The 144179-nt window shown below is 37.7% G+C and overlaps 2 protein-coding genes across 2 annotated transcripts in view; both read right to left on the bottom strand.

Annotated features, from left to right (window-relative positions):
• Positions 1–17331, bottom strand: part of MYOZ2 (myozenin 2) — a gene marked incomplete at both ends in the record, with an annotated part of 17697 nt that extends 366 nt beyond the window's left edge. The window contains 4 exons of the mRNA XM_080343727.1: positions 6386–6569; positions 8310–8439; positions 11683–11852; positions 17256–17331. Coding sequence (XP_080199853.1) covers positions 6386–6569; positions 8310–8439; positions 11683–11852; positions 17256–17331 — 560 coding nt within the window. The remainder of the gene's footprint in view (positions 1–6385; positions 6570–8309; positions 8440–11682; positions 11853–17255) is intronic.
• A 25422-nt stretch (positions 17332–42753) lies between these two features.
• SYNPO2 (synaptopodin 2) lies at positions 42754–130630 on the bottom strand (the record flags this gene model as incomplete). The annotated part of the gene is made up of 5 exons (XM_080344070.1): positions 42754–43320; positions 60794–62976; positions 66306–67099; positions 71378–71529; positions 130502–130630. The coding sequence occupies 5 exons, from the start codon at positions 130628–130630 to the stop codon at positions 42754–42756; spliced, it is 3825 nt and encodes a 1274-aa protein (XP_080200196.1).
• Between the last annotated feature and the right edge of the window lie 13549 nt (positions 130631–144179).

The following is a 144179-nucleotide window of genomic DNA, read 5'->3' as shown; positions in this document are numbered from 1 at the left end:
GGGGAAAGTACACTGATTGTTTTTCTGGCAAATTCTCTTTAAAATCTGATTTATTTTCCCTTAGATCAGCCTTCTTCAAATTCAAATGCCCGGAAAAGCTGAGGGAAGATGTTGCAAGAAAACCTTGTCATTGGTGAGTCACAGTTACTGAACTTCTTTTGTTGGTGATGAGTTGATAAGTCTGAAAACATAGTTCAACACATTCTCTCTAGTAGCTAATTAGTTTAGGAAGTTCTCACCCCATTTTCTCCTATCCCCAGTTGCTTGTTCCTCCCGCTACACTACATTTCAGCACCATATTGTTGTACCAGTTAGAATATGTGTGGGTGGTGCTGTATAAGCTTGAGTCACTTATGTGATCTGGGTTAAACAAAGACCCTTGAAAACAAAGGAGCATTTTAAAATCCAAATTATTTAAGAAATCTGGTTTATATCATTACACTCATACAATCGTGGCAAAACAAGTGAGGAGGCAGTAAAGTGTAATGTGAAGCAAGAGAGGAACAGCCAAAGACAACAGGCTCTGGAAAGGAGGGGAATGGGTGAGGACTTCTTACACCAGTTTTGTTTCTGAAGAAAATGTTTGTGTAACTAAACCTTGAAACACTGGCTGAAAGTGACCCCTAGTCTGCAGACAGTATTTTTCATGCTATTTAAATGTAAATGTTCCATCAGGCGATAAGTTATAGAAAGTAAAAGATAAGAAATAGTAAGCAGGAACTGACTGTTACGTGTATTTGCAAACATTTTAGAACAACAGTGTTTCCAAATACCTCCCATGATTATTCTATATTTGAGCTTCTGTCTACTTTTTTCCCGACTTCTTTGTATAAGCAAATGTGACTAAACAGACTATTACATGTGCATTTTGATCAGCTGTAGAACTTTGTTTGAATATTTTCTGACCAGGTGAGAGTGTCAGATTTCTAAACTACATATGAACACCTGATTTCTACAAAGTGATGTACAGGTGGCATGTGAAAAGGAATTTTTGTTGAAATAGAATTTCATCAACAGGTTTTGTGTGTTTGATACAAAACACCAGATCTCCTGGTATATATTTCCAGTGTTTCCAGGTGTTACAGCAGAAGCCCAGGCAAATCAATACCAACAGAAACTAAAATTATTTGAAGATCTGAGTCGGATTTTTAGCAAGACAACTATAGATAAAACCTAGGGACAGCAAAGTACACAAAAATAAAGAGATTAATTCAGCTAAATGAATCCATGACCTAAAAGAAATGGTACTGCTCTGTCATTACACAGATAATTCACTGATTTTCAGTATGAGCAGCATTTGTCAAAGAGGATGGTGTTAACTCCAATCAATCCTGTAAGATCGTGAAAGTTCTGGGCATGCACACATACTAACAGATGAGTGCGGCTTTGGGTTAAGCTCTAAAACTGTTTCTCAAATGAAGACAAGGCAAGATTTTGCAGCAGCAGCCAGTCTAGCCATTAAGCTCTCTTGAGGTCAAAGGAAATTCTTTATATGAAGTGCCTCTGGTATCAAGCTTTTCTTATGAGACTGTCTTCTAGGTCACAGTGTCAAATTGGATACTGTATGATACTGATTAAAAATAATTGCTTGGTAATTGGCACAGAGTGAATGTAGTGATCTACATCTTACAGGATAATAACAATTGTTTTAATTGCTGCTCTAATTAAGATATACATTCTCACATTGTTATCATACTTAATTCTTATCAATATGTAAATTAAAGGTATAATCAATGTGAACAGAACAATAATAGCTGTATAAAATCCAAAACAATTTTAAAGTGTAAAACTTCCTCTTTGTAGTATATTTTGGTTTTAAATACAGCATTCTTCTGTAGCTAACAGAAACGGAGGGGCATTCTGTGGAAATTTAAATATCTTTTGTGGGGAAAAAAACCCATGTATTCCTATACAAAGTCTGGCCTCAGAGAATTAGGCACTCCTGCATGCTAGGCAGAAGCACATGATAACTGGCATAAAGGAGAGTACAGTAGTGGGCTAATTGATGCTAATTTTCCTTTGCAGCAGCAGTATATTTTTGTGAGCAGTAACTCGTCTGACAACATGGTGTTGTAATGTCCTGTGTTGTGTGCACATCAACTGTATCACTTGAGCTCTGAGTCATTGTATAGAAGCCTAAAACTCATGTGTAAAAAATTCCAGTAGACATTGCTCATCATAAGGGCAGAAATGCGGGTTCAGAGCCATAGGAAGTGGCACCAGGAAGTGTTTAATACAAGAGAGTGTTTAATATTCACTTTGTATATTCCTAAAAAGTCGGTGAATGATTTAACAACAGCGGGCACAAACACATTTATTTTTAGCTGTTGTTTTAGCAGGGCTTCTGGTTATGGAGTTTATTGTTGTTTTTCTTGTTTGTTTTGTTTTGTTTTCCACAATCTTTCTTATTGAACATTGTATTATCTCAACACAAGAGACTACTTGTAGTTGATTATTTGGGAAAACCTGAAGAAATGTTTTAATTGTGTTGGATTAACAGCTTCAATTACATAATTTCCAAAAATGTGAGTGTCATGTTTTAAAATGGGACTACCATTCTTAGAACGTTCTGCTTATTGTTAATTCTGTGCAAAGAGGAGACAGAAGAGCAGAGAACCTGACCCTATAAAATGCTCAGAGCTTCATGATGCAAGAGCTAATGCCCATTTCACAAGGGTTTTTAGGTGCTAAGGAACCAGCTAAACACCCAGCTTCCACGAATCTCACATCACTTCAAGTTAGGCAACCAGAATTCATTTGAGACTCTGAATCTCAGCATTTTTACAATAGAGTTTGTAATCCATTAATCAATAAAAGCAGAGCACATTCCAGATGCACAGGATTCCTGTAGTGCTTTTAAACAATAGTCTTTAGGAATTGAGAGAGCTGAGCAATAATTTATCTGGTAGAAGAGGCAGAACTAGTTGGACCTGCTTGTCTTATGTGAGCAAGATGTAGTGCTTTGTATGTCACTCATAATCCAACTTTGACATTTTATCCAGCTCCAAGAAAACAGGTGGAATAAAAGTACTAATTTCATTAATATTACAAACTCCTCAACAAATGTAGATTCATGCTGTCTTGCCCACAGATGATTACTAGGTGCTTCCACACTGGTAAAAGAGGCAAGAAAATTTTTCACCAGTAAATAGTGCTTAAATCCTAATAGGAATTAATCTCCAAAAGAAATCAGGTGGCATGACTCTGCAGCATTTCTCTGCTAACACGGATTCATTTTCATCTATGAGGAAGATGGGTAGTCGTGTCTGAACAACCTGTTCAGAGATCCTCAAACCCAGTTTCTCTGATCCTGCGTTCTGTCTAGTGCTATGTGCTGTTAAACCAGTACTAGATGTCTCGCAGAAAGCCCTGCCTCAGAAGACAAATGTGCTTGACATTTGTTGCCACCACTTCTTCCTTCATGGGCCTGCCAGCATTGAAAGATCCCTGCAGACCTTCAGGGATCTTATTAGACCCCAACTAATACCCTAATGAATTCAAAAGCTTCTGATTCTGCTGCTGTCCTAGATTCTGCACTGCTACATGATCTAGAGACCATGAGTCCAGAGACTTAATTGCTCGTGATGGAAAAAAGCCTATCTGAATGATGTTCGGTATTGAATATGCTTTTAAGCCACGCATGCACCTATTCCAACACATCAGACATCCTAGCTGCTAAAGTTTTGTTGCTTTTGCAGTTGATTGTGTAACAAGGAAAGCTGAAGGGAACCTTAATATGGCCTGTAAAGACTTGAATGCCATTTTAACAGATACCACTGAATGAACAGGGAAGAATGCAAGTCCCATTTCCTTTGGGAGTCCTATGCATCACACTTACTGTTAACCACACCCCCACCTGACTAATGGTGACTGTACCAGTGTTTTGCAGTAGAATAAACATAAAGGCACTTTGCCGAATGATGAAGCATGATAGAAAGCCTTGACTGATACCCTCACCGATAACAAAATGGTGTCATTATATCACACTTTAATTTGTTTGATACACTATCATTTGCTTTCTCTCCAAGACTGCAATTAAAGAATTCAAGGATGCTGTGACCTAGATGCACAGAATGACTTAGTAGCATCTAGACACAGAAGTCCAAAGAGATATCTCACCCTATGCGTAAGCCCATAGGCTGTGAAATTCCTGAGATGCCTCGTATTTTCCTTGTACAAGTGCTTGTACAGATCTGCCTTTATCTTAGATCTACTGGCAGCTGCACCTATCTCATACCAAGGCTCGTCTGTGATTCTCTAATTAATTATGTCTTGCCTAAACTTCCATGCTTGAAAACACACATGATATGCTACTGCAGCAAGCTTTGAGCAAAATAGCATATCATGGCACTTCGACTCAAAATCCATGGCTGTTGGTGTTGAACTTCTGTGTCAGATAATGGTATGTCTGTGACCAGAGCTGTTCTGCAAGAGATTTTGAGATTTGGATTCTCTTCAGCCTGAGGGCATCTCTTTGTAAGCGTGGACCTGAGTGCCCCAGAAAATGCCATAACCAGCAAAAATGCTACCCAAAAATAAAAAGTTACTTATATTAGACAGAGTGGGACTCTTAGCCTAGACATCAGGCTGTACAACTAATAGCAAAAGACTATAGATCCTGCTTTCTGCTCCTAAATTTCTTTGTTTCCTTTACTGGGTAATAATTAAAGTGTATTTAAAGGTCTGGCAACTCAGATGTGGGCCCTGGTTTCTCTTTCCCCAAGTGAGTTTCTTAAGTGTTCAGCTAGAGAAGGAGTATATATTTTCTGTACTATGGCACAGGTCTTAATAAGCAAAGGGAAGAATGTTCTTACCTCTTCTGTGGAAGAGCCAGAAACTGGGTTATTACACCCCTCCTCAGGGCTTGACATTCCTGTCACACATTCTGACTGGCCACATTCCAGGAAAATGCTCTTTCCAAAGAAATGAACCTTATTGTTTATACATATTTTAAAAGAACTTATGTGACCCCTGTTCCGGTGTTGGAAAGGGGAACCTTAATCTAATCCTGACTTGAAGGCATGCAGCCAGAATTAGGTGCAGATGGCCTTAGCAAAGAGAAATTTAAGTCACATTTAGTCTTCACTGTAATATTGTCTGTTGTTTAGCTTGGTATGCAGTGCGCTGGTTTGAATCCCGTAATCAGATATCTCACTCTCCTGTGCATTTTTAGGAGTGTAGGTATCTAAGTCATGGCTGTAAAGTCCTCTCCAAGAGGCTAGTATCTTGAATTTCAATTTTGTGAATTCTCTATTTCTTTTTGGATCTACTCCTTCTTGCTCGAAAACATAAATCTGAGCATACTGTATCTAATAAACAGCTTTTCTAGGTCCGCCAGACATCCTTTAATCTTCTTCTGGGTGTGGATTTCTTCCATGAGGAGAGTTGTGTTGGATTATATCTGTATGCCTTGTGTTTTGAGTTTACCAGTTTCACAGTCTAGATCTGGATTTATGTGCTGAGTTTTAAGTTTTTATGGCAGTTACAAGAGAGAATACTGACCTTTCCCTTACATGAAATTTGGACTGTGGTGTGCCACAGTTCTGCCGTGTCATACATGGAGAAAAACCCTCATAGAAATAAATTGAACAGCTAACAGAATATGAGCCCATAGAGCAGCTAAAAATCTACAAAGAAGCTATCAGATGCCATCTCAATACACACACCCGTGTTAATGGGGCCTCTGTTCCCTGTCTGATCCTGTCTTTCACAGTAATGACTTGCATGCTGGACTCAGAATCTGTCTTGTGAGAGGGAGAACTGATTCTGCCTCTATTCCATGTGTATGTATCTTTGGCAGGTTTTTTTGTTCAGTGGTGTGGTTTTTTTTGTTGGTTTATTTTTCAGTTACAATAACCATAGTACCTAGACTGTGCTGTTACTGTTCCAATGTCAGCAGCTGTGGCACATCTCTCTGAGTTGTATGTGTCACTTTGTCTGCTGAGAAGAGTGTGCCACAGATTAATTATTAACATGGTGGTGTATTATCTTGCTTTCTTTCTCTTTTCCCCTCTTTCTCTCTCTTTATCTCCCTCAGTCTCTTTCTTTCTCCTTTCCTTCTCCCTTTCTCCCTTCCTCTCCTTCTCCCTCTCTTTCCTCCACTCTTTTTCTCTCTCCTTCCTTCCTTCCTTCCTTCCTTCCTTCCTTCCTTCCTTAATTCATCTTACATACTTGGTTCTAGAATTTAATTTCAGGTCCATAAAGATCTTGTTTGCCACTTCTAATCTGTGTGTGTGTGTGTGTGTGTGTGTGTGTGTGTATGTGTTCATTTTTATGCATATACTTGCAAACACAGGTGGTGGAGTTTTTTTACAGCTGGTAGAAACATTTCATTTCATAGTAATTTTTCTCTGCACTTTAAAATTCAGTGTCCATTCAGAATTACCTGTTAAAGCTCCTGTAGTCAGGCAGTTCTGGCTTTGCTTCAGGTTTAAAAAGTTTAGGATATAAAGCTTCCAGCAGCTCTGGATCATCCCTAATGGCTTCTATCCAGGGAGACTGATAATACTTTGGCACAGCAGTAGTGTTGAACTTTTCAGGAGGAATTTCTTTCAGTGGTCCAGAATATCCTACAAGGCGATCAAGGTAAAACCATTATAACAATACTTTGCATTTTCTGCTTTCTTACCATCATCCTATGTAACTAGGAAGTACCATCATTTCACAGGTAAAATGAACAATTGGATCAAGTCACTTGGCCAAAGATATGTAGAAGCAGAATGCTGGGAAGAGGGAATTTGTAGCCTTTTAGATAACTGCTCCCAAGTATTCTACCCTCTTTTGAGGCTAAATTTATTTTAGTTTTCTATAAATTTGGTTTTATCACCATAAGCGTTTGTTTGAAGCCGGACTATATCTACACAGCTTTTGGGCTGAATTAATAAAAAGATTTTTAAAACAGCCTTTTGGTTAAAACTAAGACAATTATATAGTCTTTGGGTGAATTTTTCCAAAAGTATTAAAAAGAGTTAGGAGCATAGCCATTATAGTGGAGTTTTTGTTTTTACCTCCACTTTAGATGCTTTAAGATGTCCTGCCTACTTGGTTCTCTGGTCCTTTTCATTATCTGAAAAAGTGAAGAATCAGTTGTTTTCTCTGCATAATAATCTGAGGATCAGGCTGGGATCAGAATTTTACTAAGTAAATTCCATATTCAGTGTGTTTTCTTCTAAAGCCAAGTACAATATGGCAGGAATAAACTGGGAGTGGAGTGAGGGGTGCACAGAGCCAGACCATAATGTACAAGTTAAAGAATTAAAACCAGCAAGGTATTACCCAATTATATGAGTTATACTATTTGTTTGAAAAACAAGGGAAATTATTCTACCCGCTACATCTAGCTCTTTAAATCAATGTTATTTTCTTCTATAAGCTTAAAAGACTTCTGTGGTTTAGTATCTACTTATTTTGCCAGAAGTAAACAAAATCTTTTTTTGCCTAAAGAAAGTCTTGAAGATTTCTGTCATGTCTTAGCAATGGAAGTCACCTCTGTTTTCATTGTATTTGACTCATGGATGCACAGTGTCAGTAGTCACTTACAGAGCACCGTTGACCTACTTTACATAGTCTGGAAAAGGTCTGCACAAAACATGCATTGAGTAATTCTGAACAAAGAATGAATTTGTAAAAACCCCAGTCTGCTCATGGATAATTCATAAACAGGAAGAAGGGCTATATCGCTGAATAAATTAATTAAAACAAATTACCCTTCTTTGGTCTTTAAAGAATACAAAATAAGGCCTTCTTGTGGTTCACTGTTTTAAATAAAGAAAACAGTATCCTCACAGTTAAGGACTTAAAAAAGAACAGTTTATACAGCCAGAGGCAAATTCCTTTTTGAGTTGATCTGTAAAGTTTTCTAGCAAAACCTGCAGTGACTTCAGATTCACATTTATGGGTAATTAAACTACAATGGACAACTTTCAGACTGTTGAGTACTGTGTTGCATACTGGAAAGAAAGGTTTGGAAACAAAAAATCACTGTATTAATCTGATTTAAAATCTGAGGATCTGTTTCTTAGTGTTTATAAGATCAGTAAATATAGGAGCAGTCTCTCCTGATATTAATGCATGTTTTCAGTTTAGGGAAAAGCAGTACAGAAGGCATGTCAAATCTTAAAAAATGAACAGAAACAATCAAAGAGCACTGCTTTACATTTCTGTGAATAATTATCTGATTCGAATTTATTGATTTCTAATAGTAAGTCCACTAACAAATTCTTGTTAAAGATACTGTTTTATAAAGAGGTCCTTCCTCTGCTGTGAAATGGGAACTGAGTATATTTAATGTCTGTAAACTCATATATTACCTGGGGCAATGTTGTCAGGATGTGGTGGGCTCCGGGGATCAGGTGTATTAGGAGGTGTCATTGGGGCATGCTGGGGAATTCCTTCAACGCTGAGGCCGTCCATTTTAATACTTGGCATGGGCTCTCCATGCTGCATTCAAATAGAAATAAATATCATTGACAGCACAGGGAAAACAACAACCAAACCAAACCAAGATAACAACAAAAAACACACAAACCAACCAACCAACCAGAGGGGAAAAAACCCAAAACCAAACAGCAAAACAGAACACAAGCCTCTTATTCTCTGTTGAGGGTTGGAGTGTGACTCCAATTTATAGCCCAGATATGAGATCCAGGGTATACTATCCAAAGGCCAACCATCCTGGTGTTTGGTAGGCTGTTTGCTAGATTGCATTTCCCAGGCTATGTAGGCAAAAATGAATCATTTTTCAGTGTTAAGAACAGTATCCCAGCACAATTCTAAATGTCTGTATCACAAGTCTGTGAATACTATATTGAAAGTATTGGAGGTGGTGCGAGCTATGATAGATCAGCAAGTCTCCTGAAGCCTCCTAACAATCCAACTGATTTGTCTGACCATTTCCTACATTTGGGATATTGAAATATCGATGTGCAGTCTACAAAGAGAGTTCATCCCATCTGCTACTCACACCAGCCACCACAACCTCTACCTGTGCTTGTGGACTCTGTGATTCACAGCAAAGGCCAGATCTGGTCACTTTGGCAGAGTGGCCCCTAACGTGTTCCTTAGGTCACTAGGCACCAGGAGCTGTTATGTGCCAGACAGAGCAGCCTTGCTAACCAAAGATTCAAGAAATCTGGCAAATTTGAGCCATTTGAGTTTCAAAGCACTGATTCTTCAAAGCTTTTCTTCCCATATTAGTTGAAAACTCACTGCATTTGTTTAATTGCTTTTGTTTGGGATTTTCTTTTCCTTTATTTATAATAGAAGTAACAAATTCAGTACCGATCACTTTCTGGAGATTAACGATATGCTGTTATTTTCCACCCTCCTATCAGGTCATCAGTTCTGAGGAAACATCCAAAGGCTTAATCATTGTTGCATAAATATAGAGTCTCATAAGAAGTCAGTATCTTATTTTAGCTATGACACATAGGCTAAAAGCAATTTAAATATAGACTGGTTTATAGTAAGAGTTTCTTAAAGTAGGAAAGCAAACAAATAATACTTGCTTAACCTTGAAACAAAAAAAGATCAAGGCAGTATGTTTTGTAGCCATCCTGAAGTATGTTAGAGAGATTAATTTTGGCAGCCAGAATCATAAAGATGATGAAGACACCACCAGTGGTGGCTAAATAGGCATTTAAGAGACAGGAACAGAAACCAAAAAGGCTTCATTACTTCCCATGGCAGAACATCATACTGACTCTACTGCACTTGTACTCTGTTTTTGTAGGAAGAAGTAGACTAGAGGGAACTGATCTGTCAGACTGAACTGGATACAGAAATTCTGATGAGATTGATGGTGTGCTCAGAATTTATCTGGGTACCTTCTAACACTCAATAGAAGGAGACATTAGAGAGACAGTATTCATAGATGGGCTTCTGAATCATAGTGTTTTAATAATAGTTTTAGGTGTTCGATAGAGTTATGCAGATTTTTTATATGGGATTTATTTTGTGCAGATTTATTTTTAAAAGGCAGATTTATCAAAACTCAAACATGATGTAATTTAATCCCTGTGTAATTTGATTTCTATTGAATGAGTGATGAAGAGAAGTTTGAAATATCTGCACCATAACAAATTAAAAGTAATTTTTTTCTTCTGTGGCATGGGGCATTAAGACACACTTTTCTTCCCAAGTAAAGTTCATTTTTTTTATTTGGGAAATGTAAATGTCACAGAATTACAAACCTTTACAGCCAACGGAGCATAGAAAATTCCTTCTTCAATAAGAGAAAAAAATGTTTTAGAGATTTCAGCTGTGATATTGGAAATATTGAATTCAGCTTCCATAACAGCCTCTCTGAATGTTGTGAAATCCATCAACATTTTGGTTAGCATGGACAACAGTAGATTGCAAATGCTTCTTCTATTATCTACTCCCAAAGCCTCTATATGAGATGCAACTAGACAAAAAGTTTCCTTAGAGTCAATAAATTGTATTCATTTTTTTTTCTGATTAATTTATAAGTGTGTGTGTGTTTTCTTTAGTAAAATGCAACATAACATGAGTAAGCCCTTTGGTGTTTTGCTGTTCTGATTAATACATTTTCCTGTTTATACTGAAACAAACTTTCGATTACATCACTACAACACATTACATGTAGTTACAATTTTTCTTATCCCAAGAAAAGATTCAGGAAGAATTGAGTCAAAATCTTTGCATCAATTCTATAGGGGTTGGATGCTAACACAATCATAGCACCAGCTATGCAATGATTAGTTGTAAAAGCTTCAGGGAAAGGGAATTGCTGTTCCAAAGAAATATTTCCTAGGTTAAATAATAATAACAAAGTTCTGTAGCGAAAGTTCTTCAAAGTGACTTAAAAGTACTGGGACAAATTCTGCCTCTTTAGTTATGTACCTTCATATCTGAAATCAGTGGGGATGCATACATGTAACTGGGAAGCAGAATTTAATACAATACTGAAATTAGAGGGACTGTCTACATGCTGTATTAGACTGAGCATAGAGTATTCATGTTCAGATAGTTCAACCTCACAGCTGGCTGGAGAGTTAGGTAAAATTTATGAATGTTGTTGTCTCTGTTTTCAGATATTAAGCAAAAGGTTTAAATATTTTCCAAAGGCCACAGATGAGACGAATGCCAGTTGCATTTAGTTCCTGCCATGAGGATTGGCAGGGTATCACTAATGCTTCAACCCAGTTCCTGAAGGACTAGTTCAAAGAATAATTGTCTTTTGGTGATGAGCTTCATCCTTTCTCTCCTTGTTGAGACAGGCAGGCCAGAGGTGTATTAATGCCCTTTTGCTACCTGGAAATCACATTGAGACCACAAACCTATTTTAATAATTATACTTACTAGTTGCGTGAAGCAGACTTATTTCTTGCAGCCTTTGAATAACATTAACTAGTTAATTTTCAATAGCCAATGAGCCAATTATTACAGGATAAGCACTCTGATCACTAGTAACCTGAATCAGTTTGAATTAGAACAGTTTGAATCTGAAATCCTTAAGTGTTAAAGTCTTCAGATACTTTGTCTGTAGGAGCTCAATAAAATACAAATGGCTCACTTCATATAAGCCTCATTCTACTACAAGATTTTGTTTTTATTCTTCCTGAAACTACAAATAAATCATGCACAATGTGTGTCATGAGCACCAAGAGAACCCCAGGCTAGTCTCACTTTTCCATTAATAAGTTTTTACAGGATACTTACATTTCTTGTCTTGTTTGCTACATAATGATAATTTTCGTACGTGTATTTGTCAGATCTCCGCTGACGTCTCTTGAAGAGTCTTGCACCTCTGTTGCTGAGTGTTGATAGTTCCTCTACCATTATATCTCTGGGGGTGCTGACCTTTTTTCCAAGGTTTAAGCTGGGTGAAACTGCAATACAACGGATAAATACATACCTCTGTTTTTCTTAAATACGTGATATTGCATACCCTACACCTGAAATCCAACATGTTAATGCATACTTATCTAACACAACATAGTTTTGGATGGTGTTAGTGAAATTAATCATTCTTCCAAAATTTTGGAGGAGAGTATTGAACATCATGAACCTGCTTTTTTTTTTTTTTGAAGATACTAAGCACCCCAAGCTCCAAATTTACTTGTTGAATGGCATTCAGCTACTATGAAAATCAGATCTGTAATTTCCTACACACTGTCTTAATAGCAAACTGGTAAAAACTGGCTTCTGCTGAAACCAGGAACAGAATTCCATCAGACCCCAGTTTTCCCAAATCAAACCTTCAGCTTTGTGTGTACTGCATTGGATAGATAAGCAGGTAACCATTTTTAAACACACCTACCAGTTTATTTTTGCTTATAAACATTTTATTTACACTTATTATTTAATATTTTGCTTGCTTTTGAAATCCAGGGCATGTTTTGTACTTTGAGAAAAGTTTACATTAGAAAGTCTGTATTAAATAGTATTTTTAGGCTGTTTTTAAAGCAGCTTTCAAAATACGGCTCAAGGTGTTGAAAATTAGAGCCTTAACAAAGAATTACAATATGCATCTAGGAACTGGTACATTTAGAACATTTTCTTTTTTGTTCTCTCTAAGAGGAAACTGAATTACTAGGTGCAATATTCTTCTATTCACTGCTTGGGAAAAAATTCTATCTTTGTCTTTAATTTAGTGACCTCCTGGGGCATTTGAAAATGAAGATGCACAAGCAGGGGAAGGGGAGATCAATTTGGTCTGTAAATGGAGGACTCTGAATATCACAGATTCTACTGGTCACCTTTGTGGTAATATTCTGGAAACTGGGATGCTGGTAGCAATCGGCAAACTGTTGATTAGTGACTGAACTCTCTCACTAGATGCCCTCATCCTATAGATAAAGCTTAAACCTCAGGTTATAGTAACGTCAACACTGAACAAACTGTATTCTACTAATTTATTTCTGCTTAGAAGGTGGTAGAATGTAACAAATATAACAATAAGCAGATCACAGAGTAAGAACAGAATTTTAAGAAAACAATTCCTATTGCCACTTACATTAATATTTATCATTTTATTAATTGAAATTGTTCTCCTCAGTTGTGCATAAGCTTCAGCATGAAAAATAGGAAGATGCAGTGTGCTTTGAGGATTATGTCAATGGTCTGGTGTTTTTCTTTGATCAACTTATTCAAAGTCACATTCTGTTCTTTCTTTAAGAAGACATTCTATTCTTCACATATTCTTATGGTCTACAGGATTTAAATTCTGAACTTTGACATACATTTTAATGCATTAAAATGAAATGGAAGCAAATTATATGTAAGACACTGTATCTTGCTTCCAGAATAAGCACACAAGAAGCACATAAATTAACTGCAGAAAGTACCTAATGTCAAAGTTAATATTGCATGTGCTGGGGGGGAAGTTATTTTTATGTTCAGAGTTTCACTTTGAGTACATGGCATGTTCAACATGGCGTATGTCTCCTAGTAACTTTATGTTGGAAAAACAATGTGGTTTACTGACAGGTAGGAAAACTTAGTTGAGACAAGTACATTAAATATTTAGCCTAAACTGTTTAGACAAACCTTTTCCTTGTAGTAAATCAAATGAGTTTGTGGGCCCTGGAGTGCATCACTGTTCATCCCCTTCTGTTCATGCTGATTTCAGTTGAAGTTTTGCAATTGATTTAGCTGGAGCAGGAGCAAGCTAACTGTATTAGGAGCTAGAGCATGCACTTCTACTTTAAAAATAGTATACACAAAGAATCCTAACACCCTCCTGTTATTTAAGAGGTAACTACAAAACAGGGAGTTCTTAACGTGGAAGAAAATGACTCAGCTTGCCCAATGCAGCTGTATCAGTGACAGATAGTAGCAGGGGTTTGGCTCTGTGGTTGAGATAATTACCCTAGTTATTGGCCCATGGCCTGAAATCTTGACCCACAAGTCATATTTTGATTTTGTCATTTCTTGAGATCACTCCAGGGGTATGGACTATTGGATGGTTTTATATGAGTAAGGAGTAAGAAATCTACCCATCAAATTAGCAACATTTTCATGCAGAAAAAGCTTTATTGTACACAGAGTGGGTAGTATGTACATCTTCAGAGACTAGGGTGCCAAGGTGATCTCTGTCCAAACCACTCAGTATTCTTCTGGGACACGCCGGATGTCAACTATTTTTGGCCTTGCTGTTCCCTTACATGTGTACCGTTCTTGTTAATGTTAACTGAAGGCTTCAAGGTACTCTGTAACCCACAGTTGTGTATTATTCTGTATCCAGGCAGCATCCCAAAAACTTAGGTGTGAAGTTCATTTGAATCCCTTGCCAACTAAAATCTAATCATCTGTCTAGTTTTATGATGTGTCTATGGATTGTTTCAGTGTCAGTGCAGGAGAGGTGATGAAGAATGAGAAAAGGAGGACATTTAGAGGATGACAGAAAGCAAACATCAATGTCATAAATGGACATTGTAAACTAACACTGGAAGTTTAATTCATAGTTTAATCCAAATCTTAACCTTTTATCTTAATTTCTCTATTTGTTCCTGCTAAGTCCTGTGCATAAAATCACAGCCGACTCTATTTAAATATTATTTATATAGTTCCTCCTGCATTCATTGCAGATTCTCCCTTTAATCCTCCAGTTTTCAAACTTCTAAATACCTTCATCTAGATTATAAATTTTAATAATGAATATCAGACAGCCTGTTTGTTGTATTATCAGAGATAAAATTTTTGTAACTGTATCATGAAAGATAGTTAATTGTGTAGCTACTGAAGAATGCATTTAAGAAATCATATAGAACTATAGATATTTAAGTGTAATGGAAGGCTAGCCTGAGGAACTCCAAGGGCCTCCTTAAACATATGTATATACATACATGTTTACCTTAACCAAGTAGCCTTAGAAATGTTATGATTAATCCAGTCTGCTAGTGGAAAATCAAGGGGTTGGGGAAATCACTACAACCACATACCGGTTTACTACTACAGTCTCTCCTTCTAGACCATAAGAGGGTTTACTCTTGTCTATTCTTGCAGCATTTTATGACACATAGAACATCTCCAAAACACAGTCATGTCCCACACGCCAACAGGAGATGAGAACTTTCAGTCATTACCAACCTTGCCTAAATCTAGGACACTGAGAAAAACTTGGCTGATTTTGTATCTTATCAACTGTTTCTGCTATGAATATCTTTTAAAAAGGAATTTGAGATTCACTGTTTTCCTGCAGGTGTTACAATAAAAAAGGGCTGAAATAAAAACACAGTAGGTATGCTCTCTGGCTGTCATTCCAAACTACTGGGGCTTGCATTACAGACTCTTCTGTTACTGTTTACCTCCATTAACTATGAAGAGTTTCATAGATCCGTGAGACTGGCTGAAACAGTACATTTAATTTTTATGTAATTACCAGGTACAGGACCTTCATTAATAATATTAATGCAAACTCCAGAAAGACAGCAGTTAGCCTGCCAGATACAGATCTCAGATTAAGCTTGTTGAATTAACAATTAGGGGAAAAAAAAATAATAGAGCTGAATTCAGTAATATAAAATACAGATTTCTTTTTGATTTTTCCAAGAGTTGTTCAGATTTGGTTCAAATCACTTTGTGCGATTACAACTTTGGTTATCCTTCTGTTTCTTAACTGGTTTCACTGAGCTTGCACAGTTACATATTTCAGACTCTCTTCACACCCAGTTCATTAAATGTCATATTTTTTATAACATTTAAATATTCCAGGCATCCAAAGAAGATGCAAAAGTAGAATGTACACTTAAGGAGCTGGTATGGCTTTAGTGGCCACCTATCACAGCATATCTTGTAGGATAAACTGTTGTATCTATGTGTATGGATATAAACTTGACAGCAAATCTGATAATAAATAATAAAGGACAGATGATGTGAGGCAAATGCCAAGCATCAGCACAGATTATCCATTAACTCCAATGACTTCAAGGGCTGTATGCTAGATTTATTGACATTGCTGTGAATATTATCAACATTTACTATGTCAAATGCCTGGTTCCAAACATGTGAAAAGCCATTTTTTTTAACCTTTGGGTTTACAGTAACAAACAAAACAAAACAAACAAAACCCAAACAACAAGAAACAAACAAAACAAAACAAACAACAACAACAAAAAAGCAAACAAAGAAAGAAACAAACAAAAAAGTTGTAATGAAATCTGTAAGGGCAGACTGGCTTTCAGACTTAAGTGTGTGTTCGGTGGAGAACAGAAAAAGGAAGGAGGTATTTGCTTAGGAATAGAAATTACAGGAAAAAATAAAGAGGAAATATCAGGAGTAGGACCAGGCACTGAAACTTGTAGCTTCTTTTTCTGAAAACCTTATGTCTCTTGTTCTGCTCTTCCTGCCATCAAAATGGCCAGTGATTGAGTACAGAAACCATCCACAGATTCTTTGGAACAAAAGCCCACGAGAAAGATTTTCAATACTGGAATTTAACATGCAGTGTTTTATCCTATGTGAGTGGTATAATTTTCATAAATTCTAAATATTGATGGATCTCCCTGTTTTTTCAGTGAGGCTTGTGAGGTGCTTATCACTTTAAAAACCTGATCTTTGCTGTAGATGGTAAACAAGTTTCACAGGACTGGAAGAGTCTCCAAAAGCATCCAGCATATACCTAATGGAAGCCAAGCAGATTTGTATTCTTAACTGAGTAAATTGCTGCTTAAGGTGTCACACTAGAACTGTAATTATAAGAATCTGTTTTAGAAAATCAAACTACCTTCTTGTAAGTGTCTGCGTTTTCATCAGTGCAACAACAGAAGAGTAAGATTTCTGTATATCAGATTAATTGGTGGCTGTGCGTTAGAGAAATTTACCAAATGCTAGTAAAATTTGTTAGTTACAAAGGAAGCTTGAGAGGAAGGTACAGAGATGTAAACAATTGTTTCAAAATTTTTTATCATTCATACAAAATGCAGCGTGAAACAGAGCTAAAAAAGAGGATACAGAGCAGCATGTTTCTTACATGATAGCCTTTTAAATGGAATGAAGTCATGTTATTAACCCCAAATAATATTCAGAAAGGCTATCCTAGCAGAATGTACATCAGCTGTTAGATTACTTCATTCCTCCACAGCAGTTGTTCATCTGAAAATAGCTTTCAAATGAAAAGAGGCAACTACAAAAGGATTAGTTACCATAGGCAGCATGATACTCCCACAAGATTATTTATGGCAAAACACCCATAGACAAAGCTGTAAGAGAGTTAAACTCTATGATTAAAAAATATATTAGGGAGGGCTAGAGGACATTGCATATACAGTAAGCTGTGTTCAGCGCTATACCATTTCTTTGTATTTCATCCATAATGGCTGATGCTTGTTGTTTCCTCTCTTTGACCATGGCAGAATGTGATAACATTGTGATTTTCTGATACGATTTTTCCTTGCTGAAAAAAAACAACACATTTTTACATTGTTGAGCTAGCTTGCACAATTCAGCCAACTTTAATTTCTAATAGCCTGTTTAGAATGGCTGAATAGTGAATTTAGTTATTTCTGATTTAGAAACATTGTGCTGTTAGTCGTGCAAAAAGCACCGACAGTTTTTGCTTGCAGACAGATGCTAGGAAATGTTCGGATGGATAGATGATTCGAAGGAATGAACTTTGAGTTGGCTACATAAATTCTGTAGCAAAATCAGTGTCAATAGTCTAGGCCTTTCACACCTACACATTATATTAAAAAGATGTAAAGTCATAACTAGTATTTTAATTGCATCTTGATTTATTATTTCAGACATGCTATATTTGACATTTCTTAATCTAGTAAAGAATTTGAGGAATTAAATGAGATGCTCTGGCATCTTTAAAGAAAGCGCATTTCTGACTAGGTAAAAAATGAAACACAGTTTTAGTTGCAGAGTCAAGAGGTTACATAAATGTCTTTAATATGACAGCTTGTAGGACAGACAATGTCAAAATATTTCAGGAAACAATACACTTACCCTACGGTTTTGTTGTGCAGAAAAAAGCACTCTCAACCCCTTAGTTGAAGCTTCAGGAGTTAGTTACGTTTAGGGATGACCTGCCTGGTCCAGGATGGTTTCTACCCTTCTGCTTGGGTCTGCATGGTACCTAGTACCGAGACAAACTGGGGGCTGATCCTCTTCAAAGAGGCTGGCATCCAGCTGACATCAACTAGTTAAATATAGAATCAAACACTCCAGCCACTCATATCTTCCTGGCGAAAGAAGAGAACAGAAAAGATTCAACTGCACCCACAACAAAAAGAGTTTATATCCCTCTCAGAACTTATTAGAAGATTTAATTGAATGCTCCCTTTGTACTCATACAGATCATCTCCTCATCACCTCTGAAAATAATAATCTCTGTGTTACAACCAGGAAAGAGACATTTAAAAATAAGGTGTTAAATATATAAATGTGCAAGACTATACCAGATGAGAATGGCATGGGCTAATCCCTTAGTGAAAGATGACACCGTGTTTCAATAGTAGCTGATGGCTAAAGTCAGGGGCAGATGACTGATACACAAAGTCTGTTCTGAAAAATAACTGAGAAAAGTTTCAGTATTATATGTGGTAGGGAGTAATATCTCAACAAACACAGACCTTGCAAACTGTTATTCAAAATCTCTTCATGTTCTTTGTGCATTAGGAACAGAAACCTGCAGTAATTTGAACCTTAGTAATATTCAACATTCCAGGATACTGTTGTATCAGTTTATCAAAGAAATGCATGAGGTGTTCAGCACAAATATTTTGTGACAGCAACTAACTTCAGACAGAAAGAAACAGTGGCAGAAGGAAGTGTTTCCCCTTACTATCCTGTCTGAATGAAGCTGTCTGAATGGTGGAGCAGTAAAGGAAGATGAAGCTTCTGAATATCTGATTCAGATTTGGGAGGTTTCTTTTTCTTATGGAAAAATATGGTCCTGTTTGGCTTGGAGGATTGATCAGAAAATTGCTTGGAAGGTACAGAGATGCTTGATACAGTGCACTAAAAGTCTACCTGTCCAACTGAAAAATGGCATTATTTTTTCATCAAGCTTTCTGTTCCTAGGCTTAGCTCTACAAGACGTCTTTCTGAGGTCCTAGACATCTCTGTCCCAAAGAGGTGTTCATTTTCACCCTCACAATCAGAATTTACTTGCTATTGTTACTCATTGGTAATTCTTTTCTAGTTTTTGTACTTGGGTCAGCCACTTTGAAAAGTACCAGCGAGCATGGTCCAAGTCTTGGTTAAATCTTATCTATTCAACTAAAGGCCAAGATTGTTCTGTGATTCAGCCCCAAGCTGCCAAGCGAGACTGCAGGAGAGTCTGGCAAGGGTTCCTGCTACTCAGTATTTTCAGTGATGAATTAGAGAATGTCACTTAAATGCCAACCTAGGAAAATGATAAGTGATCTGGAGGGAAGAACTTGAATGTTAAATCAACTTGATGAACTGGGAAAAAAAAAAAAAAAAAAGAAGAAGAAAATCAAATCAAATTCAGTAAAACCACATCCAAGTGAAGTTGGGCACTCATGATAACAATCTCTTAACATGTAAAATAACTCTGTAACCCAGACTCCAATCTTGTTCACAAAGTTTGGAATAAGAAGTATTCAGCTAATTTTATATTATAAGTATAGACGAAATATTAGGAAGAACTTTCTGTCTTGGAGAATAGCTGGTGTTGGATCACATCACTCACCGATGTTGTGGAAAGAATCTTCTTGGCAATTTTTAAAAGCAGGTAGTTCAGACATCCTGGTCCTGGATGGTCCATCCCATCCTGGACATGGGTATGAACTTGATGTCTTTAGATTTCACTTTTAGCCTTAAGTTTTGTATAATTCACATGGAAACAGATACTCCCTAGATAGGAGTAACAATTATTTAGCAATCCCCTGGGTGACCAATTGGAATTGATAACTGCAATTAGCTTCTATTTTTGCAGTTTTATTTCCAGCACTTAGTAAATCCAGAAGCTCCTGTTTGGCCTTCAGAAAGGGACAGTACTCACAGATTTCAGTTACACACATATGTTTTGTTTGTGTTTTAAGATTTTCGCAAGCTTTCACTTATGCATCCAGGACTTGCTTCTGATTGTGTTTGCAATATTTTATTATCTGAACAATGGAAATAGAATAATATCAGATGTTACATTTGGTGGCTCTGAGAAAAAAAGTGAAGACAAACACTGAGATGTTTGGAAGTTTTGTGAATTCAACCTACTTTTTTGTGATATTTGTGTACAAGTCCAAGTGTTTGTGGCAATATATGCAGTTCAGCAAAGTGCTTCTCATTAGAGTTTTAGGAATGTTTTTAGTACTTTTGTTTATTTTGAGACAATTTTCTATTTTATGTATTATCATTTACTGCATTGTTGGACTTCAAAAGTATATTTTATTCCAGACGAAAAGTGGTGACAGCAATTTACAGATGACACAACTTGGAACTTTACAGGCAGATATTTCTCTCTGTAAATTTCATCATTTAGAAGCTGAACTTTAAAACACTTTATAGGATGACTATCCTAGAATTTAATTTACTACTTACTAGTGTATCAAGATTTTGTGATTGACTTAAATAGAAATAAGCATATGTCACTGCAGTAAAGAATGTTTAACTGTCATAGTTGCAAAACCAGAACTGATCCTGTTGAATGTTACTTCCTTTATAATGGTCAGAGTAATTCAGGGCCCCATAAAATATACAAAGTTGCTAAAACATCACATATATGTACACATGACTAATAGATTGTCCATAATAAAGAATAAATGTTGAGGAAGGTGAAAGAATTACAGTATCATGTTACCTCATAACGAAATCAAACCTCACATTTCAATGAGAAGTATTGGTTAGCAAGTAGCAATCTAGGATGATTAAGCCTGCAGACAAGGACACCATTTACCTGCCATTTCTCTTTGACCAAGGAAGACTTTCCTTTTGGTATTGCCTGTTCCAGCTCTTTGTGGGATCCTTCCCACCACGCTGCTTCCTCTGAATTGCATAATTGACCAGAAAGGAGGCCCAGGCTGGCAAGTGGGAAAAGTCTGAACTGCATACAGTCATCCAGTTTTGTAACTCATTTCTCCCTCATTTTCTCTCCTTTTCAGTCCTTTTCTTTGCTTCTTGTCTCTTCTCTTCAACATGGAAAGGAATGAGTTACTGTAGTTTTATCTCAAAACCAACCTAATCTAGAGGCAATTTAAGTGTTGAATAATGCCTGAATTCTTAGCAGGTGCTTAAATTCATCCTGAGACTGTGACTGCCATATGTGCTTAATTTTATGGCATGAATTTAAATCAATGGACTATTCAGGGTATTAAAGTTAATATATGTATAATGTCTTATTCATAGTGTGAGTGAAATCAAGAGGTTCAGGGATTAGATATGTCTGTTTGTAAAAAAGGGGGTTGTGGTTACTACACAAGAACAAAGTCACTGCTCAGTTAATGGCAAATGACTTTTCTGTATTCTTTATACCCTTTAGCTTAAGACAGCTATTTACAGGTATAATGGTCACTGTGAAATACCTGACTGGAGCCAAAAAATAAATCAGGCAGGGGGTAAGCTGCCAACAGTTGTGTTTTATTTTGTTTTGGTTTTGAATTAAACTGCTCCTTAGGTCAATAAAGCATCACAAAAACAAGGGATGCAGGAGTTTCCCTCCTGAAGAAAAGTTCCACTCTCTTCTCTTGCAATATTGAATTTCAGTAGTAGTCACAATAGAAGTATTGAATTTTTTAATACAGACAAGTGGACAATGTTGCAGCCAAATTCACCTCACAATGGATTTTCCTGTGTCTATAGGACTTGTTTGGTTTGTGCTAAAGTCAGATGATGCGTATGTAACAAAGAAATGAATGTGAGTAGAGAAAAAAATATTGTTTCATTTGCCAAGCTATGAGTTGCTAAAGAAAGCCTGTATTTTAATGTATTTCCTAATATATTTGTTAATATTTTAATATATTTGTATTTAATATATTTGTTAAAACACAGTCCTAAAGAGGACTGTCACATTTTCTGTCACAGGTTGTTCCAACTTGTATTTTTGCCTCTAATGCATTGAAAAATTTTCTTTGTTGGTTCTCTCACCTTCAGGGAAATCTGAAGACACGTTTCTCACAAATTTAGCATGATTTAACTGAATGAATGTTGTTCCTGACAGTAGTAGATAGGCTTGTTATGTCTTTGTAAAAGTTAAATCCTGAAGAAGACAGACCTACAGTCCTGCTTTTACTTAAATCTGAAGTTGAGCTAACCTAAACCTCCCACAGGTGTTGCAAATGAACTAAATCCTGTTATTGTTATAAATTTTCACAAAATGCTTCTTATATTCCAACAATGGCAGTATAGGGTTCCCTATTTTCACTTCTAAATTCAAATTCATCTGAATGAAAAAAATTGTAGAGTTATCTAGAACATACTTCCCTGTCACGGTTGAGATGGACAAATGACATAGACCAAGTTCCTTTTATGTACAAACAGCAATCTCCATTTAATGCCACAAATGCCTTTTTATATTGTCTTTACCAGCTCAAGTGTCTTATTGCTATTGGTTACAAGTTGCAGTAGTAACATCTCATTGGCTAATTTTGCTGTCATCAAGGTTACTCTTTTACTCCCTTCTCTCTCACAGGTGCACCTTAATACCTCTGGATACTCCTTTACTCCCATCTTTCTCACGGGTAGACCTTAATATCTTCAAGGCTAATCTCTGTTCCTATGTCCTCCATCAGGGAATCAATGGACCCACCGTAGTGCCCACACTTCCCTATCTATGAAAAGTGTGCAAAAACATTTTAATGAATATGTCCAGTTTTAAGTTTGCTTAGGGAAAAAAAAAAAATCATTGTTTTTTAAGCTGAAAAATCAAGTATTTTCACTTCAATTATGTGCTGGATTGATAGTTTCTCCGTAGCTACATTGGACAAACTGGCAAGAGATCAATATATTTGAGGTATTGATATAATGTATTCAAGAATGTATTTGATACATTATGTATTTTCAAAATACAGGGTGTTTTAAAAAGGTGGTCTCAAATTGAAATCATTATATCTTTGAAACTGGGTCCATCTTTTTGAAACACCCTGTATTGTTAGTGTTGTCTTTCTGTTCAAGATGCAATTATTATCACTCTTTTACTGGAATCCATAGGAAGGCATTCTGAGATTAAGTATTCTCATTATCTTCCAAGTTTTTTTAAAGAAAATGATATGGTTCATTTTGTACGATTTACGTTTGCCGCATCACATCTAGTAACAATTTACATAGCAAGCTTGCAACCTCCTACCCCCTCCATTCACACACCCCCTCCTGCCCCATCCCCCCCACCCCAAAAAAATGACCTGAAGGAAGACAACAGATAAATGTTGTCCTTGTTCACAGGCTCACAGGCTGGCTTAATCATCCTAGTTTGCCACGTGTCATTGAAAAGCATGGCTTGATAGTTATTATAAGTCTCTGGAGACTGTGGTCCGCATTTGACTGAAGTTAAATGATCTGTAATGATAGGTACAAGAGGCAAAGAACATTTGTTCAACAGCATTTTTTTAATGCTGTGGCACCCTTCTGCATTTAAGACAGATACATTAGAAATACATTTTCTGTGTAGACGTCATGATGGAACAGGGCTTCATTTTTTCCTGGAGGCACAACATCACCTCTGGCACTTAATGAGAATGCTGCAATTGCCTCAGCAGCCCCAGGGATGCTTTGGTACTGCTGGGGTGGCTGTAGTTCAGTCTACAAGAACAACTGATTAGGGGTGACTTCTTAAGGTTTGTCACTTATAGTTGGCTCACATTTTCATGCTTTATTTCCAGTCTTTGAGAGTTGAAAGACTGTCATTACAAAAAAAAAAAAAAACCAAAAAAAAAGGAAGCTGAGATTGTGATTTAATCCCAAGAACTAAGGCCACAAGCACAGGCCTGTACTGTCAAAGACTTATACAGAGCCAGCAGCTGGCCAGAAAGCTTTAATTTAGTATTTGTGTTTTCTGATCATCACTAGTTGAAAACTCATTCATTTCTGTGGGTGGTCCACTGCACTGTGAGGCTGACATATTGCCTTTTTTTTTTCATCCAAAGGATAGAAGCTTCTCACTAATTATAACAGCATTACAGTTAGACATAGTGTCACAAGCATGTATTATACTTACAAAATAAGAAGCTCTTAGAGAAGCCTCACTTCTTAAATTTCTCTTTGGCAGGTCAATGTTTGTCTGGAAATAAGTCTTTTTCATATTGCATTTAATTCTAACTTCTTTATACACATCCAGTGAATCTAAGGATTTGGATACCTGAAATGTTTTTTATTCACTTTTGGTGCTGGTACTATGTTTTTTAAAGGAATCATTCTGAAAGAAAAATTAGTTCAAAGAAAAGATTCTGAACTTACCATTCTGACAATGTGTTGAACTACTTCTGTTTGCTGAAACATCAAATTGGCAGAGTGTCTTGAGGCTTTTGTTTTTGAAGGTAAAGGGGGAAGTTTTAGTCCAAAATATGTTTCATAATGTTACAGTATGTAGCGTATTTTTAAAGCATTTGATGATGCAGATCCAACTCAAACCTCAATGTATATCTGGGGTTTTTTTGAGCTCTATTGATACTATTAGATCAGCTGATTAATTCATACTTATTCTCCTAGCTTTGTATTGACAAATCTGACCATTCAGAGTTAAGATCCACAATCTGGACAATGGTTTATAAATAATGTGTGCTTTCAACTGCACTGGGGAAGGTACATGCTAATTTTTGTCTGACATGCACTTCAGGCATCTTTTGAGTTTTCTGAAAATAAGCTAACAAAAAGCTGTGATGATTATGAATGCAAAACCTGGAAATTGAAAACAAAACCAAACGTAAACACCAACTATAACAAAACAGAGAAACAACAAAAAACCCCACACAAACAACAACAACAAAAACCAAAACCACCACTATGAAAATTGAGATTAAATCCTGAAATCTTGACAGCATTGCTGTCCTGGCTCTGCTTTGCTGCTCTTTGTCAGTCATGACTCACAGGAAAAATACTTGCTTTCTTCATATCCATTTAATTCTTTTCTGTCTGTTAAGGCGGCCACAAGCTTGCCAAATACGCCCAGTGATGTTGGTGGTACTCATTATGCAAGTATCTTCTCAGTAGGAGTTAGGAGACGGTCACTGAAATGCCAGCAGATGATAAATCTTTGCATGTGGGTTTTTTCTCACTTACACTGCTGTGAATCAGAGGAGTCTCCAGAAAAGTGAGCTGAGTCCAACTCCTGTTTGTGAAAGCAGAAATAGGACCACGCACATTAGAGCGGTGTCATCAGCAGCAACAGCAGTGCATGCTCAGCCGTAGGGATGTTCAGGCCAGACGTTGTTCCTGGTTTCACAGCCTGACTTCGAAGTGGCTCCACCAATTAAAGCTGTTCTGCAACTCCTAAGGGTTCCTCAGCCTATGTCTAATATAATTTGTCTGAACAGTGTTTTAAAAGCTTCTCTCAACAACCAACTCCAAACTTAGTCACCAGGCTTAAAATGTTGCTCTAACTTCTATAACTTTGGTGGTTTGAAACTAACTCAGAGAAGACAAGACTTCTTTTATGAGCAGGGCAAGTGTCTTTATATGTGGTTTACAGATCATATGTTTGTTTTAAAGTCAGAACAGTGTGAACTTTTAAAAATCAACAAGGAAGAGAGCAAAATTCTACCGCGTAAAAATTAGCCTTTAAATGGTAAATGCTGGTAAACAAAGCTGAAAAAAATCAGTAGGGAAAACTTGTGGTTTAAAGAAAAATAAACTCCTGCTCCTACCAGTAAACACCTGTTCAATTTTATGTATGCTTGGTCTACTGATTGCTAGGGGGCTACAGATCCAGAGCAAGACTGGACTAATTGAAACACAAGTTCAAGAACACTTCAGCAGAAAGGTGGTCTGCAGGAGAAAATAGAAGCTTTCAGAGCTTGAAACAAATTTGAACAGAAAGAAGAGTACTTCACAGTACTTAAACTGTTTTTCTTACATGCAAGCATAAGCAATATCAAGCCTGTGTTTATTAAATATGACTTATATAGCTTTTCATGCTGAAATAATTTTAAACTAAACATAAAAACTGCTAACCTGAGAATTACACCTGAGTGTAAAGGCAAAGAAGATGGAGTTGTGACTAAGTAAGAGCACTGTGGCATGCACTCAAAGGAACTGTGTTGGCAGGAAGGAGTTGACCTCAAAAAAAAAAAGAGGGGGGGAAGGGAAGGGAATCAGGTGGCCAAGTGTTTTGTAAGGAAAAAGTTGGCAGGAAAACCTTGTATACATATATAGTTTAAAAAAAAAAAAAAAAAGTACAAATAAGGTGGAAAAGCTTACTTTATTGCTTCCTTTTCTTTTTTTTCCACCCTTGAGAAAGAGACTAGTTATCAACATTTTGACTTCCTTCAAAAACAGGCAGCCTGGCTGGCGGCCATAGCTAGCCCTGCTGTGAAAACATTTCTGTGGCTGATACTAATACTTTATGGTAACCGTTACCATCCAGCAAGAAGCACTCTACAGAAGTTTAACACAGTAGCTGTTTTATTACTGACGTGTTTCAATTATTTTTAGCACTTTTTCCTGAAACAAATATATAAAGCAAGCACATTTTCTGTAAGGTATAGAATAAACAGATTATTAGAGATGACACCAGTAACAGAAGCAAGCCATATTGCAAAGCCATCCCTTACAGCCTATCAATAAAGTAAAGGTGTTACAGGGAAAGTAGTTTATTATAAGAAAAGTGCTGACAGTAGTCTTATATCTAGATGTCTCCACTTTTATTTACTACTTTGCTAAAACCAGGTGCTCAGCGTTGCTTCAGTTTGTTCCTTCATCATTTGGTACTCTGTATGGTTTTACCATCTTGGATGAGAGCTTTGCATAGTACTTCAGTGGACTTCTGGTTGATGACCAATGTCAGTGTTCTTTTAGTAACTCGGGTTTCATTTTTTACTTTAGTTCTCTCCCCTAGCTGATAAACTTACTGGGTACAAACTTATGTGGGTATATTTTTTATTTGTATAGTTTTTTCTAGGCCAATTGAATTCTCCCAAAAAGGAGAACGTGCCTTCTTCTATAATTATGAACTGCGTCCAGAGGTTGTCATCTTCTGAAGCAGAATTTTCTTCTGTTGGTTTATTTGTGTTCCAGACATATTCTTTTGTCAACATGATGTATATAATCTAACATAACTTCTAATTACTACTTTCACAAGGCCCTAGAGTGTATCATCATCCAGTACGTTCCAGCCATTAACTGAAAAACATTAAGCTATTTTCCCTTTAGGAAAGTAACAATTTCTCTTTTTTTGTTAATAAACAAAATGTCATCCATCTGTTTTATGGTTAATCCTTGATCATATTCTCCCCAGCACTAGAAATACAGAAACCAGATCACGGTACAGTCCTGCAGCTTCACAACCACCTGGTATGTCATATCACAAGTACACAGCTTATATATAAATGTGATTTATGTTGGCAAACATTCTGCCAGAAGAATTGATGGCAATTAATCTAGCAGCTACTGGAAGTTCTTGTGACTTTTTAATCAGATATGCCTTATTTTCACTTAAAACATGTCCAAGCATAGTAGGACAAAGTAGGTAAAATTAATTTAAGAAATTTAGTAAATAAAGTAATTTTATAGCTGACACATTTTCCAAATATATTTTTAAGAGTATGTTCTAAATGTTTTCTACTGTCGTACTGCTTAAGGATCAGCTAGGTATCTTACCAAGGGGATGTACATGTTGTAAGCAGAGTAGATCTGTAGGGTTTATAGGCTTTGTAAGTTGTGTGAGTTCCTTTTGATGTTTTCTGTAATGGAAGTATCTGACATAAAAAGACTAGCAGATTTACTTGCTGAATTTCAAGCTGAGTCATGTAACTTAAATTTCCTTTTTGGTTAGTAAAACAGAGGGGTTTTTTTACTGTTGCTGCTTATTGCCAGTGATATAGGGGTTAAATTTGTGAGATGCAGAAGGTTAAGTTGGAGGTTCAAGTTCTGCCTCCTCTGGCCCAGGAGGTAACTTGTGCATCATGGGGCATCCAATATATCTACCACAGTTCAGTTTCATTGGAGAGACACAGCTTCTCTCCAAGCACATCATAGCACTGTCTGCATCTCCTAAACAGGAGACTGTAACTTTGCTACAGGCTTCAAGGACAAATGAGCTGTTACCCCCAAGCACAGTGTCTCCAACTCCCTCCTTCTTGCACCAGTGAAACAATCTGCAACTGCTGCATCACTGAGAGAGACAAGCTTCCCTGTATCAGCCTGCCTGTGCCCCCACAGCCCCTTACTGGAGTCATGGCATTGAAGCCTCTCTTTCCCCACTGCCATGACAGAGGAATGATGAAGAACATCACCCCTCTAGAGGCTGTTCTCCTTGCCGTGTTGCATCCTGCAACAGGAAGGACCCAGATAATTTGACTTCCCTTTCTAAGTCACTGTGTTGGCTCTGCTGCAGATTGGAAAGCTGACCCCAGCGACTAGTAGACCTGAGCTAAAAATCCTGTTTCTCGATGCAGACTTGTGTATGAGTGCCTGTGACCAAGTGCCTAATCCTATTTTGCAAGAAAAATGGGGAATTAATCAGATACTCAGGCTGCCCTGAGGAAAAAATGTTGTGAACACGTGTTATAATCCCTTAAATTGAGGTGAGTCTATCCTGGAAACTGTAGCACTGTTCCAAGACAAGTGTCACCCTAGGTAACAGGGTTTCTTTCCAAGACATTCCTTCATCTGGGTACAGTTGCTATTTGTAAGTGACTCAGACTAGTGTCTCAAAGTTTGGAGGAACCTTCAGTCCTGACACAGGGCAACTCTGTTAATTTTGCTGTATCCCAGATCATCTGGGGTAAGGGAGCTCTTGTGCTAATGGTACTGCTGAGTTTTAGGCCTCAGTGTCACAGGGATGATACTATTCTTTATGAGCCAGGAATATGTTGTGCTGTAGATATTCTGGTATTAGGTGTAACGGGTTTTAATTCTTCTACCTTAACATATCCCTGATGCTATACTCCAAAGAATACTTTATTGTAATTTAGAATAAATAATGGGAAATCTATTAGTGATTTAGAGCAGCTGAGGTCTCCCTCAGTGGCAAAGCTCTTGTTCACTTCAGAGAGTGCAGGATCAAATCCCCTTTCAGAGACATGCAGCATATTTCAGTAAGTACACATTACATAACTTGTCCCACATTTCTTTCTCTTTTTAGTATCCCACTGTTATGAAAATTATGTTCCCATTAATCATTATAGCTGCTCATCTTTTTCTGTGAAAATAAATTACCCTCTGCTGCCCTTCTCATACAGAAACATATTTAAATTAAAACAAATATATATACATGATTGGTTCAGGGAAGGGAGTGTCAGCTAATGGGGGCTTTGCTACTGCAAAAGTATGAAACCAGGATTTGTCTCTGTACTCAGTGGATTGCAATGCTGTGTGGTAGTGTCACTTGCCAAATAAGATTTCCCCTTTAGCACACACATATCTTCTTTGAATGTCAATGGAAATTGCATGCATTCACTGCAGGGAGACCTGCAGTTTCATCTTAAATGTAATATTGAATCCTACAGCCTATTGTATCATATCTACATCTGAAAACACATTGGATGGAAAAGCAGTACTTTCTAGAAAGCACCTATACAACTAGCAAAAAACAGAAGGCCTCTAAATTCCTACTTAAGATTGTACTGACTTTACTGAGACTGCTTTTAGAAAGCATTTAAAATGTGGCTGTCTAAAACTGCCTATGCAGCACTATTTTCAGGCTACAAAACAATGGGCTGATTTTAAGACATGATGGGCATTTATGCGTTTTACTGGGTTTGGGTCTCAACACCTCAGAAAAGTAAGTAAATTTTATTTACATGCTTTGAACATGGACTTAACTTATCCAACACCGTAAATATAGAGGCTAGGTTATTTTTAGCTTTCACAATGTGATACTGGGCAAAAGGACTTTCGAAATGCAGATTACTGGTTACAAAACCACAAACTTGGACCAGCATTTTTCAGTGAATGCCTATTCACCTTTCTTTTTATTCAGGACATTAATTGGGAAGACTGAGATAGCAAACTGAAGGTTGGTGGCGGATGATCCTCAGGGAACAGATACTATATTTACAGGTCAGTTTTCTCCAGTGAAGAGATCTGAGGAAAACTCACCCTCAGGACAGACTGAATTTTCTTTTAAAGTATAAGAAATGAGTTGAGGATTGGTTGTATATGGAAAATGAGTTTCTTATTTGGCCCCTGAAGAGAGATGAATTTACACTGGTCTTGTGGAAGAGCACATGTTATATTTTGGAAAATATGCAATACAAAAAAGACCAGAAATTTTAGGGCAAAATAGTTTAATTTCACTCAGACAAGGAAGTACTTAAGAGTCAAGATTTTCTGGTGACCTATTTAATTTTGTGGTGAAAGATTAAATCCTGACTTAGTGGAGGTAGCAGAAATTAATAAGCCATCCAAATGAACTTTCTAGTCATCTTCAGCTGACAATCATACGACCAAAGCAAGTGATGTTCCTTTTATTACCATGCAATATTTGCTGACGTTATAGATATTAAGTGTCAGTTAACATCCAGGCTTGTGAAGCAGGAACACCTGGATATGTTTTAAAAGCTTTCAGAGACTACTCATTTAATAAAGTAGCAGAATGAATATTTACTAGTAAGGTGACACTTCTAAAATTCTATCTCTGACATTTGTGGAGGTTCTTCCCAAGGTGTTTTTACATAGGCGGACTCATTATTAGCAGAGAAGAAGTAGGATCTCTTGGTTTTTCTGTTTTATTTTGTCTCGTTTTGTTTCCAGAATCAGAATTGAAATGTAGACTCAATTTTTGCAGTTATCCTCTGGCTGAACTAGTTTTCCATTTGGTGTTTTCATTATCAAAGAAGCTCCAGAGTGTCTGTCTTGTCACAGTTCATTTTGCTAAGGAAAAAGACATGCCTTTGCCCACCACCAAAGCCATCTCCATGTGAAAATGGAGATTTTTCTTTCAGAAACTCCAGCCCAACTTGAAAAAGATTCAACACTCTTGTTGTCACCATTAAAAAAAAATAAATACTTTTTTTTTTTTAATTGTATTTGGTATTTTTTTCTTTCCTATCTCACATTTAGGGAACCAATTGCTGCACTCGGTGCAAATCATTAGCAACCATTTTTAGTGAATTTTTACTAAGTGGTACTGAAGATGCTGCTATTCTACCTTGTGACATTTCCAGTGTTTGGCTATTTCCTGGTGATCCAATTAGCTTCTATGTTAGTTGGAACACTTAATGGCTGAAATGTAGATAGCCTATTGTTGAACAGGTATTCCTTTTGTAAAGGTAACATAAAGTGCCAAATTAGAAGTACCGTTTCTTTGTTGCGGTGTCATCAAGATGTATCATGACCTTATCTTTCAAAAGTTTTAACACTGTTTCCAAATAAATTTAAAAAGCTCTGCATATCAATACCTAACCTCATTACATTAAATTGAACACTGTATCATCTTAAGCAAGTAGAAATTTTAAAACTGTAACAAATCACAACTGAAGTAGTGTTACTGTATTATACCTTCTAAATGTATTTTTCAATTTGACTCCAATGAAATGCAAATTGTAGTAGTTTGCACTGTGCAGAACACATCTGCTATACTACTGTGCAGTTCTGAGGATAATTTCTAAGTTGATGATTCATTCTTGGCATTTCTTCATATTTTTCCTTTAGCTGTTATTAGAGTCATGCGCAAAAGATCCCCCAGGGAGGAGATTGCCATAGTAAGTACATGTTTTACAGTATTTTTGGAAGGTATACAATAGGTTGGACACTATTCTTTACCAAGCATGAGCAACAGCATTGGAAGTAATACCTGCTGGATTACTATATCCAAATTAGACCATGAACAGGCTGTCTCTTTAATTTTTTTATACCTGGTCTACTGCATCACAATAATAATGAATTCAAGTGCATAGCTTTTAAACATGGAGAATCAAAGACCAAATTTTGATCCATAGTTTCATCTTTGCATAGATGGCTACAAGAAGAAGTATTTTTAAATAGTGCAAGGAATATTCCGCTCTTGCAACAGGCTTAATGTTGTTGTTCTTATTTCTTTCTTCACAGATTCACTTAGTTTAGAAACATTCCACAACTAATGGGCTTGTTAGATGGCAGAAAACAAAACTCCTACCATCTCATATTTTCCGCTTTACGGGAGTCCAGCCATGCCATAGATATTTTCCATTCTCAGTCTTGATATCCTACAGATGTGGAATTAAAACTCCTTCCACTATATGGGAATGCATCATGGAGTTGTACATGTGTGTTTTACTTCACTGAGTAATCTCTCCATTACTTTAGCCACACTGAATGTGGGCATTGTGCCCAGTGGAATAACACTTGTACCAACACTTTTATACGCCTTAATTCACATAAAGCTTATCTGTAAAATCAAATAGAAACTGCCAGCACTTGCAGATTATTTACTTTTCCAAATTCCTCTTTTGCTTGGGATAGTAAACAGAACTAAAAGGAACCAAGAACTATTGAATGCAAAAGCAGTAAAGCTTGTGTTTGTAGGGTTATGGAACTTCAAGTTATCTTTATAATTCCATCCCTCTTGAAAAATATACCGCAAGAATAAAAGTCATTGGTGCAGGGCTTAGGGCTTTCTTGAGTGGAGTACCAGGAGTGTAAAGCTTATTTCCCCAGAAATGTGGACTCCCTTTTGTCTGAAAACTGAAACTGGTGCTATTCTTCAATTTCATTTCGCTAGGAAAAAATGTATCTATAAAACAGAGAATATACACACATAAATACAAAGGCTGAAATTTTTTTTCATAAGGAAATATTATCTTAATGCTATGATATTTGATTTAGAATAAATAGTTATAATATGTAGCCATAGGAAAGAAGAGGCATGCATAGCTGATATCTTAGGGAGTACAGGTACAATGTTTTTGCTTTTTTTCCTGTATTGTATTTACTGCTAGAAATGAAACTAAAATAAACAGCCATATAATACTATCATTATCCTGTTTGGAAGTGGAAGATAACTTGGGCGTGCATGGCAAGGAAGCTGGAAACACCGAAGTCTGCATGATTTTCAACAGTCCACATAACACGTTTTAATTATACCAACTTCCTTCTCTTTCTCCAGTCTCTGTTGAGCCACTTACTATTAGTATCTTGAACAGAAATGGCTAATAGTTAAATTGTGTTTGCGGTGGCTGAACTTTGTGGATGCGTATTACATAAACTTACTATGGGTTGATAGTTATCCTAAGGCTGTTCCTTACTACTTTGCTTTTAAGGAAGATTCACTAGCAATGCGGGTGTTATTTTCTATTCATGTACTTTTGCTCATTCCCAAAAAAATCTGTTTCCAGGAATTAGTATTGATAATTCATTAGAACAGATCTTTTTTTTCTTTAAGCTTTTTGTTTATAAAAATACTCTGCCAGTGAACTGATTTTATCTGCATTTGTTATAATGCCACCTTTTTAGAAGCAGAGGTTAGTTGTTAGCTCTGCTTTGTTGAGAAAGAAGTGGCAAGTTTGACAAGTTTTAGTCACTTTTTAAAATTAATTGTTCAACTTCTTATTAAAGCCATTTTCAGGGAGTCACAAAAGAACCTCTTACACCATCTACAGTGACATAATTTTTCATGTATGTCATCTCCCCAGGTTAATGGAAGAGACTCTTGGCATAAACATGCCTTGTGTTGATTAACTGCCTTCATTTGGGGCCTTTAAATTTGGCTGTGTTATTCTTTTCCCTTCAGTGGCAGAGTTGAGCACGTTGGTAACAGCTGAGTGTGTATTTTATATTACTGTTAGGATAGATTAAAAAATAATGTTCTCCTTAGTAACAGACATCATCAAGACCATCTGAGTCTTGAGACTGAACACATTGCCAGTGATGATTTGGCACACTGACTCAAGGGGAAACTCAAAGATTCTGATAATTTGCGTGGGGTTTGTTGCTTTATTATAGACTTTGAGTGAGACTAGAGCGGTGACATGGGAGAAGACAGGTGCTTCCTTTATGATAAGAAAAAATGCAGATTTCCCCTTTTATTTCTTCTGGGTTTGTTTTGGTTTGATTATTGTTGTTATGTTTTTGTGGGTGTTCATTTGTTTGTTTTTAAACTAATCCTTCTACTGCCCTTTGAGGTTAATCCCTATTCACCCTGCCGTGGTTACTATCAGTAAACAACTCCAAAGCCTTACATTCTCATCGCAGAATTTGGTGAATTTTGTCTGACAGACTGGGCCATAACTTGATCAGTGTCTTGAATTACTAGATTGTTTCTTCCAAGGATTTGGGGTTCCCTTGCTATTTCTTTACCAAGCTATAAGAATGTAATTGTGCTGGTTGTTAAGTATGCACTACTACTATGAATAGTTCAGGGATTATAGTTGAAGGTAAAAGCCAGGAATGCCTGCATTGAAATCCACTGTTGCCATTGTCTTAACAGCCTTGGGCAATTCACATGTTCTTTCATTGTCATGTGTTCTTGTGTTTGTAAAATGAGATAATGACATCCATCCACCCCATGGTGTTGAGGTCAGGAATAATTAGCTAGTATCTGTGTGGTAGTAGTCATTAAATAGTGCTGTATGAATACCTTCTATATCATCTTATTTGCCCCAAACTGTAAAGTTTTATGGTATTTGAGTTCCTCTTCTGCTGCGGAATATGTGTAGGCTACCTGCTAATTACATTGTTTGGTCTCTGATGTTCAGACTGATCTCCTTCACTGTACCATGTCTTGTCTGTTGAAACAGAGGCCTTGTCAGGGAGAGAATAATATATTAGCTTATATGGTTTATGAACCATTGTCCTCTATTGGACAGTGCTATCCTTTAAGTTAAAGTGCTCATCTTGTTTTTAGCTTGTAAGATGGACAATGGAACAACACACTAAACATTTCTTCAGGAATTTAACTGAGTTTTGAAAAAGGCAATTGCATTGTCAGTACTTGGGCACTTCAGGATCTTCCCCTTCCTGAGCCATTAACAAAGATTAGATTTCACTGATTATGAAGATTTGCAAACAACTGTTTATGGACACTTACCTGGTAATTCAGCCAGCCTGAATTTTGTGTCAGACTCATTTGTGTCTTCATCAGCTAAGGAACCAGAAATATCTAACAGCTACAGCCTATCCCAGCCAAACAACACAGCTCAATTTTTGGTAAACTTGAGCGATAAAAACCATGATAATATGCTATGAGTAAGTTTGAATTGTTTAGTGATGAAGTAACTGACTTGTAGCAAAAAATAAATGAAATTCACTTGCCAGTTTAGTTATTGCAGCTGAGTACAGGTGCACATAGTGTCTTCACATTGTTTAGTGTCTATAACGTGCTAGTTTGCTCAGCTCTTTCATAAAAGAGGATAAAATTAAAGATAGTCTCTTAGATTTGATTATTTTACTGTTATGGTATGCCCATATGACTTGGTCAGGGCATGAAGTCTCCAGTGGCAGAAAGACATCATGGACCACAAACCCATTTAGAATACTGCCCAGCACTATTGCCTTCTAACTTGTCTTAGTTCTGTTTTCTTGTACTCCACCAGCTGTCTTGCTGTCCTGCTGTCTGTGCCAGTCATTGGGTAACAGGGACCAGAGACACATGTTCCAGAGATTGCAACAGTCCCTAAAATGCCATGGAACCATGGAAACCCACCACATCCTACATTCTAATATAACAGCATCTTTCTGCTTCTCTGTTAAGACATGATTTTTTGAGTTTTGTTTTTCCTCTGTTGGTCTCTGCCTATCTCACATCATCTGTGGTCTGTGAGCATTCTGTGTGTATATAGGTGAGAGTTCATTACAATGCACTGCCTATTTGCCTTAACTAAGCTTTATCAGGAAGTATATATGCTTTGTCAAAAATTATAATGCATCTAATATACACTATAGTGTATGAAATTGAGATAATGAATAACAGAAAAAAATTAAAACAGGGGAAAGTAATAAGTATCAAAGTAAGACACAGTTACCACATGCTTTGGCAATGTCCTTAATTCTCACTTACTGTAGATTTGAACTTAGTCCTAAAGCACTTTTGTGTTCTCTGCCCTCTGGTGCACAGTTTATGGCAGAACATTTGAAGGAGCAGAAACTATTATAAGGGTCACAAGGAAAAATAAAGCTACTGTTGTTACTGTCTGAATGTTATCTGTCCAATCATCTACCAGCTGCCATCCTAGCCTGTATTCATACTGCTATTCATTTGAGGTTAAATACAGAGGAGTCACATCTAACTCCAGTAATATACATCCAAACCACAGTGATCTGTATCTATTATAATTCTGCCAGAGTAAATATCAGCCCATTAAAACACAGGAGGGGGTGACCAATGATTGGCTCCTTTAGGAAACTTCCATGTCGATTTTAAAAAAGCTTAACATCTGTTGTTTGATCTGTGGCTACCAAGATAACAATAATCACTATCCTTGGCTGGATTATCTGCTTTGTTGATGATCCATGTCACAAGTACAGGACTATACGATCTGACCTCTGCAAACCTAGATGACCTTGGAGTGCTGTAAGTATGTGTCCAGGGCCCTAGGACTTCGTTTCTCACACCAGATCAAGTCTGGCTGGATAAGAAGCAAATTCAAGTTCAGCACTGCATTAGCATGGTTATATAGCTGCCGAGACTGAGCTGGCATCGCACGCCCAGGCAGGGTGGTTTCAGAGCTGTAAAGTCCTCTCAAATGTCATTGTACCAGGATGTACCATAACATGAAAAATACATCAGGTCCATAAAGAGAGGCATGTATTCTGTTTCTTTGTTTGCTATGTTGTCTTTTTATTTTACTATTTAGCTTAATGAGGAGTTGCTTGTAACCATGTACTTATCCTAATGGGACCCAAATTGAAATTCACTTCCCATAATAGCTTCAGCCTTTTAAAAAAACAATTAATATGCCAAAGATTTTGCAATACTTGTACATGTAGAAAGAGGGAGGGAGGTGTATAATCACTCATCTTCTAGCACTCTTCACACTGTCAAAAACTCTTCAATTCTCATCTGTCCAAATATCCTGTAGACTTAGAATCCAGTCCACTGATTTTAGGCATTTGTTTGGAGGTGGAGTGAATTTCTTTTTAAGAATACCTCTCCACATTGATTACACAGGGGGCCAAGACAGTAACTTGAGCTTCAACAGAGTCCCAGCTGAGATAACTATTCATACATCTGCACATTGAAAAGGGCAATTTTCTAACAGAAGATGACGTTAGAAAATCTGATTAATGCCTCTTACTGTTTTATCGATCACATTTTTTTTAAAACTACAGGCTTCAAAATACTATAGAACTGCTGACACCAGTTCAGTGCTTGTGAATTGTGTTTTGTGGTCCTGTGTATTTCTCTGTGAGGTGAAATCCTTGTCCTGCTGACATCAGTGGCAAATTAGTAGAACTCCCATTGACTTAGGTTAGATCAGGATTTTGCTCCGTGTTCTGATATGCAAACTATTCAATAGGGAAGAGATTTGCAATTAACTGTAAATATTAACTGTCTTGAACAGACCTGAAAATCAGAGTAGCTGATGAGCACCCAACCAATATCCTATGTGCTCTTTATGTTTTCAAGCTTTCCTGTTAGAAAATAATTAGAAATACTGTAAAGCATATGCTGACTTTATACTGAATCTTTTTTAAAAAAAAAAAACCCTGATTTTTCTGATATTAAAATCAAGTGCATCCATTAGTAACAGAAAATGATTGATTAAGATGGCTTAGCAAATTATTAATAATATTGAAAAATGGCAATTGTTTTATAACTGCCATAGCCCTGTGAGGTTGTCCATGCTGGTAAAAGATACCAATGCATCTATTATTCTGATTTTGAACTGTGAAATCTCTTATTTTCCATTTTTGCCTTGAGCAAATTCTGCTTATCTGCAACCTGCTTAAAATCATTATGTACACACTATGTACACACTTATTTTTCCAGCAATTAGCATATCTTTAATAGGTTTCTCTATTTATATTGAAAAAATAAGTCACCAACCTCTGCACTATTTAGGCAAAGTTATACTCAGGTTTTGATTTATTTTAGAGATGAAAATAGATCTGGGTATTATTAATAGCTAGGAGTTTATCAACACCTTCTTTTGTATCTGTGTGTCACTTACATTGTAGCCTTCCAGCTTATTGGGACTGTACTGCAGCACAGTACGTTCTCCTAGTTCTCCATTAATGTCTATTCATTAATCATTACTTTTCTGTCTCCTTAAAAAAAAAAAACCCTCGAGTGTGTGTGCACACAAACACTCCTGAGGTCATTTTGTTTTGAGTATAGAGTACGTCAGTCCTTTTTTTAGGATTGAAAGTGTGTGAACAAACACCAAACACTTTACAGCATACTGAGCACCGTTTCTGACTCAGCAGCAACACAGCCTCTTTTTAAAATCCAATCATATAGCCAGTGAACAATGTAAAAGCACTAGTGTTCAGTTTGAGGAAAACTGGATACTGGCCTGGAAACATCCACCTTTCTGAACCTGAATTACTCATTGCACCAAATATTAATTCCACTGGATTCACATTCAGCAATTGAGCAGTCTGCCTCACTGTAGTAATTCTAAATGCTCTTAAATGTTGCTGAATTTACCAGAAAATCTAGAGCATGTCAATAAACCCAAAGTACATTCTCTGGAGGGTAAGACATCATACAGAACCAATGACTGTTTGTATGTGTAGTGAGATTTTTAATGTATGGCAAATTACTGAAGTCAAAGGAGTTATGTTAAACTGAATCTGGCTTATACCGAAGAAGAATGAAAGTGTAACCATGAAAAGGAATAATACTGAGTCTCTTACTACATTGTAAACCCCTTGTAGAGCAAAACTATTGTCAAACTTTATCAGTTTCCCAAGTTTTACATGCATCAATATTTTTTCTTGTATTGGGGGAAAATTCTGCTTGCTTTACAAAAGCAAAAAAACCCCTTCATTTGTGATTCATTTCACATAAATTGTGAACATTTAATCTGGCTTTTTGCAGATAGATTGTGAATGTTCTGCTTGTTTCTTTAAGGCTATTCACCCAAATAGCCTGAATAGTGTAAAGACTGTGTTCAAAATTTATTCTCAAAAATTATTCTCAAAATTTATTTTTTTTTTAAATAGTATGTTTCAATTCAGAATAAACAATAAGAGAATACAGCAATGCAGCCCTTACGAACAAACCTACAGGAACTAAACAGAGGTTTAGATGCATGTAAAGTACACAAGTAATTATAGTAAGTACACGTTAGTTGCAGCTTTTTACAGTGGGCATGTAAATGTTCAAACAATAGAAACTGCTCTGACCATCTTATTTTACCTGGGTAGGCTGTGCTTCACTGCGTTTCCTTCCTCTGCTTAGTCAGTATGAAAATGAAATTCTACCGAATTTGATAAGTTGCCATTTGACCCGATGCTGATTTAAGCTTCTAGAAGCTCATATCAGCATGAGGTCACCGACAGGCAAAGTCAGTGAATCTAAAAATGGTGCAGAAAAAAGAGATTAGGCTTTACTTGGGTTCAGATTATTTAAACAAACAGACAAGAATTTAGGGAAAACAAAATTGTGTTTCTAACCTGATTGGTCAAATCACTTTATTAAATGATATGATTTACATCTCTGGCATGCACTCTGAAATAAAGTGTCCTTTGCAGTGAACAAGAAGTCTTTATAAGTGAAAAGCCTTTTATAAAGATAATACAGTCTTTGCTACTAGGCAGAAATGCAATGTGAATAGATATTTGGTTGTGTTAAAGCAAACCAAAATGAAAACAAATTATGAACAAGAGTTGTGAACATCATCATCTAACATAACTAAGGAAACTAAATTTTCAGTTATATTGTGTATTCAATACTCTGCATATTAACAGAGACATCTCTGAGGGCACACAGAAAAAAACACTTATTTAAAATATCAAGAGAATTTTATCCTCACATTTACTGAGCAGATCTGTGCATTCAAAGTCAAATGTAAGAAATACTTGCATTAATGTATTCAAAGCTCACACACAACAGTCACAACTATATGACAGAAAGATGCATTGCTAGTGGAGGAATGTGGTGAAGAACAGAAAGTGAAAAATGCCATGTGATTCTTCATATAGCTCTGTGTGCAATAATATTTCATTTACTCATCTGGGCCTGCTGCTTCCATTGGAATCAGTGCATTATCTTAGTCTGATTTTAGCCTCATACCCATTGTAAATGAGGCTATGTGATCTGTCTGCATACCTGTGTGTATGTCATCCTCTCATTAATAACTTTGAAAATGTTTATTTGTTTCATTTTTATGTGGCAGTGGAACAGATCTTAAAGCCAGTCCATTGCCCACAGACCTTGTAAAAACAGACGGCTGGCTGGAGGATGAATACGCTTAGCAGTGTTGCTATTGAGGAAAATGCTGCAGCGTGAACTCATTCCTTATTAGATAAGAGAGAATCAATATGGGAAAGAGAGCTAGTAAATCCTCAGCAGCAGGAAAAAAAATCCATAGTAGATCATGTTAAACACCCAAGTTAGTCTATGACAAGATATAAGGTATGAAGCCACATGAAACTCAACATGACTAAGTCTTATGTTCAGAGAAGTACTTAATGATGAATTCCGTCTCGTGAATAGAAGATTATTATAAGGCTACACTTTGTTTTTCTTGGGACATTGACAGAATGTCAGTGATTTCTCTGAAACTCCTGATTCTACTGTTGTTACATGTTTATTGCATTTTTGGGGAGGATTTAGAGCTTTAACCTCGAGTGTTTATTGCTATGTGATAGCAGCAGTAAATCCTTTTTACTATCACTTTGTATCGTATTTTTTTGTAATACCAAAACTTAAAAATACTTTTGGCAATTTTTAATTGCATGTACCTTAAAATTATGCACACATTTTGTTTTGTGAGATGTATGACCTTACAATTCACAATGTTGGTTTCAATGAGAATTCAAAAGTTAGGCATTTGATTCTGAGCATTAAAATAATAGTATTGGGTAAAAATATACCTTACTGCAAGCTCATTAATCTGGTTTCCAGTTTAACAATCTAAAGGATATCGTTCAGAAGAGAAACCTGAACTTGACTTGGATACAGGGAACCATTTAGAGAATTACTGCCAACTTAAACTTATTAAGAGCATATTTTTCATGTAATTATTTGTTCTTATGGGAAGTTCCAGCTCAATTGAACTTGAGTTTAATTTTCATCTTTCCTTTATGCCAGTTACATTTTATAATTTCTATAATGGAAAATTCTTTGCAGATGGGAATGTTCCTTAGTATAGTCTTTCTTCCTGTATATGTGTTTTAGTTCTTTCTAATCCAAACACTTTACTCATAGTTGACAACCTTACTGAAACTAAAGATAATTAACAGTGCTTCTGCAGTAATTTTAGTTGACAGTGCTTGACAGATGCTTGGAGAATGCCCCACCAAATGAGGAGAATGCAGAGCACTTTGTAAAACTTGGGGTATTCATTTAATGCTTTAACAACATCTAAACTACCCAATAAGCTTAGGATATATATATTTTGAAGCAACACAATTCTGTTGTTTAAATAACCTGTAAATGCAAGATATGTAACACCAGCAAAAATCATTTATCGTCTCTTCAGATCCATCAAGATAATTGAATTATAACCAACTGTCCAAATATTTGCTACTCTTGCTAGACTCATACCATGCAACACATGTCGTAAACTCTCTTTCACATACCAGTTTCTATGTAGAACAGGTATTGTTCTTGATAAACAACTTATCTATGTCTTCCAAACTAGGAATACAAATCAAAATCTTTCTAAACATTGAACTACCTAGATACTAAGAAAAACTGCAGAGCCACTCAGATTACTAGGCACCGTAGCATCAAATGTTCAGCAAGTAGTGCATTTCACTGAGAAATAAAGGCTGTTCAGCCTCTGACTTGTTTGACAGTTTATTACAAAATTAACTTGCAATCCAGTTTAAAGACATTCTAGATACTTTCCTTATCCTTTTTGTTGTTCAAGTATCATGGTACTGATATCTACTAGAAACACCTTTCTTCCTGTTGTGTTCAGATTATTTGATTAATTACAATATGTAAGACTTTATTTGGACTGTCTTTAAATCCGTCTGAAATGGATGACTGCATATGATAGCATATATCTACATGTTGTAAGGATTCAGGTACCATGACCACAGATGTATTTTAACTATTACCACAGTAAAAGTATTTCTTGATTTACTTTGTTAGCTCTTCTTAAAAATGCAGTAAAGAAAACATACAACACATAAGCCAGTGCTTCCAAGTATTCCACTTCCTTTGGAACTTTCCCAAGTCTGGTGTATCTAGTACCTTGGAACTCAGATGTCAAACACACCCAGAAAACTTACAAGATCCCATAAAATACTTCTTGCCTTTAAAATGCCCGCTTTCCTTTTTTTTAATTTATTCCACATTAACTTAACTACAAGCACTTGTGCTGTCTCCATCTACATCCCTTCTAGATTTTTATATCGAGCACATTGGTTCCCCCACTTTCATCCCACTCCTCACCCCCAAGAAATATGTGGTTTTGCATTCTGACAAACAGAACAATCTTAGGTTAGGTGTAAAACTGAGTCTATTCTAGAGGTTGCTAGCCCTGCAGTCATGTGAAAACTGTGCTCCATTCACTTTTGCCTTCTAATTTCTTTAGTTCAGAGATGGTCAGGCCAGCAAGAAACTTTCCTTCTCCAACTCAAATCTAAGGCTTGTTAAGCTGGAAGAAGGGAAAATATGCCAGGCCTTTCAGCTGCTCATGTTGGACGCCTCCATCCCCTTGGCTGTGGATTGTAGTTTGAATCAGCTGTTGACAAGCAATAGTCAGACCTGGAATCCATGGACATTATATCAGGATCTGTTCTGGACCGTTGACTGCAGTAAGCATACTGCAGCTGAGAGCCAGCCTGCGTGGTGGCACTTGGCACAGACAGGGAGCTTTTGGGGGGTGATATAAGACCCGATTGCTTCCCTCCTAATAAGGCTACACTACCACTTGGGGCTGGAGGCTCATAAGAAACCTTTTGTTTCCATTCATCTGGTGGCTGAGGAAGTGTTTTCCTGCGAGCAGCTGATACTACATTAGCAGCAATGGATTCTTCCATATTTTGGGGCCCAAAAGCTTCATCCACCAGGCCAAGAGGGGATCTTGCAGCTGCTTCCCAGGGAGTCAGTCTCTTGCCAGGCTTGTCGGCTGCTGTGTCTGGCTTGCTGATGTAGTCAGGGGCAGGCTGAAATACAAGAGGAGAAGGAGGAGACATGGCTCGAGAAACAAATGAAGAAGGTCTCCCAGGAAGCGATAATGAGCGTCCACTGCTTCTTTCCTAGGAAAACAAAATGTGAAATATAGCTACAGTTAGTTAACAACAAAAAAAAGAAGTCCTTTCCTTTCCAACCTGGAAAAACAGACCGTGAAAACACATGACATCCTGGCATTCTCTTTCTATGTATATGGGTATTTTAATTTCTTAATTTAGTGGGAAAAGAGGAGATATTAAAAAGAAGGCAAAGAAACAGGAACAAAGACAAAACAAATTGAGTTTTTGAGGAAAGTAAATAGACCAAAGACAGGCTTTGACCGAAAAGGCACAATTACATTAGCAACTGTACAGCTTTTCCACTACTTAGCTAGTGTGCCTTGTTCTGAAAAGGCCATTCTTAATAACAGAAAAGGAAGTCATGTTGTGACAGTTCCATGTATGTTTACATGATTCTTTCCAACATGCAGACACAGCCTAATTTATTTGATAACAGGCTCTGTCTAAGACATCTGTTCAACAACATATCTTTGGCAATCTCCTTTTAAGAAAGGCATTTCTTACTCTAAAATCATTAGACTTATAATACATTTCACTTTTCAGGGCACAGAAATGAACACAAAAAATTACAGACGTTAATGCAACGATTCACTTAATACTCTTGCAGGACGCTACTTAACCTGGCTTCTTTAAAAGGCAATGCCCTCAAAATTTCAGTACATTCCGACCCATTTATAGGAGCAATCCATTCATGTTTGACAAATCCTAATCTTCTTAGTAATGCAGCACTTTGAAACAAAAACTGTGTTCATGAGGAGGTTCTGCTGCAACAGTCATGGGCAGAGTGTGAAACAGGTACAGTCTTTTCCCTAAGCCAGACATGTTCTTTGTGTTACACAGACAAATGACATTGTTCTTACAGAGTAGCCTCTATACATGTGTGGTTCCTGAACAAATTGATTTACGCTCACTGATTCATATCCCGAGGTTTAAATGCCTTTAACTCTGAAATCCAGTGTGAAATTCCAGGCTCTTTTGCCAAAGGCTTTGCTAGAATTTCACTCAAATGACATTGGCCTGTGTTACTTTTCCTAATAAGCTCCTAAAATACATTGATCATGAACTAGAACCCAGACAGTAGGTATCTGATTGTACAAGATGTAGCTTATCTAGCAAAGATTCACATAGAAATGTCACATTTTATAGGCTTTTCTGTCACAGGATCTTGACACACTTGAGAAATGTGAAAGACCTCTGCTTCACACAGTCTTTGAAGTTATGTTTTAATATCAGCCTTCTACATGAGAGATGAAAATTCAGAAAGAGACTACTGATTTCATTATTTTCAGACAGTTTGGTGGTGCTCAATCTGAATCTCTTTTAAAAAGTGTAGAGTGACACACAGAGGTTTTGTAATGAGAGTTTTGACAAGTTTCACAACTAATGCTTCATAACAGGACTGTCCTTTCACCTCTTAGATATGACCAGCTATTCCCAGTTTGCAGCTCCAGAGAGGAAATTCCCCAACATTGTTAATGCTACCCACACACACTTAGGGGAAATTTTCATGAAGTTCAACTTCTATCCAGAAAAAAATACTTCATTTTGGGCAATTTAACTCAGTTAATTTTTAAGAATCCTCACTTAAGCCTTGAGATCATCAGACATTCAAATGTGACTGATCAGATCATCAGATCATCACATACAGACGGGTCCCAAGTGAGTACTCTAAGATGGTAGCATATAAACAAAAAGCCCAGTTTATCCATTTTTTTCTCCATTGATTAAGCAATATACTCTCAAGAATGTAAGAATGGATTGAAGTTTCTCCATTTCTTCACCTGATGAGAGGGATATTTTTTCTTACCTGGAAAGTAAAGAGTCCAAGGTAATAGATCATGCTTGGGGCCAATGAGTGGCAGACTCATATAGGCCAGTCAGAATACTTCTCCTTCCTCTAATGTATTGCAATTGCTTTCTTCATTAAATCCACATAAAAGAGCTTATTCTGCAAGCCTGGTTAGTGCATTTTTAAAAAAATTATTGGCCAGAATGTATTATTAAAATAGGCAAAATTAAAATAAATATGCAAAATTAGATACAGTTTCTATTAGAAATTAATCTGATAACTTGAACCACTTGAAGGTTGTACAGAGAGAAGAAAAAGTTGATCAAATGTATCTATGTGTGTTAACTGTTCTCAAGAGGGTTCTAGAACGTTGTCTATGAGCAGAGAGAAAAATTCCCCTTTATTTAATGGAGATTCCAGTTCCAAGTCCCACAAGTAGTTCGTAGGACTCTAGAGATACAGAAGGAAATGATACTGTTGAAAGAAGTGTTACATAAAATATCTGACATTTCAAGACAAATGAAGATACTGTATAGTCTGTAATGTTTAGAGAAAAACTCCAGAGTTCGTCAAGTTGCAGAAGTATCTTTTTGGCCTAACCATTAGAAATAAAGCAGGAGAATGATGGGTTGTCAAGTGCATTTCACTGTTTGTCTAACAAAAAGGGCCATTCTACTATGTTATGAAGATAGAAGTTCAACTTGTAAACACAGAAATAGTGTAGACAAAACTGAATATTCGTATGATGGCGAGTTCTGCATTTTTTTAGTACAGGTGGTAGAGCAGATTCAAGCGAAAATAAAGGTCATTAATGAGAAGTAAGATATTATTCTATGATCATGGAAACTATTGTATGGATAGCTTTGTTATCATATAAGGCAAAGAAAGGGAACTGGCAGAAGAGAGCTAAAATGACCTCATAGAAAAACCTTCGGTATGAATCAAACAATACGGTGTACAGGAACTAGCACACAGTCTTGACAACCAGATTTGGCAAGGAGTGTTTCACTGCTTTGGGAATTTCCTGTGTCCTTAATTTGGAAGACCTAAATAAACAAGCATTTGTACTTCAAATCATATCTATCCACAGCATCAGGCACATTGTGCAAATCATAAATTCAGCATGTAAGGGTTTTGTAAAAAAGCAGACTCTCAAATACTGATAATCTGGAGAATAGTATTATATCTTTCCAGTTGGTCTTTATGAGGGCAAGGGGGAAGTGAAATGCTTTGGATGTGGAAGATTTTGGTCTCATAGGAAAATAAAAATATTTTCTCCGCTTTTGTATGAGATTCTGTTCAGTTTATTAGCTTTTGTACAGCATGGGTCTGTATTTGGCTGGAATGTTAGGCCTTGCAAGAAGATAAGCAGTCAGCAAACTGGAACATCAGTAGTGCCTTAGGGATGAGCTTGGTTATACTAAAATTCCTTGTATTCATTCTTTGTTTTGTTTTTAACTGTAGTCAGGTTGTCAGGGACCAAATGACTAGGTAAGAATCTAAACAGTTCATACTGTCTCATGAAGTAAAGAATGTTTCATTATGTAAGGATGACTTTCCTTGGCTCTAAATAGGTGTGATTTCATCTATAGATGAAAACATCTGTCACTGATTTTTTGAATGGAATTTGATTTACAGACTGCCAGGTAACCTGGCCAGTGAGAGATTGTCCTAATTCATCTGGAAAAAATCTTTCTGCAAAAGCTGATAAATATTCTCATTTTCTACCTCAGAACCCCAAGATAGGAGTGATTCTTTCAAGTCTTGTCCATTTTGCCAAGATACTATTTGAATGCACTGGCTTTCAATTTGCCAGAGTAGCTTACACCTATGGTTTTTTTTATTGGCCTCCTGGATCGTGCATATTTCTAGACTTCATCTTAATAGGGTCATCTGAGAGACTTTGTTCTGATGGAAGAACAGACCAGGTTATCCAAAGAATTCTCCAGTGGACAACTTTGTTAGATGCCAAGTATCTCGTTTGGAGACTAGGTACATTGGGTACAGTGAACACATCAATAAGATCTGTATCACTGAAGAGAAGCAAGGACTGCTTCCTTCTGGATGGTTGTCATAACTATGCAGAAGAGGGATTGAAGACTCAGAAGATCCAAGAAGGTGACAAGATATTTGGCTAAAGTGAGCCTTAGTTATTTTGAATTACAGTCTTCTACAATAAACAGGAGTTGTCATCATCATCTACATTCCCATAAGCTCAGAGAGAATGAAACAAAATTTTATATTAATTTTCTTTTTAATAAACTTGGGAAAATTAAATACCAGCTTTGGCCTGAAGCAATTCTACTAATTTATATAAAGCGGTTACTTGAAGCAGTTATATCCCTTTGGATTTAGCAGAATATTTTTCTAATTTTCATGTCTGTTTCACAGAAAGTTATTGAATTTCTTTCATCACCCAAGAAGAAATATAGAAAATGCATCAGATTTGTGCAGTGTGCTGTAATACCTCAGTGCTGACCTTAAGGAGGAGGAATTTAGTCTCTGAGTCTACTGACTACTAAGGTTGTTATGGTAGTATCTGTTGTAATAAAAGTAATCCAACAGCACCCTACACAGCAGATTTTTGCACATTGCATAGTGACATAGTTTTGCAATAATTTATTGAGTTTAAAAGAATAATATTTCTGTCTATCCCAACTTCGTTCTGAAATTGAATAATCTTTGGCTTCAGAATATATAATATCATCACATTTTTTCACACTCTATGGTAGATAGGTTTTAGGCACTTGTAGAAAAGCATGATTTTGCTAAAATATAAGTGTATCTTAAATGCAGAAACTTAGAAATTATTAATATTGCTTTTTTTCATTGCAGTTAATTTTTATTATTGACAGTGGTGTTCCTAGATGGAGAGCCTAGGTCTGAACATTTCTAAATTTAAAGCGGATCTGTATTTTATATTGATAAATGGATTTCTGTCACCGCTTTGGTGTTCAGCCCCTCCAAACTAACACAAACTTTGGAATTAAGGCAATATTTATTCACTAGAATTCATTAATCATTTACTGGACAGCAGCAGCAAGACGTAGTCATACTTTCTGGTTTTTTGCCTTCATATTTAATACTTGGAGATACATCTTTCAACAAGCATGTATTCAAATGAATGCACAAGCCCCAGATCATAAGTGAGATGGTGGGCAATACAGAGTAAAATAGAAAATAACTATTCTACCCCTGTCTCCCTTAAACTAGAAGAAGATCATAAAAAGAGGGTAGAGATTTTCCATTCTTCTTCCCAGAAATGAAGGGAAAAGGGAAAGAAGAGTAATATGCTACCAGAATTATTACACTATTCCATGTTGTATTACTGTAATGTTGTTGTAAAAAAAGCATTACAATACTGTACCAGTACTCTAAATACTATTCTGCAAAACAAACCAGAACCCTATGCAGACATCAATTGTTTTTTGGGGTTTTTTTTGTTTCTATTGCCCTGTGGGAATATTTTCAGAAAGATCTTTTCTACAATAATGATATTGAAGGGTAAGTTATTCTTGGATGTCAAGAAGAGTAAAAGCAGTTCAGAGCTGTCCATTGCAATCACAGCATTTAACAGGTGCTGACTGCCCAGGTGTCAATGCAAACAGATTAAACTTTAGCTTTAGGTAACATTGATTTTTAAAATGAAAACTATTTTTAAACTGATCAATGAAGCAAACATTTATTGTACCACAAGCATCTTTGATATTTTTGTGTATTAACATAAACTAAAATGAACATAACATTATCTCCAAAAGAAACTATTTCAGTATATAAGCAAATGAATGTAAACACAGTACTTATAAAAGGTGTGTGTGCCTACAGATCTCTTTAATATAAGCAGAAGCGTGAATGAGTACTTTTGATTCAATAATATCTGAATCAATCGTCCAGAAAAATCAGTTATTTGGAACTTACTCTTGTTTCAAATTTCTTGATAATTCTGGAAAGCTGAGAGACAAGAAAAGCAATACTTTGTTTCATAAAATAGTGCAAACTTTAAAGGCAAGAGTCTGAAAGATATTGTTCGTCTTACAGACCAAAGGGGAATACAAAATACTACTTAGGGAAATTATTTCACAATAACTCTTTTCCTGTCTCAGCTAGCACATCTCCTTAACAAGTGAAAACTGTTGATATGTTTGCATGCTGAAACTGCCTTTTCAGCAGTTAAGGAAGCATATATTAAATTGTCAAGAAAACTCAAGACTTCTTTCACAAGTAGGTTGGACTCTTAATAGTCCATGTCTTAGTGAAACTCTCTGCAACATCGACTCCCACCTGATTCAGTCACTTGAAAAAAAAATTACCTAGGTGTCTAAGTCATTAAGACAGTTTTACTTTTATCTTTTCTTTTACTCCTTTTATCTTTTCTTTTACTCCTTTTATCTTTTCTTTTACTCCTTTTAATCCAGTCCTTAATCCTATATCAAAACATGTTCAACTGTGAGTTAACACTAATGCCTGGCTAATGTTTACATGAAAAAAGGAAGCAGATAAAACAGTTGTGCTATCTCAAAAAATGACCACCTTTGGACAACGCTCAGTCTGATGCATTTCTCGTTTTGCTTTCTATGGGCTTGTAATGGCTACTGCAGTTAGATACAGAACCACTGAGAAATAGCAAGACAAAATAACTAATGCTTGATTTTTATGCCTTTTTAATTATTCCCTTCTTTCTATTTTTTTTTTTTTTACACATAAACAAATACTTCAGATTTTTAAACTGAACTGCGTATAGAAGGGAGACATATTGCTAATCTTGTAGCTTTTCTAATCCCAAATCATTTACAATTTAAACTTCACATAATGAAAATTTCATTCCTCTCTGAAATGCTGCCAGCTCTGAAGTAAATGGTACAGCTACAGCTATTTTACAATATGAATATTAAAAAATGGAAATAAAATGGGAAAAACTTATTTATTTGAAACTCTGAAAATAATTTATAGCAGGCTAAAATTGAAATGCGGCGTTTTGGTGAATTGGGATATTAGTGGCTGGAGACGCAGAGAATCTTACCTTTCTAACAATTAAATTCTTGTCAGTGACTGTACTGAGACTAGCAATAGATGAGAATCCCATAGTTCAAGTCTGATCCTAACTTCCTCCAAGCTGCCTTGCCAGGGTTGGCTTTCAAAAATTGTTAGGGAATTTTAGAACTGGAACCTCATTTATTCTAAGTTTAGATTGTTTATAACTGTGGTATTACTGCAGGCGAGAATAGTCTTTTCATCATTAGTATACAAACTAATGAAACCATTATTGTCAACTATCTTACATAAGTTTTGTAACAAATTCTGCTTTTGACAAGAAAGTCATTTTAGTTGTCACGTAATGGTAGAGGAGAAAAGTAAGATATTATAATTAGGCCTTCACTAATGCAAAATGGAAAAGAAACATGAGAGTGCTGCTAAACTGTCATGAATTAGTTATTTAGTTAGCTCAGTTTGCATCTGTGTAAATGAAAGAAAGTGCTTTCCATTATCATTTATTCTTTATCCATATAATATTATCAAAGTACCATACAGGTGTGTCTATAAAAAGCAAACGGCTGCAACTTATTTGTCCATAGGCATCTTAGCTTTCCTTGCAATAGACAGTTTACTTCTTGTAAGGAAGAATATTTGCTGCCACCTTCTGGACTTTTGTATTACACAGTTTAGAGGAAGGTCTTAGAAGAAAAAGCCTTTTGAATAGACATTTGAAAAACAAGTGCGAAGCTGGTCCTAGTTTCTGACCTTTATATTTTGTCTGAACAAGAAAAGGGTTTTTAATTGATACTAAGTAAATGCTAATTATATTTTTTTCTAAAATCAAAGAAAATAAATATAAATTACATTGTAATACTTGAAGGTGGTAGCAGTATTGTTGCTGAACATATCCAAACTAAAAGATAAATTATCCAGTTCCTTATAATTTTCTTATCAAATATTTCAAACTGAAATTTTCAGTCTTGTCTTTTTCTTATTTACTTTATTCCAAATGATGCATTTCAACCAAATGAACCTATATAGTTCAGCCGTTTTGAAGAGTGAGAGCACGGAAAAAATACATGTCAATTAAAAAAATTCTAGCATCCTTTTCCTTGAAAAGTGGTACCACTACATGCTTTAGAACTGGTTTGATACTAATCTTTGTATCTGATGTGTCTCATATTTCCATGCAAACCTTCCTATGTGTATTCAAGTTGAGAAGCTTAGGTAGGTTCTTTAAGAACACCTTGCTTTTCAGAGCTAGCTCCTGAGAGCTCTATTAGCAGCATTAATATTCTGTTAGGCAGCAGGACTTTATTCATTATCACAGGTCTAAGCTGCTCTAGGCTGTGATATCTTTGGACACCACATAGGAGAACGAGAAGACTGTTCTTGTGCTTTCTCTGTCTGTCTAAACTGCAGGCTATGTGGAACCCCACAGGCTGGAGAAGTCACTGGGTGTTCCACAACTTCTGTGCTGGCTGCACACCTGGATTTTCACGCCAAACAATTCGTGCATGCAGCATATGGTGCATACCCACACTGCTGCCCACCGTCGGCTCTGGACCCGAGCCTGCACACTCACTGATGAGCCCTGAGATGGACTGCAGACCACAGCTGCCCCTTGACAGAGCCCACAACCTCCTGTCTGGGCCCAAGCAGCCTTGAAGGAGACAACATCTGATTTGAGTACGGGAGGGGGCAAGAAGCTGACTTTCAACAGGGTGGAAGAAACACACAAGGGAAGGACAGAGAATTCTGTGACTGGACAAAGCAAAACGAGGGGTTGGTAATACTTGATACAAAAAGAAAAACTGTTTTCAGTACTGGCTTGGAGAGTGTTGAGGCTAGAACCTGATGGCCAAGGTACCTGAGTTTGGATGAGAAGCCTAAGGAATGGAAAATTGACCTATGTAGCTTGCAATGAAGCTACTATAAGGAGACCAGGAAAAGAGAAAGACTAAGAAATGAAGCAAGGAAGGTATATTTGGAGAAAATAACCTGTACCCACTACTGTATACTGTTCTCCAGAGTTCCACAGAATTATTCCCCAGAGAAATTGAGTTAGTCCTTCCTCAATCTCTCTGCTGTCAGAAAAGACTGTGAAAGAAACCAGTCTCATCTTCCCAGTGCTGATTGACGGAGATGATGTCAGCATGTGTTTGCTGCCAGTCACTGTAGCAGCATGGTGGCAGTTGGCGATGGTAGTTCAAGCCATGCTGGAGGACCCTGTTGGTTACAGTATGCTTTATGATAGTATTCCAGAATTTGGTTTGTTGTTCTTAGAAAACCCTTGGGTCTGAAGTTGGAAGGTCAAGTATTCAAAAGCAATGAAATGCAAGGATCATTGCCCAGTACATATGCATTTTGGTTAAATTTCAGGACCTCTGCCCCATCCAGTGCTGTTTCAGGGCTTCATTTAGAAAATACTAAGATTCTATAGCAAAGGAGTATATTGTGCAAAAGGTGTTTTCATTGGTTGGATTTCACAGCTCGTCACTGAGGATTCCCTTTCTGGGCTTCCACTGGAGTCCTGTGATCTGTTAACCATCACAGACTTACGTTAAGGATCACATACTTTCATATGGTAACTAGTTCCCATGCTACCAGACTCTGAAAATACTAGGTGTCTTGTCATTTGTAAAATGTGGTGGTGTGAAAATGAACTATAGGTTCTGAATGACTTGGACACTAACAAAAAAACTATGAGGAAATAGTTCTGCCTGAAGAGCACACTTTGAAGAGTGTACATTAAGTCAAGAATGCTGCTAAGCACAGGATAATGTCAAAACAACACAGTGAAGGAGCTGTTTGTCAGATGACCAGTACCATTCTGTGCCCTGAATTGAGTCAGGAGTCCTACAGAACAAAATAGCACATGGTGACATGATCACAGGTGTTTTTATCACACACATGCACTAGAGAGTTGGATTAAGGTGATACAGACAACATTCATTCCAAGTGCCTCATTTTGCAATCTAAGCAGTAGTGTTTAATATTGTTTGGGTTTTTTTTTTCATAATTACATATACATAAGCTCAGGTGCTTACTTCAGTACTGTTCCTGTAGAAGTACCAAGTATGTCAAGTTTCTCTACCAAAACGCATGGCTGAAAGTAATCTTAGGATGAGAGAAGTTGTACACCTGAAATGCTCACAGCTGTGCAACAGAGTACAGAGCAGGTGCAGATTTACATCCCCATAAGAAGTTCTGTTGCTGCCTCTCATTTTATGAAATCTTTTTTTTTTTAATGGAACACCATCATCACCATTTTCTTTCTCATTTGTCACACCTCTGCACTTTCTGACATCAGCCAAACAAGCAGCAAGGTATCTGAAAAAATTTACAGCCCACTTCAGTACATAAAAGATATTCAAGTAGCATGGGTAGGACTAGCAGATATGTTTGTACATATCTAAAACTATATAATTAGCTGAAGAAAATTAAACTGCAAGCAGATTTTGAGGTTTTCTTCTCGCCCTATCTCTGACTGGTAAACTTATCAAGACTGTAGGAAGAAAATTAAGTGTACCCAGATGACCCTGCTTTGCTTTTGTTCACAGTAATAAAGTTGTGTACGAACAACAACCTGCACAACGAGACTGTACGAAGTAACATTCTCACAGATCAAAGAAAAAATCAGTAGCACCTATTGACACTTTTTGGAAAAAAAAATAAAGGTTTTTTTCCCCACAAAAAATTTCTTTAAAAACTGAAAATATTCATTCATAGACTATTACTGCATGAAGACTTTTGCTTCTGATATAGGTATACTGAATTCTTTCCAAGCAATTAAAGCTCATACTGAAATCAATGACTGTTATGCTCCATGTGACCCTTTGTAATCTAACATGCATATGGCGATTTGGATTTTATTTCTGTAATGTTCTTCCTTTCCTTCTGTTTGTTGCGCTTTTCTTAAACCAGTTAAAATCTATTATTTCAGATATAGATGGAAATGTCAAGAGAATTACTCTATCTGTTCAACAGTTGAGCCTTTACACGTATTTAGCAATGACTTGGTTACTTTCATAGCAGCTTATCCTTTGATTGCCTGGAGTTCTGAGGGGAACTCTCTGTTTTAACAACTCTGTCTCCAACCATACAAAACAATCAAGGTTCCTTGTCTGAAAACACTTAGTATTGTGATATCAATTACCCCACACAGGAAGCGTTCATCCAGAAAGTCAATCTGTAAGCATGGTTCAGTAAGGTATTTTTCTCATAGCTGTTTCCTCAGCCCAAGGGAATGTGCAGTTATTATAACATTCTAACACATTACTTTGTGCAGGTTTCATATGCACTGTAGTTAAAAACAGTTTGCCAAGACCAGTACAAACAAGAATAGATTTTTTTTCCTCTGAAAACTACAGAGGATAACAGGAGACTTGATTAGCATGCTATTTCAAGAAAAAGTCTTTTCCTGCCTTACTCAAGGAAGCAAATGTTAAAACCATAGAAATATCATCATATGGTTAGTCTTATCTTGTAGAGGAAGAGTTCAAGTCTGCTTCTGTAGAGATCCTTCCAACACAGAATTTCACTGAGCTTCAGGATTTTTCCTACTTTTTAAATCACCTGATAAAAAACCTAAAATGCTTCCTGTAGTGAACAACGGGCCTGAAAAGCACTTGCCAAACATAGCTCTCGAGTGGTTCCAACTCCTCCCTTGTGTAACCACGTACAGAGGTAATGTTTACTATAAAGTAAGAACAGTCGTTGTCGTGGGTACTATGAAGTTGTCATGGTGGCACCAAGTGTGCTATGAAATCATAAGGCTCACATATTTTCCCAAGAAATCTACCATCAGGAAGTAAATTCAGAACTTCTGAATCCATGGGTTTTTGAAGATCTTGACAAGTTTCTTCTTTGTGTGACATTTCTAATTCAAGCTGAGTAGACTGATTATAAAATAACATTGTGCCAAGCTGTGTAATTAAGGTTTGCACTTGCCATGCTGAACTGCCAAAGCGATCATTGGACTCCTGGATGTTTGACTTCGGGCAAAGAAAGTTGTATCATGGGTTTTTTTAAAAGGCAAGACTGGAAGAGTGGATCTTTTTAAAACCAATCATTTTTTATTCTTAAAGCTATGGAATCTGGAAAAGGATCCTGGAAAAAGAGAGGAGAAAGATTTTGCAAATCATTAGTTGTGAAAAGCGCTGTCCTTCCACTGGTATTTCCCTACCTCATCATGGAGAGGGGATTCCCCGCACAGATGCTGGAGCAGCAGAGCATGATGGTAAGCCTGGTCCTTTGTTGAGGTGTTGTCCAGGATACTTGATAAACAGTGCTCCTCCCAGATCACATCATCTGATACTGAGTTCCCTTTATAAATGCTTATCATCTTTTATCAGAGTTCACCTTAGCACTTTTGAAAACTCTCATGTATAGGAGCTATCTAGGATAATATGTTTGTATATCTGGTTTTTCTCAGAGCAATAGTCTATTGATACGGCCTGGGTTTTTTTAGAGCTCACTTTTTTCTTTTTGCTGGGTATTAGCATTTTGTTTCTTTCACAATATGTTTTTGCAAATAGTAGAGGAAAAAAAATCATACCCACTCCAAAAGTAATCTAGAACATTTCAACAAAAGTCTGGAAATAGTCAGCCATCTCTGTGCAGAATAATTAAATCCCTCTTGCCGATTGTTTTCTTTTCTTGTACTTCTGTATTTCATGATCGTCTGAGAGGTATTTTATCCTGTTGAGTCTGCTTTTCTTCTGGAGTTTTCTCCCCACTGCTTGGTTGCCTCTAATCCTAGTAGTATTTTCTTTCCAAATTGCTGTTCTGCCAATCAACACTAGTTTTCCTATCTGAACCACACACCAGCCCCTCACATCCTAATTTTTGGAACCTGCTAATACTTCTACCTTTTAGTATTTCTTTACTCAAAATACAAATTTATGAGAATTCTGAACATTCATTTTAGTGTGAATGATAACAGTACTCTGCCAACAAGAAAATCAACTCTTTGCTACATGGTTGCTGTGGTGACAGCAAAATAGCTCACTGCAGTTTTAGGGCTGATGTGTGTCTTGACTCTTGAATGTCTCATATAAAATAAAATTAAGCATACAAAATAAAATGAATGAAACAAAAATAGCTACATAAAATTAGGGTCAGTGCAAGAAGACTTCAGATCAAATTTATCTGAAACCTTTTGGTGGCTGATCTCAGAATGGCATTGTCTTGATCTCAAAGTGAATAGCCTGTGTCTAGGAGAGAAGGGGGCATTCCCTGCTGCAAGTCTGAATTAGAGTGTATTATAAAGTCCCATGGCATTGACCAGGTGCTTTTGGAAACAAGCAGCTTATTGTCACTGGATATTGTCCCATGTGTTAGGACAATGCAAAATTATTTCTTCCATAAGAGAGCAGAAAGAAAAAGAATAAGGCTTACTTGTAAGCGACAGTAACATATATTCTGTAAATGTTCCTGCAGAAAAAGAAACATTTAAATAATACCTTTCTGTTTGTTTCATAATATGTTATCTTTTGCTGAGCAGGAACATGGTAAGAATGGTTCCCTTAGAGAAGGTGGAAGAAGTTAAGCAGTTCTTTGTTTAGGAACTAAATTTTGTCTTTTATTTTCGCAACATAAATTCTAACTTTTTGTCTAAAAGCTACTCATCTCCAAAACAGAAGTTTTCACTTCAGGTTTTATAATAAGAGGTTTACAACTGAATCAGAAATTGAAAGTGTATAAACCCTTGATTGAGGTAGCCATTTCTGTGAAAGGGCTGTGTAGAATGTGAGATCCAAACTGGTGCAGTATAATACATCCGGTATGTGCTATAATTAAATGTGCTAAACAACACATATAAGACTTCAATTCCTCTTTTAATGTGAACATACTGGAAGCATTGTTATTATGGGTAGCCTAAAATCCACTGTTAAATATGCTTACATAGTGAATATAAGAATTGCATCTTGGTAGCCATGTCATGTCGTATTAAAATAATTCTAATAGCTCTTTCAGAAAACCATTTACAGAACCTCATTGCCATTTCAAAGTGAAATTTCAGATGGTACTCTCTACACAAACCATTCATTTGCTTGACATTGCAGCTATGTTTGACATCATCGTTAGCTTTTAATTCGGACCCATGACAATGAACAGATCAACTTTCCTCTAAATATCTGCTTCCCAAGAGATGACATCTTGGATAAAATCGTTAATTTAAGTAGGCTAGTCTTCTGAAATATTAATAAGAATTACAGACTTACCTGATTGGTAAAAAGAGTCTTGAAGCCAAGTTGGATCCAAGCACTATGCATGTAGAATGATGTACGTGTAAGACAATGAATTCAGAGTTGGGCTTTGAATGGGATTTTCAAAGGATCTTAACTGAGTTAACAGCACTGGTGTCACAGGGGCTTTTAACTCTTATTGATGCTTTAAAAAATCCTTCTGTCATTGCTATAGGCCACGTGACATACTTGCATTTGAACAACAGCAAAAAATCCAAATGTGATCAAAATCCAAATTTTCAGCATAGATGCACTTCCTTTTCTTTTGGACAAAGTAAAGAGAAGGTAGGCTAATAGCTATATTTTATAATGCTATCACAGAAGCTGACTTTTCGCTTTTTGCTGTAAACATACATATGATTTAGTTGACTTCCTAAGTGAACTTCTGGGTTGTACTGAAAATGAAAGAAATAGCAAAATTATTTTAAAGATGATAAGTATGCATTTCTGTCTTTAGGTGAATTTAGTTCTAGAAAGATGGCTGAGAAAACTGAAATAATTCCGTTTCAGTCCACAGCTCTCCTCTATCGCCTATTAACTTGACTTTTCTCTTTCTAGTGACCTGATTTCCTCTGGGTGAGAATATAATCCAGTTTTACCTCATGTTTCCTCTGCTGATAATTAGAATAATAACACTTATTGTTTCTTACTTGGAAAGTGGTATGCCATGTAGGCGTACATATGCTGGAAGTTAGATTTCAGTAACCCCCATGTTTCACACAGGATACTCAGTAGCTGGTGACCAATTCCAAAGTTACTGCCCTAAGCCTGAGATGAACTGGTGGCCATGCTGTGTAAGCTGCTGGGTTGTGTTAGTAGCCACGTGCATCAACATCAACACTTGTGGGAGAAGTACAAAACTGCTAAAAATCTCCTAATTAAGGAAATATTCTTGGCGTGGTAGGGTGAACAAGTACAGAAATGTGATTATAATTGGCAGATGTATTTTACAGGAGGAGGCTGTTAAGTAAAAGGCTGATTGGATTGCTATGTGTCTCCCTAGCAGCAGTACCCTTATCTTTGGTAGGGTATGTTTATTCCAAGTAGATACTAGTATCTTAGACTTCTAAAATAGTGTATGTAACTTCAGATAAAACTTTTACTAGAGGAGAAGGAAGAAAAAGAAAGGAAAGAAGGAAAGGAAAGGAAAGGAAAGGAAAGGAAAGGAAAGGAAAGGAAAGGAAAGGAAAGGAAAGGAAAGGAAAGGAAAGGAAAGGAAAGGAAAGGAAAGGAAAGGAAAGGAAAGGAAAGGAAAGGAAAGGAAAGGAAAGGAAAGGAAAGGAAAGGAAAGGAAAGGAAAGGAAAGAAAAAGGGGGAAGGGAAGAGCAGAGGAGGGGAGGGGAGGAGGAGATTTCATATTAACAGCTTGCATAGAAAGCAGATTTCCCCAAAAATGTACTGTCAGTCTGTATAGGTAAGTGAAACAAAGATACAGCAACCAAACTAAAGGAAAAGAAAAACCAAACAGGCAGAGAGAAAAGGGACAAGTTTAATGGTAGAAGAAAAATACAGATATTGACAGTGGAAAACAGATAGAAGGGAGATCTCCAAAGGATTAGAATATTGCTACTTTCTGTTTCCAGACAAATGCAGTATAATTCTTTGTTGAGTTTTTCAAACTATTTTCTTCAAAATTTCCCATCATTCTCCTGAATTTTAAGAGGGAGAGGGATCACTTGGTCATTTTTTTCTAATGCAATCAGTATCCCAATCCAAAGTTAAAAGGGAGAGTAGGATTTTGGTGATCCAAAATTCAGAGTGATTTTTATTAGCTTGATTAGACTTTGATTCCAGTCTGTTTTCTGCATGTGCAGCTAAATCTTCTCAAATTTGACTGCAGTTTGAGTTACCATCAGGAGACCAAACTAAGGAGATTTTGTTCTTTCTGGGGAATGGTGTCTTCATCACAATATATAGTTCTACTGAAAGACCCTATGATACAAAAAATCCATAATCTGGTCTGTGTCTAGCTGGATAGTAGTTTAAACAAATACATCAACAGATTCTGCCACCACAGAGTGATGCTTTAATCTTTAGTTTCGTGCTTGGGATGGATTTTTATACGCTTAGTTGTGTGAAACAACACCTTGCTTCAAACCTAGCACCACTGATGCTAACAGGACTGCTCACTGAAAAACATGCTGACTATTCTAATATAGCTCCTTGATTTCAGCAAGCCTCTGTATTCACTGCAATATTATACAGTAGGTTTCAAGACCACAGACCCTTAAGAATTTTATACAGTAGCAGTATTTCAATCCTTAGTCCTCAATATGACAAGTAAAAGGTGAAAGTATAAGACCAGAGTAAAAAGATTTAAAGTGGGAAGAAGCATTGTAAGGCCCCAAGTGAAAGTTATAAAATGTATACAAGAGACCAATAGAAAGGCATGGTCATATTTATGATTTACTGTTAAGTGCTAATTCTGGCACATACTACTCTGGTTTCAAGAATCAGTGCTCTTGAATATATATATCACTCCGTTCCCAATCACTGTGCTTTCACAAGAAACTATTGCATTACATTGCAGCTGTAAAATGCAGCACACCTCTCTGACTGTTCAATAATTTTGATTTACTGGCTTCTATCTCACTTGGTGGAGTCAAGGCAAACTTTGGCTAAATGTATGTCTGCACTTGTGATGTCAAATTTCCCCAAAATGGGAAATCTTTAACAATTTTTCCAGCTGTGTTTCCATCTCTTTTAAGTTAGTTTTCAGAATACTCCAGCATCCCTTATAGCACATTCTCTGTGAAATCACAGAGGCAATTCAATATTTTGGATCACAGCTGATCCACATAGCTTACAAACTAAGCCCCTGGCTGATCAATCAGATTCCAGTGGAAGGACCTTTGAGCCAGGACAGATTCTGACTGAATTCAGTGACGTTCTGTGCAGGCCAAAGGTCTATCCAGTTGTATTCTGCTAGTGATCGGTCAGAGTCTAATACTATATCTATTTTATGCTATGTTAGTAATACATATCACTATTAATATCATTTAATAAGGCACTTCTTAAAAAAAAAAAAAAAGTCCTCAAATCCTCAAATCCCTACATCATTAGAACATAGTTGGGGAGGGGGGCAGAAAAAAAGATCTTCTCTAACAGTTGGACATACCAGGAATATTGCTTACTGTAGTTTCTATTATAGTAGTCCTGAAGCAAAAACCTAGTGTCCTGCTTACTTAATACAATGGTATCTATTCATTTCAGGATGTTATGTGTATAAATCATCTGATAATATGCATAAATGTGCTAAAATTTGTCTCTATTTTTATTCCTTAGAAAAGTTCAAGTATTTTGGACCCAGATTTCAGGTGATATATCTGACGTTATTAAGCTAAGGAATACTGTTGGCACTGTTTCTGCGCCAGGTTACCACTGCAAACAATTGCTTGCAAGCAAAATGGACACTAAGTTTCAGCTATAAGGTTTACTCTTCAATAATTGATGGCTTCCACACCTGTGCAGTGACGCCAGCTTTCTTTGCTGAAAATTTTGGCCTTGGAGCAATAAACGAAGAGGATTTGGTGGTTTCTGGCTTAGAAAATGCAGAGTAACCTGTAGGTGAATAGGATTCATTTACAGGGGTAGAGGCATTTGACTGGAACGAAGGTTGTGAAGTGTAGGCTGGCACAGAGTACACAGAAGATGCCCGGGCGTTAGGAGGAGAGCCAGCACTAGGTGGTCTGAAAGGTAGAGCTTGCTTTGAAGTGGGTGACTTCAAGGTCTGCTTAATAGCTAGGCTTTCCTTAGGACTAGGAGGTTGAAAAGTGAATAAAGATGCATCAAGTTGATAGGGTTTATGTTTCATAATATCCAAAGCATTGAGACCTTTCTTGGGTTTTCTTTTTGTATTTTTGGTAGCAGCAGTGGACATAGAGGAAGGCTTGGTAGCAGCAGAAGGAAAAGATGGGCAGTGGATGGGATTATAGGCAACAGGTGGGGGTGCTCGGACATTAGATGAATATTTCCAAGAAGCTGGTAATGATGGAGTTGGAGATGAGGCTCGTGCCATGTTTGCCTGCACAGTCTCTGAATCTACCACATATTTCTCCATTCGAGAGTGCCTTCTGGCAAATAACTGCGCTCCTTTTCCACGCATCTCTGGTGGCATCTCAAAGGTTGACTTTGTTCCTCCGGCACTTGGTGTGACTGGTGTCTTGGGTGTATTGTTTGGACTTGCTAGGCTTGCTTGAGGCCCTTTGAAAGGACCAGCTAGGTTAAGAGTACTTGGGGGATGGACAGGAGAATGAGGATACTGTGGAGATTTGAGTGGTGCAGGATATGCTGCCTGAGGTGAGGCTGGTGCTGGGAAGGAAGGAGCCTTATTAGAAGCCACAGCTGGAGGTGACCAAACTGGTGAAACTGGGGTACCAGCAGGAGGAGAGACCTTGAGTGAAGGCTTTGGAGCAACAGGTGGAGGGGCCTTTTGTTTAGATGCTTGAGTCTGCATGAAATTGCAAGCTTCTGCTCCCAAACTGAGGTAGTCTTCTTCAGGTCCTGACTCAAAACCAGCTCCAGTACCTTTTTTGCCCTCTGCATTGTGTACAAGGGACAACAGGGCAGGGTTAGGACTTACTTTGGGTGTTTCTTTGAAATTGAACATAGGTTTTGAAGTGCTTCTTCTCTTTGCCTCTTGCAGTATCCCAGTTCTTTTGGCTGGCACCGCAATCCTTTCATCTCTGGATGCTATGTGTTCTGTTGGCTCGGCAGGTGACCACACCGTTGGGGCATGTCTGCTAGCTACAGGAGCTGAAACAGGTCTGTAGAAAGCCTCAGGTGGTGGGCTAATAGAGCAGTAAGGAGGTGGTCCTGGTATATCCGAAAGAGGACTGGTGACATTTCTTGTGGGTGAAAATGGTGCAGCTGCTCTGTTTTGAACCCCAGAAGAGAAGGGCTTAGCTGTTTTATTCAAAGATGTTGCTTTTTGAGATTCAGAGGACTGAAAAGAGAGGTTTGTGTGTGGTGCTAAGCCAAAGCCATTTTGCTGCACAATTTTGCTATGATTCTGGCTCATGTCTGTGTAGCTTTTGCTCATGCAGGTCTGCTGTCTTGTCATTTCTTCTTCTTTTGTTTGATAGGCTGAAGAGCTTACTCTCTGGAAGTTCTCTGACATGGTGGCTTCCCTTTGTTCCTCTGTATGCATTGTGCGTGCCTTCAGCTCCTCTTGCTCAGCTGTAATCTGATCCATCCTCTGCCGTCTCCTAGCAAACATGAGGGCCCCTTTACCTGTGCTCTCTGGAAGCGTCTGCATCTCGTCTCCACTTTTTGTCTTCTTTTCAACCTCAAGTAGACCACTGTCCCAGTCAAACGTCAGAATCTTGCTGTCGTCAATGTCAGAGAAGAAATCTTCATCTATTTCTGACTCACTTGTTGCAAGCAAACTCACTTCAAAAGTGTTTTCTTTGTCACCCTCTTCACCTTCACCTTCACCTTCTTCACCCTCGTCTTCGTCACGTTCTAACTCCCCGGTACCGTAGCTGACTAAAGTATATTTCCTTGCCCTTTGGCGACGCTTCTTGAACATCAACACCCCCTTGGAATTGGGATTGGGGGCTGCTGTCAGCAGCAATGCAATACTTTTACATTTAGATTTGGCTTCTTTGACCTGCTTCTCTGACAGACTCTCACTTCGCCGGAGCCCTGTGGAAATAATTGATGTGCACATTTAATTACGCGCAGCCCACAAAAATATAAGGAGACTAACAAGAAATACTGCATTTATCAATACTGAAATTTACCCAATATCTCCTTCCCCCATATTAAAACATTCATTTTCTTCTGCATGGAGGTATGATTATACCTAAGGTTTTCCCACACCATCAACTGTGTTGTAAATACCATACCCAGCATTCCATAGAGTCACACCTACAGAAGTTCAAAGGCTACATCACTTTCTTTAGAACTTTCTTAGTTCAATAGGAGAGTTATATGTGTCTTTATTTCTAGCTTTCAATTCTTATTCCCAAAAGTAATCTCGGCAGCAACAGGCAGATGATAATTGCTCATTTATTAAGTTTCTATGCCTGATATTTATGAAGTGTTTGACCACAGTTCCTAGGCTTAGAGCAGACATTCCCAGGCAGCCAGGCCCATGACTGCTTAACATCTGAGACCAAGTAAAACTGAGTGTATTCTGTCTAATGGTGGTAGCAGCTTCTGCCATTTATGTATTTACTTTACTCATATGCATTACAAAATATGTGTAGTTGATAAAACTGAGTGTGCTTCTGTGTATTAGCTATTAAAAAGCAAGTATACATCCACAAAAGCATACAGGGAAACTATTAGCATTAAGTATCAGCCCCTTGGAAGACATGGGAGCTTGGCCATGGTACTCAAGGAAAGCAGGTTTCAGTCTTTTAACAAGTGTCACTTGCCTGAAACGTAATCCAAAATTACGTAGGATAATACAGCTCCAGAATATTTACTTTGAAAGTGTGGCAAGAATGGATACACAATTAAGAACTGAATGGAGGAGGCTCAGCTAACTTCTCAAGAGTATTCACTAGCATATATCAATAATACATATTTCTTAAAGCATGAATTATTGGTTTTCATCAAGTCACATGGAGCAGGAATAGATGCAGCTGATAGATGCACTGTACATCTGCATGACTTCTCCCTTGTTATGTGACATGGAGCGTGTGCCTCATGGGGCAACGCAGGCCAGGTGCCATCCCTGTTTCTTTAGCTTCCTTATATTCTACCACTGCATCTCATGAATGAGGCCCTCAATAGTTTCTTCTTTCAAAAAATCTGGAATTTAAAGCTTTTTCTGCCAAAATTAATGCTCTCCTTCCACTTAATTTCAAAAGGAAAAAGTGTGCCTCTGATGTTTGAGAATAGAACAGTAAATTATTTAGTATCTTTTGCTAGCATAAATAAAGGGAACTCGTTAAAGAAAGCCATGTGGTGTGTTTTCTATTAATAATCCTTTTAGCCATTTCAGTAGATGGAGTCTGATACTTCTCCTGTTAAAGACAACTGGAGTTTTGCCATGATGCCAGATGACAGCATGACTGGACCAATGGTTCTCACAAGAACCTATAAAAGAGAAAGGAGCATGACACCCAAACCCACAATTTGTAATATTTTATTTTGAGAGGGCCAAATCACAAAATCCTTGGCCCAGTCCTTTGAAAATCCAAATGCTTACAGTAGTCACTGAAGACATTTTCCAAAAGTATGGGCTTTAGTACCGGAGTGCCTCTGCAAACAGAAATGATTGCCCTCCATGTCTAAGTGCTACACTTTCAAATGAACTACTTGCATCAGCAGTGAGTGATTTTCCTAAGAAAAGGATTCAGCAGGTACCCATACAGTTCTGTGGGAAGCAAAAATTGAAACTTTTTATTTTGCTAGCATATTTTTTCTTAATTCTTAATCAGTAGTTTCAAAAGATGGCAGAACAAATGCCACGTGCTCGGGTAAATAGAATCTGATTACTATTTACATAGAAAATTTCTGCTAAAGAGATCAAACACCTATAATAAATATTCTGCCCTAGTTTAGGCTTAAATGATGCATTATAATATTTAATTAAAAAAACCCAGGCATAGTATTTGCTGCACACAGGTTATTCTCTTATGCTTCCCAATTTTTTTTTCTCAAGTGTAGATAGGATTTTATTGTTATTATAGATTAATTCAGTGGTTCCCTAAGGATAACGATCGGCCACTATATTAGAAGGAATTGACATTGTCGAGATGTGAAAAAGACAGAACCTATGTCTTACTTGAGATAAGAGTTTATGATGTAATATATAGTTCATTCTTTATACTTTTGCCTTAATAGAAAGGCACTGCAAGTAATTCTCTAAGACAGGCACAGTCGCACAGTTGGTTCTGACTTCACAGCCAAAATGTAAAGCATGTGCACTTTTCTTTTATGCTTCATTTAATATGCCAAAAATATGTGGATTGCATACAGACACTTAGGCATAAGTAACTTCTTAATCCACTTGCCAATAAGATACAGATGGTTATCATGCTAAAAATATGCTTACAGAGGAATTAGCAGCGGGTTAGCGGACTAATTCCAACACTGCAAATGAAATAGCTTGTTGCCACAGTATATCACTGCACACATTCAAGCACCTTTGACATACTGCTACTAAATCCGCGGACAGGATTCTTAACATTGTTGGGGAAGAGCAAGCAACCAATAGAAAGGTCCCAAATAAATAAATGAATAGATAGATAAAGAAATAAATAAAGAGATGCATGGAATGTGTCTACACTCAGTAAATTAATGTTGAATCCAGTCGCAAGTTTACTTTCACATAAACTTCTTGGACACATTTTGAAGCTGACCTCTGGGTATGGGAGTCAGAAGAAATAGCATGTTCACTTTACAGTCTAGAGAAGACTGACAAAACTGAAAGGATCATGTAACACTTAAACACATGCTAGTGTCTGTCAAAATCACTTCTGCAGGCAACATCAAGTTTTTCTACTAGCCTTTTTTGTTATTAATTTTAAGAGCAGTGGCATGGCTTTGATTTTAGATGATGCAAATGGCAACACAAAGTTTTTGCTATAAAAGGAGAAATCTACAGGATTCACTTACACATGTGCAAGCAACATACTTTTTTTTGTTAATATTCTACAGATTGCCTCTGAATATACATTAGAAGACCAGCAGAACACATCTTTTGGGAGATGTACTTTTAGTTGGACAAAGTAATGGGTTAGTTTCAAAGTAGAGGTGTACTAAGCAGAGTTATTCGGCACAGTTAAGGCAGGGGTATACTCTTGGCTCATCACCAGGAGCATTTTATTACTCTGAAAAAAATATATAAAGCAAGAACAGAAACATTTTTTAAAAGAAAAAGAGAGAGGAGAAGTTGGAAAACTGCAAAAAAAAACCCTAAACATTTTTTTCTAATGCAGTCTAAATTCTGAAATTAATGTTTAAAGTTACAAACTATACCCTCAGACAGTGCAAATGATTAGATGGGTCATACTTACTTGCGTGCCTCGCCCTGTGCTTTAGAGGTCTGTGATCCCTTTCCAAGTGCTGGTTGTCTTCTCCCTGCTCTGTGCCTTCTGATGAGATTGCAAAGGAGAGAAGGGAAGGAGGTGCTTCGGACTGCCCTCCTTCCACTTGAGAATCAACACACCCCCTTTCAGCTACAGACCTGGCTGCTTCCTTCTCCCTGTCCAAACAGTCTAGGATCACCTCCACCCTGGGGAGAGATGGAACTGCACCTTGGATCCTCTTGACCTCTTTGCTACTGGAAAACTGGACTACTTTGCTTGACCACTGGATGTTGCCCTCTTTCACACCCAGGGGAATTGCCATTACAGGGCTAGTCCCATCTTGTTGTGCACTGGGTCCTCTTCCTTCAGGGCTGCATTTTTCTGCCCCCAAGAGAGTCACAGCAGGAGCACTGGTGCCCTTGTGCCTGTCATTTGAGAGGGACAACTGCAGCTCAACCATAGTGCTTGGCCTTTTTTCTTCTGTTTTCCCTCTGAAAGCAGCCTCATCTGTTACAAGCACTTTGGAGGTGCCTATCACTTTAGGAGTAATTCTGTGGCTTTGTGTGGTCTCTTGTTTAATTTCAGAAAAGTGTGTGTTGCTTTCTCCTTCTCCCTGCTGAGTCTCGCAGTATATCTCTGTGATGCATAGATCTCCATGGGGTATCTCCTTCGCTGTGTTATTTTGCAGTGTAGTGCTCTCCCTATAGTCCTCATTTTTCATGTTATCATGCTTTCCATTTTCTCTTTCAGCACTCAAGGTTTCATTTGTTCCACTGGAGGATCTGCACATACACAAACAAGTAATTCAAGAAATTAAGGTGCTGTAAGCACAGCAATGTAAGTACAGTTACTAAAACAATTTCTGTATAGTGTTTCCCCCCCTATATTAACTGTGGTACCTGCTAGCGGGTCCATTTAAGTAGAAGAATTTTCCCAGAATGTAGAGGTCTTAAATTAAAGCACCTTTGTGTCTTTCAAAATTCTTCAACTTAACAGTTGATGGAAATTACACTGTGATCCTACTACCATCCTTCTTCATTGTTGAATTATATCATTCCTAACATCAGCATGCTTTCACAGACACATTCATGTTACAGTATCTCCAGACAAATGCTACTGAGACTTCTGGGACAGCCTTCTTCATATTTCACATATGCATGAGAAAGTTAATTTTGCATGACACCAGAATAGTGGTTAATTTTTGCCTCTGTGGCTACTACTGCAGCTGTTTTAGGCACCATCCTCACGTACAGTTCCTGTCCCAAATAGTTTATTGTCTGAGGAACAGACAAGTACTGGGTGAGGATCAGAGGGAGGGGAATGCATACTTAAAATAACACATTCAGAAAATTCCTATGAGGTTCATTATTCTTATGGATCATGCAATAATTAGAAAATTATGGGCCAATTGCGGTGATCCAGTGAAAAAGGGCAGCAAATTCATGAAATATTTCCTAGTTATTGAAAAATATATGTTTCTAACTGGCAAAGGTTACTTTGGCTGCCTAAATGATATAACTCAGTATAGCTCCGTTTTTTAAACTATTCATTCTCCTGGCCCAGTTAGGCTGTTTTACTGGTGTTAGGACTCCTAGTGTAATCCAGCTGCTTCTTTCAGTATTCTGGGCCATACTGACTACTATTGATTCAAAAAGAAACCTTCTCTGTACATTAATAATGCAGCATGTTATTAAGGCTTTCCGTCGGCTAGAAGGAAGCAAAGCACTTTTTCAAGTGAAGGAAGTGGTGGTTACCCTCAGTAAAGTATTAATATCTAGTATTACAGAGATTTCTGAACTTAAAAATGAGTCCCAGGTATTCTGAAAGTTTGGATACCCTACAAAGAAAGGCTGGAAGAAGCAACAGAAGAAACAAATCTGTCTGAAGAAGCTTCAATATCACTTGATTTCTAACCATGTAGCATACTGTTTGTAGCAGTCTGGGCCTGCCTCAAATAGCACAAAATGTGTAACACCCATTAAACCACATATGGAACTACATAAAGGTCAGACAGATTTTAATTTAGGGAGCTCCTTGTGAGTGCTGCTGGATTCCATCATATTATGCTATTTGGATGATCAATTGTACTGCTCTTAAGTGCAGATAAATTACAGAAATCTGTAAACATTTCCTTGTAAGATATGAGACAGGAGGCTGGGCCAGTAAATGCTAGCCTTTATTGGTAGCTGAGTGATTGTGTGTATGTGTGAGAGAGAAAGATTTCCACCTTAAAAGGCCCTTGCTACTTATGGATGTGCTTCTACTCTATATAGACATAAGTGCGTATCCATGTGTCAAGAAGCAGAATACTGCATCTGATCTCTTTTCTGTAATTTAAGACTCTGTTTCGTCAAATTATTGGTTTTGTTTTAGGTCTTTCCAGCTCACTGCAGAAACGACACCCCTGGTGTGATTCCAGGAAGGAAGCAGAACTCATGGAGTCAGCATGGCAGGGTTTGTCTCAATCATGTTTTACTCCCTCCGTGGTGCATTTCATTCTGGTATGCACTGAGCACACTCCCTGCTTCCCCCTAGAAATTTTCTTTCTAAACTCAGTGGTAGCCCAAGAGCTGCTAACACTGATGTGAAAAGAACAAGCTAGTGTTCCTGTTTCTGTCCCCACGCTTGATGTTCCCCGGCTACATCTGTTCAGCATTTCTTGGGAAGGAGAGTGAGATGCTCCCTCACATGGCATCTGGAGAGTCCCTGCCCTGCAGTGTTATCTCTTTCCTCTGATCCTGGAAACTGAAGATTTTGTGGGCGCTGCGGGCCAGTCACTGACTGTGGTTTACACGGGATTGGAAAAACTTTTTGTAGACATTGAAGGCCAAATAGCATTTGTAAAACTACTTTAAAAGCCAAATTTTCCTCCCAGTGAGCTCAGTAACAGCAGAATTAGGCCAACGATGAATGCATCTTTCATGCAAATATTTCAGGAACAGTCAGAAGCATCTCAAGGAGAAATATTCTTCCCTGCCAGCAAAAGAGGCTTGGATGCAAAAATCACCATTGGAACACCACTTTGATTAGGCATTATTCTTTGATTATTTTCAGCATTTTTTTGAGATGGCTGCTAACAAATGGCTTCTCAGGAAAGGAAGGATTTGCCCCTCATTGTTCTCAGAGGATGCTAAAACACATCCTGAAAAATCCTGCTAGTCATAGTGCTAAGTGGACTAGTACCCACAAAGGAGGAGGCAGGGGAAGAGAAATGTTTCAGTTTATTTTCACCTACTCTGGAAGATATTGACAGTAGGGGCTGGGAGTTGGAGAAGGTGAGCTGATGAGGAGGAATTCAAAGATTCTCATAGTGAGTTCCTTTAGAAAATGTTAGTCGCTTTAAGAGCAGCCAACTGTTGAGCAACTGCAAGTTTTTTAAAATCCGTAACAGACACAGAGTTTTGTTCCATGAAACACTGAATTATGTCATCTAAGCACTCTGGTTTGGTTCTGATTTTCAGGATATGTATTGCTCTTCATCATACATGCAGACAGGGGCAATGGAGTGAATGAAAGATGTGCTGTCACTTTCAGCTAGAATGTAATGTGGCCGTTAGACCAACTGAAATATCAGTTATAGCACAGCAACAGACAGGACTCAAAGTGTATGGAGCTATTTCTATGACTGCAGACAGCCAGTCAGCCACAAATACAATTTTTACTAGTGCAGTTCTAGTAGTCATGTTATAAATTAAAAACATAAGAATGCAGATTTCACATGAGGAGCATTCAAATAGTACAGTGCTGAACCAGAAACAAGAGTATGCACTATGGAAAAGGTAAGCTGTAATCCTCAGCTATCACTGTTCCCCTGATCTCAGCACATCGATCCATTACTCAGCCCAAGACAACATGGACAGGCCATGCAAAATATCCACTCCTTGAGAACATCTTATTTTGAAGGCAGATTGTAACTGAACTACTAGACACTTCAGGAAAGTTCCTTTTGTGCAGGTTGCAGAAAGCACAGAGGAATTTCATGTGCTGTTGAGACATCCCTGGTAACCAGAGGCAAGTGCCTTTTTTGTACCAGAGCCCTTTCAGACTTTCCAGGGTCATTGCTCTGTTAGCTGTTGTCATGAGTCCTGACCCCTTCTGTCCTCCTGCTCCTGCCTGTGGGAGAGCAGACACAGGGAACTGCAGTAGCTGAGGGGAAGCTCTAATTCCTTACAAGGAATGTGGAATTCTCAGGTCTTTTCTTCCTCTTCTTACCCACACTGAAGGCAATTCAGAGTTCATCTTTGAATTCACAAAGTCTGGGGAGAATGCACTTACTATAGGCAGTTGTGAACTCAAGATTGCATATAGCACACTGAATAAAATTACAGAAAGTCACTAGAATAGACTGATGTGCAGTGAGTAGTAATGCTGGCTTCATTGCAAATTTACGTGAAGGTTCTCTAAGAAGCTCAAAGCATTTTCAAGGAAAACTGAAATTCACTATCACTATTTTGTAAATGGAGAAGTTGAGACCCAGAGAGCTGTGACTTGCCCCACCTCATCTAGTGAAATGATAACAGCTCCAGAAATAGAGTTCATTGTTGCCAGACTCTCTCCCCCTCCTGACTGCTGACACATTTTGCCACCCAAGAAGACCATTTGCCATGTCATCATCAAGGCATATCTGTGTAACAGTTTCTCCATCTATACAGTCTTTGCTTTTTGTAAACCTCACTTCCCTATCTATGGGGAAAAACAACACTTCACTGCTTCAAAGGGGTGGAAAGAATCATTGAACTGAAGACTCTCTGGTATGCAGATATGGTAGCAGGCACCTTGTAAGTATTAAGAATACTTAATAAAATAACATCATTACGTTTGGAGACTGTACTCTTAATTCTGTGCCTGAACTGTGCTGTTCAAATTATACACATTAATTCCTTCAGATCAAATCCTCTGTCTTCCTTCCCTATTCTATACAGATAAGCAGAGTTACAAACATAAGAGAACTATAAGAAGCTCACAGTATATGTCTGCAAAATGAGTGCATTCAAAACCAGCATATTCCACATGGTTCACTGAACAGAATTGCACCAAAGCATTCTTGAGCGTTCTTGTACCTCTTGATAAGCATCTGCAGGACGTCAGTCAGGCTTTCCATCAGAACAATGACTTCAGCATAGGTTAAGTCTCCGCAAGGCTGGCCATTGATAGATACCACCTCATCTCCCTCACACAGTCCAGCCTTAGCTGCTTTGCTCTTGCTGCGAACCTACAGTGAGTCAAAAACAAATGCCAAATTGCACAATTAGTCTTCATTTGAAAAGAGCAACAACCATGTCTTCAACTCACTTTTTCTGTACAAAAGAAAAAAGATCGGTATTATTGATCATAAACTAATTTCTAGTAACACAAATTAATAACCTGTCCCAGTTGAAGTTAATACTGTTCTGGCCAATAATAAAAAATACAAGAACTTCTGCTTTACTAAGGTTGTAAGCCAGATGTCAAACAGGCTGGAGTTTTTTATTTTCAGGGAGACATAGAAGTTTAGGACAACAATCAATCAGAGTTTAACAGAAATGCAAAAAAATCTCATTAGTTTCTCCTAAAATGAAAGGCTACTAGAGCTGAAATCTATGCCAAGATTTTAAAAGAAGAATGTATAACTTCAGACTCCTCTGGGCAGAATGTCAGTGTCTAAATGCTGTTAGAGCAGTAGGTGTGTGGACTTCTGATGTATTCTACACTTTTTGTTAGATGCCCAACTGTAGGTTTAGTTGCCAAACTATAAACATCTGAATCACTGGAGATCCTAAATCCATGTTTAGTCATCTGAGTAAGTGCTCAAATTTACTAAAGTTAAGAGATGCCTGTTACGGTTTAGCCTTCCCCATCAAGTACTCATTCAAGAATCTTATGCAGCTTGATTTTTGTTGTTTCACTCCTTTTTGCACTGGCAGCATGTTATAACTTATCATAGTCTTTGTATAACAAAACCTAGACAGCTTTAACACCACTCAAAGTATGCCATACAGTTGACTGCTATTTTTAAAGTACATATTTGGCAAACAGTATGTTATATTAACCAGGATGCTTGCAGGAGTCTATTTTAGAATGACACATACACATAAAAGGGCTGCCCTTGTGCTCTTTGCTTTCAGTCTTCTACCTATCGGTGCGAGTACTGTGGCTTTATACAATATTCAGTTGTGGGTTGATACATTATCCTTATAAATCCTCATAGCATTTTCTTGAAAGTTTTTGAAGTAGTGTAGTTCTACCACATTCACAGCAGCAGAGTCAGTCCACACTGACTCTAGGAAAGTTACTTTTGCTATATGCCAGATCTGAGGGTGCAACTGTCCCACAGGCACATGGAATTAGCCCCAATATACTATTAGGCCATGGGGCTGCTACCTAAGATTAATTTCTGGGGGCAATTTTGAAAAGTTTCTTAGAGTCACGATGATATGTAGAATGAAGAGTGAGACTGCATGTTTTTCTGTGATGGGGCCATATATCTTTGTTGTTTCAATTTATACATACCCCTATGTCATATTATGGCTTTTTGAGCAGTGAAGAAACAGAAGCCTGGTGCATACAGAAGCCAGTTTCTACCTTGCCTTGTTAACATTTACAAATATGGAGTGGTATGCTGCTCTGTTTATCTGCCCCTAGGCAAGAGCATAAACATCCCTGTACTTTGGGAAGAAATGATGGTTTACACAGTGCTTAGAATGTTTTGCTTCATATATGAGCTAGGATTTGGGCTGAGTTTTTGGTTGATGGTTTGTGGTGTTTTGCTTTGTTTTTAATAGGAGGGTATGCTATTAAAATTTTACAAGACATCTTAGATCTGAATGTAAATATTTAATGTGGATGCTAGGGAGAAATTAGAGTGACCTTCTTTCAAAAAACATGTAAACAGCAATTACAGCAACATGTGAATTCTGAAATAGTATAATGTGATGCTTAGATTATGAGAAGAAAACTTCCTGTTTCTTTCTTCTCTGAGAATTTGGAGTCACTTCTGTCATAGATTACCATTCCAGTCTCAGGAAAGAAACTGTTACCCATTCCATAACGTCAGTGATTTATGTCAAAAAGCAGGAGTACAAATGTACCATGTTAATAGGTCTACATGACTTGCTAGATGGCTCAACAAGTTTCATAATATTTAAACAGACTCCTTGGTAGCATTCGAAGAAAATAGACAAAGGCATTGAATTTCCTTTTAAAGTTCTTGAAAGGGCCTCTCAGTCCATTTTGCTGCCTTGTGAATTGTCGAAGGATCACAATTGCGAGGTATTTGGACCTTCATAAAAATCTCAGCCCCTTCTTTGGTCATGCAGGAAAGAAATTACTGTAAGTCCCTATACCTCACTGCCAGCATTTCAGTTCCTATACACACTAGAGCAAATTTTCTGTCAGTATTATACTTCCAGGTTGACCCATATACATGGAACATTTTGCCATTGCAGGATCACACTGGACATGCTGGACCTATTAACTGTTCTCCTGACCATCAGCCTTTTCCCTGGCCTCCCCTAGAGGCACCTGTGCCTCCCAAATTTGAATAATGTCTATATAAGCTCACCTCAGTTTTCTCCTTTTTGTTTGGTGCTTCTATCAGGGGGATAAAAGGGAGGAGAGAGCACTGACAAAAACAGAGTGAAGGCAGGTTGTATAGTAAATAATAGCAGGTTGCTGCTATGGTAGAAATATACCATCATCATTTTTGTGATTTTAGCCTCAGGATGTTACCAGGTTACTCAGTAATATGTAGAGTGTCTTACCAGGCAAGCTGTAATTGTTTTGGGTTTAGTTTATTTGCCTTCATTGGAAACCCACAAAAATGAACAAATTATTTAGTCATGTAAACTAAAACTTTTCAGATTTCTGGGGAAAAAACAACAACAAAACACACACACAGAAGATTTGTGGAAACCAGGATCTTCCTGGTAAAATATGTGTTTGGCAGACATTTTTCTCTCAAAAGAAGTTTTGGCAGAAAGCCTTTGACGAGCCCACTGGGAGACAAAAGCTGCCTTTGTTAGCAGAAATATGACTTGGTGACACTGGGGACATAAGTAAGCTTCATCCAGTTCTTATGAACTTAAAGCAAAGCATATTTTGGTGTAAAGCAGAAGAGATTCTTCCAAAACCGGTGATTTCTCTTGCTTTATAGTGCAGCCCAGGCTTCCTCCGTTACTTGTTTCTCCTATCTGCTTTAGGCTGGAGTTTTCTTTGGGAAGGAAAACTTTTTCTTCCTGTAAAACTTGTGAATGGGATCTCAGTACCAGAAAAATATATTTGTAAGAATTTTCTTAGTTTTTCAATGCTTGCAGTACCGCTGTAACACAGGGAAACTGAGCCTGTACCTTTAATGCTGAACCTGTGAATACAGCAGCTGCCCCTGGCGTATGTTGAAGTCCTTTAGCCCACTTTTCCCTGGTGCTGCCTCTATTGCTTTTCTGCCCCTCAGTCAGGACTCTTCCTTTTTATTACTCAAGTTATGTATAATGCACTTGTTAGAATGCCTTGGTTTTCCTCCAGTCACAACATTTCCATTGAAATGACAATGGAAATATCGACTCTGAATTCCAAAAGTTTTAAAGAAATTGTTATACAAGGTGTATTGACATTGCAGCAGTACTGACCTTAGTGCTATGCATGTTCTGCCTATAAGGAATTTTACACTTCTGAATTTTTAACAGCATTCAAGTGTCATACATAGACAGTTGTACATAAATCTGATTTCAAGTTATTCTGAGCCATTTATTATAATATTCTCTAATTTCAGGTGTTTAGATTGCTGTTGCTAGAAAGTGTGAAGAACAGTGCTGGATTACTTGGACAATTTACCTGAAGTATGTAATTTCTTTTAGTTCCCAGATTACTCTTCTATCCAGAATTTCCCATGAGTGCCCCTTGCTACTTAAAATGTCAAGTGCTGAGCAATTCCTCATATCCACAGAGGTGTTATTCTTAGGGCTAACTTCCTTTGTGAAGAACTTACCCTGTATGCTCCCTGTTATCTGAGCACCAAGAAGACACCAGGAGCCCCTGTGAGCTGCAGGACAAGGCCATGGGAGTTGGGGTGGAGGGGGAGGGGGGGAAAGCTGCTCCCCCCACACCTGACATCTATTCACAATCTGCTGCTGCACAGAGGGACTGGGGGCTGTCCAGAGGCTCTTCAGGAGGCTTCATAAAGGCTTGGGCTGAAAACTGGAAGTAAGTTCTGGGTGTTGGGAGGCACTGGTGAGAGAGCACCTCTCAAAGACACAGGTATGTGGGTGGAAATGTGTGGGATAGTAACTAACTTGCTGTGGGATAGTAACTTGCTGTGGGATGCTGCTAGGGCTGGAGTAGTCATGGGTACCTGCAGCATGTGGAAATTTCATTCTGTTTCTTAATGATTGCAAGATTAATAAACTGAGGAATACACAGCGGCTGTGTCCATGCTAGTGTGGGGCAAAGTAGGGGGTTTGTAGAGGAAGCTAATGCTAAATGCCCAGCCTTTGTGCTGTGTATGCTGTAGTGTTTTTACTTCCAGACCAGCTTTAGTCTCATTCTGTCACCTGGAGACTACTTGCCAGGTAGCATGTACTAAATCTGCTCCTTTGATTTCATCTGAAAGCAGTTTAGTTTGTACAACACAAAACTATTCCATGCTATGAAAAAACATATGGTATACCTAGATAATAGGGAAACTTGCTTCAGAAAATGTAATCCTGATGAAGCTAAAGAGCTGAAGTAGATGCACCTGTTACTTGTTGTGGCTCCAAGTGGATGCATAGACAGCAACTGGGGCTCAGTTTACCAGCTGATGATCTTGGTTGTGCGTCTGAGTCCTATAATAAGCAGATCAGAGAGTGGAGGTATGTTGAACCTGATAACAAGGTCAATGAGTTGTAGTTTAAAGTGAGGCAAATGGGCTTGAGGACACTCTGCAGTCCTGGTCCTACAATTGTGCAACTAAGAAATTGTTAGGATATTTCACAGTCTTGCTTTTACTGGTGACTTTTGGGAAAGATAACATATATCTTAATCTGATTCTGGTGTGCTGCAGGAGTACACACCTGTATCTGAGATGTGTGTTGAAGTGATGTGCTTTGGATGTAGCCTGACAGAGCGATCAGGCTCAATGATTGCTCAGCCTGACCGGGCAATGAGACTGAGAAAATGCATCAGCACAATCCATTTAGCCTAAACTTTTATCTATTGAAGTAAAACTTTTGTGGCTTTAAAATATGTATCTGTTTTTCACAGTGTTATTCACAGTTCAAAGCAAGCTTTCCAAACTGTGAGTTATTCTGCCAAGTATTTATTGATCCTTTTTCAGTTTGCTAGCAGCTTTTAGACAACAGAACAGAAAATATTTCCACTGAATGTAGTGGAAATACACTTCTCTGCTATTGAAGGTCTCTTGTTTGTATAAACACAGTAGATTATTTCATTGAGGGGTCACCTCTGGAAGAACCTATTCAGTTGAATATCCTATCTGATTCCTGAAGCCTCTTCTGAACTGTTGTATGGCCCTCAAGGCTTGAAGCTGGTTTCAGTGAACCTTATTTACACGTGTTAAGTCCTCAGGGAAGCTACAGTTTAAAGTGTTAGTCTTGAGTTTCTGATGGCTGGTCTTGTGTTTTGTTATGTTGAAACATGTTGCCCAGAATAGCATGGCTTACCGGGCAAACTGTAGATCAGTTGTCCATTTTCATTATTGTTTGCTACTTCAGTTATGTCAGCTGCAAACTTTACCAGTAGTGACTTTGTGTTTTCTTTTAGAGTTATGTTTATGTATCAATAACCGAGAGTGAAGGGTGCTTAACAGGGATATGCCCTTTGACTACTGTTATGACCCTGTTGAATAATTATTTCAAATTTAAGGTTACTTTCTCAGATGCAACAGCTATTCAGCTTTTAAAGTAGTATCTTTTACTACAGTAGCAATCTGTGCCCTTAGATGTCTTGCCATTATTAATAATGCAGAACTGTGTTTAAGAAATATCTATTGAATAGTCCCTTTTAATGAAAATAACATTTGGATTACAATACTTATTCTGTATAGTAACTTCAGTCTCACTGTTATCTATTAGAGTAGATTTGTTTAAATGTGGCTGGTGTTGAGGTCTCTTGTGTTTTTCCCCGTGAAATAGGTGACCTATTTTCTGTTTAGAGAAAGTTAATCAGTCTAGGTCTTCACATGATACAGAAATTGTGTATTTTTTTTTATTATTCTATAAGTAGGTTCTACGTACCTGCCACTTTACACAACTTTCTGCATGCAACATTAAGATTTTAGTGTCTCTTTTCAGGGATTGTCTGGCAGGTAACCAAGTAACCATTAGTGAGGGTTTTTTTAGGCCTTCCCCCTGATAGTTATCCTTATACTTGTCTGAGGCAGGAATATGCAGTTTGGTGGTAAGCACAGTTAAAACTTCTCACTTGATGTCAGTATATTGTTTCACACTTGTAAACACAAGTATCAGTTCTGTCTATTTGTGTTCAGAACTGTTTCTGGGTACAGAAGTACCATGTGAATTAAATTACTGTTATAAGGGGGTTTTTTTAGGTTTCCAGAAATACTGATTCTTTTACTCTTGGAAAAAATGTGTCTGAGCACAGAACAAGATGTTTGGTTTCTTAGGTACAACTATTTAATAGTAATGTTAGAGAGATAAAAAAGGGAAAGAAGCAGAGACAGTAGGTATCAGTATGCTGGAAAGGGGGACTCGGGCTAGGAGTATGGAGACACTGCCTCTTCTATGTTCATACTGGTGTCAAAGCAACACATGTTTGATGCACTCTTTTAATAATATTTTTCCCTAAAAGAAACAATTTAAAATTTTAACATTTGACACCCTGAATACAGATCTTGTGTTTCCAAATCCAGAACTTTCTGGATACAGTCAGATATCTTAGCTTTAACAGAAGGTAAAATTAAGCTCAAAATCCAAGTTAAATGGACTATGTACTAGAAATACCAAGGAAGTCAACTGACTTGAATGTGACTTAGTCTTTGCTGTAAAAGAGGTGGTGATTCAAAGTGATTCAAGAGACAGGGCAGTGATGAAGTAATCAAAAATCCAAGCAATTAAAGTTGTATTCTACTTGCTGACAAAGTGATGAATAGTACTGCAGGTGAAGTGTACAAAGTGTATATAGAGCTCAGCTTTTCCACTTAAATAAATGCAACATAGTATTGCCACAATTAAAGGCCTGCCTGCTAGTTGCTGCAATAAATTTAGCTAGCTAGCATATTTCTCTTTAATATGCTTAAGGCCAGCATGAATGAGCTAATGTAGTCAATATTTAGTTTAATTTTATCAGACATTAGCTTGTGCTTTCCAGAAGTTAATTTCTCATTAATTGATTAGCTATGTGTTAGTCATGAAGTTCAGGATCTGGAATCACAGATCGGTGTTTCCTTTAGAGAGTATTTAAAAAAAAAAGACGCTTCAGCACTTCTCTTATGGAACCCTACAGCAAAGGCAGTGGCTAGTGAATGTATTTAAATATATTTAAAAGCTATCTGTCACTCAAATAGAATTAGCAATGTACAATGCTTTATTATGAGCAGGAAGCAGTAGCACTCAGTGGCACAACTAATATTGTATTAGTGGGTTTAGTTGTATGAAATTAGGGCTTTAAAAATGAAGTTACAAATTAATTCAGGCAGTTTATAAATTTGGGCTCTAAGGCCTTGTTTTACAATGTTTATACATGTGGGAGTCCTTTAGACAAAATAAAATAGCTTTCAGTTAGTTAGCTTTTTGGTTTTTAGATATAAACCTCTGTACAGCAAGTTAAGCCTGCCACATAAAGGGTTTGGGTTTTTTAGGGATCCTTTATACAGCTCACGGACTTTAGGCTGGTAAACGCTGACCTTGCTAAGTCAAAATCCTGGGTTTCAGCTCACAACTTAGTGCAAACCAGCATTTCCCAGTGCTCCTCAGTCCAGAGCACCAGCCCTTCCACCAACAGTGTTCTGAACTCTCCCAGGCAGCTTGTGGGACACAGGTGAGGAACTCCATAGTCACATAATCAGTAGAGGTGACACACTGACAAACTTGCATTCCTTCTTTTTTTTGGGAGGGTGGTTTTGTTTTGTTTTTTTTGGAGGGGGGGTTGCTTGCTTGTTTTGGGGGTTTTTGTTGGTTTTTTATTGGGGGGGCATTGTTGTTGATTTTGTGGTTTGTTTTTTATTTTTAAACTCTGGTTTACAATGCGAACATTGGAATGTATTTCCATGTTTATCTGAAAATAAACTGTCAGTTTCTAGCTTTAAATCAATACCTCTGGAAACAAAGATATGGCTTATCAACCAGCCTGTAGATCTTGTTTCATACAAGGAATTAAGGTCTTTCCTGGTATAATTCCATTAAAGATGCTTTGACCCAAATCATGCTTTGAAAGCTAAGTAATGAGTACAAATTATAGGGTGTATGCTTAAAATATTGAGGCAATCGGAAGGAAAAAAGAGAAGAAAAAACAAAACAAACAACCAACAAAAACCTACTAACGCCATAATAAGTTAGACCACCGGTTTTACTGATAAATCTAGGCTTGTGAAGTTGGCCTGTGCTTGTGTGTTATTAATGTCTCTATGAACATGCCATTGAGCTCTTGAGCTTATTCTGGGTTTTCAGGCACATGGAATTGGTTCTTGTACAACAGTTTTTTATGCATTAAATCTGTCTATGCAACACATAGCTTTCTCTTACATGGTTAACATGCAACTCCTATTCTAGTTACACAATAAAAATGCCGTCTTCAGCAAGAAAGCAAATGTCTTCACAGCTATTACCTTGTCATCTCTTCCTCATACTTAGCTCAAGTGTTCAAAACATTGCTCAAAATTTGTCTAAAATTCATCTCTTTAATACTGTGTTTGTGAAGATCATTGGTGACACACGGATATTGGAGATAATGACATGCTTTAGATAGACAGGTGGGCAAATCTAAGGTCAGGAAGTATTTGGTTTTCCTGGCCCACATGTCAGGGTCACAAAACAAGGCACCCTGCAGTTGGTTATCAGACCTTTTTGCCTGTATATGAGGAAAACTGAATGACCTTTGTGTTCTTAGTTTCCTCTTTGAACATGGTTATAAAGAGAAAGTAGTTTTCGGTAGATAGATATAGATGAGCAGACAAGAAAAAGTCATCAGATCTTCAGGCTTGAGGCTCTATGTCCACTTAAATTCATTTGAAATACCAGGTTTTGATCTAAACTGAAGGCCTGGTATTTTAGGCAGACCAGAGCTCAAGGTTGGGGATTAAAATCTTAAGCAAGCTGGGATATATACTATTGAGATAACACTGTCATAAACTGGAGTTTGAGTGGGATGACTTACCTGTATAGGACTATTCTGTATACAGATTCTAAAAATCCATGAGAGCTTTATACATTTTACTGTTAGGGCCTCTTTAGAGCTGGTATACCAAATTTTAGTCTTTTCATTAGCCTTGCCTATATTTGAGTATGAGTCTGCTGCATGGTGTGGCTCAAGCCATTTGCATCTGCGATGCCTGGAGGTGAGTTGCATCAAGCTGATAGCAGTTCCTGTCACCTCCATACTGAATTTCTACACCAGACAAGCTAGTTTCCTTTAGACTCAGTCACAGTGAAAGACAGAGTGTAAAACCTTCAGACAAGGCAAATTCATCAGGGGTGTGAGATCCAACATCTCCCTAGCTCCTCTGTTTGCATGGGCATGCAATAAAGAGCCTTGGCCCTAGAGCACGTTAGGTGCTAAAACTCGAATGCTGTGACATTAGCCAGTATAAATAGACAGTATAAGTATAGTAAAATATAGTGTTCTGTATTTTACCTTTGAAGTTACCGTGTTCCTATTCTTTGGAGAGTGTATGTAGAATTTGCATAGCAGGGCTAGTGAGATGATATAAATGTCTGTAAATTAACTGAGTTAAACAAAGATGCTTGTAAGCTGTCTCCTGAATGCTTTTCCTGAGAGGAAGCTTTGAATAACGAAGTATCTTTGGCTTGCAAGATAAGGACAGAAATATTTCCTGTCACCAAATTCTTCCCTGTAGCAAGATAAAGATATTGGGAATTTGGCAGTTCAGCACACTCTTTTCTGCTTCTAGTCTTAAGAGAGGGCTCCTAGACACATCCAGTGTTGTTGAGATGACTTTCATGTTTGTCTCTGAAGTTAATTATATTTCTAAATGGGTTTCAAAGGGAAAAAATACAACATTAGGGAGATCAAAGGAGAAGAGTTAATATGTTCACTCATATTTTTGTTACTTAATGTTCTTTAGTGTCTGATACAATTCTTGAACTGTTGGATTAAATCTAAAATATCTTTCTAGAAAATGAGGTGGGATGTCACTCTTGGAGTTCATAGGAGTGCTGCCATTTATTGTCACCAAACTCATCATTAGGAAAGTTGAACAGTGGTATATTATTATGGTAGTTTATGGCAAAATATGTGGTATAGGATGTTAAGCTACATGAAGGCACTTTTAAACTTTAAACCCATTGATCTAGTTGACTGAAAGGTTCTGGTTTTAGTTACCAACTCACAGCTAAAGCAAAACTTTAGTCATGGTTTACTCAAGTAAAAGTTCACAGAAGATTCTTGCAGAGGGGTGATCGTACCTCCTGGTTATTGGTTTACTTGTTTAACTCTGTATCGAGTCAGTCCTCCTGTTGTACTGTGCATGTGAAATCACACTTTTGGGCACAGTTTCAGTTTGGCAATGGCTGTCTCCTACTTCCCATAATGTGAGAAGAACTTATATAAAGGTGCAGTTCTCCTCATAGTGTATTTGACAAATACAGAAGAATCTATTTCCTTGATACAGCTCCTTATACCTACTGTCATGGGAGGGTTAAAGAACATGTTTGACCATTTATATATTGATGGAGCACTTGTGCCATTGGAATTGGAGAGCAGACTGATCTCAGTGAAAAGAAAAGCTTGTTCAGTTTCCCAAAAGCTGTGCCTAATGTACTAGTGTATCATCTTGCTAGCAGTTGCCTTTCTCTGGCAGAAATCCAAAGTTAGCAGCTGAAGAAGGGATGAGATAATGACCTCTGAAATATTGAACTGGTATGCTGGCAATGCAGAAAATTTCCCAATAGTGAGCTTGGGTACAGCACTTAGGGTCTCTTTTTCACTTTGTACAACACTTCTACTGTAGTTCAGTGCATAGACTGGCTATGGATTATCTTTTTTTGGAGTGTACTACTGCACACTTGGTGTATCAAAACTAAAATGTGCTGATTTTTCTTTCCTACTAGTGCTGCTGGTGGATTGGTGGACATCTCACAAGGAGAGGAATGATGCTGTTGCCTCTCAGTAGTGGGCTGTGCATTGTCTGCTCTTTTTCTGTTCCCCTTTTCTTCTTGCCCTGCTTGAATAGTGACTGGCTATATGCTTTCTGGCTTATTTTCAAATCTTAACCAACTTTGATATTTCCATGAACATGGCAGCTATGTTTTCATTTCTTCTTTCCCACCACAGAGAGATAATTGAATTGTCAGTGCTTCTTTGGGACGGACAAAGTAATGTGTCCTTACTGAGTGCTTTAGTGTATAGGTAGCATCAAAAGTCTTTTGACTACAGCATAGCTTATGGCCTGAAGAAAAGAATTTGTGTTGATAAGGTTAAAGGAGAATAATATAGCCTAATATAGGCAAGAAATAGAAATGCCTATAATCGGCTTACTGGACAGTTTGAGGCAACATTGGAAGTGCTACAATAGACAGTCCCTGTGGTAAGCATATCCACTGCCTGATCTTGAGCTGAAGTCTTGTCACTGATGCAGCAGAGGAACTGCGATGTACTTGCAGTTAGTATGGTCTTAAGACCATGCACTAAGTTCTTCCAGTAGAAAAACTGGCACATTTCTTATACCAAAATTGCAGTCAAAGGACAGGTAAATTAAAGGTAAAAAGCAAAAGCTGTTATCTGAAAGTGCTTATCTTCTAGTGGTGCTAAAATAATAATAGGGTATGTGCACGGTTTTACAAAGAGAAAAGCATTTCTAGCCTAGACTTATGGCTGCTGGTAGAAAGCAGCAAAGGTATGTGAGAAGTAGCTAAAAACGTAAGTGCTTTCAGACCTGCAATTCAGTTTCTTAAATCAAACAAAAAACCCACACACACTAACTTAAACAACTCCACGATTCTTTTCCTGTTCATCTCCATAAAAGAATGGGAAGGAAAGTGACCCTATTCTTCTTTGTTTAACTGTGAGATACATGATATGAGGTATTTTTAGTCCATTCTGTTGAGGTTGTATCACATCATGCATCACTGTAAAACAAAGATGTATAAGCTAGCTGCAGAACTATAAAGGGGGATAACTGGATGAGGAAGATACTGAACAGGTAAGTCTGAACCATGCCAGCAGTTGCCTTCCTCTGGGAAGAGGAATTGCAGGTCCTTGTAGGCAAACGGAGGGAAAAAGAGAGGAGACAGAAAGAGAGGCAGGGATGCTGCAGTCAGGAGACTGCTCAGCTCTGAAATACATTCATATAGCTTTAGCTATAACTAGAACAAACTGAATACACTAGGTGGTTTAGGAATGGCTTATTTGTCTGTGCTGGAGGCTGGATGGGCCAGCCTTCAGTCTTGACTAAAGCTGGGGTTATAGGCTCCAAATCCAAGGCTGCAGTTGGCAGTAACACAGATGCTGTGGTCAATGCTGAGAGGCTGACTTACTGTCTGTGGCTAAGGTAGAATTGTTGCAAAGTTAAGGACTCATTTGGTTTGACTTCTTTTAACTTGAGGACAGTTTGAGGGCTTCAGTGCTACTTATTGCTTCTAACTCACTGCAATAATTCTGGGTAAAGGAACAGGAGAAAAGAGCAGTGTTCACACAGAGCAAGCTTGCATTCAGCCACCATGAAATGGGTTCCAAGTTTAATAGCTGGTTTCTTTTCTTGCCTTGCCTGCTCTTTGAGCTTTTATGAAGTTTGGGAGTTGTCCTGAGATTTGTCTTTGGAGAACGGAGGCAGGCTTTTGAGTTTAGGCTGCAGCTAGTTTTCTTGTACCTCAGATCTGTGAAATTATCTACATAATCTAGGATAAACTAATTGCTGAGAAGAAGTTTATGAATGAGACTGAAGCAGATTTGAAAGTGCCAGCTGTTACTGGTTACAGAGCCTGCAGAGCCAGTAGGCTGGAATCTGATAATTCACCATTTCTTCCAAGACAAAATTTTGCTGCCCTTTGGCACAGACCTGATCAATAGTAGAGGGTGCATAATCCCAGGAACATCACTGGGAGCTCCAGACCACTTTTGGCATCTTCGTAGCTGTGGGTCAAAGATAGCAAGGAAGAGAGTTGATTTGAATAAGAAAATAGACTCTTACCAGCTGAAAAGTTACCCAGTGCTGTGATAACAATGGTGCTGAGATATGAAAATCTTCTGTCTTGGCAGGAGAATGGTGATTTTTGGAAGGAAAGAGTTTGCTGGAGATCATTGTACTTTTCTGAAATTAATTCAAAGCATGTTTGTGTAATTTGATGGTTTGTCCTGTTGTTACCTGCCTTTCAGACTATGCAATGTTTTGAGAGGAGAACAAGGGATATGTGCAGCTTTTGGGAGGTGGCAGAAAGAGGGGCAACTGGCTTCTTAATTAGTGACAGACAGCTTATAAATCCCTTACTAGCAGGCTTACTGAGCCACTTAGCTACTACTGTGCAAACCCACTCATTCCTAGCTTCATATCCTGTATCAATTACTCTGTCCTGTGTGGCTCCCCTGTCTCACTTTCACTGCATTGGTCGTCTGCCCAGCTTCTATTGAAGTAGGGGGAGAGGGAACAGGCAGAGAGAGAAAAGGAGGGAGGGTTCTCATTACAAATCTGGATATGAGATGACACATTTAATCCTTAGAGCAAAGCAGGTCCAGTGACAGTTCAAATGAAATCGTTGCTCGGTCTCCTCAGCCCATTCCCTGAAATGGCATTGTTTATGACAATCCCTTAACATTATGTCATAAGTTTGCAAATATACAAGTATGGCATATGATCATCCTCCCAAAAGGAATAGCAAAGGCAGCAAGAAGAAACAAATGTCGTCTTGCAGGTTTCTGTTTCAGTGAGGGCTGTAGCTATCACTGTCAATGATGTCAAGGTTATACTGAAATGTGTGCCCCCAGATGATGTATTTCTTGCTACTTGCCTCACTGCTGAGGCAGCAAGTCAGTCAATGCCAGAAGGATCATGAAGAGGTAACTAGAAGCTTTGCCTCACTTCCAAAGGAGAAAGCAGTGGCACCGTGTTTATTAAGAGATCTTCCTCTGTGCACAGTGCTCAGCACATTACAGGATGGGGGTCTTTTGGGACTGCATTAGCACAAACGAGTCAGATTGTTCAAAGAAACCAAATAACATGGCCATCTGGTGAATGCAGTATCTAGATAATATACTTTAAACAGTTATTGTATTATGCACAGATAAAATGGCCAATGTGCTCTTCAAATGAAAGCACAAAGCTCCCAGACTCAGCTGAGCTCAATAGAGGCACTGAGGTCCAGCTGTCATTACTTAGTCATTTGTAGCTGGACTGCTCAACTAAATAAAACATACAGTTAGACTAAAGAAAATGGTCTGCTGCGAAAGCTGGTAGCTCTGTTTACTAGGATTTGGCATTAAACCCCATCATATTGTTCTCTCTTGAATGATTTCTGTTTTGTTCACTTTTCAAAATAACTCAGCTACACTCAAGCTTACCTACGTCCCTGAAAATTCTCTACTGATCAACTTTCAGAATTGCCTGTTTCACTGTTTTGCCCAGATTTCACTATTCCCTGTCATTTCACTACTTGTCTGAGTCCTCGTATCTTAGTTTATGGAAAAAAATTATATTGGCTAATGGCTTTAGCCATGAAACAGATTCAGACAAATTTCCCAGGACTCACTGTTTAAAACAAACAACAGTATGCAATCTATTCATCAGTCTTCTAATTTATGTAGCATCCCTCACACTTAGGGTGTATGTTTTGCAACAGATTTCATTGAACTTTGAAATGGTCATGGTTGAATTGATGCAAAGCATCACATAAAATTCTTTCTTTTTCAATGGCTTATTCTGAAATGGCTTTAATTCAAAATAATTATAAATAGGAATAAGCATGTTTATTACAAAGATTTACTATGTCACTTTCTCAATACTTCCTTGTGTAGGCAATCCTTGAATCCATTTATCAATTTGTTTCATAAAATTGACAGGGAGATTAGTATGCATGAGCTGCCTTTCTGCTCTTACATAAAATGCTGTATAAGGCTACATATCAGAATTCCAGTGTGGAGCCAGCCAGAGTAAAAATGAAGTATCTTGCAAGTAGAGCATGCAACTTGCACTGGAACTGGAGGCCAAAAGATCCTCAAGGTAGGTTAGAATCATATACCCATCTCTTCTTTCAGACGTTAAGATCAGTACTTGCTTGTAGTTCTTCATTTGGAAATAATAGCACTTTCAATTTCATGTTAAATATGTTGCCAGGGGAATATTGGAATAATTTCTTTGGCATGGCAAAGGGATAGTTGTAGTCAGAACATCGAGGAAATGCTGTTTTACTCAGTGTAACTGTGGAGGCTGAGCCAGATTTCTGGCTCTCCTGTCAATAGTCCATCTGTGGCTGTTGCCCTTGCACAGTCGTGTCTGAGCATGTCTGACACAGAGGTGCTGAGCTCTATTTAATACTCCTGGGCTTAGTGCTCTGAAGAATGAGACCTCCTATTCTTACAGTCTCCAATTCAGGCATGTTGGCAGTCAGCTTTTTCTGTCCCTGACTTTAGTAAGAGCAAGTTGTCAGTATTTTCAAAAGCTGGACGAGAGGATTTGTGTTACCTTTGCCCTTTTCTGTGTATTCTCAAGAAGAATATCTGCCTGAGAACTGGACAAACTGCTACACTGATGTGCAAGATTTGTTTGCTTGTTTTCATCTGTCCTCAGTGCAAGAGTTGGGCTTAACTCATGATATCTTGCCCAGTCAGGCAGTCTGGGAACGCTGGCAGTTGCCTATGAGGGCAGCAGGGGGGAAAGAAAGGGTGTTATTTTTGAGGAGCTGTAAATCCAGCACCTTTTGCCAGTGCTGCATTCTCTTTTTATTGCTTGCTTCTAAGAAGCTATTGCTGCAACAGCCCTGGCTGCAAACAAAATCTCATTTACTCAAAAGTTCATGACAGGACAGGTCGTGCATTTTGCACATTTGTGGGACACTTGTAAAAGAAACACACAGTGCACTTTCCAAAAGCTTCGGCTTGAAATGCAACAGTTTCCATGCTGCCTGGAGCTTCAATGTCAAAGAGATTTCTATTTTTAGAGAGAGATTCTACTCAAAGAGCTATATAAGGCTGTGCTGGGGAGACCATTGATTTTTATAATATAAGAATACTTCATTACTCAGTGGGGGAGAAAAAATTCTGTGTAAAACTGGAAAACACTAAAATACTCTGACTTGGATGTCTTTGTAGAGGAGAGGGAACTGAGATGAGAACTGAAGCCCCAGTGTTTGGTTTATAATATTCTAGTTTCTCTCAACTCCTTGAAAAAATTGCTTTAGCCATTAAAAATGCCAGAGAAGGCTCTTTATCATGAGTGATGATGCAAGAGGGAAGAGACAGTTCCAAGCACAGTCTGATGCCAAAAGACTGTGCTAACAGGTGACAACACTGGGAAAACCCAACAAATTACTGTCATGTCCTTCATGGGAAACAAAGTAAGACTCAGCATTACAGATTCAGTGTTTCCAGCTGTTTTTCTTAATTATCCTGAGTACAGAATGCACCTAAACTGATTGGATGCTACACAAAATCATACAGAGTGGTCAAGTGGACTGAGAATAGTAGTCACAGTTAATGGCAGAACAGAGCAGTGTCTGAAATGCTGGCTTTTGGCATGGCTTGCTAGGGAGCCTTCTTCTGAAATCTATTTTTTCCTTGCATAGAATCATCCAGCAAACACAACTGTTACCCTTAATGCCTAGTTTTGTATTAATAGATAGGAAAAAGGACTGAACAGAGTTGGTTAAACCTGTGTTCTCCATTGACTTTCCCAATGTCACTTCTGTTGCAGTTCTAAGAGGAACTGTTTGGCATCCAAGGAGTAATTTCTCTATGAAGCACAGGAGACTTTCTGGTCTGGTTGAACTTCCAGAGGCAGCCCAGGTAACATTTGGTTTAGCAGCTCTTGCCAATGTTAGCACAGCAGTTGGGGCAAATGTGGGTTTGCTTGACTAAGAACTAGATGAGGTAACAGAACTAAAATAGGGACACTGGGCCCATTTCTGCTGTACTCTGACACAGCTCTTGAGGTGAAATCTAAATTAGAGGCAGGACTGAGCTGATGCTGGTTTTAACCTGCATTTGGTTTATAACTTGGGTTTTACATTGTCTTGTTCAGGCAAGTAAAGTTTTGAACAGCTAGACTATCTGAATTAGGGGTGAAAAAATGCAGCAAGTGGACGTGATGTCTGCATTTCAGGGACATGAGGAAAGCCAGCAATCTTGTGTCCCGCACACTGGGTGGTGACAAAGCAGAAGCATAGGCAGCAATTGCCAAGTAGTCTGAGGGAAATTCCTTCATCTGCCCAGTGCACTGAACCAGAAATGGCAGGAGAAACAACACTCTGACATTTGCTATTCAGAAGGAATACAATTGATGTTGAAATGTGCATTTAGAATGCTTTTGAATACACAGACATACTAGTCCTGGCTTATTGTTAAAAGTATAAGAAGCAGTTCGAGTAATTTGGGGTAAATACCTCTCCAGCCAACTTGCAGTGCACGTGGGTACCCTTGCAGGTTTATGGGCAAGATCGGGTTTATGTATGTGGGTTCAGAACGCAGGGCACCGGCGGGCACGGTGGCGTTTGCAGGGCAGGGGCCGCCCCGGAGCAGACAATGAGGAGCCGGGGGGCAGCGCGCCCGGCGCTCGCTGTCCGCAGAACAGCACTGCCCCCTGGCGGAGTGGAGCGGCACCGGAGGGCCGAACAGCGACCTGGCGCTCTGGCAGCAGAACGTCGAGGAGGCACGCGTGAGCCGTGACAATTTTAAGATAATTGCAGGAATTGTAAGGGATTAATAATGATAAACTTCACGAACTTAGTCGTAAGTCTACAGTGCAGTTCTGCTAAAGGCATCGTGCAGTGTCGTGTTCATTCCTGGAGCAGTGCCACAGAAACCAGCCCCTCACCCCTTGCAGTCTGTGTTGAAGCACCTAACTCTGCTTTGAGCTGAAACTTTCTTTTCTCCTCTGTCCTGTAAAGTGCCTCTATACCTTCCCTTGCTAGACACCCAAGAAATCTTCCCATGACACCCCCCTCTTCCTTCCTAAATGTCATCAGTCCTGCTGGCGTACTCTCCAGCAGAGACGTGTTCCTAATTTGATCCACTTTGCAGCTGTCTCAAATAGGAATCCCAGGCTGTGCCCCCCTCCATGCCTGAATAGTTTCCTTCTGGGATTAAACAAACCTCTACACTTCCCTGAACAAGTGACAGGTTGAGGTTTTAGAGGTTAATTCTGACTTTTGTTGGCCATGCATTCAGATGGCAATGAACTTTATCCTTGTCATTTGTATTAATAAATGTAGTGATTTTATGATACTGAAAAGACATTCTTTAAAATGTTGTACATCTGGTAAGCAAGTTGTCTTAATGTATTCTCAGTTAAATTTCTTGGTGTCATTTCCACTGCAGATTTCATGCTCTACTTGTAAGATACTCTTCTGTACTTGCATGTGTTTTCATTTTGTTAGATGGTGCACAGAGGGAGATTAGAACTGTAATTGCTAAATAAATACTTACAGCTGATGAACACTAACTGACATAAACCTATTACATACAGTGTTTCCTTTTGTAAAATGTAAATACAGATACATTAATATAACGTGGTTGCCTAGTATAGGCAATAATAAAGGACTATAAGCTTCAGGGTTAATTTTTCGATCAGATGAAGGGAAGTCTTGAGGTAAACTATTTTTGTTCATTTAAGTGAGGTATAGAAACTTGAATCACTTGATTTCAGACCTGAAATTTTAGTAGTCATCAATTGATCATTTAAAATGGTGAGTGCAAGGATGCATATTTGATCATTCAACATGGCTAATCTTTCTATTTTATTTATTTCAATTTGACTGAATAACATTAGAAACTGACTCTTCAATTTCTTTACCTTTATTCTGATATCAGTCTCTCATGCGCATCTAGGTAAGCATGCTTCTCTTTTTAGTGCATAGTATTCTCCAGTCATGTCAGACAATTGCTTTTAATCTGTAGAATGTTAGAGAGTCTTTAAAGGGTATAATGAGGATGGTGGAAAGCCCAACATGTTATTTAGGACTCTCTGAAAAAAGCAGCATCTTCTTACAGAAATGCTGCTGTAAGAGACAAATAAGATTAAGCAACAGCATTATCCTGTAAGCAAACACCATCAGTCTGTAAGTTGTGATTGTACAATAATTTTATCAGGCCTCCTCTAAATAGCTGGAGGTTAAATCAGCAGTACAAAATGCATAATGTTACAGGAAACAGCTGGGGGGGTGGGGGGGAGATTGGTATAAGCCTGAATTTAGTTAAGGATAAAGATTTGTTTGAAAAGCCAGTAACTTCCAACAAGTTTATAAACATAATCCTGCAGTCCTTTTGTGTAGCTATTTTAGAAACATCTTTGCCATAGTACTGCCGTCTCTCACTGAGACCAGAAGGCAGCATCTCCCTTTCACTTCTCAAGTATTTGCCCTTTCAAAATTCTTGTCTCAAACTAAATAAAGATTTCTGATAATTTCTTGAATACTATGGAAATTTATTTTCGAGAAGTCTTTTGGGGCTTGAGGCCTGGATTATTTTTCCCCATCCCACTCTCCTCCAATGTCTGACTTCAATATGATCTTTAATGGCTTTCTTTGCCAATGTATGTTTGTATGTGATAATCTGTTTGTCATTAAAACTAGATATGTAAGCATCATGTATAATGAACACCAGGTAAATGTGGGAATTTGTTTGCCTTTCACTCTACTATTCTTTCTTTCCTGTGATATGGAAAATAATGATAAAAATTACATGGGATTATCATAAAGCATACATAAAAAACCATAACTGACACTATTAAAACTTCTATCTCTAGCTTTATAAAGTTGGTGTGTGTTTAAGTATGATAACCATTCTTTTCTTTTTTAATATGGTGGTCATAATTCTTTAAAGAAAAACTATACATCAGACCTGTACATATACAGGATATGTTGTTCTGAGATTTGTGTCCACCTGTGCAAATACTAAACTTCCTTATATCAAGGAAGATTTTTTTTTATTCTGGCAACTATATTAGAAAATATTCAGTAGTATGCCAGCAGAAATATTAATAGCTGGCTACTGTCTGTGTGGTACAGTGCTCAGAGTGGGGAGTTCTCTATATGTCTTTGATAAGACTAAGGTAATAATGGTTGTGTGTAGGTGATCATCGCCGTGGTGGCTTTGGCCACAATAGGTTCACTGTGTATGATATATTTAAAGTGTCAGCATATAGATTTCCATGGTACAAGTCTGGATGCAAGCCTCATGTATGCTGTAACTGACAGGAGGACAACTGATCTTGACTGGGCTCCTTAGGAGGTCTGGTGTCAAAATAGAAAGTAGTTAAAGTATCTGACATTGATGAAAGTAGCTGAAACTGTCATTCACCAGCCACATGTACAGCTAAGACACAGAGTAATGTCTAGGGAAGAGGTCATGGCTTTTACTGACAGTAAAAACAGTAGCTGGAGAGGGAGGAAAGGCTGATAGCTACATAGCAGGGAATGGGCAGCATTCAATATGAGTAAAGAGGCTTTTCCAAATACAGTTTCAATGTGGCTGCTTAAGAAGCAGCATCAGTGAAGACTCGTAGAATAGAGAGTATGATGGCTGCGAAAATACTTTTCATTTTAAGAAAAAAAAAAATGCATCAAACCAACCCACAGTGTGAAGTTCTTCCTGAGGATTATTAATTTTCTGCTGTTAGTGGTCTTTCTTCCCCATCAATTTCTCTTGGCAAGCTACTGTAATCCCTAAAACATCTTAAGCTGCAGTATGGCACTGTTTGTATGTTTTGAACAGAATGAGAAGTGCTCAACAAGCTGTTGAATTGGGATTTATGTATTTGTGATGTGAATTACACTGTTGGAATAGGCGTAATGTTACTGTCACTAGTTGCTATCTTAAGATAAAAATACTCTTGCTGTTTTCACCATGTTTCTGCCCTTGTTACTCTTGGTTTATTTCTCATGAGCTCAGTGACGAATGTGCCATTATGTTATGCCATTGCATCTTAAATACATCAAATATTTATATACAAGTTGCCTTTTTTTTTCATACAGGATATGTTGTACTGAAAATCCCCCTGTATACTAAACACAGCTCTAAAGCTTCTTATACTCTTAAAATCTGAATCTATATATCATGTTGATCACCACCAGAAGGCTCAAATATTTCTTTGAACAAGATAGCTTAGGTATTAAAAGTAGGATGATGAAATTCCATATTGCCATTCAACCTCAAGTTATATTACCTTATAAGAAGTTGAGATATTGCACTATTTTAGTGTGGTTTGAAGAGCTTGTCTGGAACTGAAGCATGTAATATATGGGCACATGCAAAGTCTTTGTTCCAGATGTTGACATATGATTAGTTGTCTAGGTACCTTCATAGTCAAAGATGACTAAATCTCACTTCATCTTTAAGTAAGCATCCATGTTTCATCAGGGAATGTATTACTGGATCTTCGTTTACTATTAGGTCTGAAGTCAGGGTGGGATTTTAAACATTAAATGTTACTGAAGGTCCAAGACTCTACATGTCTCAGTTTCTTGAGAATTTTTTCTATTCCTGTTGCGTGGGTGCACACACATGCTGTGAGCTTTGTACAAAGCAGCATGTGATTCAAACACATTAATGAGATAATAACAAAGGCCTTCACTCTACCTGCATGTTGAAATGGAAAGCTTTACTGCTAGTACAAAGTTTAATTCTCCTTAAGAAGACTATGATTTTCTTATTACAGGTTTTCCAAGTCAGGTTATGTTACAGTTGGTTTGTCAAGATAAATTGTTCACTAGTAGCTTTGCTCTAATCTTGAGCAGCAGAGGGCAGTGAAGCCACTACACACGAAAATAAAAATGTCTGGTCATAGGAAAATGAGTCTCTTTCCTTACAATCACACTTGCTAGTCATTCCCTGTCAGAATAGGGCACTGTAGGGCACATGCAAACGGCAAATCTGTGTAGATATCATTTTTTTTGCATAATAGGCCCAGTACAGGCATAATTAGATACTGTGATCATTTTTAAACTGTTACATGCAGACCAGAGTACCGCTTGATACCTTGAACATGTAGTTTAAAACTATGCTATGGATTTTCAGTTGTTGTCTTGGTATGTTGGAAAAGGAACAGAGAAGCAAGGCAGAGAGAAAAAGAAAGGGAGATAAGACCACAATAAAAACTCAGGGGAAGTAGTACTGAGGATATGCAAAATATATCATTTGCAGCTACAGCTTTGGGTGGCTTTTCTGTAAATTTCTCTATCTGGATTTTTTTTGACAGTACTGAAATAAGAACCCTGAAAGCTGCTCAGGGTGAGGTCAAAAACAACCACTAAAAAAAAAGGGAAAGCTTGGGACTTTTTCTCATGAAAACACAGATATTCTGTCAAAACTATTGAGTTTAAGACTCAGTTTTCTGAAGGAGAATATTTTGATATGAAATATTCAAGCAGCTATATTAAAAGCATTCCCAAAATAATTTCTGATGGAGTTATAGCCCATTCAGATTGCACGTGAAAAGTATTCCTACTTAGTCGGTCAGGACCATTTTCACATTTATCAATACAATTTTTACAGTCTGTTTAGATTAACACTAATAATCAGAAGTTGGGCCTAGCTAAAATAGGGCTTTTTTTTGTTTGGATTCTTTTTTATCCTCACTGAATGCATTCTGATACAGCATTTTTTGTGCTCTTCTGTATTCTCACATAGGGATTTTCACCAAATCTCTCTAGGCAGGAAAAAGTCCCCATAGTATTGAGAACTGGCTATTATCGTTAATGACACATCTCCTGTGAGTTTCTGGTTTTCCTTACACAAAGCATACCATACTTTATTGCAACAAGATTCCAGCTTTGATAAGAAAACTATTGATGCTGTGCTCATAGACACCAGGGAAGGATTTTTCTTACAAGCTTCAAGCCTTTCAAGGGATTTATCATTATTGTCTGTATGAACTTCGCAAGGTTAGATCCTTTAGAAAATGGCATGCTCTGTCAAAAAGTAACATTCTAGATTGAAACAGTGTTATAGGCTTGTGTCGTGGATCCCCTTCTATGACTTTTTCCATTAATTGTTCAGTGAATCATAAGTATAAACATAAAACTGGCTAATGATAACTCACTGGGTATGATTGCTTGCATTATAAAAGAGCCACATTCAAAATTATCTGGAAAACGAAAGACAAAAAGTGAAAGGATACAATCCATTAGAGTAATTCAAACTTGGGAAAGAGAAATGGAATTTACAGAAGAAGTAATTCCAATTCACACCAATTCAGCTGCAAAGGTTCTGGAGGACATATAATGTGTTTCTAAATGAAGGGAAGACTGGGGCAGGAGGTGGAGGGGGGGTTGTTGTTTGTTTGTAGTGGGTTTTTGTTTGTTTTTCTTGCTTTATGGTTGTTTTGGTTTTCCCTTAAGGAAAGAGGGAAACATGATCCTGGGCAATATTAATAGGACAGCTCAATCTGCAGAACAGGGGAGGTAATTATTCATCTTTATTTGGCGCTGTAAGTACTCTGTCAAGTTCAGAAATTGAAAAGGGTCCAAAGTAGGCCAGCAAGTATGCTGAAAGAGTTAGAAAGCATGACCTATGAGGAAGCTGTACAGGAATCTTGTGTATTCAGTCTTCTTTTGACAAAAAAAAAGCAGAGATGAGAGGGAGGACTTAACCTCTTCACAGCAGAAAACTCTTATAAAGAAGGCAGTATAATTGCTTGTTCTTTTTTTGTAGGCTGAAACTAACAAGAAAACAACTTTACAATGAAGAAAATTTAGGCTTAAATATTAAATATTTCTGAGGACTATGAAAGACTTTGCTGATTTAGGGATCCTGGAATCTCCTTCACTGGAGAATTTTAGAAGAGTTTAAGCAAACTTCTGTCAGGAATTGCCTAGGCTTATTTAATCCTCAGGCCTAAAGGCTGGTTTTCAGTGGCTCTTGAATACATTTTTACTCAGACTACAAGTCCAAAGTGATGACTTTGATTTTGACAAAGTCTAATTGCAAGAGGTCATAAATGTAGTTGGTAGATGTGGTGTGGTTTCAGCTCAAATCAGTGGAGTATATAATCTCTGGAGGTGCAAGCAGCCCCACAAATCTCTGATCAATGCTAGCAACCATTTAAATAACCTTCTGGGAAAGGGGAAAAGCAGCTACAAGGGCCAGTCTACAGGACCTTACCAGGTCTGTAGTGGACACTAACAGAAAAGGTGCGTGCAAACGTGTCTTGAATTGTACTCTAAACACAGCCTTGTTTCATCTTAGACATATTTTTGAGAGGAGAGTCGCTTATAAGATGAAACCTTGCAAATGACAGCCAAAGCAGGACCACTTTATCTCTGTCTGAGAAAACAGCATAGTAGGGGATGAATGTGTTCCTTTCTAGAATAATTTAGCACAGAGCTCCTCAGACTCTATAAGGTCCAGGCTGATTTTACAGAAGAGGGCAGCAGCCACAGAGGAGAATGTTGTATGGTCTCTCCCATTCTGCTTGGATCAATGCAGGAAGCTTCATTCTGTGCTAGAGAGGATTCTGCAATCATCTTGAAAAAATTACTTCACTTGCATTAGCAAGCCTGTTGGTGACTATAACAAGATTTGGATATGAAAAATAAGACTCATATAGCTCCCAGTGCTTTTATCAGTATCTTCCATCTAGACGCATCTGGCAAAATTTATTTCAGATCACTTTGGGCATGCAATTACCTTCTAAAGTATGGCTAAGATGAGTTAAGTGCAGAATGATTCAATGAACAAGTGTTTGTCTCTTTCTTGACTTAAGTTCATATCTAATATAGTGGATTTTGACGTCAGCCTAATCCCCTGCAAATTGTTGTTCACCTTGGACTTGGACAGTACTTCAGCATTGAGTCATCCCTATTGAAGAGGCCCTGCACACTGAAAAAGCAGATCAAGACTGAAATATTGAGGAGAAAACAGGCACATGCCAAAAAACTTTTGCAAAGTCTCTTCTTCCTGTGTTTATGCAATGAGATGGAAGAAGAAACCGGAATGCCTCCTGGCATGGCTAATGCAAGGTCTCTAACTACTTCATTTAGTGCTACTGTCACTTGATCAATTACTGCATCTAGACTTACTCTGAGGAACATGGTGTCACAACAGCAGAGTGAGCTTCCTAGTTAGACTGTCTAGGACCAAAAAGGCATGAGATTTTCTAAAAGACTAATGATACTTGTAGGTACTCATTGTATGTGTATAAACTGTATAAGTTAGGGAATGTTACATTCTGCCCCTAGAGTGTATAGAGATACATGTGGACCATGAAATGCTAAATAATTTCTCTACAGCTAATTATTACTCATATAGAGATTTATGCTTCATACAGCTTTTCTCCAGATTTTCTTTGGAGTCCTGGTAGGGAAAGGTAACAGAATGTATTCAGAAGCAGCATAACATATAAAAACAAAGGAGGGGGAGAATCTGCTACATACAGAACCCGCTCTTATGAGGTACCACAGAGTCTTTTAACATTTGGTTGTAGTCCAGCTGGATGTTTGCTATTAAAATGTCTTTTCAAAATCCCTTGTAATAAACTGAGTAGAAATCAGCCTTACTTAGATGAAGTTGGCTTAATTATGTCAGTTGTCATTATAAAGACTGCAGCAGTTTCAAACATGAAAACATGATGCATAAAAATTGAAACCACTAACCCTTGAAGATGCACCAACAAAATAGTAGTGGAATGGAAACTCAGTTTTCTGGCCAGTTCTGACAGTACTTTTTTTTTTTTTTTTTGCTCTCCTTTCTAGGCAATTTCTTCTTTCCCACTGGGCACAACAGTAGCTTTGCATCCAGTGATATCATCTTTGGAAGACCCTACTTATCTATTCTTATCAAATAATCCTGTTGCTATGGGTTACATAGCCTTCAGAAAGTTCATCTGCTCAAATTCATATTCTGAGGAAGACGAGGAAATCATCAACTAAATTGAACATGCACCAGGCACTTGAGCTCACTATTTCAGACTGTTACTGTAAACAATCTCTGAGGTTCCAGGCCCTTAGATTTCTTCCTTTTATACCTCTGCTCCTCATTTTTCTGTAAGTCAAAATGCATGATGATGCACACCAGCCACCTGACCAGGTGCAAATGTCTTTGTTTCTTGCCAAGCTTCCTCTTATGTATAAAAAGGCAATTACTCAGTCAGTGCTTATTTTTACTCAATGCCAGGGAGGGGAGCTGCTTTTGACCCAAATTCTAGGCAAAAGGATTCAGTTGAGATTTTTGAGCTTTTCTCTTCCCACCCTATTTTTCAACTTAAGCTCAGAAAATTATTCCAGTCTCAAATGCTGTGGATCACAAGAAACAAATACTGTGTAAAGAGGTCACCCATATCTGCTGTAATTCTGCAGTTGCTAGCACAACTGTCACTCAAGTTCCTTCTGGAGCTGATTTTCCACTGTGGAGGGAGATTTTTAAAGGTGTAAGGAAGGGTGCTAGCTTTGTTCTTTGTTTCTCTGGGAAATGGGGGAGAGCAGGAGGATAATGGCATCTCTTTTTTTTCCATCCATCCCTACATGTAACACAAATGTATCCTAGCCTTGCAGATGCAAATATGTAAGTTATGAGAGCACTATCATAAAGGCAATCATCCTATTATCAAACATGGAATAATTCAGTGTGCAGATATCTTTCTGTTCAAAGTACTAAGGATTTTCAATTCAAAATTACTTCACTAATGTTCAAAGGAAATATGAGAAGTTCAAGCCAGTTCTGGCTACTCTAGAGTATTATGCTTCGAAGAGCTATGGGTGAGTTCTTCAGATTGGGAACTGAAAAATTATTGCATTTTCATTTGGAACAATATTTGCTGTCTGAACCTCATTCTTGCCTGTTTTCACACTCAAATGAGATGAAATGAGAAACTTTAAACAGAGAGATCAATAAGTTTTCTTACAATTAATCACTCTGAGTAAGAACTATCTGATTCTGAGTGAACTAAATTTATGGAAGCAATGAGAAAAGAGATGACATCTTAGAGCAGGGCTATATCTTAATATAAACAAATAACTCTCATATTTTTTTTGGACCTCTTCTGTCCCAAGCCATATATGAGAACAAACAAGACATTAGTTATATTTCCCAGTATGAAAGTCCCTTAAAGCAGTCTACTGAGAAAAGTTGGTCTGAAAACCCCTGGCATTATCTGAGCCTAAGCTATTGAGGTTGTGATGAATTAAAAAGAACAACATTCTAATTTTAGGAGTTTTAAATAGACTTGTGAGAATGCAAAAGAGGGTTCAGCTTGCTCACTCATAAGGAAATGCCTGTTAGTTGTGGGGTTTTTTTCCCTAAGAGGAAATTTAGTTTAAATGAATGTTAATTAGGACATTGGCACACATCCCACAACCTTTTCTGCAGATAAGGAGATGATCAAAGTAGGGCAAAAGGCAGGTGTTATACCTTTCTTTCTCTAAGTACAGCCTGAGAGAGATGAGTTGCAAGTGCAGTTCTAGCAGGGAGCTTGCCAGCCACTATGATGATTGTACAGACAGTTTCCTTGCACATTATATATTCCTTTACAGCGGGTTGCACCCAATAAGTAAATAAGGCTTCCTACCGCATTCCATCATCAGAAATTTATGTCAGAGTGATAGAAGGTGTAGAATAACAAGCTGGATATGACACGCAGCTGGAAAAGGCATTGGCTGTGGAAGGTCCATGCAACGCAGGAACCCAAGAAAAGACAGGACAAAGAAATAACCTTTTCACTTGTCTATGTAATGGCAAACATTGGCAACCTTCTATAAGAAAATGTCCCTTTACTTACATTTTGCTCACTGAACCAAACATTTCCCTTACTTTCCACTTAAGGCATCTCTAGCTATATTTTGTTGAATCAGCAGTATTTCTTCTGTTTAAAATAAATGAGTCAACCCCATAACAAAACATTCCTCGCTGTTTTCCCTTCTTCTGTTTAACTGAGATGTGCAGGCTTGCTCTGCAAGTTCAGACTTCAGCATTTGCAAAAGCTAAAGGTCAGCCTGAAATCTCACGGCATACTTACTGTACAAAAGCCAAGCAAGGAAATGTTCAAGAAGTCTTTGGAGAGCATTATCCTAAAATAAAAATTTAAGAGTCACTTCAAACCCATGTGCATCATGGCCTGTATTTTATCTTTTTTTACAAAGATGTTATTAATTTCTTCATATCCTGGAATCTCCAAATAAAACAGATTTTGTCATATGCAGGGACAGAAGTTGGACTCAATCCTTGTGACTGCCTTCCAACTCAGGACATTCTATGATTCCAATGCTTCCTTTTTCCATAAAGAATGGGGATGTTACCTTTTAGGTGAACCTACATTGGCTGTGTTAAATAGGTCAGAGTCTTATTTTTATTTAATGGTTAAGTTAGTTATTTTTTTCCTTAGACTATATTTTGCCCTCAAATACCTCCTTTGTGATGTAAGGTAAACAGACTAGATATTGAATAAATATTTTAATATTCTTTAATTACAGTGGATGGTAACTACCCTTTGTAATTCTGTTACCATGGAGTACACTGGGATCTCCCTAGTCTTGAATAGGGAACTTACCCTGATGATAAAGATATTTATTTACTTTTCTTGGCTGCTTATCACAGCTTAAAGCCATCAGGGAGAGTTTTTCTCCAAAGTAAGTATAGAAAGTTATAAGTGTATGGACACCCACACACATTTTCAGATTACTACAATTGTTGCTGAAAAGAAAATGCTTCCAACAAATCTGCTTATAATTAGACATGATATGGTGCTGATTCTTCCAAATGGCTATGAAAATAGATACTAATTCCAATCAGAATTACTCATATTCTGTTGTAAGGCAGTGGGACTTACTGTTTACTGTCCATAATATTCTCCACAATGTTTGAAAACAGTTGTGTAAACCCTTCAGTAGGAAAATGGTAACGAAAGCAACTCAGTAGCACTTGGACAATGTTTAGTGAAATGGGAAATTGAACAAGAGAAAGAAGATCCCAAGGAAACTGTTGCCTGAATATGGTGCAAACGGGATTCAGTTTGTATGGAAGCCCCTTGTTCCTCTTGGTGCACTAAAGCTAAACAGCAGGAGATGAATCATGTCAAGGAGTACAGCAAGCTGGAAAATGATGAAGTCCTTGTGTACAAAAGTCCTTGTTAGCTCAGTAGTGCTTTTTGTTGTTTGGGGTTTTGTTTCTCTTTGTTTTTTCTCTCCAGATATAAACAGACAAGCAATATAGGGAAAAGTTTGTGATGGCTACAATGGGAACAGAATCTACCCTGTAGACAGCAGTTTATTAAGTCCTCTTCCCAAACTTTTGTATAAGCTTCTATTCTGATAACTTTCAATGCTGAAACAACTGTAGTTAACATTACTTGTTGCTTGCATTTCCATATGTAACTCTGCCCTTTTGCTACTCAGTGTTAGAAATAGCAGAGCTCTAAAGGATTGTCCAGATTTATATCCCTAGCGCAGTGCTTGACAGTTCATGTGTGCAAGGGACTTGGGAGCTTCAGCTCAAACTTGAGGCCTTTTGAGTTTCTGTCATCACCACTGTAAAAGATAAACTTATGGTTGGCAACCAGACCATGCCAGCCCAGGCCTGGGGTGCAGCGCTCGTGTAAACCCACAAGTAACTAAGACTCGGGCAGACACCAGGCTGCCAGACAGCAGGCCTCGTTCCAGTTCTCTTTGATGTAAAAATCGCTAGCCGAACTCTGTAGAAAGTGATACGTGTATAAGATTAAGGCAATAATTTTTAATGCTTTACATCTACATAGCACGTTAAAGTTTAACAAGACTCAGCTCTTGTTACCTCTTTTTTTTTACCTGATAGTGAACCACAGTTCCCTATGCAAAGCTAAGGTTTTTAACTCTTAACATATATATCATTTTAATCTACTCACTAGACTCTCCTGCTGCTAGAAAGCCCTTCACTCAGCTCTATTTTCCTCTTTTTTCCATGTTTATCTCTTATGTGAGTAAGGCAGATAGCCTTGGCATTCATTAATGCTTTTATATTTATACAAGTTATATGCTCAAGCACTCTGCTGAGTTATGCCTGTTGTTAGTGCACGTCATACGCCACTTCTGGCTGAGATGGGAATCAGTGTTTATGAGTTGTAGACTCGACCCCAAAAGATGTGAAAATCAAAACTGATCTCTAGGTACATATGTACAGCATAACACTCCATGTTTTGTTGATTGCTTATTTCTATTTCTACAATACATGCACATATATTGTTGTATGCATATTCTACAATTGCTGTTGTATAGCCTGTGCAAAGATGCTTGTTCTATAAATGTAACTAATGCTCATGATTAGGAAATCAAATATTATGATAAATTTATACGTAGCTTTATCTTTTAAGAATGCTTAGAAGAGGAAGGTAGATATGATACTTGTCCTTCATTTCATTATGAACTTTTAAGTGTGTAGCTTTTATAGCTTCACATTTCAAAGTCTCAAGCATGGCTGTGAAAACTTAAGTTTTGCCTTCTATTTATATGTCCACATAAACAGCTTATATGCTTGGAAATTCACATTGACTTTGAATGAACTGAAACAAATCTCCTTGCAAAACTCAATTAATATTGCTCTGCTTCACTTGGTTCCACATGAAAACTGAAGAAACAACAAAGCAATTTCAGGCTCTTAAAAAAACGAGCTAAGGTTCTCCTAGCTTGCTTATTTATGAAAATGGTTGCATGACTAAATGAAAAGCAATGATAGTCTGTTATGGTTATTTGGCATTCCTTCAGGTGATCCCCACAGGAACATTTGCTTCCTACAGAAAGTGAAACCACAGTTTAAAATATGGTATTAAATTACTTTTCTGTTTTTAAAGTGGTTTTTACTTTTTTCTTAATCTGGAATTTAATGTTCAGGCAAGGTTACAAGCTCTTCACACTGATGGAAAATTAGTGAGATTTAATTGCTTTTCAGGGCTCATAATGGCTCCATGTCTCACAATTCAATAATCAGAAGTAATTTTGCAGCTTGAATTTGAACTATTAGAGGACCAATTAATTTTATACACTGTATTGTACATGTAGGGGCCACATTATGCTTAATACTTATTATATAAGGAATTTGGTTTTAGCCTTGGGGATAATTATCACTTCACAACTTTAAGAAAACATACGCGCACTTATGGACAGAAGATAAATCAGAAAATGTATGTTTTGGTTAGTGTTTTATCAATTGAGTCTTTTATCTGCATCTTCTTCTTTAAAGAAAAGACCTCCATGTCTGACAGCTTTTCCGGGGGGGCAGTTTAAGATAATTTCTGTGGCTGTGTTTAATATATTCAGAACCTGAGATTACATGCTGTAATTAATCTACACTGGTTTGGAAGTAGATTCCTATTGCAAGTCATCACCAATGGATATCTACTGTGAAAGTCAGAAAAGTACATAACAGTATGTGGTGCTCTTAAGTAAGAAAGTAGCATTCAGCACTAGTTTGCTAGCTACGAGCTTGGAGAATCACTTGCACATCATTTTGTATGTTTTGTACTCTGGATTCTTCTTGAAAGTACTGAACAGTGATGATTCTGTGATGGAGTTGGGGATATACTGAGACTTTAAACTTTAGAAATGCTTGATTTATTTATCTGTAACAAAAGTTAAGTGCTAGGGAGGATTCTTTTTTTTTCAGGATGAGAAAGATGGATTAGAAAGAGGTTAATGTGGATATGAAAAGTAAAGCTAGTATTATTAACCAGTTTCCATGAGTATCCCATTGGACTGAGTCATCTCCAGTGGGCTTTCAAAAACTTTAATCAATACAAGGCCTGCATTTGATCAGAGAAGCTGCCTTAGAAGAGAGGAAAAGGGGGTCACAAATTTAGATGGGAATCGTAAAACTATGATTATTAAAGATCTTACCAACTTTTAAGTAACTATATGTGAAAGCCTGAGAGAGCAGACATGGACCAAACCAACAAGATTTCTTTTGACCTCTAAACAGAAAGAAAGCAGCAGTAGTGAAGGTAGTGATCACCTACACAGAAAGAGAAGTCAGAAAGGATGGTCTTTTTTGTGGACTTAGGTGCTCTGTATCACTGTGATAATGTGGCTAAGGCCATAGCTTGTCCTATGGTGAACAGCCCTCTATCATATTAGTTGATCCTGTCTTAAAATAGGTAGTAAATCTGAAGTAGTTCCCCACAGTTCCTCTTTAATGATTGTACAGTTACTAGGAGTGGCAGTTGTGTGTTGCCTTTTTTTTTTTTCTTCTTTTTTTCTTTTGATGACTTGTCCAATTCCCCAAAGAGCTTTGTGGTTTTGCTCTTGTGTTCTCTATTCCTTTTTTTCCCCTCCTCTGCCTTGTAGCCAGCTGCTTTTGGGAGGGACAGGAATAGCCACTGACTTGAAATATATTATTTCATCTCCTTATGACTGCAGGGAAAAGGCAGTTTATTTCTGAAGAAGAGAGTGGGGAGATCTCATCTTATAGGAAAAGATGGTTGTGTTCTTGGATCTAAAAGGAAAGTGACTCTGCTCCTCATTCAGGAGGAATACTTGTGATTGTAACAATTGTCCTTGCTGGCAGCGCATATTTTTGATGTTGTGGGAAAGCACAGAGGAAGATACCTGCCCTGCTTTTACAGAGACAAAACTGGAAGGTTCCTTCTTGCCTGACTCACAAGTCAGTAGTCAGACGAAGCTTTGTATGATGGTCTTGTGTACAAAGTAAAATGATAAAGAGCAAAGTGAACATTCTTTACTCCTTCCTGATAGTGAGATTCTCACTATGTTTATAAATGTCCTAGTTTCAACTGGGAAAAAATGAATTTTCTTTCTAGTAGCTGTGGTTTGGGTTTTGTACGAGAAGAATGTTGATAATACACTGATGTTTTGGTAGTCAAAGACTTTTCATGTTCCCATGTTCTACCAGGTGCACAAGAAGCCGGAAGGGAGCAAAGCCAGGGCAGGTGACCCAAGGGGTATGACGCCATGCTCAGGATATAAGCTGGAGTTGGCCAGCAGGGCAAATACCACTGCTTGGGAATGAATGGGCTATCAGTGTCATGAGCAATGAGCAACAGCATTGTCTATAGCTTGGACTGTATATTCTGTTATTATTTTATCTTCCTTTGCTGTCCTGTTCAACTATTCTTATCTCAACCCATGTTTTGGTTTGGTTTGTTTTTTTCTGATTCTCTCCTCCATCCCACCTGGGGCTGGGGAAGAGTGAGGAGCTGTGTGGTCCTATTTGCCAGCTGCATTTAAACCAGGACAATAAATGCTAGGATTTTTTTATTTTACTTAATAAATAGATAGAATACATGTAATAGATAGAACAAATGTCTCACAAAAAGCCTCTTTATTAAAGGAACAAATTGTGGCACTCTGTACTTTATTCTTGATCTTACTTTTGATATAGCTGCTACTGTACATCATAATTCTGCACCTGGTTTGGGGCTTGAATTGTGATAGACAAAGTTCAAGAAAATGTGACCAATATAAAGATGAGTTAGTATAGTCTTAGCAAAGGCTTTTTGTGTGTTTGAGGAAAGCAGGCAACATACTAGTGCAGGGTTACATGGAAGAACTTGTTTCATGTGGCTTTAATCAAAGCTGGGATGTCTGGAATTAAGGGTCATCACCCTGCAAGGCACCTTGAGAAGAACTGCTGTTTCAAATAAGGCCATTGCTGACATGAATGTGGACTGAAAGTTATGCTTTGTTAGAAACCAGGCATAACAACCAAACAAAACAAAACCAGAAACAAAACCCACATATCAACAGAATATCTCAATCTGTAGTTTACAGTAATTTATAGTACATTAAAGAAGGAAGATTGTTTCATTGTCCAAGAAAATAATAAATTTGACTTGTTCAAGCACATCTAATATATTATACAGTAATGCTTCCCAACAATTCTGTAGCCAAGCCATACTTGAAAAAAATGGCAAGACTTGTTCTCTATTATATCCACTTCACCCTGCTTCTGAAGTTGGCTGCAGTGTCCTCCTTGCCTCAGCTGCCTGCAGATGCTGCTCTGCTGACTCCAGCAACAGCATTGAGCTTGGAATAATAAATCTGGTTCCACCTGACTGAACGTGTCCAAGTGGTGCCTGTATCCCTCCATTGTCATCCCAAATACTCCCAGGACTGTGATACAGGAGCACATGAACCAACCTCAGGCTGACATGCACAGCCTGACAGCCTTCACACTGTGGGGCTCCGCAGCGTGCCTGGCTTTGTAATATGCAGAGCCACAGCTCGTCATGTATCGCAAGAACTAACTCATTTTAGGTGGCTGATAGGTCATGCTGCGTTGCTCTCAATGTATTTGAATGGGGAGCAGATAAAGATTAATCAAAACTGAATCTTCAGTTGATGGTAAAAGAACCAGAGATGAGTTATGTCTGCAGGATTTGGATCAGAAGTTAAAGCTACCATCGTTTCTGTTAGTGATGCTGGGTGGTATTATTTTTTTTTTTGTTTTAAGAGATGAATATAGCATTAGAACCCCAAGATTCAGATTTTGCATTTGATTTCATCTTTGAAATTTAAAAAAAAAAAAAAAATGCTTAATGCAGTGCAGTTTTACCAGGTCCTGAATAGCTGTTGCCCACTTGTTGCCTAGCTATCATGAGTATAAATAAAAATACCATTCAAGGTAGCCATAGTTCTGTATGGTGGAAAGGGCTAAAATGTTGTTGTGGAAGACTTAAGTAAGCAGATGAAAATAGGTTCTGACACATTATACTGGCCTGTTTTGGCACAAAACTAGCCTTGTTTTTTGGCCAAAAATGATTAAAAATTGAGTTAGGATTGAAAAAATAAACTCATCTGAAGGGAAAAGGCTCAGAGATAAGACTGCAATAACATATGACTGCCCTCTATGCAATGGTTCCTTCAGACTCTGTGGTGTCCAGTTACTTGTGAAAGGGGATTGTTGGATTGTTCAGCGAGGGCAGGAGCAATCTCCCTCACAGTGACCGCAGGAGAACTAACCACACAGCTACCAGGAGGTCTTCATCATGAAATTTCTATATGCTTTACCCACTGCATCCTTATGAGATTCAAATACAAGTTTTACAGATAACTGGAAGCCTGCAGTTTCCAGTTAGCTGTCTTGACACGAAAGATTTAATAGTGAAGGAAGAAGATGAGAAAAAGGGAGAAGGGAAAGCAAAGGATCTAGATGTGGCCAAAAGGTAGTTACACATTTAGGTTCATTTGAATCTGAATATCTAATAATTTAAAAGTGGACATTTAAATTTACCTTTATGTCATGTAGGACACAGAGAAGATAGAAAGAAAATGGCAAACATCTTCCTAGTGTTTTCATTCAGTTGCGGTTGTAAGGGAGCTACCATGCACACCATTGAGGAAACCCCAGCCACGTCTGGGTGTTTGCTCTTTGCTAGGAATGATGCTGCCACTGCTGGTATCAGCAACTTGTCCTACCTCTGTTTTCACTTCAATGTGCACCATGGATGCTCTGGCCATAAGGAAGCCAGTGGGCTATGCTGTGGGATGTCACAGGCCTGACTTGTACCGAGTAGCGTAATGTTCTTATTACAAGCACATAAAACACTGCAGAGCACATCTGGGGTCTGTTGCTTTCCAAATTTAGCTGCACAGGAGGAACCTTAACTTCTTTTTCCCAGAGCATTGAATACAATCCAGCCCTTCCAAACTGCATGCTTAGAACATTTATGTTGTACGTGAATTTGATGCACTGTCTTGAAATTTATGGACATTACTATTTTGTGTACAAATGTAGTAAATCAGTAGTACTAGCAAATTCTTTCTGAAAGGTAGCTGCCAACAGACTTCTTTCTTTAAGAGCCTAAACAGACCCTTTACAATTTTCCTTATGGAGAAACTGTGAAGTAGGATCTGTGCTTGCATTCTCATACTGCACTAAGAATGAAACTTATTGTCATTTTGGATCAGTTTGCAGTTACATTATTGAACCCAAACAAAGAAATTTGAACAAAAAAATTTCCTAAATAGGACAAGATGGTTACACCAGTTAATGCTGTAAAATTAAACATGCTGTAGAGTGCCAAGATATGAGCTTTTTTAGTTTTACTGTTCTCTGCAAAACCTAGTTAAATACTGAAGTATACCATAATTGGATATTGCTATTTGCAAACATCTATAGGTGATTTTCCCCGGGAAGTGGCAAGTTGACTTCTGTATTTTATATCTGTGCTTTCAAAGTTGTGTTTGGCTGAGGGCTGTTTGAATGTATAATATATAAATTAATTCCATTCAGTTTTTTATATGTGTACTATACTATTTTGTGACTTGAATGGTTAAGCAGTTTATGTATTGGGCCATAAAAATGCTTACATGACTGGTTTTGATGCTGTTTTGATTTGGATTTTCTTGTGTCTGTGAGGGGGTAAAGTGATATTAGGATTATTTTAGAAAAGCCTTAAGCGTATTAAAAAAAATGGGCATATCTTCAAAGCTGTCTCAACTGTACAGATGTATTCTTGTTACACAGTCCAAATAGTTTTCTTAGACCCCCTACCCGCTGGCTGAAGTAAACTTACTCAGCTGCATAAATGAAAAAGAATGTCATACTGAGTATGTTTGAAGGCTTGTGAACCAAGTTTAATCTACTGTCATTATCATTTACATCTTCTGGTGCACTCAGTATTTTTAGCAAAGCAGTTAATGCATTTATATTACTGTTCTTCCTCACAATCTCAGACAGAACTGTAGGCTTTATCATGTAACATGGCTTCCCATTACCGTTACATAGAACAGTTTCTTTCAAATATGGCTGTTCAATTATTTTCATTAAAACACCTGACAGGAATGAGAAATGTCAGGAAAGATGTGTATATGCCAGTAAACAGGAGGGAAGCACAATAGAGCTGTTTCACATGGTAGAAATTGTAAAAAAGGGGACCTTAACACCACAGATATTTGGCATATGTGGAAGGACAGAGAAAACAGACTGAAAGACAAGGGGAGAGTAGAAGAAAGTAGGGAACACCCAGTTTAAGAGGCAGCTGAGCCTAAGCAGATTTTTAGACAGATTATTTAGAAGAGGACTATTGAAGGACAGAAGTTGTATGCTCATGTCTCTGTATGCAGGAGGAAATCAGAGCAGCACACTGCAGCTGTTAGAGCCTGGGGAGAGATGAGGGAAAGGTGAGAAATTAGATGAGGCTCTGACTGAAAAACATGTTCAGAACCAATCCATTTAGTGTCTCAGATATGATGAAAGGCAGATTTGCAGATTAAGAGCAGTAGTTGGAAAACCAAAATCATAAATATTTCCAGAAAAAAGCTGTATCTGACTCATAAGTTTAGATCCTGGCCTGTAATGCTAAATGAAACGAATCTGTGTGGACTCTTAACTCATTCCTGCCCCTCATCAGCTCTTTCTGTCTGCCGCAACAATCACAGGAACTAGCTCTTCCACTGCAGCTCTTCAGCATAATTCCATTGACATTAATCGGTTCTGCTGATCACATTCATATCAAAGCTAAACATGTTTCTAACAGCAGTTTGCTGGAACAGTCCTGGGCCTAAACTAAGAGTTTGGTCCTGGGGTCCAAACCCCTCAAGATCTATAAGTGCAAAATTTTACAGCCATCTCACCCATATTGCAGAAGTTTGAAATAGGTTGAGATAGGAAGTTTGAATATAATTTCTAACTTTTTGGTTTGGGCTTTAGCTCTTTGAGAGTATGTAACTTGTCATGCACTTTGGTCATTAGTACCTATTGTCACTCGTTCCATGCATCAGGCTATTTTTTGTCAGAAGTAAGTAATGCAGTTACACAACAAGATTTGAAGCTAGCCATGCTTTCTCTTGCAGTTTTAGTTTTAGATATTTGAAGGAGAATGCTAAAATCTGGTGGTTTATAGATGTGGCTATATCTTGCATGTGTACTGTCAAAAATGAACTAGATTGCTATTTAGTAATATTTCAGCTCCTGGCAAGAATTAGGTTTGTGTCAGCACCACTGGGCCATAACCAAAAAAGGCATTACTTGGGAAAAAAAAAAAAAATCTTTCAAACATTTTTAGTTTCTGCTGATGGCTGCAAAAACCAAGTAAAAGAACATTTTTAATTGTCAACATGGAAAAGTTCCTCTAGCAGAATTAGCGGCTAGGTTTTCTTCAGTAATGATTGGTTTAAAGCCCAGTGCTTAGGATGTTAACCTTTCCATAGGAATTCACATTTTAGAATGGAACCTCTTTAAGAGCACATTTATATTTATTAATTTGAACTAACAAAAGTATTCTCAGCTGCATTTCATTCTCATGCATACCAAAATACATATTGAAAGCCTAGGACTCTGTTTATTACTTTTCTAAACTGGAGTGTGTAGACCTCCAAAATACACCAAGTTGAAGTTCTGCTAATATCTGAATATACTATAAAGCAAATCTGTGAACATTCTGATTTCTGTGGTCATACCCATTTCTGATTTAGGGAGGCCTGTTTATTTTAATAGTTCACTTAGCTTTGCTGATGCGCTCTAATTGAATTCAACCGAATTATTTCCCGATCTGGTGCCAGCCTTCTCCCTCCCGCAGCTCCCTGGCAACCAGGTCACGGACAGGCCTTTAAAGAAGCACAGACTCTTTCACAGTCTTCTGCAATATCACTCCCATCGCTATCAGAGCACTAGGTGGGCAAAGTCCACAGTCTACTGCAATGGTAAATTATGGCTGTAACTGTAGGTCTCTCATCATCAAAGGTACCTCATAAAGTATCAGCAGTGCAAGTCCTCACCTGTGTTATACTGTGAATAGGCTACAGAATATTCTACATATATTCAGAAGCTTCAAATGCAATTAGTCTCATGACAATTTGAAATACTCAGCGTCTTCCTGTAAACTTCCTAGGAATGGGAGTTCAGACAGATGAACAGTCTTGCCAGAATACTACCTTGTTTTTGCTTTCCAGACGTGAAACTCCCATTGAAATCACTTGGTTGCTTTCTATTAACTTACACTTCAGTTGGAGCAATCCTAGGAGGAACACTCAGGGAAAAGTTCCATAGTGCTATGAGCATGAGAAATTAAATAATAAAAACATCCTACTAGCACTTTCAGAAACTTTAGTTTACATAAGTGGCCAATATTGGATATACATTTTCACATCAAAATTAAGGTACAGAATAATAGTTGTTTGATATTTAAGGAAACACAGAAACAGAATATGCCTTGACTACAGCTGATGAATGAAGCAAATTCCTTTATGATATCTGTGCACTAAGGGCAAAGTAAATAAAAATCTTTAAAATACTAACACTTTTGTGTTGTGACTGACAAATTGTTGTCATTTAGAGGGTAATATTTATGCACAGTTTTCTTTGGTCTGCACAATAAGAAGTGTCTTGATTTGAAGCAACTGGCTTATCATATAAAGTTTTATTCCTTTAGGGTGGCCTATAACTTTACGGCAAAATAATGTTTTTTCAGTATACTCTGTTTCCCTCCAGATGGTTTCTACAGGCTTTTGGCAGCCACATGTAACGATTAGCATGGTTGTCCTTCTAATCTCACACACTTTAAATAGACAAACCGTATTCTTACAAAAGCTATTACAGACTCTTCAGCCAATCTTTAACTACCAAACCGTGTTCCACTATTCAAATAAATAGAATACCCTGATCTGTTGCTTGGGGTTTAGTTAAAAACATCCAAGCACTTTGCTATTTAAAGAGAGGATTATACAGCAGACTCTTATAATTCATGGTGTTTTGTACTAACTTCTCTTGCTAGAGTAGCAATATGTAAAAAACTAGTGCTGAACCTAAAAAAACACAATCCTTTCTCCACATCTTGGATGGAATGCTCGCTAAACAGTCAGCATCCTTATCCGGCTGTTTCATCTTGAAAATACATACACCAGCTAGCATGCACTTTTTCTATGCATATTCCTAATATTAACAATCACAAAACCTGTTGAAATTTAGTTATGTGAGACATAACATCGGTTTCTCTCCCTTTTGTAAATGACAATAGGATACTTGAGTGTTGCAGCACACAGAAAAGCAGAACTTCAAGTGGCATGTTGGAGCCCTGATTTCATACATAGAACTGTAAAAACTGAGAGGTTATAATGAAAGGATACAATGATTACTTGAGTGCTGCGTCCTGCTTTCTGATCAGCCTCCCCTTTGAATGGCACAGTGAGCAAAAGCTAGAAGGTATGAGACTACTTCTTTCAGGTTCTTATGTTATGCCAAACATTTCAAATGTTGAATTGTAAGGAACAGAAGTTTAAGATAGAAAGGGCTTTTTTCTGTCTTAACTTTGCTATTGTATCCTTTAAGCTATTGGGGAAAAGCAATACAGGGAGTAATACAATAATATTTACATAATAATATAGCATTTGCAGTCTAATATCCCCAGCATAGCTGCTTATGTCATTAATGTTGTTTCATTTGAAATAATTTTACTATTGTGAACAGTTTGGCTTTTATCATTGTGAACAGTGTTGGGGTTTTGAGGAATTTCCAAGTAGCCAAAGTATGTGGGGTGCAGTAGAAAAGTCGCGTTATCTGTGCATTGATTAACAAAGGATGATCCCCAAATTTGTTGTGTGTTTTTGGCAGTCAGTGATTTGCAGTGGTGAGTGCAGGAGCTCACTTCCAGGCCAGACAAGAATAAAGTAAAGTTTGCTTGTGAAAGGATATTTGTCTTATCTATAGAACTGAAACTAGGGATAAATGTTTTATTATTTCCTGACCTTTTCCCCCTTGTCTTTAAAACACTACAATATTATGTTGATTTACAGCATTCTGAAAAATTTGATCTTTTCCTCCTTAAAACTTCCCTTATTGTGCCTAAAACAGAAGATAATTTGGTTTGGTTTTATTAAAATCCTTTCTGAACTTTTTACACTGTAGCTATTCTTCTCAAATGAGTCATACAATAACCATTCCCAGTTTGTAGCCAGTTCTCCAAAGAAGCAGAAGAAAAAAGAAACAACTGCCTTTTAAGGGAATGAGACCTGTTTGTAATGATAAACCTCTCTCCATTTCTATTTGAAGACATTCTCCATAAGCCAAGAATTGATAGTTATAAAAACACTACCTACTCTCTTTGGATTACAAAAACATTCATAGCTATAGAACATTGTTTAATGTTAGCCTAAAGCATCTGTATATACACTCACACATAGGGGCACTGTTGAAATTACACATGCGACATGTCAAAGGAGCAGTTTACCAGAAATCTATAAGAAACAGCCTGGAAATTGCTTCATTTCACTTAATAATACTTCTTTGTTTAAATTCATTTATTTAAATTTTAATATTTATGTGGAATGCAATTAGTTCAAGAGGATGTAATTTTATAAGTAAGCTAACACAGTAATTTCTATTAAAGTACTATATGATTCCCAAAATTCATAATACTGTTTGAATGCTGCAGGATTCGTATGTTCTTAGAATTTGGGAAAATATCTGTATGTCACACATCACTGTGACAATTCCTGTAACATCTGAAAACAACTCATATGTTAATAGCAGCTATTTTGTAGATCTACTCAGTTTCTGTCCATAGAAACTTTAATAGGTATGTAGATGCCTTCACAGTGCATTTTTTTCTCAGACTGAGCTCCTTCCAAACTTCTGCCATTAAACTTGCAACTACTAAATAATTTCTCCATTACCACATGAAAAAAAAGATTTAAACATTAAAAACTTGGGATTACTTGTTTGTTTGTTTGCTTGTTTCTTTAATGGATGGGATCAATTTGCAATCCAGAAACATATTCTCATTTTAGTGAAAGCTGTTACTCAGGCAAGAACCAGATTTCAGTATCTGGTACTGTAAGGAAAATAGTTTATGTCATGAAACTTGCAATAAATTGTAAAAAGTTGACCAGATAGCCATGATTATTTTATGTTTGTTTGTTTTTCGGTTTTGGTGGTTGGTTTGTTTTAAGATACCTGACTATAAGTAGAATTTTTCAATCTATTTTAATTTTGTAAAATGGTTGTTATTGCTTATGAATTAAAATATTTCACTGAATGTGAAACTTAGATGGGAAATAAGAATAGAGTTACAAACTAGGTAAGGGTTGAAGGGGGAGGGAAAACCCTGATATTAAATTCAGACACAAAAGCAGAGATGAATTGTTTATGTTGTATTGCCATCCATTTAGCTCTGAACCCCTGACACTGTAGTTTATTAGAGAGGTGGAGACAACAGCATTCTTTGTAACATGGATTTATATTACCGGAGGAGCTACAGCAGACTTCTTCTGTGTTGTTAAAATAAATTAATCAAAACCAACAGGGAAGCGTCCTTGAATTACAATGGTTGTATTATTCAGAAACTGTAAAGACTGAATTTTTAAGGAAATCCAAATGGCATGTAGCTTGGGAAAGAGCCAGTCGCTTTTTAATGCTGCCATTTTTAACAAGTCTTAATATAAGAAATTGGATTATTGTTTCAAGCAGATCTTCAGCATACATTTTCTATGGTTTTATTTAATTATCTTCCTCTGAAGTACTATTATTATATACTAACCCAAGCATAATATGGCATCGCTCATCCCAAATAGATTCTGAAGTACTTTAATGACCTTTGGCTAAAATCTGTTCCAGCTTTAAGATGAGTTGGCTAACTCAAAGGATGCAGTTATATACAAGAAGGATGCAGTTCACACATCCATGAAAGGTAGCAATCCTATAGCGAGAACACCACTATGTGTGCCTTTTAGGAGATAAAGTATACTAATATTTTCCAAATATTTTCAAAGGGGAAAGGGACACAGTGTAACTTATGTAATCAGATTGTAGGCACGAGTTGGCATTTGGCTGGTACACCAGAAGTAGTCTCTCACCTGCAAAGGGATTTTTAGGAGGTGAAATGACTGCAGGTGGCCAGAACCCCCAGGTACACGTTTCCTGCAAGGGCTACTCAGAGGCTGACTCAGCAGGGACACAGCCACATTAACTTTCTGCAACACTCTGGTTTTGTCAAGAGGGAAGGGCCTTGGAAAACAAGATCACAATTTGAAGTGGTATTATTTAAATTTGATGTACAGTTTTTAGTTTTAGCATAGATAAAAGTTTATAAAAACATACTACTAAGTGTGACAGATAAATACCACCGCTGTTATTAGTTCCATTAAGCGATGCATAGTTCACAAATGCAGTGTATCAGTCAGCTGTGGTCTACCAGCAAGCTAGTCACATATAGTAGATGTGGGGCTACTTCTACTGTTCCTGAAGACAAGGAACCGAAGTGTAAAAGTGTCAGTATTTTTATAATGCAAGAAGACATGTAAAAAGGTTTGTGGTTTTTGAAGACATCATAGTTCCTGTGGATTGTAATTTTAGTAAATTTCCATGTAAATGTCAGAGTCAATTAGTTTAAATTAAGTCCTGCATTTTACTGCTATTGAACATTTGTATTTTGAAATCTTAAAGATCTGAAAAATTCTATAAGAATATAGTAGTTCTGAAAAACACTGTGTTACCCCGAATTACAGTAATATTCTCCCATGTAACCTTTTTTAATTCCCCCTGGACTTTGCTGAAAATGTGCTACAGTTCTTCTAGCATAGCTCTATCACCTTCTGGAGAGTTACGCCATGGAGATATGCCCTATTCTATACAGTGTTACTGAAATAGATGTTAGAACCTGAAGCCATGACAGGCTTCTGTTCTTCTGTCTCTTCTTCCAAAAATATAAATAATAGAACTAAGGATTGAGGATTAAGATAATTGAAAAATGCTATGGGACAAAAATAAAAAATACTTTCAAATTTTACTCAGGTGATAGAATAATAGTAAGTTTTAAAGAATTTCCTAAAAATAACAAAAGAAACAAGCACATGTAAATTAACAGGATAATCTTGACTGTATCAAACATGTTGAAAATACAAGTGCACATAAAAGACCTACTCATTTTAAGAATTTAATTTAATAAGTTTTTGACAGGCCTAGTTTTATTGGTGTAGAACAACAGCATTCATTTTCATTTTATGTGCCTCCTGTTGTTCCAACTATGCTACAAGATATCCTGCATATTTTTCCACTGTAAAATGATGCATCTAACTTGGTTGCACTGTTATGGCCATATGGACCCACCAAGCAACTTTAGTATATACAAATCCAAAACTGTGCCAAACCTTGATGACTCGGTTTTCAGAGTGTGCACTGCCTTTACTGCATAAGAAAGCAACAAAAGCCAGTATCTTGTACAGAGCTGAGGCACTTTTTGTAAGTACTTCTGAAATTAAGGCATTCACAGCTGCAAAATCAAAATTCTTCATGTACTGTTTCCCTTTAGATCTATGGAAAGTGATCTGGCTCCCAATCAGGTCAAATACTAGCTTAAAAAGATGAGACACGAGCAGAAAAGGAAATGGAAATCGTTCTGTCTTCTCCTGTCATATGTATTGTGCTGCTTTCAAAGCTTATTCGTGAAAGGAAAAATAATCTGAAGGGGCTTCGGACAATATGACAGCATGGTATTGATGAAGGATTGTTTGAAGGAGTGTCAGGAAACATGTGCTAATGGCACAGTCAGCCCCGATGTGTGGTGCTCTTCCAAATGCCAGACACCAAGAGAGCAGAGGCTAGAAGGAACTTGGGAAGGCAGAACTAGAAACTGAAAACACATTTGTGTGGATCAGTTCTGTGATTTTGTGGTTTTCTGCTGAGCAAGTGCTTACCTATATTATTTTATACACTGGAAGTTGATGGGTGGTGTAACTCCTTATCCCACGGCACTGTTTATAGCTGTCCCTTCAAGAAACCTTTACAATCAGACACAGATTTCAGCATATTGGTGACATAAGAAGTAATTTGAAAATCAATTGAAGATCAAGAGTGGCATTTTAAGCAACTGAATAGATATATAGAAATGTACAGTGCTCTCTTTTACCGAAAGGAAGATAATTTTACTCAAATTGCCTCAGAAGACTTCTAATTTTGCTTCACCTCTCTTACTAATATAATTTTGAGGGAAAGGTCCTGTTATATGAAATGCTAGTACCTTCTCAGGTTTCTCTGGAAAGCACACTTTTAGAGGATTGCATAGTCTTTAAACGGATGTCACAGGTCAACGCCTTCATAAATTAAATTCAGTGTCAGAATCAGTGTCCAGTTTCCTTTACTATTTATTGTTTTGCCCTGAAACTTACCTTTTTCTTATTAACTTAAGCCTAATAATTAATTTAAAGAAAACACACAGCAAGAGCATTTTAATGTCACTATATCAGAGGGGATCGCTTTCTAGTTCTTTTTGTATGGAAGAAACCAGAAATTTGCATGTTGAAGTAAAGTTTATCTCACCCTCTGTCTGAAGTAAGAAGCCTTGATGCCAGAGGTTAGTGTAATTTGTGAGAAGTGAAGACCAAGTTCAACTTCTTCCCACATCCCTTCCCCCATATTCCATACATGTTGCATAGATATTTTACTCTGCGAAAATGTTTATGTGTGACTGACACAACAGGAGTACAGCAAAGCTTTCTGCATTAAAAAGAAGACGGGTCCAGAGATGGAAGGGCTATTTCAACAAGGACAACCTCAGCAGATCTGGCAGACATGTATTTGCTTTGCAATAATCAATATTAGCTGAAGGGTGGGCTTGGGCCTGTGGCTGAGAGGCTTTTGCCTTAAATACACCTTAGGTCTGTGCTCAGTCCAAGCAAAGCAGTCGTACCGATACACTTCTGACCAGTCAATTGCAGTTATGGCAGGATCTGTATTTTAAATACTGGTTTAGATTGTAAGTAATTGTGTTAAAATGATGGAGAAACTAGAGGTACATAAGGCCTAAGGGAGCCAAGTGAAATAGCCAAAATGAAACTTGAGCATATGTAAATATGGACTGGCCTGAGAGTTATCTTACAAATATAAAACTAGACAAATCAAAAATGTTTAAGCAAGGTTTTAAATGAAACTAAACTCGCTTGGGCCAATGTTTAAGTTTTGCTTTAAGTGACATACAGGTATAACATGAGATTATGTGAATCCCTAATGGAGAGCACTGCTTTCCATAATACTACGAAACTATAAAAACAGAGAGGACTTTGTAGCATATCGTTTCCTCTCCCAGCAAGAGGAAAGATATACAAGAGCCTTACAATATTAAAGGAACTGGCAATCACAAAGAAACCTATTCACACAGTATTTTGACCACGTGCAAACCAAACATATTCAGATATTAAACTCAGTCCCACAATCTGTGGATTGCTAAAAATACCAGGCTCATTGGGAACTGCTGATGCCAGACAGCACAAGTCTCATTTGAAGGCGTACTCATAATGATCTGATGGACGCCTATTAGAGGAAGGTTTTGGGGCAAGAGGCAATGCATAGGACTGAGGAAATATGTAACTCATATAGGTATGACCATCAGGCTGTGTGCATGGAACAAAACGTATTTTCCAGAGTTTAAAAAAAGGTTTGGGTCTCCGGCAGGAAAGGTTTTGGGTAAAGATTTGGTTTGGCTCTCATTTTAGGTGAGCTCAATTGCCGTGCTGTTGCTTAGAATACCTGAAAATAAGATGTTTTTTCATAAGAGGAAGGGTTCCTTCCCACTCTTCTCAGTTTCAGCTAAGATTGCACTAAAACATGGTCCCATTGCTGCCTCTCTATTTTTATCCCAGGACGCAGCAGCTGATGAGCCATGCCAGGGTTTAATTCTTCAGAGCTGGATAATGCAGGAATCCAGAAGGCCTGAGTTCAAACCTAATTTGAACAAGCCAATGAATCCTTATTTTTAGCCTGAGACAATTAGTACCCAATATCAATTTGTGCTGATTTCGAGTCTCTGCAATTTTTCCAGGCCTCTTATGCAAATCAGGCCTGGAAGCAAACAAGGGAATGACCTAGAAGGCTGGTACGGGGCTGGGCACCATTGTTCTTGGGCAAAGCATTTCAGTGCCCCATTTGTTCATGTAGTAATGCTACAAAAGATGAGGAGCCACAAAGAAAACTATCTCCTCAGGCTTAATTATTGTACCCTTTGTACTACTCTTGGCAGTGTAGAAAAGAGGCATTCATGGTCATTTCACTATGTTCACTGGATTGTTTTTAACTGTTCCTGTAAATACACAGGAAGAAAACTATAACTCTGAGAGTTTGGGAAGTTTTTGCTTTTGTAGAATGACAAGAGGTTTTAAAGTCAAATCCTTTTTGTAGTCACAAATTGTGCCATGATTTCAGAAATCTTTTGGTAAAATTACCCTGGCGATCTGGAAATGACTTAAAAATGTAGCACATGTAGGAGCTGAATCAGGGCCTTTCAAATAAAGATTCAATCATGGAAAAATGTGTTGAATCACACCTGTACTAATCAGTTAATTTGAAACTATTCAATTAATAATGCAAAACTTGGGTAAATTTCCAACACTATAGCTGTTCAAGGATGCATTGTTGGATTTGGTTTTGGTGTACTTTATGGGAGTCTATTCTTCATCAGATTGGTAAAATAATCTGGTTTTAGAAGAGCTAATACTACGGACTGAAGTCATGACTGAAAGCGGGGAGAAAAAGGAGAACCAGAATAACGAGGAATTAAAAAGAAAATCATTTTAAGATAGCTTAAAATTTGTTTTAAATTGGAAACCAGACCTAGGAGACTTTTTACATCTCTGGGGCTCCCAGCCTTGTCTGCTCTGGCTATTGTCAGGTTGGGTTGAAAGGAACTGATGTTTGATGAAATGGGTTCTTTGTACTTTGTGCAGAAATATTCTTCTGTTTTCTCTTTAAAGGATTACAACTGCTTCTTTCTTACGGCCTTCTGAAGTGTTCCTTTTTAGTTACTTTTTTAAAGATCAAAATGTGTCCTAATTATAGTGTTATGAAACCACAAATCAAACTCTACTGCAAATTTATGGAGCCCTCCTTATGGGGATTACCTTCTATTTGTGTGCAAGAAATAATAAGTAGAATTGAAGGGCAGATTTGGAATGAATAATTTGATATTATGGTTTTTGATTAATTTGATGTTACATGATTCTTGACGTGTTTTATATACATATTTATCTTGAAGGCATTAATTTTACACTTTGCAGTTATTTGGTCTGTAAGGTACTGAGCTGAACAATACTTAGCACCTTCAGTAAGAAAACATTGAAGCCGGCAGCCAAACTTTCTCCGAAGTGTAATTGTCTTTACATTCACTTACCTATGATTTGGGGGACTGTGAATAAGAGCACCATCTAGTGATAATCAATAATATGTCAGTATAATGAAAAGGTGATTATTTAGTCTGGTCATAAAGACACACTGTTAATTCACTTAGCAAAGGAATTTGGGGGCTTGAAAGAAAGAGTGTTCTAATTGTGATTTCCAGTTCAGTTTAATGCCTGACCTCTTCTAGATACAGACTCTAGACAATGCATCTAGAGACTAACTTTGGCTGATGGTATGGATACCGTAAGATAACACTTTAACATTTTGTTTCATAAACCAAGGATGTAATTTTATTGTGTATTATTGTAACAACACCTTCCTAGTTGCGAATGGCTTGTTTTATATTGATCAACATAATATGCTGATTCCACTGACTGAGACTTTAGGTGAAACCATTCTAATTGCCTAGGTATCAAGTTCTTTGGAAACCAAATGATTCTGAAACTTTGGGGTTTTTTTTTTGTGAAGCTGCTCCTCTACAAGAGTCTTAGGCATTAAATACCATCATATATTAGAATTTGCTTAAAATACCCATGCTTAATGATAGTTTTTTTCTAATTTGAAGAATTTCATAAGCAGGTCTTACGCTATCTATTATTCTGCAAGCATTGTTTCAGTGTGCAGGAAGATCATTGTGAGTATATGATAACACATAAAACTATCCTTTTCAGATTACTTCCATACGCATCCTCTGTAATTACATCAGTAGCTTATGGCAGCTGGTCTTTGAAGTGATATTTTGCAAAACAGGAAAATGTAATTTGTGAAACAAAATGCTGATTGATCTATTCCAGCCACATCTGTTAAGCTCTTGTAGTTCAGAGATTTCTGTGATGAGAGAGTTCATGCAAAGCAGAAAGTTCCCTGTATTTCTTTCAGTCCAAAGGAAGTTCACTGGAAGTGATGGGCACTATTCTAACCAAATAACAAGGTTTCAAGTCTGAGGCATTGTTTGGCCACAATTTTAGGTGAATTGACTGAAAGTGATGTTTAAGTAGCTGTACTAGTGTATTTAAGTAAAAGTACTACTGAGAAAATGTTAAGAGAAAGCAGAGCAAGAATTTCTGGCAGAGAAGACAAGGATTTAGAGAGATAAATGGAGAGATGATCTCTTTAGGAGCACCAGTGGTGGTGGTTGAGTAAAACTAATAAAACTCATGACGTGATTCCCCTTGATTGCAGTAAATCTTGGAAACACCTGATATTATACAGATATAGACAACCATTACAGTTACTGTTGCACAATTCTCCACGTAGATGCTTTCCTTCTGGAAGAAAAGCAGTCTTTTGCAGGACCCTTAGAGCCTTTCCAAAGTGATGTCAGTTGAACTGTTGGCGACACATCTACACCAATGTGGGTATGCCAGCACAAGGGGTTACAGTCTGACTTGTCCAGCCACGGCTCTGCCTGCTGAAAAAGTCACCACATACGGCAGCTTGGCATCCTCTCTCTTTCCTTCTCCCTGTCCTAACCTGGAGGTTTCTGTACTTCAAATCTGAAACACGAGCAGCTCATATGATGGTTCTCTGAGCTCTCAGGCAAAATGAGATGAGTTAGCAAAGCTCTGGTATCTAAACTGTTTAAGAAATACCTGTTCATTGCAACCAAGACAAGCCTGTTTGTCTTCACTTGAAGCAAGCAAGAGGTTAGTTACAAGTAGTCCTTTCAACCAGTAAACATTTGCAACTGCAAGATATGTCAACAGTGTAAATTTTCTCCTTAGCTTACACTGATACAGTATCAGTCTTTTAATAAATGGCCTCTAGTTTCTACTAATGTCAGTCTAGTACCTATTACTAGCAATCATTTCACTTTCTTACAAATATGCAAACTGAAATGTCTTTGACTCAAGTATCTTTGTGCTTATGAAGACTCCAAGACAGCCTGGAAATTAATATACAATTATCAAATAACTTGAGAAGAAATTACATTATTTAACAGTGTTACTGGAACATGCCGAAGTCTAAGGGGTTTTGTTCCTTTGAAGGGAATGACTTCTGCTAGATACAGAAAACTGTGGTAAGTAGATCCCTAGCAAAATCTGCTACACCCTTCCCAATGAGGATTTTTATTCATGATATCTGCTTCTAATTAAATAACTACTCTATATTATACATACTAAGGAACAATCCTTTGCCTTTTAAAGTCAATGGCAAAGCTCCCATTGAGTTCATGGGAAAAAATGTAACTCCTTAGTTAAGGCAGCTTTTACAGCAATTTCAACTGTTCGTTTTTTAAAACAAAGATTCAGCTTTGCCACCTTTGCCTGCAGACAACAAACAGTTCCTGATCTGCCTTGTATTAGGCAGAGAGTACTATTTTAGAAACATTATTGAAATGTGATATTGTAGCAATTTATGCCATAAATGGCACGTTCATGGTATAGAGAACATATCAAAGGAAACCAGCAATACAGAAAACCATAGCTTATCTACTTCATTCATAGATTTGACTCATCACCATTGCGTCTTACAAAAACCAAAACATCCAGCTTCCTAAATGGGACCATATTTCTAAAATACAGTTACAAAAAGACAAGTTTATAAAATAGTGATTCTACAGCTACACAGTCCAGGATGACATAACTCTTTGGAAGCAAAAGGTTACCCATGCATTTGATGCCCCATCCCAGATGTAGGAAGGAGATGTCAAACAAAGAAGGAATCTTAAAGGACTCAAAATACAGATTTGTGGAAGTAAAAATAAGCCTTGTAGACAGTGTTTCCCTGCTAAATAGGAAAAGAAGATCCTGTGCTGTGCCCAGGACTGCAGCACATGAGAGAGCTCAGGGTCTGAGCCCATTGACTCCGGTGAGTTTAGAGCTCGCTTTTCATTATAATTTACCTTCTGCATCAGCAACAAATAAAGCAGCCAGTTCTTCACTGTTCTTAGCACCCTACTGAGAGCAAGGTGCTGACGTGTTTTGAAGATATTTGGCTCTCATGCTCAACACCATGTTATATTGGCAGGTAACCAAAATATAGCACTTCAATTTTGGTGCATGCTAAAGTATTTCAGTCTAAATGTGCGCTCATCTCATCCTAACATCCAATCTGAATATGGACTACAGATTGTAATGAAATGGGACAGATGGGAAAAATTACAGAAAAGGAATCCTCTGTGTAACTTGTGTACATTAGGTCTGAAATTTAAAACCTTCAAGCTGATATCCAGGGGGTTTTTTACTGCCAGTTTCATTCCAGCCAATGAACAGTGCTTGTAAGTACTGGTTGCAATCTAAATGTTATCATTTTTGTCCACATTTAATTCTGTGCACAGAATTGTTCCTCTTAAAGCAGAAGCCATCTCTCCAAATCAGTCTCATTTTATAGAGTGCTGAGCATATAACCCATGAAATATGGTCCTTTACAGTAATTTCTGCTCTAAATATTTCTGCTGTGAATATGAAGCACACTGAGTTCTGTATTTGGAAGAAAGTCCTTCCATGATATGCATAAATTACTAGCTGTATCCTCTCAAAAAATCCAACACAATCCTAAAGGGTTTGTAAACAACATTTCCTGTTGTGATATTTTACTGTGAACTTGGCCAAAAGTCTTACTGTTACATTCATATTCACAATAAGACTGCAATGGCAGAAAATACAGAACAATGAAATGTAATAATGTTGTGCAGTGTATTTTAAATGTTTCCAGTAAAGAACCTAAAAAATGAAGTGAAACTCTATACAAAGCAACTCATGTAATTTAGTAGGAGCAAACTGTTTGGGTTGTTGTGGGGTTTTTTTTAGCTTGTTTAGTTTAAATCAGTGTGAATTATGTTGCTCATTCTATTCCATTGAAAGCTCTCCTAGTGTGAGAGTTGGAAAAGTATCTATTGGAAACAAGTACAAATGAATACTACCATGTACCCAAAGCATGCATGTATTTGCCTAAATACTGTGGGAAGCATGCCAAAACCACCTTGGTTATGTAGCTCCTTAGATCCAAAACAGGGTATACAGTCATGTGCCAGTTCAGCCAGCAGATTTTAAACAACTAGATGGGACTTCAGTACTAAACATTTCCACTGGCACAACAGCTGGAATGCAAAAGTTTGAAACTAGAAAACACAGACCCCTAACCTTTGCAAGTACATGTAAACCTTTGCTGGTAAAGCTGTATGAAATTTTTTCCTCGTAATTTTTATGTCTCTCAAGAGCAATGACAGGTTTGGGAAACTTAATTTGTTCCTTTGTTTTGCAAAATAAATTAACCTAACCTCTGTAAAGCTCTACTTCTTCCTAGTTTGTCAATGTAAGTTTTGTCATTTACTTAAATAGAATCTGAACTATGTCATCTAAACATGTGCAAAAATGCTATTAAAAAGGGTCAAGGCCTGTAATGGAGTCAAAATCCTCTCCAGAAAAGACAGAAAAAAACCCCACAAGTTTCTACATAACTCCTTATGTGAAAGAACATGTAAATATGCCCTACAGAGTTTTCTGAATATCAGCAAATACCAGCTGTGTCAGATGGCCTGAAGAGTGAGTTTGAGAATAAGATTTTGTCCAGGCTGCAAAAACAAACTATGTTTGGAAACGTATTAGCTAGCAAATTTAAACAAACAGCTTTAAATACAGTCCAAGTAAGGCAAGTTGTGTTTAAAATCATGTAGATTAACTCTAGACTCTTCTCCTTTGCTGCCAAAGTTCAGCTAGCATGTTTTAAACATGGTTTGCTCTGTCTACATTATCATAAAGTTGTGTTCAAATTCTGTTGAAAACGTCAATTGATACAAATGAGGAAATACCAGCAGGGTCATGTTAACTCAGCACCGAGCCTTTATACAGCATGCTGGGCGATCTTCATTTCCAATGCAGTAGCGTATAGTAAGATCTTACTTGACTATGAATTAACAAGTATATTTTCAGAAACAGACGGCACCAAAGCACCAGCTCCAACTCCAAGATGACTTTTAATGCCATCTGGAGATGATCTGAAACATAGAACATTCTCTTACCTACATCTGACTTGCAAGGATGGTGCTCGTAGGCCACCAGTGCTGAGGCAAGCAGGTGTGCAAAAAAACACTGCTTCAGCAACTGATGGTTTATAATCATCTGGGTGACTTCCCACTGAAATGAGCTAGGAGCAGGGGTGTAACATGGCTATATTTATCATGTGTCAGTTAGAATGTAGTGACCAGAATCTCAGCTTTTACTTAGCTAGGTTTTCTGCCTGGAAGTCTGAGCATTTGCCAATGGTGACAATGTAAAGCAACAACAAGAACTTCAAAAAGTTTTCTTGAACCCAACATCTCTGGCAGGGGGATTGGACTAGATGATCTTTGAGGTCCCTTCCAATCCCTGACATTCTGTGATTTTGTGATCTATGAACAGGGTGTTTCAAAAAGATGGAGCCAATGTCAAAGCAGTATATTTCATGATGACAACAACTTACAATTACACAAATATTCACAAAGAGTTTAATGAGTAATCAAGTGATGATTATTTGAAACTCTATGCCCTGCCCTTTCAAGGGGTAAGAGTTTCATTCATGGACGGTTTGTGGTTGCAGAGTTACAGTGATTTCAAATTGGGTCCATCTTTTTGAAACACCCTGTACTTTGTGGATGGGTCAATTGTGTGCTGACATACCTCTCACACATGTGACAGTGGCATGCTTTGCCTTACCTCAGGACCAAAAGCATACCTGTGCTAACATGACTTACCCTTTTTTTTTCCTACTACACTAAGCATAAAGGTCAACTTGATGAAAGCCACTTGGGCTTGTTCTGCGTATGTCAAATGTTTCAGATAAATGCAGGGAGAAAATCCAACTACCACAACAGAGCCCACCTCTGCATCCATCCAGTACTAAGTAATCACATTCAGACATCAGCTTTTCACACTCTTGGTTCAAGTTGTTCCCAAGTCTTTGAGTTTCACTTTCAGTTTCAGGTTCCTGTGAATCCAAAATGATGAAACTGAGACTTGAATTGAAATTGGAGTTTTGATGGACACGTTCACAAGTCTAGAAGGACCAGGGAGCCAGTTGTCACATTCCATTACTAAGCAAAAGGTAAAACTACTATTTTTTGCAGCAGTAGAAGTCTGTTTCAGAATTCGGCAAAACAATCACAAACGGTAGAAGTTTTGCATGAAGCCTAGTTGAGGCCATTGGATTTGAACCCTGAATTATCCAAGTATTTCATAGGTTTAATTAAGACGACAGTTATCATTTACAAGACAGTGCAAAAATGCATGATATTTTGCGTGTTTGGACATAAGAAAACGTAGAAATAAGGAATTTTGCTTTTGTAAAGCAAAAATTGTCAGAGTACAAAGTCACATTGGTAAGAGTTTCAAAAGATCCATTAAATTATTTCAAATAACTTGGCATTTTAGAGGATAGGCATCGTAATTGTAGTTACACACTGGAAAACTGACATAGTAGAAATCAAAGTAAGGGAAACGTTACTATTTTATTTTTCTAAAAATTTAATTGAAAAAAAGTTGCCAAAAAAAGTACATAAAATCTGTCAGCACTTAAAAAAGATGCTGTGTTGTTCTGCCACTGATGAATCAGGGAAAGATCGGGATGTAAGTTCTCAGATATAAAATAGAACAACATGATCCCCTTTGAAGATTTATTTCTTGCTGAGGGGTATGGATGTAGAAATATCTCTGTACAAACTGCATACAAACCAGAGTACCTCTGGAACTGACAGCATCTGAATTCAGTAACAAGTGGGGCACCTGGTCTCATTAACGTTAGTTCCTCCCATGTCTCAAGCATGAAAACCCTCAACACAAGTGATTGCAGATTTCTAAGCATCTGTTCATTTTTTCTAAGCATCTGTTCATTTTTGCTTTTTGGACACTGATAGGAAAACGAGGGCTAAATTTCCTTTGAAGTGCTTAGAGTTCTGCGTAATGGAATTTACCACCCTCGAATACTAGAACCGTTCAGTTAAGTTCCCAAATTTAAATTAGCAAGACTTTGACAGACACAAACAATAAACTCATCAAATTTCTGTGTGGTGTATGCAACGAATATGCTGAGAATAATCTCTATTGCAACCAAGTCATTTAATAGAGTTACATCATGATTGAATTATAAATCTAGATCATCTATAGGACAACTCCTTTAAATTACTTGTTGCAAAAAAAGATGCGTCTTAAAGGATCTAGCTTCACTATATATAACATAACTGTTATTAAGTATTGGTCTAAAAACTCACGGGACTTCTTTTCAAATGCTAGTCCAGAAAATCATGCATCACTTCGTACACATAGTTTTAATATATTTTAAATTAAGAATGGCAAAGAAGTTTACAAAAGAAAAAATATCTATGATATTCATAAGAAAAAGCATTCTTTCATACATCTCACAGTGGAAACAGAAAGTACTTCACGTGTCACTTTGCTCTTATATATCTTGAATTCTTAGCCATCTAAGGTCAGTGTTGTACTGAGATTTCCCAACTGTCTCCTGCTTTGGGAAAGCTACAGTGCAATACTGACATGGCTCAGTGTCCTGGGGCATACACAGCACGACCGATACAACCGCTGCTTCCTTCACTTCATGCTCCCAAGTACCATTTTTTTTTAAAAAAAATAACATTAGTTTACTAGGTATCCTTCTTAGCACAATATGCCATTTGACAGAGTATTTAAAACAATTGTGGACAAGTATATAAAATATGCATATTCTTTTTAACTGGAAGTAAATTTCATGGAGCACTTACAACATTAGTGGACATAGCAAAGTAAGCTGATATATGGAGCCAGGGTTGGGAGGGGTGTTAAACAGAAATTGAGACAAATGTTTTCAAAATGTACATGTTTTGACTAAGTGTTAAGAATGGACAAACAAAATTATACTTTATGATACCTTAAAAAAATCAAATTGTTTCAATCTCACATCTAACAAATTACTCAAATGTCTCGAATCTAATTTAATGGTTGTAAAATTATTTGCCAATGCAAATTTCCTATTTTATGTGCTGGCAAGAAAAGATACTGAGATATTTCTGGGGAAAGCAAAAGGTTTATTACTATTTGTCTGTTAACACGTTGCATGATAATGGAAGACAATACTTTATACTACAGGCAAAACTCTTACTGATTTTAGTGGGAGTGCTACTTGCATGTGTGCTTTAAGAGGTAAGTAACAGACAATGGAGGGGGTGTTATGTATATTGATTTATTTATATTTATAAATGTAATAAAACAATATTTTAAAAGGCATAAACCAAACTGGTAAAAGTTGCTTTGGGCGGTGAACTGCAGTAACTTATTTCATTGGCTTTAAAAATAGTATGTTTCCTTTATCAAAAGGGTAGATAAATGTGAATTGGGAATTTTGATATCCTGTTTTCATGTATTATCTCACTTCCCTCCATTTCACATCCCTCTCCCCTTTAGATCAGTACCACAACCACTGCCCTGCTCGTGCTCGGGCTGTGTTTGCAGCCAGACCAGCAGCCCCTCCGCAGCTTTCCCAGCTCCTGCAAGCTGAGGCACCACCAGCACAAATACACACTTGTGATAAAGTCTTGGTTAGTGTAAATTAGCAATGACCCGCTGGTTCCACAAAGCTACACTAATATGCACCAGTAGAGAAGCTAAGACAATTTTTTATTGTGTTTAAGTAAACACAACCTTTGGATTTTGGAGCCAGTAGGAAAATCACGCTGCACGAGTTGGGTAATTCTTTATTCTTTCATATGTTCCTAGTTTTAGTTTTCAAGGATAACAGAATAAAAGCTGAAAAAATCACCTCTCCCCAAAAAAAGGTCCCAGATGGTGGAGCTGCAGACCCCCCACCTCGCTGAGCCTCAACCTGGCGGTGGTGCCTGAGCTGGAGCCCCATGGCTGTGCACCTCCCAGAGAGCCCATGCTTGCCGGGGAGGACAGCGGAGCCTGCACACGGTGAGTCCCAGAGGAACCCGTGGCCTGTCAACCCTGAATTTCAGCTTTTCAGCCGGGTACGAGTGTCAATTTTCAAATCTCACTGATCCTGACTAACTCATAAGCATGGATAAATGAATGATCTGGAACTCATAAAGCACACAATTCACCACACTTATAACACATATATATGCTGATAGGCATGTACAAAGGGTATTCTGAAGTGTTGTATTACGTGGCCTTTTGGTTGGGTTCACTTGCAAGAAAACAAACTCATGCTCCTTTTCTTTTTTTTCTAAAAATATATATAATTATTTTTCTAAATTTATCTATGCTTTAATGGTGGCTTTCCCATTAGAAGTGAGGCACAACTATTACTGTGTATCTACGTCTCAAAGCCCAAATTTTAGTGATAGAACAGAGCCTAGACTTAGGTGCTGCTGTCTAGGGTGTGAATATGGAGGAGGGAAAAAAAAAAGGTATAGCTCATTTTTATCCAAAAAACCTAAAGTTTAATCAGAATCTTGTGTTCAAACTACCGTGCTTTGTACTTTTGGTTTTACATAAGCAAGGCTACTTGCCTTTTACCGTTACTTATAATTTTGTAGGTTCTAGCTACAAGTTTTCACTAGATGGCAGGATTCCACTGTCATCTATTATCAGAGGCTTTACTTGCAAAGCAACAGTTGCCTATCGGTAGGAAAAAAACATGTTCAAGTTTTGCAAAATGTAAAAACAAACAAAAAACGTAACAGTAATGTGAAAAAATACACACGTACTCAATAAATCATAGCTCTGTTACTGAATATTATTAATATTATGGGCTCGAAATCATTGAAAAGAATAGTGAAAGATGTTATTTTCTTGACAGAGGAACTAAAAGAACCTTCTTTTGTAAAATGAGGTAGACTCACTGTTTCTGCTTTTTGTGAAAAAGTTAACTGATCCAGTAAATTAAATTTAACTAATTAATAAATGTATCAACAGCTTAAGAAAGTTAGAGCTTAAATAGCTAAACTACTCAGCTAAAATACTATCTCAAAGTACAAAAAAGTTAATACTCAATGTACTGGATTACCAAGATACTAAAGGTTGATAAGACACGTTTTAATCTCTCTCCCTTAATTGAGCAAGGCAGAATTCATTGTATGATGATCAGTTCCAGTATCATTTCAGCCAGTGGTATTTTGCTGAACTCGGAGCCCTGGACAAAGTTTGTCCCTTTGGTCTAGGAGAACAGAACGCAGCCCCATACAGTTACATAAGCCTTAATAACCATGACAAATGTTCATTGTTGCAATGGAACGAGCACTGATTTTTAACAAAATTACTTTAAAAACTATTATTTTTGCAACCTGGGGTTACCAGTTCTTGAGAGACTTATTTTTTGTTTATTCTGAATTTCTGCTCTCTGTTTCACTCTCATTTTATACATTCAGATATTTTATGAAGTGTTCTGTAATTTTCAGTGTTGGTCATGAAATATAAAGGGGAATGTTTGGCATCTATTAAAGCTGCTTCTAAGACTGGATAACTTTCCAAAACCAGAGATAACTCAGTGTAATGCTTTCCAGGATTCCCAAAATAGTAGGAACATTTTCTCATGATACGGCTGTATTTATTCTATGCCTAAAGTAGAAAAGGTATCATAAATAGACAACTGAAACAGTGTTCATAATATGAGACTCAGTTTTGCCACATGGCGAGTGCATTCAAAAACATGCAGCGAATCAAACAGGAGCTGAAAGGCACACATAATTTCACAGTTTCAAACCTTTAACATTCAAGAAAATGTTTGCAATACTTGTAAGCTACCAAAAAAAGTAATCATTCCTTTTTATTCAAACAAACATAAGTAGCACCTGTAGAATCCCTGCAAAACATATTAGCAAATTCAAACAAGCATCACTGTAAGATCCACACCAAGCATTTCACTGGAAGCAGTATATATTTAAACAAACTATTCTCTTCAACACCGATAACATCTTTCTCTCGTGATCCTACCTTGGCGATTTGCAAAGGCTGCTTTTGCTCCTTGCCACCTTGCAATCTAAAGCCCCAAGGCGCCCCTCCACTCATAGCAATGCAGAGATAATCCCCTGTGCCCATTTTCCCGGTGCAGTTAGGCAGCATTCACTGACAGAAGAACATGAAAAATTTGTCTTGCAGATGTTCGGGGAGGTTGAGGTTTGTCTGCCAGGCAGAGCTGGAGACGCAGAGCACCACACTGTTGCTGCTGCTGTGTACTGCACTAGCAAATGTAGTCATTCAGAAGAATGTAAGCTCCCTCGGATCAAGGGCACAGCCCACTCTTTCGTCAGATTCCTACGCTCAGCCCACCTTCAAAGTAAAGTAAGTAACGTTGAGGAAATGCACACAAAGAGACTCAGCCATGAGGCAGAAAAGGTTGTATTTAAACATGACTCTCGTGACAGCTAAATCAAAACAACAGCAAAAAGAAGTGTGCAATTCCCAGTGATAATTTAGGACATAAGTTTACTTTAGTAAATGGTGCCAGACGTTTTAAACTCTAATTTACGCATTTCTTGCATTCATACTTCAAACAAAGAAGAAAGCAGAATCTCAAGTGAAAGATCGTGTGCATCTTCCAAATAACTGATAACACTTAGATTGAAAGCTAAGTTTACAACGATCTTCTCTACCCTACATGCACTTTCTGCAGCTCGGTAGGTTAAAAAAAAAAAAAAAAAGTAAAAAAGTTTTATAATTTCCCTGCCTTGGAATTGTTTCTTTTGCTGGTCCTCTCTAGTCTTAATACAGTTCAGTGTGCAGTGTTATTTAGTAATGACCTGAACCATTACTGGACTCTAATAATACCTGTTCTTATGCAGCCTGTTGCCTTTCCCACCAGACAGGAAAGAGGATTAGTGGAATAAAGCATCAGATCTTTGTAGTGATGCTATCAACAGATGATTAGCACTATGTTAATAAAGGGGAACCTCACTATCAGCATCAGTTTCAGTGAGAAGTTAATTAGCCTTACAAGACCTGGGTTCTATTCTGTTCCCCGTTGCTGACTTGGGGTAACGCAAACTGTAAATAGCTGAGCTCCTGCAGGTGTAGTTGGAGTGTTTTAAAAGGCAACTGTTCTTCAGCAAGGCATGAATATTCCCCAGGCTGAGTGTTAACAACTGACAGTGTAAATGCTTCTACTCACCTCAGCAGAAAGTCAGTTAGTTTGGCTTAAATCATGTTGCATTCTGAATTAAGCTGTTTCTAAGGGAGTGTTGAGCAAGTGGGCAGAAACGTCTTTAATGGCTAGACTAGTTTCTGAAACACTTCTTGCTTTGAGACACAGGTTGCTGGGGGTTCATGTCAGATTTCTACAGCCTGAATTCCAACAAGGTCCTTGTACGAAGTGTTTTCAGTTTTTCAGAGATGTCAGGGCAACAGGAAGCGCTCAGCATTTGTATTACATGACTTTGCATCTAAGCAGCTGGGAACTGTTGAGGCTTTTAACTTAAGCCTGTGGGTCTGTCAGTTCAGTATCCCTGGCATGATGCTTCCTTACAGTACAGCAATGTTCTTTAAAGACTGTTAGGCAAAATATCAAGATAGAGACAAGATCTGCTGTTAAATATTATGGCTGGAAAAAGTAGTCAAGCTTTTTAGGCACTTGAGCCCTTCATGAGGCCTCTGAAGGCACTAAGTTAACCCAAAGACTGGGTGGAGATCAGCTCCCTAAACACAGGAAAAGATCACTCTCTAAATATCAGGATTTGATGGAAGGAAGAGTGCTTGCTTTATTGACTACAAGTCAAAGGCTCTGGAGAAATAAAACAAGCACAGCTTGGCATATAGTTAAAACTTAAGGTAAACACTATCAGAGAAGCTGTAGTCTTTAAAGGAACTTTGCTAGTCAACCTCTGAGTAGAAAAAACCTCATTTAAAATAACTCAGTTCAAGGTGGCTGCTTCTTATTATCTTGCGCAATCTTGAATTGTTGCTATAGCAGGCAGTCTTTCCCTAGAAAGAATCTTGATTTAGACAAAATTCTCCCCCTTTTGCCTAACGATGAAAATTTTTATAGATACTTTTATGACAGTAACATCCTTAAGTTACTCCATGACACTCTGGCCAAGGCAAAGCTAAACACTTTATTTAAGAAAAATGACTCACATGATGTATCAACCCTTCAAATGTTACAAATGTTTGATGAAATTTAGAAGTTGAATTACTGTTAGGGTGTTTAGAGCTTGTATTTATCTCTCTTTTATAATTTTGGTAAAAAGTTATAATCAAATCTGATCCCTGTTTCTGAACTTCATATGCTTATTGTGGAAAGAATGAAAATAGGGAAAAACACCTCTGCATTTGGATGGTCATTTATTTGATGAGAATTTGTACTAGATGTAGATGCTTTTAACTCCTTTGACCATATAACAGAACTGTGTAAAATCATAAACCAGAACAATCTTGATTAATCCTTGCTCAGCTGAAAAAATAACCAGTCAGAAGACCAGGATCTGTTTGATTTTGTTGTATGACATAGATGAAATGTCTTCATACAACTGCTGAAGTATCAGTAGTTGGTGTTCCTTGAAGTTAATGCTCCACCATCTATTTGACATTCTAAAGGAAAAAAAGCAGAGAAAAGCACTTTAGATTTGATTGTGTCATAGCAAAAGACAGCAAAATCATGCCAATGGTTTTGGCTAAAATCACCATGTAAAACATTAGAGAAATATATCTTAAATGCAAAATTAATAGTTGTGTACAACATTGTGAGCTAGTTTTTTGGATCCTTAAATTTGAATGCTTTAGTGTTTGCTTAATATTCTACTGGCTTCTGATCTGTGAAATCTACATGGTGCTCTAGAAGTTAAATCATCTTGTGGAGGTAATAGCAACAAGAGAGAACATCATTGGTGCTGTAACATCTGTGCTCTCCAAGGAAAAATGCTTTTTTTTCCTCTGAGTTTGTGTATCTATTGTGTAGTACTAATTACTCCAGAACAAGCTGTGAAAATAATGTAATATTTAAAAAAACCCCAAAACTTAAACACTAAGCCAGTATAATGACAAAGCTTTGAGGACATTTAAACCTGATGCATTTAAACTGACGTAGGACTCTGCTTGAACTGGCAGGAATTGTGGTCCTGACAGGGGAACAAAGACAGGAAAGATAACCTTTTTCTAGTCAGTGTGTTGAAGGGCTTTTAGAACTACAATTCCAGACAAATTGCTGTTTTTTTTCTTAGAGAGAATTTGTTGCTTGCCCCTCAGTAAGAAAAACATTTGAAGTCTGTAACTAAACTACTCCCATCATGGAGAGATCCAAAGCTTCCTATGTCCTAATCTTTAACTAATAATGCTCCATAGGCATTAACAACTCCCATTTGCCATATGTGACTTATATGCTTATGCCTCAGCATATCTTGCTTTTTAATGCTAGTCTTATCTTGTACATTCTCTGCATCCTTTGGGATTTCTAAATGCTGGTCAGAATCTGGACATCAAGATAAAAGTGGAGTCATTCATGGAGTTTATGACATTTTGGTCTCTAAATGGTCTCTATAGCATTAATAAATTGCAGTAATTCTGAGATAATTTTTCAAGACCACTAAAAAATTTAAAGCTAATGGCAACCACAGCCACTTAACCACTGCCACCATCTCCTTCATTTCACTAAAACCTACAGATCCAATTATAGGCAACAACTGATAAAAACCATGTGTCACAAAAAATAACTTTATAAACTCAGCAAATGACAAATGCCAGAACTTACCAAATATCCATCTGTGCCCAAATACAGGTGAAGCTTTGGCTTGAATCTGATCTTCTGTGATGAGATTTGTATGAAAAATAATTCAGGTCAAACTCCCACCTCCTCATCTGCTTTCAAGAACTGCCAGTCAAAAAATCTAGCACATTAGCCTTGATGAGCTGTGGTAAACTAAGAATTGCCATACTCAGACCAAAATGAGGCCACCTACCCTAAAATATTGTGTTTGATAGGGGGATAAAAATGGTTGCTTAGGAAAAAAGATGATGTCCACTACTTTCCTCGGGTGGCCCCCTGTGACTTCCGCTCCAATATTCCTCAGCTGGATGCAGTTCCTGTGTACTTTGTTATGAATTTCTCTTCCATTAACTTTCCCATGTGGTTTCCTCTTGAGCCCACAGAGTTTTTAGTGTCTATAGCTTATTGTAGGAAGTCATCCCCGTGCCACACTGTGGCACGAAGAACCACCTTTTCTTCTGGATCCTACCATTCCATTTGCTGTCTCCTGCTTCTTGCATCAGAGGAAACTGTGACCAAGCAATTCCCAGCCATGCTTTCCATGTACTTATTTTATAGACCTCTTAGATATCCATCTTAGTCATCTATTTTCAAGGGAAGAAGAAAAGAATAATTAGTCATTCTTTATACGTCAGCTGTCTCATAGCTTTCATTATCCTTGTTGCCTTTCTCTACATCCTCTAGATTTCTATATCCTTTTTGAGGTGGGGGCCTGGAATGCCACAGTCTTCCAACTAAAAAGTTGGGATTTATATGATAATATTATAATATCATCTATTTTGTTCTGTAGTTGCTAACCCAAACATTGCTAACACCCGATTTTCATTTTCAGATGCTGCTGAGTTTGTTTTCTTAGAACTATATTTCAAAATCTTAAAATCTTCTCTGATGATAGTAACTTCAAAGCTCATTTTTTTAATACGTGAATTAATGTGTTGGGTTTTTTTTCCCTGTGTGTATCACCTTATACTTCTAAGCCACATTATGGTATGGCTGCTTAGTTTTCTTAAAAGCCTTTGGTGAAAGAATTTGTTGAAAGCCTTTTGTAAATCCAAGATCAATCAGAACACCCTTATCCACATGTTTTTTGATCCCCTCAAAGGACTATCTTATGTTTGTGAAGCAGGGCTTCCTTTTATGAAAACCTTTTAAAGTCTTCCCAGATAAATCATATTTATCCAGATGTCCACTGTTCCATATTATAGCTTCCACCTATTTATTTTGTATAGATACTGGGCTGACAGGCTTGTTGTTTTCTGAATCTCTGTTGGAACACTTCTGTTAAAAAATGACCCTCTCTAATCTCAGGTAACAGTTTTATGTAAGAGTCAGCTATTTCAGCCTTGAATTCCTTTAAAGCTCCATGTGGTCTTGGTGACTACTTCTTAATTTCGTTTGCCTCTTCTACTGTCATTTGTCCATGTATTTTTGTTTCTCATTGTAATAACCATAAGGATTCCGAACAGTTTCACCATAAGTGGATTTATATAAAATCAAATTTAAATCAAGTTGTTCAGTAGCTGAGTTCAGAAGACATTCCACAAACATGAGAATAAATAAGACATATGTTCGTATTTCATTCAGCAAGGAAAGAAAAGCTGTCATTTCACCTGAAATTTCCTACAATAGTATTCTGTATCTGTGGATTTTTTTAATAATGAAAACCTTTCCACCCATCCGTTGGTAATGAGGAAAAGAGAGAGGGAAAGGGGATGTCATGATCTCTAAGTTATGAGCAGCATTTTACTGCTGTAAATACCCAGATGGTCTGATTTCCTCCTTTTTAGGCATTTCATTTTTTTTCCTATCCAATTCTTTTCACATAAAATTAACATAAGCTAGTTCCCCAAAAATGCCTATTTAACAGCTTTCTAGTAGATTCTAACTATCTAATCTGTGTCAACAACTTTATAAGCTACCCAATTTATTGTAGAATGTGATTTTAGCCAAATGAGAGAACCAGCAGGGAGAAAAAAAAGAAAAAAGAAAGACAAAAAGCCCCCCCAAAACAAACAAACAACAGTGCTTTTGTTTGTTTCTTTGTTAATCACTTGGAAGAAAACACCACACTTGTAAATGTATGGCTAGTTTAATGGAACAAAAGGTATAATAAGAGCCATGCGCTTAAGAAGACATAACATACAGTCTCTTCCACATGAAGTGAAAATGGCTTCTTTGAATATATTCCTTCAAATTTGGGTTTTTTTACAAAGTAGCTTCTGCAAACTGGGTAATATGAGGCAACGTAGGATATGTTATTATTATTAGGCATGCAAACATTAGGCAAAAATTAGGCAAATCATTGCCTAATAATGTTCCTTGTGTCATAGTACTACAATTCAGTAATTGTAAAGCTAAACATCATTTTCCCCAAACCTTACAGAAGCAGAAAAATACATATATGCTTAATTCCTACCTGTGGTTTTTGTTCTCCTGACTTCAGAAGCAACAAGAAACAGCCACATGGAAAGGATTGAATTTACAAAAAAGGTATAAAATGACAGACAAAGCAAGTGAAATATATCGATGGAAGGTTCAAGTGCATGGCTCCAGCCAACATTCATTAAACCTGATTGTTCTTCATTTTTTCGCATCTAATTTCTCTTGTCCTACAACAGAAATTAATATAATCCAGATGTTTTGATTGCATGAGGGACTCTGCAGTGTGCTGCAATCTAAAGAGGGTTTGCTGACTGAAAGCAGACATGGAGTGGTAAAGGTACTATAAAACAATAATACCAAGTTCTTAGTGAAAAGAAATTAAAAAGACAAGTCATCTATAATCATTAGCTACCTCAAAGGGCAGGCAGGAAAGCTCTGCCCACACTTGTAAGAGGCATGAGCAGTTCCTCACCAGTAAAGGTAAAGGCTTCAAAATTTAATCCCTAATGTGGATTATTAGGCTAGATACTGTGTGATGGGTTGGAATTTTAGAACTAGTCCTGCTTTATTATTTTTTCCCAACTTCAAGAATGGTAAATAAAGCACAGTGTAACCTTGAGAAATCTGCTTGAAGTTCTGAAAATCTTGGTTTGTAGTTTGATAGTTGGAATGCACCCATAGTACCCTGTTCTTCCTTCTTTTCCTCTGTACAACAAAATAAGCTGTAAAGCAGTTTCTACCATTCACTTTACAAATATAGTGAAGTATTTTGCTCAGTGACTTCCCCAGTGAGTCTGATGTTGGTGGTTCGAACTACATCATTTAGCAAAAGGACGATGCATAGAGCTGCTACGGCATCAAGTTACATCTGTCTAAGTCTAACAGAATTGCTGGCTCTTCACATCTGGATGGTTCTGTTTAGATTTTTACCAGAGAAACAGTAACAACAAAGATGATACAGCAAGGACCTCCCTGCATGAAATCTCACCTCCCATGCAAACAACTGCAATAAATTATAAAGCAAACCAAATGTCTGTTTCCTTGGCTATAGGAACAAGAATTCCAGTGCTCTGCTTCCATAACTAATTGCTTTCCAAATGGAGCAGATTATAGTAGAAAAATCTGCCCTCCAAAAACACCTTGATGTTTAACCCCTGCTGATCCTACATCCTTTCCTGTTGAGCTGCATATTCTTGCCAGGAACACAGTTCCAGGCCTCTCAGCTCCTCTGTCTTTGGTACAGGCCAGCTTCTGCTCTTGGTGATATCTGCTGCCTAGCTGGTGTTGGCATGGATCCGCCAGTGTCCGCAAATCCTGAACAAGTGGGTTTTGTGCCTCCACAAAGCAAACCGAGTACACATCCTGTGACATCAAGTGTGATGTAGAATTTTGCTCCTATCCTTTGTGGTTTTTCTTCATGCCAGCTGCATCTCCTACCCCTTTGCTGCATCCATCATGTAGAAATAACGTGACATTTAAAAAAAAAGGATGGAGAAGGCATCAAACAGTTGATACTAAAGGTATCCAAATAGTGCAAAACCAGTATTTTGAAAAATAGTTTGTAATCAATACTGATATTTTTACAAATGACAGAAATGCTTTACTTCTATGTAGTACCTCTATGATTTTTCCACACTCAGGTAGATTTTTTTACTTCCACATTAATGGCTGTGTAAAGCAGAAGCACAGTGAATGTGAGTGTGAATAAACATAAAAGTATTTGCATCTTACATAATTTCTTAGTGATTTTGAAGAGCTGGTTTTCTTATGTTACAGATTCATTCAGTAGTTATGAGTATTTGTCAAGACTAACAAATAGGAAACTTACTCTGCTTGCAATATCAACTGATCAGAGAAAGGAAATAATATCATATGAGTTGCAGTACACAATCTATTATATGAAACAAATATGACTTACTAACAGTAGGACTCAGAGTGTTGAATGGTCACTATAACAGGCTAAAATGCAACTGCGTTATTAAATGGACTAATGGAAAAAAACAGACTGTAAATCCATCCTATGTTTTCCAAAGCTGAGCAAACCAGTCAAATAGCTAGTTTGCTCTTAAGAGTTTCCTACTTCTTATTCAATGCTTATTGGAGTACTTATCTATAGCAAGACTCCACAACACATCAGAAATTTTATACATGAACAGGAAATGTAAAATGGAAGACAATGAGAGTAAAGCTACTTCAGATGCTTTTGAATGGAAAAGTGAAATATATTTAAGTTTGAGAAATTCCATACATTCAGCAAGCAAGCATGGAAAGGATCACATAACTTTCTGCTGTTCTTTCTTAGTCTGATGGCTTAATGTTTATTCACAGTGCTTTGTATATTGTACATTATTCATCAGATTATAATGAGAAGTTCTCATCTTTGTTTTTATGCTACGCTTTGTTTTGTAGCAATTATGACAGGCTAATCAAATCTTGGGTATTTCAAGAACTGGTAGTGCAATCTTCCCCTCTCATGCATCTTAGACAGTACTAAATTAATTAAAAAAAGATAATGAAATTCCCCAACTGAAACATCACAGCGGTTTTCTCAGAACACTGTATCTATCTCCTGTAAATGTTCCAGATCAAGTTGCCAGAATGTTGATTTCATTAGAAAACCAAAATAGCAACAAGCAGTGAGAGCAGGCAGAGGAGCCTCACAGTTTGCAGATACTGAAAAATCCGGAGGCTTGAACTACCCAGAAAGTCTTTTTTAAAGAAAGTAGCTACAATTTTCTAAGGCAACTTTACTTCTGTAATGTGTGACTTGCATAGAACTTATCACATGTGGAACATCGAGCATTTTATAATAATTTCTGTTTTACTGAGTTTCAGCAAAAGAAGTGATGTTAGCAAATAGGGACCAATCTAACAAGAAATCAGGAGCTTGGCTTTAAGGCAAGTGCCCTTTCACAAAACCAAGTCTCTCCTAGGCAAATAATAAGATGAAATACTATTTCACTTGCATATCATTTTTATTTTGTAAATATAAATTTTTGTTTTGCAAATATGCCAGTAAACTTTACCAACACTCTCCAAGGTAGGCAATGAACGTCCTCTTGTGGTGCTGTGTTTGGGGGAGTTAGGCAGGATGAAGACAAAAGGTTCTGTCATTGGGGACTTACCAGTTGCCAGTGATGTTCAAAGGGATTGGGGCAGGGAGGGAGGGATGCACTCCCGGTCCTTCCTCTCCTCTGCAGGATACAACAAAATGCAACCCTTTCTAGGGTGGAAAAATGCAGCTGTTCAAAAGCTGTCAGCAACTGTACAAGTGCAACAAAATCACTCAGTTTACAGCAGGCAATGGAGAGTAATATTGGGTCTAAATTAATTTGCAGATGAATTCAGACGGACTGTAAGTTTATTAGTTGGATTTTGATTTACACTCCTGCTCATCTAAAAATATTTTTGAAACTTGAATGCACGGATCTCTTTTAATGTCAGGATCTCTTTGTGTATGGTGTGATGGAAGCAGCCTGAGAGGTAGAACAGCCTTTACCAGCACTGTGGAGTGGGAGGTCAGTACTTGGCAGGAGGGAAAAGAGAATCACTTGCAGGATCCATGTGCTCCACAATCCCTAAATGTGTCCCAGTGGTCCCCCTGGATGGCCAGGCCTGATTTTGGTTCTGGCTGCTCTGACTCCCTACCTGCTTAATTAGTGTCTGCTCTTGAAAAATACAAATTAAAAAAATTTATAAAAGTAAGGAATTAAATCATCCTCTATTGTGTCCCTGTGCTTGAGCTGAAACAGGACTTGGTGACAGGATGGTCACTACAGGAAGTTTCTGTTACCACCAGTTACAGGATTTTAACATTACTGTATTAGTAATATTTTCCCTGAATAACAGCAGCTACATCAGTCTTATCTTCTGAGAAATCTTTGCTCTCTGTGTTTTCATTTTATATAGGACAGTGTTTAAAGGGTGAACTCCAATATTTTCTAATTGCCATCAAGATTGTTTAATCACAATGCCAGTATTCACTTCTGTTGTACCCCTATTTATGTTTCTATTGTGCTTAGTTTTTATATTAGAAGTGTGAGTCACAACACTGATGTGTTTCTTCTTACAGTGATGTTCTGTTTCTTGAAATATTGCATCTTTCCTTTTTCTTCACGTAGCATTTTTTAATCTGACCTCACAGTCACACTATTTTTTTCAGGAAAAGCGTGATCCATTCAAAATTTGATTGCTTCTTTTTTACCAAGGTATTTGCTTTCATTTTAAACAAATACAACTTTTATAAATATTAATTTGCATTTTGCTTGCAAAGCGCTTTACACTGAGTTGTAGACTGTGTTCCATAGATCTTAACTAGACAGTAGAAGAATACTTTAGTGATTATATGTAAGCAAGACAGAAAAATAAAGTAATCTTTTTATGTAAACAGCTTTAAGGACCCTTCTGATGTTGTGTGAAAGCAAACCTGTGGCTTTGTCTGCAGGACACACACATTAAACAGAGAAAAAAGTGTCCACAAAAAAAGTCTTTTGAAATGTAGAATCTTTGGAGTTTTTGAACTATTCCTTGTAATGAAAGTCTTTTATTTAATGAATGTACTAAATATTGCCCATGTCTTCCCCCAGAAAATGGTTTAGAATATATATATATATTTTAAAAATCTATACAGCACTGAAGTGCTGATATTTGTCTTGTCACAGCTTTATGTTAACACAATCAACATTAACTGTTACAAAAGCTGTACTAGACCTATCATAGTGAGAAAGACACGTCCGTATCTCAAAGGCATCATTGTGGTGTTCTGATTCTTCCTAGGAGCTTGTGCTGAGGCTTTATTTTAAGGACATCCTCTAAATGAAAAGGTTATGTTAGGATTTAGGTTTCCTTGAAGCACACATTGTCTTAATGCAATGTGCTATGAGACACAGACAAGAATTCTGCACGGTTTTCCATGAAGGGCTTCTACAGGCCTCCAGCAGTAACTTCAGGGAACAGATCAATCCCAAATGATAAAAATAATAATTTTTTTAAATGAATATTGGTCTCTGAAACATTTGAATTAGCCTTTAACAAAGCCTGTATTGGTTCCATAACCAATAACAACCCAAGCTGATGGAGAACTATTTGTTTTCTTTATTTCAGAACGAATAGTAAAAATCTAATGAGGACTTGAAAAGCAAGATTTTAGAGGCAGGGGATTTGCTATTTTTTAATACAGATGAAAAAAACATATCGATTTAGACAAATTATTCCATTTACTTCACCAATACTAACTCCAGATTAGGTCTGAAATATATGAAATCACATTAGTTTCCAGCAGCACTGCATAGGTGCAACTTCAGGATACACTGATTGTTAAGAAAGGTAATTTAACCTTTGAGATCTTCATTATTGATGGTGATAGAGAAGAAGCCAGCCTGATGGTCAGATTTTTATTAATTAAAATTATATAATTAAAATTAGAACACCTTAGCAATCCTGCAGTCTCATTTTTATGAAACTCCTTTCCAGACCAGGAATGCACTTAAATCTTTAATGATGTTTCCACATTTCTGAAATGGAGACCCTTAAATTACTTTTAATGTTATAGGCAGAAACTGTAGATAAATACTACTTGTAGCTTCAAAACATCCTGGACCATGACATGCTGTGTGCCTTTCCTCTGTGTGCCAGGCTAAAGGACAATGGAAGCAAAGCTGCATCCACAAAAAAGAGGCAGCCTGATCCATTTCCAGAGCGTTTCTGAACCAGAGGCAGAGCTGACACCCTCACAGCTTCTCCGTGCTATCTTCTGCTGATCTCATCTCTCAGTTTCACTGGAGCTGATTTCAGGGAGAAGAAATCTGATAGTAAGTATTCAGTGGCCAAGTAAGTGCATGGTTCCTCAGTGCTGAATTATCCACAGCTGCTTACTGTTAATAGCTACCAGCCAGACACAACAGGACTGGTGGGACAGTGACCCCCTGTCTCCACAACAAAATAGGGAATGTCCAAACTTAAAGCCATTATTTGCTTCAGTGGCAAGGTATTTCAAAATTAGTGTGCCTAACTGAAGGTAATTGTGTGTGTATTTTGCTCCAACATATCCAACAGCATCGGTTCCAATAAGATGTAGAAAAGCAGCTTATATTACTTGGTGTTCAATCCAGCCCTGGATATGTGAAGACAGGTCAAGACTTGTTCTTGCCCACTTTGGTTTGCTTGCTTGAGCCTTCTTGCAAGTCTTTCATGTAAAGGACACCCCTGTGTACATTCAACTTTACATGTATTTCGAAGGCACTGGGATTTTTTTCAGAATTATTTTGTGTAGTAATGAAGGCTTTTGACAATCTCGTCTGAGGCAGCAGTTACTGAGATTTAGCACCATTTAGAACTGTTTACTACTTTCAAAGGTTTTTTATAAGGTTGTAGAACACTCAAGGGATAAGAACGCTTGTGAAGCCTGAATTCCAGATGCATAAAAGTTATGATGCAGTCTTTAACTGAATAACTTTTTTTCCCCACTAATCCTCTGCCACTTTTTTTTTATTATTATTTTTTACTTTAATATCACAGGAAATGGGGTTTTTTTGACTGTGAAGAACAGTCACTTTACCAATGCATCTTTCTCATGTTACTCCTGTGTTTCTACTTTGTTAATTAGAAAAACATTGACTCTATCCAGTAACCAAGGCAGGATTTTTAAATGTACTTGAACAGTAACTAAAGCCGGAGTATGCACACAGGTTGTACCTGTATTGTATTTCACTCTAGACATTCAGGTGGTATAATTTTACATACATATATAGCCACAGATAAAAATGGGTTTTAAGGTACATATGAGAAAAGTATCGTATTTTTAGGGCACTTCTATGTTTAACGAAGAATTTCATCCCCAGCATAGAAGGGAAAATGAATTGATAATAACATTTATAAGCGGTAGGTACCGTGCGTGTGGGTTTCTAGCCGATCTAATCGGGTTACTCGGTGTGTTTCTCTTTGGGAAGCCACGTCAGTCCCGCGGTCCGTGCCCCGAGCTGTTCTCTGAGCCGTTTCCCGTCCCGAACCCGCTCCCGGGGGCGCTCAGCGGGCACGGCCGCCAGCGCGGCTCTTCTCTTTGGCTGCAGTGAGCCGGCTCTGCACCCGCTGGCCGCCGGTGCCCCAAACCAAAACGGCTCGGGAAGACTCAGGCTTTCCAACAACAACGCGGGCCCGGGAGCCGCCACCGCCCCGCCCGGCCGGCGGAGGGTCCAGGCGCCGTCCCCGCTCCCCTCCCCCGCGGCGGCTGGTGCGGGCACGGCGTCACTGCGCGCACTGCGCATGCGCTGCCACGGGGCTGGGCGCGCTCCCGGCCCGGGAGGGGGAGCGAGAGGCGGTGGCGCGCGGGCAGGCTTAGACGTGGCAGTTGGGCGAGCGCGTGTTCCCGAGCGGCGGCGCGCGCGAGCGAGCGGGGGGCTGCGCGCGGCCCCAGGTAACGGTCCCAACGGCACAGCCGGGCCGGCGCCACAGCCCGCGGGGCAACTCCGGCCGCTGCCCTGCAGGTGCGGCGGGCACTGCCCAGGTGAGCGGCCGCGGGGGGCGGCGGGGTCGCGGCCG

The sequence above is a fragment of the Nesoenas mayeri genome (assembly GCF_963082525.1).
Source record: "Nesoenas mayeri genome assembly, chromosome: 4".
In the NCBI taxonomy this organism is placed as follows: Eukaryota; Metazoa; Chordata; class Aves; order Columbiformes; family Columbidae; genus Nesoenas; species Nesoenas mayeri.
Note: the sequence above shows the minus strand (reverse complement) of the source record. Positions and strands in the feature narration are given on the sequence as shown.